The sequence below is a fragment of the Pongo abelii genome, chromosome 10 (assembly GCF_028885655.2).
Source record: "Pongo abelii isolate AG06213 chromosome 10, NHGRI_mPonAbe1-v2.0_pri, whole genome shotgun sequence".
Taxonomy (NCBI): domain Eukaryota; kingdom Metazoa; phylum Chordata; class Mammalia; order Primates; family Hominidae; genus Pongo; species Pongo abelii.
Genome location: NC_071995.2, coordinates 95,985,799 through 96,129,977, shown reverse-complemented (window position 1 = coordinate 96,129,977; position 144,179 = coordinate 95,985,799). Strand labels below are relative to the sequence as shown.

The 144,179-nt window shown below is 36.7% G+C and overlaps 1 long non-coding RNA gene across 9 annotated transcripts; it reads right to left on the bottom strand.

Annotated features, from left to right (window-relative positions):
* Window positions 1–33,044: 33,044 nt before the first annotated feature.
* Window positions 33,045–139,373, bottom strand: LOC112135801 (uncharacterized). Of its 9 annotated transcripts, none has more exons than XR_008512076.1 (13): window positions 139,247–139,261; window positions 135,024–135,232; window positions 134,621–134,758; window positions 132,174–132,233; window positions 105,511–105,656; window positions 104,808–104,916; window positions 104,087–104,199; window positions 103,207–103,393; window positions 102,029–102,156; window positions 67,151–67,353; window positions 37,363–37,524; window positions 37,014–37,264; window positions 33,045–33,912 (listed from the first exon to the last, which is right to left on the bottom strand). It is a non-coding gene; the product is annotated as an uncharacterized LOC112135801 (long non-coding RNA). The 9 variants fall into 9 exon arrangements; XR_008512080.2 differs by lacking the exon at window positions 33,045–33,912 and adding an exon at window positions 37,863–37,930 and having other exon boundaries at window positions 35,604–37,264; XR_008512074.2 differs by lacking the exon at window positions 33,045–33,912 and having other exon boundaries at window positions 35,605–37,264; window positions 104,808–104,950; window positions 139,247–139,373.
* Between the last annotated feature and the right edge of the window lie 4,806 nt (window positions 139,374–144,179).

Sequence of the window (144,179 nt, the reverse complement as noted above, 5' to 3'; positions counted from 1 at the left end):
GTTCTCTCTATGGCATTTTATTTTATGGAGGACTCTCTTATCTTCATATATGACAAGGGGTAACTATTTCCACACTCTCATTATTGACCCTTTTCTCTCTATAATGGGCTATTATCAACCTGATTTTAAAGGAAAGATTGTGCCAAGAGATGGCCTTTTCTTTAAAATGACACCTTTTAAAACATAAAATAAGCTAGCAACTGATTCAAAACAATTAAGGAGTTAGGTTTTCTTCATAATGACAATGTCATCAGTGACAGAATTAGCTGACTGTTATTTCTTTGCCTTCAATTAGTTACTGAACTACTTCTGCCAGAACCCCTGGTTTTATTCCTGTTAGCTGGTTGAGGCTGAGGAAACTGGAAATTCTTTGTATTTTATGGCTATTGCCTTGAATAATATTTATTAATCAAAGAGAGCAGAGTTAAACAGACATTTGTGTGCTCCTATCTTTTCCCCATTTGGATTCCATGGTCCAAGCTCTGGGAAACCGCTAGAGTTGCCATTTTTCAGGAATTTGTTTGCGAAGTGGCCAATTTACCTCACAAGGCCCCTGTGGCTAACACCAAGTGCAAGAAATGACAGGCATGCCATAGTATGTCAGCTGCTACAATTAAGCAATGCTAATGGCCACGACTGCAGAAAGGGGAGGATAAGAATCATAAAACAGTAGACATGCATAGGACCATCCAATGCCATCATTTTATATATGAGAAAATTGCTTCAGAGATTAATGGGGTTGTTCAAGGTCACGCAGGTACTTTATCAGGGCCTTATGGTGTTGTGATTTCTTTATACTCCACCTGCTCACCATATTCAGCTGCTAGAATGAACTTCTGCCAACCCAGTTTTGTTACATCACTCCCCTGCTTGGAAACCTTTAGTAACCCCCTATTGTTTCTAGTGTCAGAGCTGTGAGGGGAGAGCAGCTGGCAGAAGCCCAGAGCTCTGTCAGGGACCAGGCGCCTGCAATGAGAAATAAATGGTCAGCTCTAGCAGCAGCTGTGGAAGTCAGATGACAGAGAGGCAGATCATTTGGGTTCTACTCCCACCTGCATCATTCTAACAAGCTGTCTTGACTTTGGATGAGCCCCTATGACAGACAATCCAGACCTTGATTTTCTCATCTGCAAAATGAGCAAGTTAGACTGTACAGATGTCCATGCTTCCCTTCAACTTGGGAAGTTCATGCCACACCCATAGCTTTCCCCAAAGCCTCAAAGTTGAGATGTAATATGTATACAATGCCTTTTCCTCTGAGTGCTTTCTGGTCTTCCTTACCTCCCAGGTAAAGAATGAGAAGGTTTTCCCAGTGAGAATCCTGTAGTTTTACACTTGTGAAGGACAGAAAAACTATGGGAATAATTGAAGTCCAACACTATCCTCTTCTGAACTAACTTACTGCCTGAAACCCTTGCCCACTCTCTCTTATACCAACCTTATTTCTTCCCAGTTGGATTTCTCCCCATTTCTTTCTCTCCCTTCTACAATTTTCCTCCTTCTCATAGATTGATCCTTTATGAATAACCATATTTCCATTTCTCTTTCCAATCTTTCCCTCTCATCCTATCTTTTTACTTTTTTCTCCCATTCTTCCTTCAGTTTGTCTATTCTGGTGGCAAACATCACCTGTTTGTCTCCATCATCAGGAAAAAATTATTTTCCAATCTGGAAAAGCAGTCAGTCAATCAGAGGAGCTTTTTCTATTTTTTTTTTTTTTTTTAAGCTTCAACCAATCTAGATCATTGTGGAGCAGAATAAAGATTTCTAATGGGATGAAGAAAGGTAATTTTTCTCAGGGCAAAGAAATAAGATTGATGACAGGAAATGATCCCAGCCTTTGCCCTCTAACTTAACAGAATACCTAACCACACTGTTTTGTTCATTCAGAGAGAATCACCAGTGTACCTTTGCAGAAAAATATCCCACAAACTTGCAGGAAATCCCATTTCTCTGGTTCCTCATGAGTCAGTGTCTAACAAAGGAAAGAAAGAACGAGTTTTGCTTCATGTTAAGAAAAGTTGGCAACCAAAGTTGAAGGCAGGTCTGGACTCTCTGTACTCTGCGTAGATTACCAATCACCCGAAGGCTATAGCTCCAGCTTCCTCAAGCCTCTTTTACTGCCACCCTTTGACCCTTAGCAGGTAGCTTTTCTCTACAGTGAGAAATGAAATGGGAAAAGTGGATAGAGAAATAGAATATACAGGGGGAAGGTAGAAAAAAACAACAGAGTAGGACATAGTAGAAGGTGGCAAAAAGTGAAGGGCTTTCGCAAGGGAGATATTATTCTACTGGCTTTCTGAAAGGTTTTCTCAACATGTGCATGCTGAAAACACAGGATCCGCTGCATGCCCGTCAGTGCAATTCCCAAGGCTCTGCTTTCATTAAATGCAATTTCCTTTCCTCGGGCCCTGCGTTTGCGGCTGCACTGGTTACGGTTTGGGATATTTCATCCATTTGTGACCTTTCTTTCCTGACACCCTGCTTACGGGCAAGTGTTCATGCCAGTTAACCTTCTCTGTTTTCCCCAGGTGACCTTATGAATTTCCAACAGGAAAAATACAAAATCGCCAATTTGTTTGTTCATTACCCAGAGGATAAACACAAAGTGGAGAAGCCTTTTATCTTGCTGCACCGGCAAATCTCCCTATTACTCAGCATCGAACAAACATTTGCTAAGAGTTAATAAATCCAGAGTGTGGCTTTCTTTGTGCGGGGAATGTCCTACCATCCGGGGCAATCACTCATTAAGGAAAAAGAAATACAACACACTCATATTTTATTCATGGCTTCAGAAATCCCAGGGGGGAAAAAAACCAAAATTTACAGACACAGAGAAACCCAAAACAAAAGGTTCCCACTTTCTTATTTCAAATGACACCTTCTGACCCCTAGCCCCTTTGAGGAGATGCTGATCCATGTACAAAATGGTTTCAATACCATTGCCATTTCAGTCAATTGGTCTGATTGTTAGCACTGAGCCCAGCGACCTTTCACCGTATCCCACCGTTAAAAGAGACCGAGGTTTACTAGAGCATAGCTCTGAATAAGTCCAATGGGTAATACATTTTGCAGTCATCAATCAGAAATATCCTCTCAAGATTATTTAGACTTCCTTTCCCTACTTTCTGCCGTAGAGGTATCTGGGCAGGATTCACATTAACGGCATCAGCATAGCAACTCTGGCAAGTGTTAATTTACCAATGATTCCTGTGTCTGCTAGCCTAGAAAGGCTCTGCTGATTTATTGGACTTGAGCAGAATTCTCATCCATTATAGTTTGTCTTAACTTAATCAAAGGTATCTTCTCCCTTCGGATTGTCTCACCTACAAACTCCACGGTCACCATGATAAATGTGCCCGCTTGACTTCTTTCTCTGATTACAGCGAATGAAGCATCACAAATAACTTGATATATTCTGTTAATGCTGTAGCTTCAGTGCTGAGATGGCTGGAGTTATGTTGTGTAGCATTGGCTATGTGGGGAGCTGGAAGGTGATTGCACTGGGGTTTTGATTGAGTGATGTAATTGATGATTGGAAGCAGAACAGAATTCACAGGGATTTCTTGGTTGTTTAAAAGATCAAGAAAGCAAAGCAATTTTCTTGTTTGTTAAGGGAGGCCTTTTCATCTCTCTACCAACAGCAATACGCATATCCACCCCCATTCCCACCCACCACACACACACACACACACACACACACACACACACTCACACACGTATGCACACACCACAACCCACAGACAGCCACGTCCTCTGCGGAAAACATGAGTGGCTTAGAACAGTCTTTAATCTAAACTCTCCCCAAACACAGTGGTTGATAAAAAGAGGATAAGGATGTATCTGAACAAATAAGAACTGGAGGAAACAACCGATACATTTTGAATTTTCAAGTAACTAATAAATTATACCCAAAGGAAAACAAAGCCTTTAAATAACCAAGTATTTTTTTGTACGGAAGAAGTGTCTTGTTTTTGTTTTTTAAGTGGCTTATGGTAAGTGTTCAAGATTAATCTCTAGACTTTGCCTTTGACCTCCTTTTAATTAACAATGATTTGAAATTGGCAACCATGAACTTAAAGTGTTATTCTTTGACTAATTCACCTACCTCCTCTTCTTTGTAGATTTTGACGTCCTCCAAGCAGGTGACTGTTTTATTCCTCTTTGCAACCCCAGCAATTCAGCTAGTGTTTGATCTGTTCAGGGTATTCATAAAATGTGAATGTTAAACTGAATTGTTCACATTTAGGAGAAAAATCCCATTAATTTTTGTTGTCTCCTATATATGGACATAGTTCCAAGAATAAATATGGATTGATAAAGCCTCCAGTTGACTGCTTCACTTTTAAATCATAGCCCTGTTAAAGAGCAAGCTTTTCTAAATTTCCCTGGTCAATAACTGCCCCACCCTTCCCTGGTCAACCTATGGTATCTGGCAACCAGAAAGTCAGTATATATATTCCTCTGCTATTGTTTGTGGTGAACATATTTTATTCTATTAAATACATCAGGTTTCTGTAGTACTGTGTTTAAAACAAAGCCTGCAAATAGTAGACAGTGAGTGACAAGTTCAGAGTTTAGATCAGAAGTCAGAAAAACATGGCCCAGGCAAATCTTGCTTATAGCCTATTTTTGTATAGCTTACAAGCTGTATATGATGGTTTTTACATTTTTAAAGGATGTTAAAGAAAGCAATAAAAAGGAATATGCAAGAAAAACCATATGTGGTGCACAAAGCCTAGAATATTTACAGAATGTTTAAAATATTTAGAGAAAAAGTTTGCTGACCCCTGGCTTAGATAATTTTAGACAGCCAACTTCTGAGCATTTTTGAGCATGAAGTAGTTTGGTAAAGGTTGATTTTTAAGTATGTTGATCAAAAAACAATGTGGAGAGAAAAATTATACTAATAGACTTAGTACAAGGTAATAAATTAGTGAAAAGAAATGAGAAAATGAATGTGTCATCTTCTCTAGCAGTGTATACACTCCTTAAAGTAAGAAATACATTGACAGATTCTTGATTTTTCTGGGAAGATCATGATTTTATATAATCTTATTATTTTCTAAACAGGTAATTTTTTGTTTATATTCTTGTAGGAGAATTTAGCAGATTATAAAATTTTAGTTTGTTTGAAGATGCTATTCCTTTGTATCATAGCACCTATTATAATGGATAAGTCTGCTGTTATTTGAATCCATTCTTATGAAGGTAATCTATCTTTTTCTCTTATTCCATATCATAATTTCTATTTGCATTTCATGTTCTGCAGTTTTACTAGGATCTATGCAGTAGGTTTATTTTTATTTTCTGTAACAGCTTTTTCTAACTAGTGCTTCTTCAACTATGGGTTCATGTGCTCCTTCACTAAAAAACAACAACAAAAAATTTCTAGCCATTGTTTTTTTGAAATCACTTCTTTGCTTTTCTCATTCCTTACAACTCTTGATACATCTATCATTAGATTTTCTTATTATTGCTTTCACATCTTTTAAATGCTCTTCCCAATTTTCTGCTTTATCATCTCTGCTTTGCAAAGATGATTTCACTAAATCAGTCTTCCAATTTACTGATTCTCTTACCAGCCACATTTAGTATATGCATTAATCTGTCCATTTAATTTTTCTAAAATGAAACTATTTGGTTCTTTTTCAACTCTGTATCCTTTTTATTAGGTCTGATTTTTCTATTATTGATTCTATTCCTTTTTATCTCTTCAAATATTTTAAATATGCTTATTTTATTGTTTCAGAGTGTACGCTTCTATTTATGGTAGTCTTGTGAAGCTCTCCTTGGGGAAAAGATACAAGGCTTATAACTTTCATTGGAGTGGAAAAAACATAGTGTGCAACCTGGAACCAACTGGCCATTTATGGAATAAATGACAATTTAAAGAAAGGAATGAATTATTAGAAAGATAAATTAGGACCAATTGAAAAAGATCATTTTCTTTAAAAATGTTGGAGTTTAAAATGTATGTGATAGAGAGCCATGGAAGGTGAAGCAGAGTACCCTGGTAAAAAGAATGCTGTAGGAATCTCTTAATATCAAAATTTTAAGAAACTTTGGCATTTTTCTAACACAAATGCTTTAATTACAGGGAAGGAAAGAGAACGTACAAGATAAGTTACTCTGCTCAAGTAGTTACAGCCAAGGGAAAGTATTGCATAGAAGCAAGAAGATAAATAAAATTGGAGGAGACAAGAAGATTGATTAGGAAGCTGTAGTAATTCAGGTGTGAAATGAAGAGATCTTGTACTAGGTTAGTAATATTGAGAATAGCAAGAAAAGGATAAAGGAATGATCTACAGGGCTCCTGAATGTTTGTAATATATGGAACAGTGCATAATGGAAAGATAATTCCAAATTGAAAGCTAAGACAACTGTAGGCCCATTAACATTACTGTAGACAATAAAATGTTAAAAGAATACTAAGAAGTTCAAGCAAAAACTAACGGCAGAGAGGAGAGAAGCCTTTTGGCATGTTGTACGCATTTGACACATGTTTACATTATTTTAATATTATTATTATTATTTTACTGCCCTGGGAGAAGTATGGTTTAGTGGGGAAAAAAACTTGGGCTTTGGAGTAAAAAAAAAAGTATGCACTATTGGGCATGTTATAACTTCTTTTTATCTTATGTCCCTCACTTTCCTGCCTCACTAGAGAATTTTATGGATCAGATGTAACAAGGTGACATGAAAGGTTTTGTAACCTACAAAGCATTATTATTCAAATGTGAGATACTACTTTTCCTGGTCATAGTATTGCAAGTAGAGTTAAGTATCTTTCAGGCATAGATTTTGGAGTAAAAAGTAATGCTCCAGGCTCAGCTTAGCTCCTACAAATTCTGCAGTACTGGACAATTTCATTTTTTCCCCTGTATCTAAATTTATGAATCTATGCAACATGCATAACTGCAGTATTTACAGCTTGCTGGGTGGATGATATTGGGATCATGTGTGTAGAGCACAAGATCAGGCATGCAGTTGATAATTAATGTTAACTCTTATCACCATACTGATTTTAAAGAACACGGATGTGTTGCATGGCTGAAATTACCTTTTTTACAGCTCTGTAGTTCTTGTGGCTGATGAAGGTAAAATTCTGCCTGAATTTTAAGGGCTAGAAGATCTGAAAGCTCTCATAGTTAAAGCCAAAGGATAATTTGATTAAAGCTGAAGGAAATGAACATAAACGTTCCTTAGCCCATCTGACATATATGAAGTGATAACAAGAACATCACTGTTTACTCAACTTTTGTAGTTGGAAGTGAAAAAGTTATATGGGTGGGGTGCCATCTTTTATTTTCTACTCTATAATCTTGCATTGAGCACATATTATTTCTTTTAAAAGATTCATTTTTAGAATGTGCAGTTCTAGGGGAATCAGCTTCTGCCTATTCTATGACCAACACACGATGCATGCAATGAATTTTCTCGACCTCTGAAAGTTATGAAATGTAAGTATATAGTCATAACATATTGAAATGAATCACCATGGACACTAGTTAAGTTGGACAGAAATTTCAGAAATTTCACTGTGGCTTGAAAGCAAGGAAACCATTAATTTCTAATACTCCATATTAGCCTGGCAACTGTATGGACCTAGCAGGTGTGGCCCAGGAAGCCATGTTTCCTTAGAATTAATGACACACCATAATTGTAGCAATTTTTCTAAGTCTCTAGAGTGTCTGTAATTAAGAAGTTTAACTGTACTTAAAATGATATAAAGTGTCATTAGTCCCATGCTAAATCATTTCAGATTACTGATATATTTGCCAGTGAAATTATCCAGGTAATTTTCTCAACCTGACTAATGTAAGGTTTCACACATGAGTACTTCCATTGAATAAAACTTCAGCCTTATTACAAAAAAAAAATTGTTTTGAAGCTCCACAAAATTGAAATGTAGAGCTTTGCTGTTTATTTTTGTCTCTCTGAGCCAGTTTCCTCATTGAGTGGGTTGGACTAGACCAGTGGCTGCCATTTAATTTGCAAAGTGATTTCTTTCCCCTCCATGTAATCAGTGGAACTTTCCTTCATATACAATTGTAATTGAACACCCAGGTCAGCTCAGGCTGAAGAAAGAAATCAGAAGACCCCCACCTACCTTGTGTTCACCCCTATGAAGACCCATCCCTCTTTAAAACCTCCAAAACTCCCTGAACTAAATATTGGGGTGGTACACAAGTAATTGCAGTTTGGGCCATTACTTTCAATGGCAAAAACCACAATTACATTTGCACGAAACTAGTAACATTTAGGTCCTTTCTAGTTTTGCTATTTTACTTCTAAGTATGGTTCCATCTCAAGTGTTTAATTCATTACCATATATATTTTTTCTCTACAACCTTCCCTTAAAGACAAGTTCCAAAAAGTGAAGTAGTTTTAATTAATATGAAAAAGAAAACTAGGGTGAAGATTTCTCTTAAGTTAATAGCCCAGTCTATTGTCCTAAAACAAAATGGTGGTCAATAAAATATTTAGAATTAGCACATCTTTTTTGTGCATGCATTTCCAGTGTGAGAGGGAAAAGAGTCAGATGTTCAACACAAAATAATTGTTTTCATTTATGTTGTCTTCAACACATTGCTCTGTTATGTTTCATTTTGCTAACAGTGCCTGTTCTAATAATGTCAGTTACTTAGGTTTATGGGGTAACCTGATAACCAATCCAGCCTTATTCATAGATTTACCCCAGTTTCTTATGGGGTGGTAAGAGATATGATGCTATAATTTAATTAGGTCAGAAACTGATATATGCTATGCAAAAAGGAATTATATGATTCATTTGAATCTTAAATCCTGAAATATATACAATCATAGCTCATCACCACTTGCCATCTAGCCATTAAATTGTCTTATGTGAAGTGCTTACATTTTACCCTTTCCAGTGATTTTTATTCTTCTGGCACTTGTGTCTTTCATCTGAGACCAAAATGATCTGCCTAAATCCTTCTGTTAAAAAATCTGCCTAAAACACTTCTTATTTCTATGTTTTCAAGTCTGCTCTCTTTATTTTTGTGCAAGAACATTATTTGGCCTGCATTTAAACAGATATCTTCATTTAGGTATAAAATTCTAGTTTTGCAATTATTTTGTTTCACCCCTTCAAAGATACCCCATTGTCTTCCTGCTTCAATCACTTTCATTTAGAAGTCAGGCAATGTCCTATTGTTGCTCCTTTTGAAGGTAGTACATATTTTCTATGCTCTGGCTGTTTTAAGAGCCTCTTCTTGTCTTTCATTTTCAGTAGTCTTTCTATACTGTGCTTAGGTGTAGTTTTCTTGCATTTATGTTACTTGGAATGTTTGAGGTTTTTTGAATCTGGTTTGAAGTCTTTCATCAGTTTTGAAAACTTCTTACGTCTTGAATGTTTACTTCTCCTCTATTCTCTCTCCTTTCCTTCTGACACTTCAGTTGCACATATGCTATAACTTTTTACTATGTTTCATATTCCTGAAGGATGCTTTTCTATGTTATCCTTTTTTTTCTGGATTTCTATCCAGGCATTTTTTATTGACTTGTCTCATAGTTTACTAATTCTCTTATCAGTTGTTTGTAATTGGTGATCAAACACATCTACTAAGTTTTTAGATTTTCTTTGCTATAAATTCCATTTATTTCTATTGTACTAGTACCAGTTTTCTGATAAAATTATCCATGTTTTTATCAAGTTTTTTGATACATTAATTATAGTTCTCTTTTTTGGTTCTCTTTCTTAGTAATTTTTTCTCTTGTATTCTGACATGGCTAGCAATTTTTTGTTAAAATGGACATAATATATAAAAAATATATAAAGATAAATAGAGGGTCTGGGTAACATTATCTTCCTCCATATTTACATTATTCAATGTAATACTAACAAGGCACAGGGAGCTATTTCAACTTAAATTAGTTAAAATTAATTAAAATGTGTAATTCCTTTATCACACTAGCCACATTTCATGTGCTCAATAGCCACATGTGGCTAGTAGCTACATCATTAAACAGCACAGATATAGAACATCTCTATCATCACAGAAAGTTCCCTTGGACAGCTTTACTCCAGAGGACTCATTTTTGCTTCTGGATGACAGTCACTCCATTGTGAGGTGAATAGAACCTGGGTTTTACTCTTTTTGAAGCTAGATCTATTCCTGCTTGTTTTTATTCTTAAGGTGAAGCCCTTCAGGGTTCCCAAGTGAAACCCTGAGTCATTTAGCAGCCCCCTTACCTCTAATTTGTTGTCTCTGTAGCTGTTAGACTGCCCATAGGTCTGGTCATCTTCTTCTTCTTTTTTTTAATCATACTTTAAGTTCTGGGATATATGTGCAGAACGTGAAGGTTCGTTACATAGGTATACATGTGCCATAGTGGTTTGCTACACCCATCAACCCGTCATCTACATCAAGTATTTCTCCTAATGCTATCCCTCCCCTTGCTCCCCATCCCCCGACAGGCCCTGGGGTGCACTGTTCCCCTCCCTGTGCCCATATGTTCTCACTGTTCAACTCCCACTTATGAGTGAAACCATGCGGTGTTTGGTTTTCTGTTCCTCTGTTAGTTTGCTAAGAATGATGGTTTCTAGCTTCATCTATGTCCCTGCAAAGGACATGAACTCATTCTTTTTTACAGCCACATAGTATTCCATGTGCCACATATTCTTTATGCAGTCTATCATTGATAGGCATTTGGGTTGGTTCCAAGTCTTTGCTATTGTGAACAGTGCTGCAATAAATATATGTGTGTATGTGTTTTTATAGTAGAATGACTTATAATCCTTTGGGTATATACACAGTAATGGGATTGCTGGGTCAAATGGTATTTCTAGTTTAGATCCTTGAGGAATTGCCACACTGTCTTCTACAATGGTTGAACTAATTTACACTCCCACCAACAGTGTAAAAGAATTCCTATTTCTCCAAATCCTCTCCAGTATCTGTTGTTTCCTGACTTTTTAATGATCACCATTCTAAATTGCAAGTGATGGTATCTCATTGTGGTTTTGATTTGCATTTCTCTAATGAACAGGGCTGATGAGCCTTTTTTGATATGTTTGTTGACCACATAAATGTCTTCTTTTGCAAAGTGTCTGTTCATACACTTTGCCCACTTTTTGATGGGGTTGTTTGTTTTTTTCTTGTAAATTTGTTTAAATTCCTTGTAGATTCTGAATTTTAGCCGTCTGTCAGGGGGATACATTGCAAAAATTTTCTCCCATTCGGTAGGTTGCCTGTTCACTCTGATGATAGTTTCTTCTGCTGTGCAGAAGCTCTTTAGTTTAATTAGATCCCACTTGTCAGTTTCGGCTTTTGTTGCCATTGCTTTTGGTGTTTTAGTCATGAAGTCTTTGCCCATGCCTATGACCTGAATGGTATTGCCTAGGTTTTCTTCTAGGGTTTTTATGGTTTTAGGTTTTAGGCTTAAATCTTTAATCTGTCTTGAGTTAATTTTTGTATAAGGTGTAAGGAAGGGGTCCAGTTTCAGTTTTCTGCATATGGCTAGCCAGTTTTCCCAACATCATTTATTAAATAGGGGATCCTTTCCCCATTGCTTGTTTTTCTCAGGTTTGTCAAAGATCAGATGGTTGTAGATGTGTGATGTTATTTCTGAGGCCTTTGTTCTGTTCTATTGGTCTATATATCTCTTTTGGTACCAGTACCATGCTGTGTTGGTTACTGTAGCCTTGTAGTATAGTTTGAAGTCAGGTAGCATGATGCCTCCAGCTTTGTTCTTTTTGCTTAGGGTCATCTTGGCTATACAGGCTCCTTTTTGGTTCCATATGAAATTTAAAGTAGTATTTTCTAATTCTGTGAAGAAAGTCAATGGTAGCTTGATGGCAATAGCATTGAATCTATAAATTACTTTGGGCAGTATGGCCATTTTCACGATATTGATTTTTCCTATCCATGAGCATGGAATGTTTTTCCATTTGTTTGTATCCTCTCTTATTTCCTTGAGCAGTGGTTTGTAGTTCTCCTTGAAGAGATCCTTCACATTCCTTATAAGTTGTATTCCTAGGTGTTTTATTCTCTTTGTAGCAACTGTGAATGGGAGTTTGCTTAGGATTTGGCTCTCTGTCTATTATTGGGGTATAGGAATGCTTGTGATTTTTGTACAATGATGTTGTATTCAGAGACTTTGCTGCAGTTGCTTATCAGCTTAAGGAGTTTTTGGGCTGAGACGATGGAGTTTTCTAAATATACAATCATGTAATCTGCATACAGAGATAATTTGACTTCCTCCCTTCCTATTTGAATATGCTTTATTTCTTTCTCTTGCCTGATTGCCTTGGCCAGAACTTCCAATACTATGTTGAATAGGAGTAGTGAGAGAGGGCACCCTTGTCTTGTGCCTGTTTTCAAAGGTAATGTTTCCAGTTTTTGCCCATTCAGTATGATATTGGCTCTGGGTTTGTCATTAGTTTGAGATATGTTCCATCAATACCTAGTTTATTGAGTGTTTTTAGCATGAAGGAGTGTTGAATTTTATCAAAGGCCTTTTCTGCATCTATTGAGATAATCATGTGGTTTTTGTCTTTGGCTCTGTTTATGTAATGGATTATGTTTATTGATATGCATATGTTGAACCAGCCTTGCATCTCAGGGATGAAGCTGACTTGATCAGATCATGGTGGATAAACTTTTTAATGTGCTGCTGGATTTGGTTTGCCAGTATTTTTTTATTTTATTATTTTATTTTATTTTAATTTTATTTTAATTTTATTTTATTATTTTTTGAGAAAGAGTCTCATTCTGTTGCCCAGGCTGGAGTGCAATGGCACGATCTCAGCTCATTGCAACCTCCATCTCATGGGTTCAAGCGATTCTCATGCCGCAGCCTCCTGAGTAGCTGAGGTAATTTTTTGTACTTTAGTAGAGACGGGGTTTCGCCATGTTGTCCAGGCTGGTCTTGGACTCCTGAGCTTAGGCAATCTGCCCTCCTCGGCCTCCCAAAGTACTAGGATGACAGGCATGAGTCACCACACCCAGCTACCAGTATTATATTGACGATTTTCGCATTGATGTTCATCAGGGATATTGGCCTGAAATTTTCTTTTTTTGTTGTGTCTCTGCCAGGTTTTGGTATCAGGATGATGCTGGCCTCATAAAATTAGTTTGGGAGGGGTCCCTCTTTTTCTATCGTGTGGAACAGTTTCAGGAGGAATGGTACCAGCTCCTCTTTGCACCTCTGGTGGAATTTGGCTGTGAATCCATCTGGTCCTGGGCTTTTTTTCGTTGGTAGGCTATTAATTACTGTCTCAATTTCAGAACTTGTTATTGGTCTATTCAAGGATTCGACTTCTTCCTGGTTTAGTCTTGGGAGGGTGTATGTGTCCAGAAATTTATCCATTTCTTCTAGATTTTCTAGTTTATTTGTGTAGAGGTGTTTATAGTATTCTCTGATGGTAGTTTGTATTTCTATGGGATCCGTGGTGATCTCCCCTTGATCATTTTTTATTGTGTCTATTTGATTCTTCTCTCTTTTCTTCTTCATTAGTCTGGCTAGTGGTTTATCAATTTTGTTAATCTTTCAAAAAACCAGCTCCTGAATTCATTGATTTTTTGAATGGTTTTTGGGTCTCTATCTCCTTCAGCTCTGCTCTTAGTTATTTCTTGTCTTCCGCTAGTTTTTGCATTTGTTTGCTCTTGCTTCTCTAATTCTTTTAACTGTGATGTTAGGGTGTTGATTTTAGAGCTTTCCTGCTTTCTGCTGTAGGCATTTAGTGCTATAAATTTCCCTCTGCACACTGCTTTAACTGTGTCCCAGAGATTCTGGTATGTTGTGTCTTTGTTCTCATTGGTTTCAAAGAACTTATTTATTTCTGCCTTAATTTTGTTATTTACCCAGTAGTCATTCAGGAGAAGGTTGTTCAGCTTCCATGTAGTTGTGTTGTTTTGAGTGAGTTTATTGATGCTGAGTTCTAACTTGATTGCACTGTGGTCTGAGAGACTGCTTGTTATGATTTCCAATCTTTTGCATTTGCTGAGGAGTGTTTTACTTTCAATTATGTGGTCAATTTTAGAATAAGTGCTATGTGGTGCTGAGAAGAATCTATATTCTCTTGATTTGGAGTGGAGAGTCTGTAGATGTCTATTAGGTCCGCTTGGTCCAGAGCTAAGTACAAGTCCTGACCATCATTGTTAAATTTCTGTCTCATTGATTTGCCTAATATTGAGAGTGGGGTGTTAAATTCTCCCACTATTTTTGTGTGGAGTCTAAGTCTCTTTGTAGGTCTCTAAGAACTTGCTTTATGAATCTGGGTGCTCCTGTATTGGGCGCATATATATATTTAGGATAGTTAGCTCTTCTTGTTGCATTGATCCCTTTACCATTAAGTAATGCCCTTCTTTGTCTTTTTTGATCTTCGTTGGTTTAAAGTCTGTTTAACCAGAGACTAGGATTGCAAGTCCTGCTTTTTTTGGCATTCCATTTGCTTGGTAAATCTTCTTCCATCCCTTTATCTTGAGCCTATGTGTGTCTTTGTACATGAGATGGGTCTCCAGAATACAGCACACTGATGGGTCTTGACTCTTTATCCAATTTGTCAGTCTGTGACTTTTATTGGGGCATTTAGCCTGTTTACATTTAAGGTTAATATTGTTATGTGTGAATTTGATCCTGTCATTATGATGCTAGCTGGTTATTTTGCCCATTACTTGATACAGTTTCTCCATAGTGTCGATGGTCTTTACATTTTGGTTTGTTTTTGTGTGGCTGGTACCCCTTTGCATATTTAGGGCTTTCTTCAGGAGCTCTGTAAGGCAGGCCTGGTGGTGACAAAATCCCTCAGAATTTGCTTGTCTATAAAGGATTTTATTTCTCCTTCACTTACGAAGCTTAGTTTGGCTGGATATGAAATTCTGGGTTGAAAATTCTTTTCTTTAAGAATGTTGAATATCGGCCTTCATTCTCTTCTGGCTTGTAGGGTTTCTGTGGATAGATCTGCTGTTAGTCTGATGGGCTTCCCTTTGTGGGTAACCCGCCCTTTCTCTCTGGCTGCCCTTAACATTTTTTCCTTCATTTCAGCCTTGGTGAATCTGACAATTATGTGTCTTGGGGTTACTCTTCTTGAGGAGTATCTTTGTGGTGTTCTCTGTATTTCCTGAATTTGAATGTTGGCCTGTCTTGCTAGGTTGGGAAGTTCTCCTGGATAATATATTACAGTGTGCTTTCCAACTTGGTTCCATTCTCCCCATCACTTTCAGGTACAACAATCAAATGTAGGTTTGGTCTTTTCATATAGTCCCATATTTCTTGGAGGCTTTGTTTGCTCCTTTTCATTCTTTTTTCTCTAAACTTGTCTTCATGCTTTATTTCATTAAGTTGATCTGTAGTCTCTGATATCCTTTCTTCTGCTTGATTGATTTGGCTATTGATATTTGTGTATGCTTCACGAACTTCTCATGCTGTGTTTTTCAGCTCCATCAGGTCATTTATGTTCGTCTCTAAACTGGTTATTCTAGTTAGCAATTCCTGTAACCTTTTATCAAGTTTCTTAGCTTCCTTGCATTGGGTTAGAACGTGCTCTATTAGCTCTGAGGAGTTTGTTATTACCCACCTTCTGAAGCCTACTTCTGTCAATTCATCAAACTCATTCTTTGTCCAGTTTTGTTCCCTTGCTGGTGAGGAATTGTGATCTTTTAGAGGAGAAGAGGCATTCTGGTTTTTGGAATTTTCAGCTTTTTTTGTGCTGTTTTTTTTTCATCTTCGTGGATTTATCTACCTTTGGTCTTTGCAGCTGGTGGCCTTCAGATGGACCTTTTGCGTGGTTGTCCTTTTTGTTGACATTCATACTATTCCTTTCTGTTTGTTAGTTTTCCTTCTAACAATCAGGTCCCTCTGCTGCAGGTCTGCTGGAGTTTGCTGGGGTTCCACTCCAGACCCTGTTTTCCTGGGTATCACCAACAGAGGCTGCAGAACAGCAAAAATTGCTGCATCTTCCTTCCTCTGGAAGCTTCATCCCAGAGGGGCACTCGCCAGATGCCAGCTGGAGCCCTCCTGTATGAGGTGTCTGTTGACCCCGATGGAAGGTGTCTCCCAGTAAAAGGGTATGGGGATCAGGGACCCACTTGAGGAAGCAGTCTGTCCCTTAGCAGAGCTCAAATGCTGTGCTGGGAGATCTGCTGCTCTCTTCAGAGCCGGCAGGCAGGAACGTTTAAGTCGGCTGAAGCTGCGCCCACAGCTGCCCCTTCTCCCAGGTGCTCTGTCCCAGGAAGATGAGAGTTTTAGCTATAAGCCCCTGACTGGGGCTGCTGTCTTTCTTTCAGAGATGCCCTGCCCAGAGAAGAGGAATCTAGAGAGGCAGTCTGGTTACAGCGGCTTGGCCACTCTGTGGTAGGCTGTGCTCAATCTGAACTTCCCAGTGACTTTGTTTACACTGTGAGGGGAAAACTGCCTACCCAAGCCTCAGTAATGGCAGATGCTCCCCCCACCAAGCTCAAGTGTCCCAGGTTGACTTCAGACTGCTGTGTTGGCAGTGAGAATTTCAAGCCAGTGGATCTTAGCTTGCTGGGCTTTGTGGGGTTGGGATCTGCTGAGCTAGACCAGTTGGCTCCCTGGCTCCAGCCCCCTTTCCAGGGGAGTGAATGGTTCTGTCTCGCTGGCATTCCAGGCACCACTGGGGTACCAAAAAAACTCTTGCAGCCAGCTTGGTGTCTGCCCAAATGGCCGCCCAGTTTTTTGTGCTTGAAACCCAAGGCCCTTGTGGTGTAGGCACTCAAAGGAATCTCCTGGTCTGTGGGTTATGAAGACCATGGGAAAAGTGTAGTATCTGAGCCAGATAGCACTGTCCCTCATGGCATGCTCCCTCAGAGCTTCCCTTGTCTAGGGGAGGGAGTTCCCTGACCTCTTATGTTTTCTGGGTGAGCCAATGCCCCACCCTGCTTCTGCTCACCTTCCATGGGCTGCAACCCCTGTCTAACCATTCCCAGTGAGATGAACTGGGTACCTCAGTTGGAAATGCGGAAATCACCCGCCTTCTGCATTGGTCTCATTGGGAGTTGCAGATTGAAGCTGTTCATATTCCGCCATCTTCCTGGTCATCTTCTTAATTCCATGGCTGTCACTTTCTGCTTGGCCTCCCAGCCTTTACTCCAGATACCACTTATAAATAAGCAAGTGAATTAAATTGGGGGAAAAAAACCCAGCAACAATTGCTGAGCTTTCTTCAATGCCCTTTCTTTCTCTCTGGATCATGGCCAATTAGTACTGTCACTCTTAGCATCTCTCAGATATCTTCAAATAGATTTTTTAAAATCCAGCTTTTCTAGTTATTTCAGCAGGGGGTTAGTTTGATACAAGCTCAACCATTATAGCCAGAAGCAGCATCTTCCCATTCTCTCTATAGCTCCCTGCTGTCAGGTTTTCATCTTCCCATGGAAATATGGAAATATTAAACTATTCTTGTCAAGGTCACTAATGACCTCTCTGTCATCAAATTCTGTGGTCAGTTCTCATCTCACATGGACTTTCAGTGGCATTCAAATGCTCCTCCAAATGTATATATTCAACTTCCTACTTGACTTTTCAAAATAAAAATTTAATAGTCATCTCAAATGTAATGCATATGGTTATAAATTCTGGATCTCCCCATTCTGCTTCTCCCTCAATCTTCTGTCATCTCCATAAATGACAGCTTTATACAGAATTCTAAGTGCACTGGTGAAATACTTTGTAATCATCTGACTCCTCTCCAATGACTTTCCGTTTTACTCAGAACACCACCCAACCTTCGATCCCACAGACTCTGAGCCATAAATAATCCATCCTCCCTCTACCTCTCTGACTTCATTCTCCTGCCATAGTTCATGTCTCCTGTTCTACTCCAGTTATGCTGGTCTCCTTGCTGTTCCTTGAAGATACAAAATAGCTTCCTTCATCAGCATCTTAAACCAGGTGTTCCCTCAGCTTAGTTATGCTTTGTCCAGATATGTATGAGGTCTTTACCAAAACATTACTCCCCACAAAAGCTTTAGCTGATTATTCCATGAAAATGAGTACCTTTCTGTCACTCTCTACCCCTTTACCTTGTTTTGTATTTCTGTTATGTTTTTATCACTACTCAATAAATTATTAAATAGCGATGAAAAGATGTATTTACTTGATTTTTGTCTTTGCTAGAATGCAAGCTCTACTGGAGCAGAGATAGTATCTGTTTTATTACTGCTGTATCCTCAGTGTCAGCCATACTAATATAAAAATAATGCATCATCCCCATTTTACAGGTTATAAATGGAAAAAACAAAGAGGTTATTCACTTTAATCCAGGACATAGAGCTAGTGAGCTAGGACTGAATCTGGTAGCTTGAGTCCAGTGTCCATTCTGTTAGCTATTTCCTTGTATCTTCTTCTGATAGAGGAGGTTTTAATTAATAGTCTGGGCTATATGAATCCACACAACTTCTTTTGCTTGTAGAAGTTGGGCTCAAGACAAAACAAAACAAAATAAAACAAACAAACAAAAACAGTGTTATCTGGCATGCCCACAAACCCTCCAGAATCCTACTTGTTTTCTAAAAAGATGAAAGTGGAAGGGAAGAATCCTTATCCCTAGTGGGAGCAAGACTGAGACCCCTTATTATAAGCACTTCCAATGTCAAGACAAAATAAGACAAAAGTTCAAGAAAAGAGGAGGCAGAAGAGGGAAAGGCAGAAGAGGAAAGGGAAGAATGGAGGAACAGAGGAAAAAAGAGAGAGGGAAAGAGGAAGGAAGCATGCAGCCTCATGCATGTTCAGATTTTACTTTTTTTCATATATACCAAACCAGACCACAATTTAACCTTATAGCTGAATAACTATTATTTTCATTGATTCTTATTCAAGCCAGGGAGAGGCAGGAGGTGTAAAAGGAGTCATGAACTCTTCTTAGAAGACAAAGCACACACTTTCTCTTAATAGTTCCCATTGGTAGAATAGAGAGAAGAAAGCCAAGGAAAATGTAGGCCTAGTTGGACAACAGAGGAACCATGTGATGAGAAAATCTTTCTCTTAGAAAGACACAGAGCAAGCAGAGGAAGGATTAATCTGGAGAAGCTAATAGTGTCTGTCTGCTAGTGGTTAGACTATGAATGGGTAGGAAGCTCAGTATCTGTATACTAATGGTTAAACTATGAATAGGTAGGAAGCTCAGCAACTTATGAATAAAGGAATTTAGTAGAGTCTACTCAGGTTATGTGTTTAAGATTGGAGGTTAAATAAGCTCTCGCAGAAATAATACAAAGCCTAGTTAGAAAAGAAGAAAGGCATTTGACCCGTATTTCCCATATGTTTTTAATTTCTAAATGTTTGCTCTGAAAAAGGGCCAAGGAATTTGCTACATTTTGAGGCCATCTATTCTATGCATGGACAATTATCAATGCATTACATAACTTATTTACATATATAGTTAAAGACTTCCTCTCTATTGCTTTGCCAACTGGTGCTACTTTTGCCTTACAGAGTTGTACTTGTAAACTGTGTTCATTTCCCCAAATATCAGTTCTTTAGGTAATTAAAGACAGGATTCATATTCCTCTACAGATCTCCTCTGTTACGTTCTCTACTCTCCTGTTTCAGCTTTCACTCTAGGTGAACTTCCAGTTGTTGGCTGGACATTTGGATCAGGAAGTCATCTTTCTTAGCTCTCAATTTCAACATGATTAAAACAGAACAGAATCACTCCTACCCCTAGAGCAACTCTTCTCTTGACTTTCTCATCTGCCAAAAAGTCATTTTTGACTCTACTATTTCTCTACTGCAATCCTGAATTAAATAGATCACCATGTCTTTGTGGACATTACCCCATTTGTTCCTTCCTTCCCATCTCCTCTGCTTTGACTGGAATCCATGCCATAATGACCCCTCCCTTTGACTTCTAATTGATGTCTTCTTACCTCCGCCTGCTCTTTCTTTCAACTCATCTAACATATCCCAGCTAAACCATATTCTTATCAAAATTGTCATTGCTTTCTAATGGTCATTTACTACAATGTGGTCTGACTCTATGAGATTGTCTTGTACCAGATTGCTGTTAGGTTGGTGCAAAAGTCATTGTGGTTTTGCCATTACTTTTAATTGCCATTACTTTTAATGGCAAAACCGCAATTACTTTTGCACCAACCTAATATATCAACAAAAACAACAACAATAATTAAAATGTATTGACTACTTCTGACTCTCTACTATGTCTCATATAAATCATACCTTCTAGAACAATGTTGTCCAACATGGTAGCCACCAGATACATGTGGCCTATTGAGCACTTAAAATGAGGCTAGTTTTTATTAAGATGTGCTGTAAATGTAAAATATATACTGGATTTTGAAGATTTAGTATGCAAAAAGAATGTACTACATCTCACTAGTTTTATATTGATTACATATTGTAATGATAATATTTAGATATACATTAAGTTAAATAAAACATTAAGGCCAGGTGCAGTGGCTCACACCTGTAATCCCAGCACTCTGGGAGGCGGAGGTGGGTGGATCACTTGAGGTCAGGAGTTCGAGACCAGCCTGGCCAGCATGGTGAAACCCAATCTCTACTAAAAATACAAAAATGAGCTGGGCACAGTGGTGGGCACCTATAGTCCCAGCTACTTGGGAGGCTGAGGCAGGAGAATCACTTGAATCTGGAAGGCGGAGGTTGCAGTGAGCCAAGACCGCACCACTGCACTACAGCCTGGGTGACAGAGCGAGACTCTGTCTCAAAGAAAAAAAAAATTAAAATTACTTTTAACAGTGTCTTTTAAATTTTTATAATGTGAGTCTTGGAAAATTTAGAAGTACATATATGGTTTGAATTTGTGGCTTAAATTATATTTCTATTGAATAGTTTTGCTTTGCTGTGACAAATAAATATGTGCATGAACAAAAACGGAAAATATATAGAAATACAGTGTTTTAAAAACGTGACAGGATTTGGGGATGAGTCTTTTGCTTTTTTTTTTCAAAATAATTGTTATCATTTTAATTGTTTATAATAAAAAGTATAACACCTAGTTAAGTTTAAAAATGGTCATATCCATCCCTCAAGATAACTCTTTCTACAGGAAGCCTTTTTCAGGAGTCTCAGCCAAAAGTAATTTCTTCTTCATTGTATTTCCCCTGTGTGTGGTTCTGAAATGTGCAGCACAGAGAACCACCAGGGTGTACCTAAAAAATTACCAGCTACCCAGGCCAATTGAATCATCATTTCTGTGGATGGTGTCTATTATCAATACTTAATAAAAGCAACATTGAGAAATAGCAATGGGTCAGGCTGTGGCACTTATTAGATGCTTCCTTTTAGTACAGTAACTTGTCTATTTGATATTTTGTCTCCTTTATTAGACTTAAGGTATGCAACTTTGCATCCTCCATGCTACAAGGTTTTATATGTCACAGATCATCAATAAGTATTATTAAATAAACGCTGAAAGTTGAAAAGCATTTCCATAAATGGAATCACTGTAGGTAAATTTAGTGAATTCTGTCAATTACTGGGTTATTTATTTCTTACCATCCTATGATGTGCATACTATTATTATTCCCATTTTTATGAAGATGAGAAAATGAGTTTTCTGAAAATGAAATAAAGTAGACGTGACATCCCACTAACCAGTGACAGGGTCAGGATTTGAACACAGATTGAATTGACTGCAAAGCACCAATGGCTAATTACCATTGTCCTGGAAAAATAGCAGACATTATTGTTCTCTATACTGAGTACGACCAAAATGCAGTCTTCCCAGAAAAGCATGAGACCAATAAAACAAGACAGGTGAAAAACTTAAACCTTTATGACAAGAGTCGAGTGGTGGCACTGAGTAAAGAAGAAAGTTTAGCTTGTACTGAAAGGAGGAGTACATTTGAATGTGTTGCAAAAGCTTACATTTTGAGATTTTCTCACATTAGAGTGAAAATCTTTGAGTAGTAGCCAACTAAATCATATGCTGGGCTGAATTCAATTCATCAAACATTTTTTGAGGGTCTCCTGTGCTAAGGAGCCAGGCACATAGCTCCTTAGCATACAATAAAGCAGAGCCTGACACAGAGTAAACATTAGGAATGTTGCACACATTGTTGAGTTCTTGAATGCCTGAGTAATGAGTAATGATTCATAAAACACAGTTTCTGCTCAAAAGGTACTCACAGTCTGATGGGGAAAACAGTTAAGAGACAATTATAGCACCATCTGATCTGTGTTATAAAAGAGCTAAGTCCAGAGGGGAGGGTGGGCCAACATAAGGGCCACCTAGCTGAAGCCTCCCGTGGAAGAAAAAGGCCACAGTCCCTAATCTCTCGCATAGAGAGGAAAGCTTCCAGGTACAGAAGGCTACGGATCCCTTCTACTTAAAATATCCAGGATCCAGGAGTGTGCCCAGCTATTTTTAATTAGCACTGCCGATAGGAAATGTGTTATCTCATGGAATGTAATGCCATCCATGCAGGAACCCAAGGAAGCCTAAACATTACTCTCAACTCTATCTCCTCCTTCCCTGCCTATGTTCAATTGGTTGCAAACTCCTTCTTAATAGTCCTCCTTAATAGCTTTCTAATCTGCCCCCTGTAGTCTCCATCTCCATCACTACCACCGTAGTTTGGGTCCTGATAAATTCTCTCCCGGATTACTGCGTCAGCCTCCTGACGCGTCTCTCTGCCCCCCTCTTATCTTATTCTCCCACCCTGCAGCTGGAGAGATCCTCCCGAGAAGCAAAGCTGATCACAGTTCTCTCTGTCTCTGAATCTTAAGTGGTTCTCTATTGCACACAAGATAAAATATAACTCCTTATTTGACATACCCTGCAGTTCTCTACTTGAATCTTCTCTTCATAGCCTGTGATTCTGATGTACTGAATTGATTACCTATCTTGCATCTTGTCGTGGTGGATGATGATTCTAAGCTTACCACGGGCTGCTGCTTTATCCTGAACGCTCTACAATCCTCCTTCAGCTTTCTTCACTAGGCTTCCTCCAACTTACCTTTCAAATCTCAGCTGAGATGTGACTTCCTTAACAAGCCTTTCCTTATTTGCTAAGTCTGGGTAGGGGATGGGTCAATATTCTAATAGAGCAGTTATCATGCTGCATTACAATTACTTTCCCCACTTGAGCCTGAGTGTCTTGCATCAGAGAGAAGTTGGTGCCTTTCCAGCGTCTATTTCTTATGCCTAGCAAAGCACCTATCACTTAGTAGGAACTCAATGAATGCGTGTTAGGGTAGCCTTTCTAGTCAGTCAGCACCACAACAAATACCCTCTTTCCTTGAGTAGGTATGATAATCTAATTAGTGAGGCTAATCTAAGAAACTTCTGCAAGTCAGAGGTCAGATGGTGGTGGTAAACAGAGGTCTGTGGGTTGTCCCAGTGGATGAGGACCAACTACGCAATATGTATTATATAATCAGTGCTAACTGAACAGGCCAGAGAAAATGAGCTTGGAACCAAAAAGCTCTCCCCTTGGCCAATCTAGTCAGTGTAAAACTGTCCAAACCATCATTTAGCTAGCCACCTGGAAATACCTAGTTTCCCAAAGAATACACTGACAGCCAAAATTGAAAAAATTTCCCATCACCAGTGAGGTTTTATTTTTTTAAAATTTTCTGTTCCAATGACAAGAATGTAAAAGTATGTAATCCTCTATACAAATGACAAGAATAGAAAAGTCTGAGTATGGTATGAACTTCGTATCTTATTATGTATTATATTTTATTAGGCAGAATGATATCAAAGTTAATAATGTGAAGTTTTTGTGTAGGAACTGCTACTATTATCAGTAAAAATACAACGCTGAAACAAAATTATAGAAAAGGAATATTACACTTTTGTTTCTAAAGAATTTGCATTAAGCTCAGAGAGCAAATAATGAAGAATGAAAGGAGGCTTTTTTATTCAGCAATTTCTGTGATCTGCCAAAATGTCAAATAAACCATTTAATCAATCAGAAAATTAAAGAATGTGGCAAACCTCAAGGTAGTTTGAGATTACAGCTGTGCAAAGTACTTCAACTGTAACATGGAGCTATGTCACAATAACAATTACTTCATGACTCATTTTTCTATAACTTTGTTGATGCAAAAACACAATTTAGGTTTCAAATTAATTGCAGCTGTGCTCCCATTTGAATCTTGTATACTTTATTTGAGGATGTTTTCACAAATTCTTCCAACTTCTACTTTAACGAACCTCACTTTTATAGGGAGGCTACGTCTATTTAAAAGGAATTTTTGCCATATTTCATCCCAAAATTCAATTATAATCCTCAAATTTATTTCTTTGAATAATTATGTAGTGAAATCAAGCTTGGGAGGCAATCTGAGATTTTTGAAAAGAAACATGAAATGTTCGGATAAGTTATCCCAGGATGGAGAAATTATTCAAGCAATCATTCAACAAACATTGAGTTCCTTCTGTGTACCAGCCCCCCTGGTAAATGTCAGAGAAAAACAGGGACAAACCAGAAATAGTCCCTGCTTTCATGGAGTATCAATTATAGTTGAGAAGAAAAACATGATTGAATTATGCAAATGAATAATTAATTAGAAACAAAGTCAAATGCTCTGAAAGAAAGAACTATGCTTTGATGGGAATAAGTAACAGGTGAGCCTGATCTGGACTAGCAAGCTAGGAATGTGATAGATGGGAGAAGAGTCTGAAGGCTGAATAGATGTGAACTAGAGAGAGAAAGGCAGAGAAGTGGGCTTGGAAAGGCTTCCAGGTGGAGGCAGCCATGAGGGTGGGAAGAGGTGGGAAGGGATGCTAAGGTAAGTAGAATGCCCAGAGAATGGGGATAAACCTGAGAGGTAAACATGGCCCAAATCATACAGCACCTATGGGCCATGGTGGTGACTTGGGTCTTTATTTTAACAGAACTGGCAAATCATTAAAGGGATTTAAGAAGGAAAGAAAGTTAACATGTCACACTTGAATTTGAAGAGCTATGTCTGGCTGCACTGTGAGACTGGAGGCCCAGAGAGGATTCAAAACACATTGGAATTCTAGGCCATTGCAGCAGTTTTGGCATGTTGACCTTGGGTGGTGGTGGTGAGGACAGAGACACAGATGGATTTCATAGATATGTATGACATAAAAATCAATATAACTTTGAATTAGATTAGAAATGGGTCAAAAAATTGTTTCAAGGATTATTCCTGGACTTCTGCTGTACCCAAATGGTATAAACCGCTAAGATAGGAAAACGTGTAGGAGTCCCAGGTTTAGGGCAGAAGATAACTAATCAGTTTTGAACTTGTTGCAAGTGATATACCTTTGAACCATTCTAGTGGCAGTGTCTAGAAGAACTTAGATATATGGATTTGGAATTCAGAAGAGATCAGGGAAGAAGTTATTGACTCCATGGACCTGGAGGAGATTTCCCAGAGAAAGAAGAGGAAGAGATCTAGGCCCAGGAAAATACCCAAAATCCTAAGTAACTTCAGATTAAATGTTTGGGCAAAAATGGAAAAACCTGCTTAAGAAATGAAGCTGTAGCTAGAGAGGTAAGAGAAAAACAGAAAATTGTTGTGTCATAGAGGCCAGAATGACACAAGAGAGAATATATATATTTAAAGCCACTGATCAACAGCATAGATTGCTATGGAGAAGTCAGTAAATGAGGATTTAAATAGTTCATTAGATTTAGCCACATGGAGATTATTGGTGACCTTAGCAGCAGCTATTTACAGAGATGAGTCATGGGTTATAAGGCAAATTGGAGTGAACTGAGGGCAAGGAGGAAGTAAGAAAATAAAGATGATGGTTATAATCATAATAGTATTAGCTTACACTTGTATAACATTTACTATGTTTCAGGCACTATTTTAAGTCATACCTAATTTATTCTCTGCAACAACTGTATGAGAAACATCCTCTATAGAGAGGTTTTATCATTCCTCTATGGAGAGGTTAAGTAACTTCTCCAAGGTCACACGCGATGACAAGTCTCTGAAGAAGTTTTGTACGTGAAGGGAAGGAGACATTTATTTAGCAAAGTAGCTGAAAATTAAGGAAAGTAACTGAAAAGCTTTAGAGTTGACTTGTCCTCACCCCTTAAGGGAAACCCCTTGGTTTGTTTATGTAGGAATAGGAAAGGTATTTGTATCCCCTCAAAGATAGAGGTGTGGGTTTCTATTTTATACCTATCAAGAGAAATGGGGTTTTACCTCTCAACCATGGTTCAGGAGATAACTGAACCCTGCTCAGCTAGCCAAGGAGGATCAGAATGGAAAATGTTCTGTGTAAAAGTTCACCCTCAACCTAAGAATTCATTTTAATTTTATTTTTATATCTGTGCAACAATAGGAGGAACTACTTTGAATCCTTATTTAAGATATGGAAATGGAGACTGGAAGAATGTCAACTCTGTGTTTTCTAGTTTTATGATAGTCATGATGTTGTGGCCTCCTTCCTCTGAAACCAGAGTTCATATCGCTTGTCCAGGAGGCCTTCTCTGATTCCCCCAAAGGGATCACCCTATATATCTATGAAACCCTGGGCATCCCTTTTCACAGCATTCATTCCACTTTCACCACTCACTAAGTCTGTTCCCCCGTCACCCCCACCATGCCATTAGTCCCAATTGGGGACCATGTCTGCTTTGTCCTTGACAACATCCTTAGCCCCAGGCAGAGGACTTGGCACATAAATCAGCAAATGAATTTCAAATCTACACATTACATTTCAAGTGAAATGACATTTTTGTCTTTTTCATGTCAGTTTCTAATCTAATAACCCTGGAGATGTTATATCTTCATAGTCTCCATAATGCTGTTATGGTTTTCAAGCATTTCTGCTTATGTCTCTTGAGGAGAGCCTCAGAACAACCTGAAACGGGAAGGATGGAAATCACCTCCAAGTTAGGGGGTTAATTTGGATTTGGATTTGATAAAACTGAAAAAACTATTTATTGAAATTAGCTTCTATAATTTGAATAAGAAGGGACCATAACCAAAAGATATGTATTTTAAATGAAAATAACATTTGCAAAAGCAAGATGAGGAACTTGGGCTTCAAAGGAGTAAGTAACCTCTTCATGGCCACACATCTAGCCAGGAGCAGAGGAGGGTCCTCTCATTGTATTAATTCCACTGTCCTGTTTACCAGCTGCCATTGCACACAATGTGTTCCGTGTTCCATTATCAAAAGCTTACGTGGATTGCCACAGGGTGGTTGAGCCTCTTTCAAATATCTACTTTCTCAACTTCCCTTTAGTTTTGATGTCACATACCCTAGTAGAATTAGGATATAAGCCTTCCTCAGCTGCACTGTCTGCATAAGGATGTGGGGAAAGTCTGAAAATCCACCCCACAGAGACCTAGGGACCCTTGACACTTTGCTCCCTCCTGGGAGGCGGGAAACCTACTATGCAGGTACTCAGAGGCTTTTGCCCAGAGGGCTATCCCTATCTGTTCTAGCATCATTCTGACCTTTACCAAGAATATGGGGAAAGGCTGGCAATCTGGACAGAGAGAAACAGAGGGGCTGAGAGGGCTTGCAAGCTTTCCCTCAACTGGGCAAGCTCAATAATCAGAGGCGACAGGAGAGGGGAATGTATATGGAGGGGTGGTGGGCACTCTCTGTTTGACCTCAAAGCCCTGATGAGAAGTAGGAGTGAAGGGATCTGACTATATCACCTTACGCAAAGCATAGAAGATAAGTTTGGAGCTGAGAGACAATATCTTGATAATTGGCACACCTAGTACGAGTCGTGTCCTGGGTCTGAGGACTGACATTAAGGTTATGATGAGAATATTTTGAAAAACACCCCAGGCAATCGTAATCTCTAAAAGCCTTACTTTCCAAATCTGGAAGAAAAAAAATTAGGGCAATAACTTCCTAGTGAGATTGTTGAGAGAATTAATCAAGAAAACTTATGTAAAAGACAGGGTATCTAAAAGGCTGTATTAGTGGATTATTGTGTTCTTAGTTCCAAGGTGTCTTAGAGAGGAAGATGGTGCAGAAATGGAGTGAGAGGCAGGAAAGCCATAAACATCTTAAGACAAAGTTGTTTTCTAGATTTGAGAGGCTACAACTGCTGACAGATGGTGGGGGTCTCATTGGCTTTAAAAATTTGAATTTGATGAAACTGAGAAAAATATTTACTGAAATTAGTTTCTACAATCTGGATAAGAGGGGGCCATAACCAAGAGGTATATATTTTAGATGAAAATCATATTTGCAAAAGCATGTGCAGTATTTGCTTAAAGCCTGGTCTTCTTTCGAGCCTCATACCTTTTGGTCCTTGAATTTAATAGAAATTTGTGCTCCTGAAACAAATGGGTATGCTCACATGTAGACATCTACACATACAGCCATAGTGAGCATCTATTAAATTTATTTATTATCATTCCTTTTGGGTTTCTCCTGTCAACTTAAGTCATCTGTTTATTTTACCTAGGCTATTGCATTTTCTTTAGAGACATTAAATCCTATTTGTAAATAATAGTGCATTCTTCATACATAGAAATTACGGACATCCTGCATTTAGAGTAGTCTCCAGTTAAGGCATATTTTCATATACTACTAATTTTTATCAGAACACGGTATCCTATTTAAACTCTCAACTGATTCATCCTTCAAAATCTGAGAATAAACCGTTCTTCTTTACTATGGATATTAACTACCATTTGATCTATGGTATTCCTCTAACAATTAAATTCATGAGTAATGTAAGAACATCATAGCTGAAAAAAGTCTTATTAAGGCTTTTTTAATGTGGAAGAAAACCATAGGACTAGTCTTGAAGATTTCAAAGGAAAGGCAACATATAATTCTAAGTTCTTCATTAATGTATATTTCTCTACAGATAAATGAGAGACTATATGTGTTTATCTGTGAAGATAGATGTGGATGTCTCCAAAGGTTTATATAAATGTACATGCTGGTGTGAATCACCATTTCCACATAGTCTCCAAACGACGATTTGTTGATCGCTCTGTAAAAGCCCAAGGCCTTTCTCTTTAGCAGGAATACTAACTATCTGATTGTTTTACTTTTATTCAGAGAAATTTAACAAATGCTGCTCATTTCTTGGTTACCTTATAATTTTATGAAATTCACAAAAAAAAGACAAATGTGAAGGAGCCAGATTGTGCAAGAGTCTTAGATAAACAAAAGATTCTGGAACAAGCTAACACAGTAAGTAGAACAGGTAGTGCAACTTCAAAGTTATTTCATACACACCACAAACAGAGCTAATCTCTCAACATCGAGAGATACTCTTGTGGACATTTTGACCTTAATTTTAACAAGGAACAGGTAGACACTGGTATTTAAGAGTTAGCATGGTGTACTTTGATTCCTATTTGGTGACTCGTGGTTTTCAAATATTTTCAGGTGCTGACGTGAGTCACCAAAGCCCTGTGTCTCTCACTCCTGGCCTTGTTAGTAGCCAGCAGTGTGAACTCCATCTCCTCATATGTAGAATGGGGGAATGAAATATATAATTTATGGTTTCTTTCCATTTCTAAAATGATTGCTTTCATTCTAGAAATTTAAGATCGAAGTTGAAAAAGTAAATAGAAACAGCATATTTTGACAGACACTCCCAGAGGGAACAAAAAAAAGGAATAGAGACAGCAAGGGAATCTGGTTAACTTTGTGCAAAGCAGCGTAACACTGATTAAGAAAAGAAGGTAAACAAAAATTTTCTGACGTTTACTTCTGCTAGGAGTGTAGATTGATACAACATTCCTGGAAAACAATTTGATAATAGTTATAAAGAGCCACAAAAATGCTCATTAATTTCTAAATTGGTAACTTCACTACTAAGAATTTATTCTAAGGAAAAATAAAGATAAAAGTTGATGGGCAAAGAAAGATCCATCTCTGCATTATTTATAAGAGGGAAAACTAGAAAAGCAAAACTATGTGTCTTACAAGAAGATAATGGTTGGAGCACAGTGAACTCGGTGAGAAATGTAAGTGATTCTTTGTTGTCATGACCTATAATGGTGGTATCTTGACACAATAATGCCAGGAAGTACCATATATGTATTGCTTCTTTTAACAAATATTTGAATGTCTACTATGTGCAGACGTAATTCTAGGCTCTGGGGACAAAGTAGCAAATAAAGAGGAAGATTTCTCTTCCAGCTCCCTGGAGCTAGGGAGGTAAGACTATAAACAAATAAAGAAACAGGTAAATACGTAGTATATCATGACAAAAAGTACTATGGAAAAAAAGCAAGGTGGTGGGAGTCTGGAAGAGGAGGAGACTTGTGATTTTATAGTCACAGTCAGGGCAAGGCTCACTGATCAGAGATTTTGGAGCAGAGATTTGAGTCAGTGAGCTAGTGGACATGTAAATATCCAGGAAGGGTATTCTAGGTCAAGGAAACAATTTCAAAGGCTCTGAAGTAGAAGTACACTTGGTATATTTATGAAATACTCCAAAGTCAGCAAGGGGGAGAGTGGTAAGAGATGAGGTCAGAAACATGGGGTGAAAGCAGGCCACGTGAGCCTTGGGGGTCTCTATAAGAACTTCAAGCTTAATTAAGCAAGCAATTAAGTCATCAACATTTATTGAGCCCTCATTGTGTAACCTAATTTTGGACTACCAATAAATTGCTTATGTATTCCCTGCTAAAACATACTCTCAGAATATTTGTTATCATTAAAAAAAGATTTTTTAATGTCCAGTTAAATGGATGTAAGAGAAAAAAAGCTAATGGAATGAAACAATGAACTATAAGGGCAAACCTTATTACCTTGAACCAACCGATTTATTTTGCATTCTTCTTGATAAGGACTAAAGGTGAAGAAAAAGGTAAAAAGGCCTGGTATCACTGACTTCCATCTCTGAATTATCATATGTTTCAGAGTCTCTTTTATGGAAGGTTGTAAGAAGGGCCATCTAATAGAATCAAGAGAGATTTTCCTCAAACCCCATCCCACTCCACCTTTTGGACATCAGTGTTTCAATCCAAGAATAGTCTAATCTATAAAAACTGGGTCTGGGGAAACCCTTTCTGGAGTAGCTACCCTGCAGAGATATGATTCCAGGAATCGGTTTAGAAGCAGAAAACCTGAGGCTCATGACCAAGAGGGTCACATTACTTGGTGCTCACTGAGGTTTTGGGTTCTGCTCTCCTGGTAGACCCCACCCTGATCCCAAGCTGCAGGTTCTATTTCTTCCTCAGTCATGTCTCACGTGCAGATGTGGGTGACTTTGCTGATAAAGGTGGGCAAGAGGAAGGGTGTGTGCCAGCATGAGCTCATTCGCACCTGAGAAACACAGTGTACATGTCTACTTGGTGAGGTCCAAATTGTGATGAAAAAAATCAGGCTCTGCGATTTGAATGATGGGTTCAGTGTGCCTGTTACCACTCAAATAATGAGATAAGATTTCCAAACTCTCTATTTCACCTTCTTAGGAGGCCTACCAACTCCATAGCACCATTTTGGGATTTGAATATGTAGGATGACGCATGGTTTTTTTCTTAAGCTGCCCAAACCCAGATCCCATGAATATTGTCCTCCAATGACTAAGACAATGTTGTTGGTGAGACCTCTGATGAAGAGAAATTTCTGATGAGGGCATAGAGTTAAGCAACGTGAGAAAGATGGCTCTGTGATCTTGTCACACTCTCATTCTTTCCTGATGCTTGTCTCCTGCTTGTGCCAAGACCAGTGGCAAGATTGAGAGATTTACTCATTCACTTGCTGAGGGAGATCACCTTTCATTGCAGCATTCTGCTCCACTCACCAACATATTTATATGCACTTTACATAGGAATACCCTGTGAGATTTAATGCCAGCCAATACTTTTTCAAAGGTCAGAATCTGGTGACAGAGTCAATATCCAGAGCTATTGGGAGCTGCTGAGCCCTTCTTGGAGACAATCACTTTTGCACAAGTTGCCTCAGAGATGAAGCAAGTATTGGAATTCAGATAGAACCACACAAGAGTACAAGGAAGGGGAAAGTAGGCAAATACATGGCCATTCCTGAAATCACCAGCATGCTGGAAGCTTTGACTTATCTCATCCCATATGGGTAATAGCTGATTGCAGCCCACTGAGACTCAGGAGTAATTAATTAATCTAAGTAAGTGTGTCCATTAAAACCTACTATCTGCTTCAAATGGTACTTGTGAAGATATTTAGAAGTAAATATATTCTCCAGGGTAGAATACTTTGTGTGTTGGAAAAATTCCCAAGAACCACTCACTGAAGCTTTTCATGAATTCCTTGACACATTAATTTTCAATCCTTGACTCTTGCCTATGGAAATTTGACTGTCTATATCCTGACATTAATCTTTCCCTGATTCTAGAAAACTTTCTTTACATGAGGTCCCTATAGTAATTTTTTCTATGCCACTCATATTACATTTTATCTTGAGTGGTGTAGTAATATCTACTCCAAACTTAAACTCTCCTCATTCTTGCAGTAGGCCTTTATGTGCGTGTGTGTGTGTGTGTGTGTGTGTGTGTGTGTGTGTGTGTGCACCCATGCATGCACATGTCTGCCCTGCTTTTCTAAATATACAATATACTTCCTACGATGATATGGCCTTTTGCTTCTTTATTTTCCTCCTGGCTCCCCCTTCCTCTCTCCCTCCCACATCATCTTTCTCCCCTCTTTTCCCATTCATTTGTTCACAAATAACGAATGCCCTACTATCAGGGATATTTCTAGGACCTGGGGTTACAGGGGTAAGTGTGAGTTTTAAAGAACAAATTCGATGATGATAAAAGAACTCTGGATACAAATGTGGTGTCACTGATTTTCACTACATTCTATTTTTATAGCAATACACTTACATTATTCTATAATTTTAAAAAAGTTTCTGTTACTTGCAAAGTCCTTTCCTTTATTGACAATTATTCCTAGGCTTTAGTGATAAAGTCAAATTCTAACTTTTATATATTTAAAACATAAATGAGCATCACAGTTACAACTAAATTGATAAATGTCCCCAAACACATTGATATGCAAACAAAATGTGGGAGTGGAGACTAGAGAGGGGATATAGTTCTTTTGGTACTAACAGTGGGTGGTATTTAAGAAAAAAGCATCATTTGTCTTACTGGAGCAGCCTAGACACAGGCTAAAATCCCATTGTGTAAAGGAAATAGAGACACAAAAGATAACGAAAATAATTTTTATTATAATTTTCATTGAAAAAATACAGAAAATCAATAAAAATGAGCAGAGGTAAATAGTCAATATTAAAACACTTCAAGCAAAAATAAATATACAGAAAACAGTAAAAGTGAATGTAAGTCCATAGTCAACATTAAACAGTTCAATAAAATAATTAAACTATTGATCCAACCTAGGCATTTAGGCCACATATGGAAAGGAGGTGCAACTAGACATTCTTGAAGCAGTCTTTTCTTTCTCAAAGGTGCTGCTTAGATCCAAGGTGCTGTTTTAGACTAACATCTGAAGGAAGGAGAGGGCAGAGGAGGGAGAGAAAAGGGAACAGGAGAGAAAATAGAAAGAGAGGAAGGAAGAAAAACTAATATTTCATGAGCTTTTAAAAAATACGATGTTAAATACTTTGTTAGGCACTGTATGCATTACTTCATTTAATCCTCACAACAGCCCTACAAGGTAGGTATTACTTCTCTTCATTTTAAAGATAAGGAAAGAGGCTCATAGAGTTTATATCATTTGCCCCAGGTCACATAGTTGAAGTGGCAGAGAGATTAGAATGCAACTCCACTCTGAAGTCCTCCTGCTTTCCTCCAACATCAGGTGTTCCCCATTGTACCACATCCTTAGATGGAAAACAACTCTTGGTGGATTTATGGCTCTCAGGAGGAGTTGATCTAGCCCATCCAATGTATACCTTTTTTGGAGCTTGGGAGTAGAGAAATCTGGACCACATTTCCAAGAGGGCAAGTCTGATTTGTCTATTTCTTCTTTGTTTCAGAAGAAAGACCTCAACAGGTGGTGAAAGAAGGCATAGAAGGATTGAATGCTGCCTACCCGACTGGTGGGCTATTAATACTTCCCCTAGAGCATGTTCATTAATAGAAAACGGAGAAAAATGTATGATAAACAAAAATGTGCGAACCCAAATGTGCATGTTAATCAATGATTACGAATATGAATCCACCTAGATTCCTCAGCTGTCAAATCTAAGGATAAAGAAACTCAAAGGAACACCAGGCAGGCAGCAGAGCTATACGCTAAATCTTGTCTCCATCACATTCACAGCTCCACAGGCTAACGTTCTCTATACTGATGGCCCCTTCTTAGTTGATGATTTTTCACAATGTATTTCATGGCTTCCATCCCTACATGAGACTTTATTACTATCACATAGGAATAAAAAGCCATAAAGCACTAGAGTGAATTTATCTTGGTCGGATGCAAAACTTATTTTCTTCACATGACTTCACAACCATTTCAAAGCTAACCAATCATTTCATGCTACATTAAAGAATATTTTAAACTACACATAAGTGACAGGAAGCACACTTGAATTGTGACATCACGAATTAACAAGATTTTATCCTTCCACGACATTCTTAGCTACAAGGACCAGGAAACAAGACCAAGAGACACTCAGCAACATTCAGCCATTGAATTCACCAAAAACAAAGGACACTGGGGAGAACTCCTGGAGAAAAGCTCATCACTTTGACATTGAACTTCGAAACACATACAGAAAGACAGAAGACAGACGAATCACTGATGCAAACTGAAACCAGAGGAATTATTTCAAGCCTCTTGCTCCAACTTTTCCCCAGAAAGCTTTCTTACATACCCATGCTGGCTTTTAGACTTTTCATTTTGGGTCAGGTGGGGAGTGCGGATCTTAGTATCTGTTTGACTACGTAAGCGTTAAGCTTTCTCTACACCTAAATAACAAAAAGGAAATAAAAAAGTATAGCATACTAAGTTCTAACTGCTCACCTACAGCCTTTTATAGAGATGCATCCCCCACCCCATCTACAAAAGCGAGAACGATGCCAGAAACAATACTATGCACTGAAATCTCTCAGTGATCTAAATAACTCAGGTCCAAAGACCAAGAACATTCTTCATGCTGCATTAAAGTGACATTGCTCTTGGTATTATTAAAACACTTATAAGTGGCCATGCTGAAACCCAATTCTGTACCACTGAAAACTCAATACCATAAATCCCAATGGTTTTATCTGGACTTTCAAAAATAAACTTGAGGTGCCTATCTACCAACTCCCGAAACAGCATTCCAGACTATGAAGCACTGCCCTCTGCTTTATTTTTTAAAAATGCATTATTCAAATTCAAATAAAAGAAACAAGAACTTGAGTTCCTCCTTAGAAGTAAAGGTTAGGCAAGCTATTTCCATCTAGAGGTGACTACCATGACATTTTGGTTTATGTGAATCACAGGGAAGAGACTGGAAATAGTTAAATGAAAGGAAGTGCATACATAAATTCAATTATCATGCAGAAAACATGCAAATGATTTAAGCACTGCATCTGAAACTCTAGTTTATATTCATTAATCTCAGGTTGCACTTTTGAAGGAGAAAGACATGCTAATTGGGTCCAGATTAATGCACTCCCAAATCTCTCCAATTTGTTTTTAGGTGAGGGTTAAATGATATGTTTTAAAATAAACACAGCTGCTCATCTGCCTCCACCTTCTACCTCCCAGACTCCACCTCTACCTCCTCCCCCAGCTGGCTCAGCTCTCCCCACCCACTACCCTCCCAACCCCCACCGCTCCTCTACCACATCTCTCCTTCCATTAGGGAAGGGGTTCAAGAGCCCTACCATTTTCCCCTTGAAAATACACTAGAAGAATAACACTGTTTCTTAGCCAGCTCAACACTTTCCCTTTCTCCACCAGCCACCAAACTCCAGAAACAGAGTCAATCACATATCAAATCTGCTGATGCTTAAATGGTAGCATCAAGAATGTGGATACATGGGAAGGCAGCCTTGCATTTGCTCAGGTAGTGGGTTCTTTCTACAGGTTTGGACCTGCATCCTTTGGATCCGTACTGAAGGGCAGTTTTGAAGTGTCGAGGCACATGCTTGCTGAAAGCCAACACTGCTGAAGGTTGGCATGGCAATCCTGTGACTGTTATGTGGGAAACTAGAGACTCAGGAGAGAACTTGGGGGTTTTGTGGCTGTTCTTCCTCTGTAACTCACTCAGCCAGCAAAAACTGGCACCGAGTGGAGGGCACTCAAGATGCATTTCAAAAGGATCCCTTGCTTCCTTTCTCCCTTCTCCCTGGCAAAATTGTCTTTAAAAAAAGAAGAATGTTATTATTGATTAACAGATTGATTGGTTTAATGTATTGAAACATTAGTTTGGGATGCACATTTCAGGGAGAATCTTATCTTGTGAGGAGTGAAGCTTTTGAAATAGTAAAATACTCATTTCGTGGACCTGATCTTTAGAAAAATAAAACAAAGGAGGAGGAACTGTGGGCTACTGGGAGTAGACCTGGGCACGGAGCTGGGATGGAAGAAATCCTCTCTGAATGAGCAGCTACCAAGGAGTTAAACCAGGCACACACACAAAAAAAGCCTTCAAACTAATTTCACACTGAAAGTGATGTTTAATTTGAATCATGCTCGTCCCAAAGGGAAAAGGTTAGTCTTGTCACTTGACTCATTTCCCCTCCCCTTCCTCCTTTCATGTGAATTGAAAATTCAGATTCACCATTAATCATGATGTGACACGTTCTTTTTTTCCTGTTCCAAAAATCAAATGAAAGCCTGGGACCACATCTGAGAACCCAATGGTTGGCTAATTCTCCCAACCTGCGTTAACAACAGAGAGAAGACAGAACAAGGGCACATACAGACACAGAGACATAAATTACTGGACATGCACTCACAGCAATACACACAAATACATACAGCTAGTAGCAGTCATTAGGTCGGAGGAGAGCCTTTCCACCTAAATTGATTTTTGCATATTTACAAACGTAAAATCAGTCATAGTAAATAACAACTTGGGCAAGACTGATATTGAATCTGTCAACATCCTGACAAATGCTCTGAGCACTCTTTAGTTAGGAAATACACGTATGATAGTCATTGCTCCTAAAAGAGAAAATGATTATATGCTAACCGAACCCTAAGTACAAGCTAAAGATATTCACCTCATGAAGCCATTCCTCAACTAGCCCCTTGGCACTTGCTGGAATTATTCACAGCACGAGCTCTACTTTCTCATTTTCTGCTGACTCCATGTGGGTAATTTCTTTCTCATGATTAAAAGTGAGCTTGGCAGATCCTTCAAAGCGTGGCTTTAGGTATGTTGGGGCTCCGAGTGCACTCTTTGTCTAAGGCAGGTCTCCAGTAATTCATTACTGGACCACTGGATGAGCAGGTCAGGGGAATATTCCTGCACCTAAAATGATTTTTTAAAAGGAAAACTTTATAGATATCTGTATATAAACATATTTGTATACTGAAACATGCCACTGACAGATGAAATGAACTGTTTACCTTGGAAAGAATAGGTAGGCTTTTCTCTTCCAAGTAATCACTCCAGCCTTTCTGAATGTCATCCCAAAGCGATTTTGCCTCCGTCGACTTATCCAGCAACTGAGGTTGTGAGATAACCCTGGTAGCACTGGCCTCCTTCCCGGCCCCTTCATTATTAGCCTCCTGGTGGGTGAGATAGAATACAGTGAATGTAATAACCCTACTTCACACAACAGGCTTGCTCTCTCTTTTAAATTGAAAATCCCCTTATTACAAAACAAGGGGTGTTCTTTTTCTTCTACCTTTAAGTAGGACTGCCACATTCATTGCTTTTTACAAAAACGCAGCTGTTTTTAAGCTACAGATAAATAGAATCTGCTAGGCGGTAATTCGACTCAGTCTGAATGCATTATTTTCTAAGACACTTTAGCGAGGGGCTTTTTATTATAAACTGGAATGAACAAGGAAAGTCCTTTTCTCTTCTAATTATGAATGTGTTTTGTTCCCTACTATTAACCTACAATGTCAGATTGATCTTCTTCTTCTTCTTCTTTTTCTGCAGTCAGTTCAATAAATCAACTTTTTTTTTCTGGAAAATTAGAGGGATAATGATTAAGTCTTCATGAACTTCAATGACAAAAATGAAAATAGCACATGGGAAAAGCAAATGCTGAAACCATAAATAAAGACAACGAAGTGGCCCTCTGATGTCCGAGGTAACAAATCCTGTTTTGACACCAAAAGTTAAGATAAAAAGGATTTACTTAATTTTAATGAATTTAACTTGAATAAAATTAAGGCTTTCCAGGCATCTTATTATATTTGTTCACCTAGAAAGGACGAAGGTATTTTTAAAATAACATTTCTGTATAGAGTGCCCAAACCACTCGTGTTTGTTGTTTACTTGTTCATTATGGGTAATAGTTTGCAATGTAATCAGTCATCCCCACACTGCTAGAAGCAACGAAATGAAGAATTAAAACAGAAGAGGAAACACTGTGATAAAGCATATTCAATTTGAGCTACTGCAGACATTTCTGTAACTTCAAAGATAAACACTGAGAAAAATCCTGAGTTCCTAATAATATCAAAAAGCAGTCTAGAAACTAGAGGTTGGTTTAATTTTGATCCCAGTGTTGATATTCCTGACTATAATATTACAATAGACCATGGCGTTTATGATCTAGGTCTATATATGGATATATTGCCTTGCCAAGGGGAGGGGTGGGGGGAATCCCACAGGATATCAGTGGGGTTCCAATTAAGGAAAAATAAATACTGCTGCAGCCCTGACAGTAAGTGGAGATTACCAGTACATCACAGAAGCACAGGCAGGTGCCCCACTACTAAATTTACAGATTTAAAGCCAATGCTGTCATTTCCCTTCCTTCGGCAATAATAGAAAGCAAAGTATTGAAGATGAACTCTGTGTGGCAGATAGTTTCAGAACAATTTACTCTGTTTATACAATTTTGAGTTTATTTCCAATAACGTTGACAGTGGAAATCAAAAGGGCCTTATGCAAAACACAAAGTCATTCATGAACCCTAAACTGAGATCACATGCATATTCGAAAGACCCCAGACCCAATGTATATCAGAGAGAGAGCGAGAGAGAGAGAGAGAGAGAGAGAAACCTTGAAATCATATTTGCATCTAAAACCATGCTGCCTTTCTTGTGTCGTTCTGTGTGAATTTTTTTAAAGGGGATATTTATCACAAGTGAGATGCAGACCAAATTTTCAGAACACTCCCTCTAGGAAGAGTATATTTGCAGTGACTGTTGGTGAGAGAGCTTTTGAGATTCTACTACTCTGCTTGGATTTGAATCCATTTTCTATCCTTCTGTTACGCCTGGGAACAAATGAGGCCCCGTCAGGTTGCTGGCCTCGGTATCCGGAGTCTAAGTGATGCTGTGGCAACACAAAAAGCCCAGTTTACCCAGAATAAATAACCAAGCCCCTTCCCTGAGACACAAATTGAAGTATATTAGGCATCACTATAAGAGTGAAATTGAATCCCAGGGCATCGATATCTCCATTGAGCTAACGTCACAAAAACAAGCCTGCTCTAGCAATCAGGAATTTATGTTTGTAATATTGATGTGTGAGGGAAATAGAAGAAAAAAAAACTCAGCTCTATATTTGAAAAAAATTTAATTTCCTAGATATCCTGATACAGTAACACATTCTTTTTATAGAAACAGGTTTTACTGAGTTACTCACAAAAATATCTTTGGACATCTGCTATCCTCAATTCATTCTTTCTCCCTTTTAACCCTGAATAATCATTAACACAGACAAAAGATAGAAGGCAGATTTGAATGTGAGCTTATGAGGGACAGCATATAATCACCATACTCTGCCACCTGTGTTTGTCTTTTAAGTTAATGAAAAGTATGTGATAATAAATAAGCCATCAGCCAGAACTCTTAGCCCTTATCAAACTTTCAAAATAATTAAATAAGTAGCTCTACTAAGAGCAACTCCATGACGAAGGAGAGAAAAATGGCTGTCCTTGTTGACCAAGACCCAATGGGACAGTGCTTTAACAACCTGGCCACATTTCATTCTGTGTTTGAGAAAAGAAAAATAAAGAGAAGGAGAAGCTAAGTAAAAAGAAAGAGGAGGAGGTGATGAAGGAAGAGGATAGAAAGGAGAAGGAAAAGGTAGAGGAGGAAAAATAAAAACACCAACGATTGCAGCAAATAGATTGTTTCATTCCTTTCCAGGTAAAAATAATTTTTTTTCATACAATCTCCCTCTCTAAGCTTCACTTTTTCTCCCTATAAGTCGAAGACAGTTGTGCCTGTCTTATTGGGCTCCTGTAAAGATTAAGTGAGGTTGTATGAGTTATCTGTGATACACCCGGTAAGTAGTAGTTATCCAGTAAGAATCAGCCATTATTATTATTGGCACTGTTAATTAGGTGACCTATTCCCTTTGTGCCTCTCTACCTGAATCATTCCACAGCCATCTTCCAAACTCTAAGCACATCCAGCAAAGCAAAACAACCCCAGTACAAAGTGACCCCCAGCATCACTTCACTTTTTTCTTCTACCAGATTCAAATCACTTTATGCTTGTAATGGAAAGTCTAAACATGGACTTCGTTTTACCTCCAGGTTCTGAAACAAAGACAATATATCTCAGAAATGAGAAAGAGGAGGCACTAAGAGCAATCAGCTAAGCCATTCTGTGTTCTGAAAGGGTTTCATAGGTATAGCTAAGTCTCCAATTTATTAAGAGGTGGCATCCACAGGGAGAAAATAGACTCTATTTGTTTTCAGAGTTGTTGCCTTCCAATCCCGATTTTAAGTCAGTATGCACACCTCACACATGGCTGCATACATACGTGCAGACACACACACAGCTGAATTAACAACCTCTCAGGTGTACTGCAACTCCACTCAAGAAATAGACAGCTTTAATTACTGTACCTGAAAGTCTTCACTCTTCCTTAACTAGTGATAAAAACATTAAGTTGCATTGCAAATATCAGGTAAATCTGATTTGCAAAACTGCCAAAATACTCCGTATTTCCTAAACAAAATGCCATCTAACGACACCCAAGTCATAAAAGAACATCAGGACTGTGATTCTATTATCAAGACATATAAAATTTCAAATGATGAAATAGCAGCTTATTTTTAAACATAACTTGGTGGATTCTATTTTAACTTTGACCAAAAACGTTAAGCACCTTGTTTTAAGTGAAAAAGACAAGCCATATTATGAAGATGAACTTTGGCATGAATATACAGTTTCTTAGTGAAAAAAAAATACAGTATTGTAAATATTAAAATGTCTGCTCTTCACCTCCTTTTTCCCAAGTCTATTTTCTAAATAGGGTTGTCTGAAATAATCTCATTTTTATAAAGTCAAGTATCTTATGACGATCAAACTTGATAATTAGTGTACAAGAAAATGCAAACTCTTAAAAGGGTAACTTCAAAAAGACTTTTTCCTCCTGGTGGCTGTTTGCCCATGAAGATGCCTTCCAAGCCAGAAAGAGGCTCCAAGCTCAACTGACCACAGGAAATTCCAGCCAAGATTCTAATCTCCTCTGCAGAAGGCAGTACAGAGGCAGTGGATGGGAACAACACAGCAGAGAATGCTATTGAATTTGGTGTGTCCTACAAATGAGGAAACACTGATATCTCCCCAGAATCACAGTCAGCATGGAGATGCTCTAAATGTAAAAAGTAAGACAAGCTTTTTAATTTCTTGTCAAGGCTTCCTGACATCTAACACTTTCATGAGGTTAAGAAATGTGTCCCCAGCTTCTGTTTTCTGTTCTCCTTCAGGGAACACGGTGAAGAGGCTGCCCAGCTGCCTTTTAACACGTCACACTTGGCTGACTCCCTTCCTTTCTAGGGGAGTATGTCTGCTGCATTTGGACTCACAGAAGAAAAAGCAAAATTAATTTAACATAAAAGAAATTCACATATTTTTGCCTCTTTAATATTCGAGAGAATGCCCATGGTTTGGTTAAGTTGAAAAAGTTTTACAGAATGAAGATTACTGAGGCATAAATCACATAGGTAAAAGCTGAGATGTAAGATGGGATGAAATTTAAAAGCTAATTAAGTTCAACCAGGGCTTCTCAAAAGACAACATGTCCACTGATCTTCTTGTGCTAATATTTTGTTTTTCAAGGGAGCAGTAAGTGGAAAGTTGTCATGGTTGTAGATTCCACAGCGTGATCCTTTAGCAAGAACCTGAGAAGGGGGAAGAAAGATTAGATGCATGGGTTTCTGTGCCGAATGGATGCTGGGACCAAGATGCAAAGAATAGATAAGTTAGAGCTTCGGAGGAACTAAATTTGAAGCCAGCCGGTAAAATGGATTGAACCTTATTACCTCTAGTCACTGAGAAATTCCCGAGACAGTTGGATGCAATTTGAAAAGGTCAGAAAAATATTTCCTGCACAGCATTACTGCTTCATGGTTTAAGGGTGTACATTTGTGAGATGTCAACCCTAATCATTTTTATTGACTTTGCTTTCCAGAGACAGACAGACGGTCTGGGAGGCAAGACCAATAGATGAGAAAGGCAATCTTATAAATGAAAATCTCTCTTACTTTGTTCTCTCACTTGTGACTGTGAACAATTCCAAATCTTGCCCATTTGAAGGGAAATTGTACCAACTTCACGGAGGGCTGACAGAATGGAAATGAAATCTAGGAAACTGTGGCCATAATTCTAGTGAGATTACTTTCTTTTAACTGCTATTTATTTAGCCTCTACTATATGCTAAACACGCGAAACGTAGATGATGTTGGATTTTAATCCAAGTGTGAATATTTAAAATGAAACACCATTAAATACACCACAGCATGGATGTTAATTTACTGTTGGCATTTCCATTGAGGAAAGGCTTTGTGAAAGAAGGAAATCCACAGGAAAAGGTAAACATTAAATGAAAGATATCAATATACAGTCAAGATCTTATTTCAATAAAGGCTGTGTTGTCATTAGAGCTCTTCCAAATACAAAGAAAAAATATTTTTCTTTTTACTTGAAAGGAGCCTTGGATGCAATAAGAACCTTTTAGCAAATATGTTTACAGGTCTTTTGAGGGGGGACATGCAATTAAAGGTCAAAGCTGACTTTTTCGTACAGAATGGGATGACCCATTCCAATCCTGCAAAGGTTTAATTAACATCTGACTTTTCTTTCTGTGCAATGCCATATGCTGTAGAGACAAATACAAGCCTATTTACTCTTCTCTTGTTTAGCAGCAAGACCATAACTTTTTAATGGCCCTGAGACCCAGCTGCCTGCTTTCATATCACATGCCGGCCCCATGAAGATGTCCTGGAAGCTCACTGGAGCTTTTCAACTAGCAAGGTATTTTCTTATGGAAAGCCTTCATTCTGATCAGTTCCATTCCTCACAATATTTAATAATTTTAAATTGTATTCCATAATCACTACTACCAGCAATATAAGCAGCCAAAAACAAAACATCTCATAATATCAAGTACCCCAAAAAAGGGAAAGAGCAAGATCATTAGCTAGACACCTAGATTCTTGGCAACGAGGGTAGAAATATCTAGCTTTTAATTGACTTTTTATTTCTATCTCACCTGAATAATTGATATTGGTTAGATACAAGCAATAACATTTTGTGAATCTTCAAAATTTTCACCTTTTGTGTTATCTTAAGACTTTTTTTTTAAATTAAAAGTGTTTACTGAAACTTTGTGATGATATACAGGTCTCCAGTGAATCACACTGAAAACTTGAAATTGTCCACGTTTATTTTTGTAGGCCCTGTTTTATTGGCAGAAAAGTATCTGATGTATGCATCTTTTGATTTCTACTACTTAAGTTATCCATAGGGAAAAGTTTTGAACCCTCTGCATAATCATTACTATGATTAATAATGATAATAATAACAATCCTAGAAGTATTATTACTATTAAAAGTCATAATGATAATAGAAATAGTCAACATTGGCTGGGCGTGGTGGCTCATGCCTGTAATCCCAGCACTTTGGGAGGCTGAGGCAGATGGATCACCTGAGGTCGGGAGTTCAAGACCAGCCTGACCAACGTGGCAAAACCCCATCTGTACTCAAAATACAAAATTAGTTGGGCGTAGTGGCACATGCCTGTAATTCCAGCTACTCAGGAGGCTGAGGCAGGAGAATCGCTTGAACCCGGGAGGCGGAGGTTGCAGTGAACTAAGATCACGCCACTACACTCCAGCCTGGGTGACAGAGCAAGATTGCATCTCAGAAAAAAAAAAAAAAGAGAGAAAGAAAAGAAAAATCACAATTAGCTGAGCATTTACTATGTGTGTATACTATGCAAATATATCATCTCATTTAGTCGTTGCAGTCAACTTAAGTAAACTTGATTTTTTTTTTCAATTAAATATTACTCATGCCGGGAATGAGGCTTAGAGAGGCTTAGAAGAGATTGGACTTTGTCAGAAAACTAGTAGGTATTGATGCTGGGACTCAAACCCAGGCTTATTTGATTTGAGTCTACATTATTTCAAAGCTTCAAACTATTCATCATGCTCCAGGGGCATTACAGGACCAGGAGTGTCAACTGTTGAAGATCACACAGCATTTCTGAAGTTGAGTGAGTTAAGCCAAAGTTCACTGCTCATTTAGACTGAGGCATGACCACAACACACTTGCTAAAAGTCCACAACCTGCAACAACCTTCTAGAGCTATGAGCTAAGAGCTGTTGATAGATATCTTTCCTGCCCTCATGGAACTTAGTTCAAGAAGAGACTAGCATACTCCTAGCAGGCTGCTTAATCAGGTTGCATAGCTCAACAGCACCACACAAATTCTGGAGCCTAACTACACATAAATTTCTTTTCTATTTGAATTATCTTTGAATTATGTTCTGAGATGAGCAAGAAAAGGCCATTTCTTCTCAGCTAGGGCTGCAATTAAGCCAAATGTGCTAGTTCAATGAATTATTCTCCAAACACAACTTTAAAAGGTAAAATGTATAGCTATTTTGTTATTATCACAGGCAAATAATTAGAATAAAAATAAAAAAATGATGGGTCACAGGGTTTAGCACATAAACCATTATAGGTCTTTTATTTTAACAAAATTTACCAAATACAGTCACGTTTCAACTGGTAAAATAACATTTTACCAATCATTTATTCTAACAAATTCACAAAATGTATCCCCAGTGTAGTTCTTATTTACAGAGAGATTATGACCATAAGTGTTGAAATGCTGGTAGGCTGGCCTAGCACATGTTGTCCAGGTACCTGTCTTCACCTGCCTTTTGTAGGCTCACTCTTACCCCCTTCTGTCTGGAGGAGAGCCTAGTTTGCTTGTCAGGACTCCTTTCAGAAGGAGACCTTTCTTCCAACTCTGAGAGCAAACTCTCCTACTAACAAAGCTGTCTTGTAGCTCAAGAGGCACTAAAATGAGCCAAGAGGAGAAATACCAGTAGCTGGGTTGCATTTCTTACAGAATGAAGTCACTGCTGAGGTCTAAAAGTGAAAGCATTTAACAGCAACAACAACAACAACATAGAAAGGGATTTAGGTGCAGCTACTGAAAGGTAGAGGAATGAGTAAAGAGGAGGCTGGTACACAAAACGAACTTAAACCTGGAGTACAAATTCCTCAGTGTTGCTGACTCCTTGCTTAAGAACAGAGCAGGGCAGAGAATGATACAGTAGAGGGTGAAATGATGCCCTTTATTTGTACCCCTGAAGGGCTTTGGAATGAAAGGAGTCCAATTCTCAATCAAGGGAGAAATGATAAATGCCCTCCAAGGTAAACTAGGAATCCTAGGAATTCATGTTAAGGAATCCGTTTTTAAGCCTTGATTTCTTTAAAAGACAATGCCTGAAGAAATATTTTATGTCAAGTTAATTGGCTAATTTTATTTCACTTTTTAAATGCCAACCTGCTTTCAAAATAGATTATGACTTTATTTAAAAATCTCTGTAATAAAAGTTCTGGAAGAAAACATCAAGCTGGCTTATTATATGAGATTTCTATTTTATCTGATTCTTCCTCTATGCACAAACTCAGCTTCAGTCATTAGTATCATTAAAATTAACTTTCTAGAAATGATGCAAAGGAAGGATAACATACAATTAAAATACAGTATTTACAGCAATCGAAGCAGGTAACACGCCTCAGAGGCTGGGGAAAATGAAAACAGCTTTTCCTTTCTCTTCTTTGGATTAAACGTAATAATTTAGCAATTTCTTACAACCTATGACTAGATTCTTTATTTTAATCGTTCATCCAACATTTCAGTGTCACAATGTTAAATATTCTGGGTAGCTAGCTGTCCTTCTCAAGAGGATTTTGGTAGCATGAAACTCAAATGTTATCTCAGTCCATTCTGCAAATTACAGGACTCTCCAGAGCATAGTCTTTCCTATGTGGGGAGATAGCATGGCTTAAATTTTTCTGAATAATTTTCAAAATCAAATTTGAAAGTTTTTATGAGATATGATCCTCCCTGGTGGGTGATATGAAGCATAACCTAAGGGACAAACATGAAAATAATAAGCATAAAACATATTAGCATATAGATGCCTTTGAAATAATAAACAGCAGAAACCAAAAGGCTTATCCCCAAAAGAAAGTTATGAGAAAATATGAAATTAACGTACACTTCTTGCATGACAACCCTAGCTTGAAAGCCAAACAGAATACACTTATTCAGCGAAGAGTGGAATGGCCAGAGCAATGGAGAAATAACCCCCAAATGAACTCTTCTTTGTTCTGTTTTGATCATTATTACCACATCAATATTCTCTATTTATCCTTCACCTCATGCCATTCCTTTCCTCCTTTAAACAGAAAAATAATTAGCAGGAAAATAAGTATTTTCCTTTTGCTTCTTCTATGAGCCACTACCAGGTAGACAGATGGAATATTCTCTCTTTTTTATTTTTATTTTTTCTCCTTTATCTACTTTTCTATATTGCCCATTGATGGCACACAAAAGGCAGGGCTTGGTTATTCAATTACCAAGAGGACTAAGGAGGTTTAGTGGAAAATGAAACAGAACTTGGTCTTTTTTTTTTTTAAACAATGAACCATGAATGCCATTAATACTTTTTCTATTTAAATTGGTAGAGCCTCTCAAGATAGTAAGAGAGAGCATATTGTGATGTTATAGAAAGAATATGGTCTTTGGAGTCAGCCTCATTTAAAGGTCCGATCTGAATAACTTTAGAAAACTTGATTTGACACAATTAGTTAAGTGTTCTCTTCTACGAAATAGTGATAATGTTGTCCACTTTTCTGAGTTGTGACAATTAGAAGTTATATATGTAAGCTACCTGGAACAGTCAGTGCTCTATTCACCTGGATGAATGGATCAATGACTTTATAAAGACTCTATAAATTTGCAATTCTAGAAAAGCCAAATACTTTCCCTTTTGCATTTTGCATGTATGTGAATGAATATATGGCTCCAAAGACAATTATGAAGGAGAGATGCCACAAAATATGATGCTATGTTCTAGATCCATAGTGGCACGGGATTGCAAAATAGTTCCAATTGCACTAAGAATAATAAAGTCGAGAAAATAGAGATCCTACAGAAATATTTTATCTTATGGAGCCAAGAATGGGGCTTTAAATTAAACTTCGCAATTACTGACAGGAATCTATGAATATTTTATGTGATTCCAGGAAAGTGAGAATTTGCTAACTACATCTTAAATTAACTGACACAGGTGAATTCCCTCAGCAAGTTCATGTTGGATTGTTGAAATACAATATTCCTATATCTGGACACTATGGACATTATTTCAGTCCTTTTAATATTTTTATTATTTATTTATTTATTTGAGACAGAGTTTCACTCTTGTTGGCCAAGCTGGAGTGCGATGGCATGATCTCAGCTCACCGCAACCTCCGCCTCCCGGGTTCAAGCGAGTCTCCTGCCTCAGTCTCCCAAGTAGCTGGGACTACAAGCATGTGCCATCACACCCAGCTAATTTTTGTATTTTTAGTATGGATGGGGTTTCTCCATGTTGGTCAGGCTGGTCTCGAACTCCCGACCTCAGGTGATCCGCCTGCCTCGGCCTCCCAAAGTGCTATATATTTATTTTTAATGGCTGTCAATACAATATTTAGAACACTGAGAAAGGGTGCTTCACCAATGATACCATTTGATATTCTCCACTTGTTTTTAACTTTAAACTTTTGATTGATACTAATTACTTAAACATTGTATGTTTTGGCCTCTTGGCATATAAAATGGGAAAGAAAACATTTATTACAAAATACTGAATTCTATAGGTATTTGAAAATCAAACTTGGGTTATTTCACTTTGTTCTATTTCTGTGGAGCACTGGTCTTGAACCTACCCTTCATTAATGAACACCTGCTTATATGTCAACAGTTCCATTTCTATCAAAATTGACCCATCTATTTCTTTAATGTTTGTGATTTCTCATCAGTATCTCGGACTCTGCTAACAGATAGTAACGAGATTGGAACAGGGGAAAAACTAAGAAAGAAAAACCTTCAGGGATACGTTTTCTTGACAACCATGCTGCCTCATTGAGTTTGTGAAAAGCATGTTGCTGAGAAAGTTTTGATTGCTCTGCATGAACACAGTAATGGTTCCATGTTTACTTTTTCCTGTTTAAACTTACCACATTGGGTCTACCCCTTGAGACAGACACCATGTGAATGGCATCCTTGCTGAATGTCCTTTAATCCTCATCTTTCTTATTCACTCAGGCCTGAGAGAGGCCTAATTTATTGCCCTTTGGGGCTAATTTTAAAAAGAATGTTTAGAAAGACATACCCCAGTAAATAAACCAAAAGCTACTTCTGGCTTTCAGGCTTTGAGAATATTTTGATTGCCCATATGCTCTCTGAGAATGGCTCTTTTGGCTATAAAAGAAAAGATTCTGTTTGATGAATTAAGTGAATACATATTTATACAAAATGTATATTCTTAGCTCTCTGCCAGTGATTTGGTACAATAAAACATACTCTTTTCTGAAAACTATAAAGGACTTGAAGTTCTACCAATGTTCCCTTAAGGAGATTTCAACTTCTTATGGAACCTCGTTTGAATGCTAATGATGGGCAGGTATACATGTTTCATAATCTCTCTCAGAGTTCAAAACCACCCAGGGTGCATAGTAGGAAATGGTAAGGCCAGACTTCCTGCAAACTCTCAAATCTTTTTGTTTTGTTGATGTTCTCAAACCAGTCTTTCAAAAGTTTCTGCTGTCAGATCTTAGTGTATGTTAGAGCTTGAAAAAATATCTATTGCAAGGGATAAAATGAAAATAAACCTTTTCAAGTCAATCACCAGTATTTATTTTAAAAATTCAATTGCTAGACTTTTCTCTGTTTGTTTTTTTATGTGATCAAAATATGTTTTCTACATCCAAATTGGAAGGAAGAAGTTAAATTGTCCCTGTTTACAGACAACATGATCTTATTTATAGAAAACCCTAAAGATTTTACAAAAAAACCTGTTATAGCTAATAAACAAATTCAGTAAATCTGCAGGATACAATGTTACCATATAAAAATTAGCAGTACTTCTATAAACTAATAATAAACTATCTGAAAAAGAAATTTTAAAAAATCCCATTTATAATAACTATAAATAAAATACTCAGTAATAAATTTAACCAAGGAGGTGAAAAACCTACACACTGAAAACTATAAGACATTGATGAACGAAATTAAAATAGATAGCCCATGTTCATGGATTGGAAGAATTAATATTGTTAAAATATTCATGATCTACAGATTCAAAGCAATCCCTACAAAATTCCAATGGCATTTTTACAGAAATAGAAAAAAATCCTAAAATTTGTATGGAACTACAAAAGACTGTGAATAGCCAAAGCAATCTTAAGCAAAAAGAACAAGGCTAGAAGCATCAAACTACCTGACTTCAAAATATACTACAAAGCTATAGTAATCAAAATAGCAGAGTACTAGCATAAAAACAAATGCATAGACCAATGGAATAGAATAGAGTGACCAGAAATAAACTCACCCATTTATGGTCAATTTATTTTTGACAGGTGTCAAGACTACATAATGAGAAAAGAACAGTCTCTTTAAGAAATGTCAAGAAAACTGAACATCCACATGGAGAAGAATGAAAGTAGGCCCTTATTTCAAAACATATACAAAAATCAATTCAAAATAGGTTAAAGACTTAAATGTAAGAACAGAAAATGTAAAACTACTAGATTAGAACATAAGGGAAAAGCTCCATGACATTGGTGTAGGTAATAAATTTTTTAAAAATGTGACCCCAAAGCACAGGCAACAAGAGCAAAAATAGACAAATGAGAATACATCAAACTAAAAAGCTTGTGCACAGCAAAGGAAATAATCAACAAAATGAAGAGAAAACCTACAGAATGGCAGAAAGTATTTGCAAACTATACATGTGATAAGGGGCTAATATCCAAAATACATAAAGAACTCTAACAACTCAGTAGCAAGAAAACAAATAATCTGATTTAAAATTAAGCAAAGCACCTGAATAGACATTTCTCAAAAGAAGACAGATGAATGGCCAACAGGTATATGAAAAGAGGCTCAACATCACTAATTATCAGACAAAAGCAAATTAAAACTACAATCAGATATCACCTCAACTTTTTATAGTGGCTATTGTCAGAAAGACAAAAGACAACAAGAGTTGTTTTGGATGTGTAGAAAGGGGAGTCCTCTCACACCATTGGTTAGAATGTATGTTAGTATAGCCATTATGGAAAACAGTATGAAGATTCCTCAAAGTATTAAACATAAAACTGTAATATAATCCAGCAATCTCACTACTGGGTATTTGTCCAAAGGAAATAAAATTCATATGTCAGAGTCAAAGAGATATCTGCATTCCCACGTTCATTGTAGCATTATTCACAACAGCCAAGATGAAGAATGAACCTAAGTGTTCATCAACAGATGAATGGATAAAGAAAATGTGATACACATACACAGTGTAGATGTTATATATACATATTATTATTATATTATTATTATTATTTAGTGATAAAAAAAGAATAAAGTCCTGTCATTTGCAGCAACATAGAATGAACTGGAAGTCATCCTCCAGTTGACCTCCAGTTCAATCTTTCTATGCCTGGCTGTTTCATGTTAAATGAAATAAATGAAATAAGCCAGGCACAGAAAGACAAACACCATGTGATCTCACTTACATGTGGAATCTACAAAAGTTTAACTCATAGAAAGATAGAGAAAAATGGTGGTTACCAAGAGCTGGAGAGGGTGAGAGGTTGGAGAGATGTTGGGCAAAGGATACAAAATTTCAGTTAGACAGAAGGAATTAGTCCAAGAGACCTATTGTACAATATGGTGACTATAGTTAATTGTATGCCTGAAAAATCACTAAGAGTAGATTTTAAGTGTTCTCATCACATACAAAAAAGATAAGTACGTGAGATAATGTATATGTTAATTAGCTTCCTTGAACCACTCCCCATGTATAGACACATATTTCAAAACATCATATTATACATGATAAATATATACAATCTTAATTTGTCAATTAAGAATTTTTTTTTACCTTCCACCGCCATAAAATAGTCACAAAATTTACTTTGGCATCAACATTTCCTTGATTTTATTATTATTATTTTTTTTTTCGAGATGGAGTCTTGCTCTGTCACCCAGGCTGGAGTGCAGTGGTGAGATCTCGGTTCACTTCAACCTCCCACCTTCCAGGTTCAAGCAGTTCTCCTGCCTCAGCCTCCCAAGTAGCTGGGATTAGTGGTGTGTGCCACCATGCCTGACTAATTTTTGTATCTTTAGTAGAGATGGGGTTTCACCATGTTGGCCAGACTGGTCTCAAACTCCTGACCTCAAGTGATCCACCCACTTTGGCCTCCCAAAATGTTGGAATTACAGGTGTGAGCCACCGCACCCAGCCTATTTCCTTGATTTAAAACGTGAAAGATTAGATATCTCCACAAAAAAGTAGTATTTTTCAAATATTCTCAGTGACAGGGAAAAATTAAAAGTCCTCAAAAATAGCAATGCACCTCAGATAAAAGCCCTTCAAGGACAATGACAACCAAATTACCAAATTTAGGATATACCATAAAAAATAACAATAGTTGATGGTAATAATGATTGAGGCATATCTCCTTCAGCTCTACTTAAGTCATCCTCTTAACAGTTCCTACTTTCTTTTTGTGCCAGTGATGACTAAACACTCAAAATTGCACCAGCAGGTAAATCCTTCCTGTTATCTGAAGTGTTTATGTCACTTGATGAACTGTTATTTACATAAGAAACTGGCATATTCCCATTTCTCATCCCATCCAGTGACACAGGTAATTTTTAAAAAGTGTGCCCTACTCATCTCTTCTTCCATTCTAAAGCTGTTAGACATATTTACGTGGAGTCATAGGTAACCTGCAGTGTTAGAAATATGACTAGAACTTGCTCATCCCTAGGATTTTTTCCTCATCCAATACCATAACCTGCTATATTTCTGCCCTTGAAATTTTATAGTCCTAATGAAAACGCAAATATCCGTAGCCCTATCCCCTGATTATCTGCTTGCATTTCTACTTGCTAGAAAAGCTTGGGAGTAACTGGAAGCCAAAAACTGAGAGCCCTTTCCAAAGATGCTAACTGAAGGTGATAGAAGAAGAGATACAGGAGAGAATATTCACATTCCTTAAGGTCAAGCTCAATGACTGATTAGTTTTAAAAAAATTGTTCTCTGAGGGTGGGACATGTCTGCAGGGTTTATTCAAAATTATCCACAGCATTAATAATCCCACAAATCTCTTATTTATCATTGTGAAGGACATCTAAGAGTCAGACTCTAAATCTTAGATCTGTCCCTCACTAGCTCCATGATGTTCCCTCTATACTTGCAATGTCAACCACTGTGGACTGTGGAAAGAAGAAAACATATGTAAAGGTGCATTATAAACTACTCCATAAATGTTGGTACTATTTTGGGAAGATATAGTTATCACGGTGATGATGATGGTTGCTAGTTGAGTACCAGTTGCCTTCATAATACAGTATATGAAAGGAAAAATATGAGGAAATAGACTAGAGAGAGCCTGAAGTGCAAGAGTGTAATTTAATGTAAATGTGATTTTGTTGATCTGACCCAGAATGGGAAAAACCATGGGCACACCCAAAAGGTCTTGTGAAAAATGATTTTCTTCAGTTCTCTTCCAATGTATTAAATATGTTTACAAAGAATAGATGCCTATTAATAGATGTAATTTATTGGAATTTTTTACCCTGTACTTAGTACTGCTAAGCATTTTGCATGAATCATCTTATTCTGTTATTGGGGGCAGAAATTGATATTCTATCATATTAGGTAACAAATACATATTATATAGAAGGAATCAACAGGATTATATAAACCCCAAAAAAGCCATGTGACTTTTTAATGGGATTTCATTGGACTGATTAATTCAGGAGAAAAAGAGATACAAGAAAATTGATTTGACCTTCTGGACTGATTGGAGTGGATTGCAGGGAAATTAGTTGATAAAATAATATTGCTGTGTGGAAGGACAATAGGAAAGGTTTCAAGGAAATTGATAGCTAATGAACATAATTTACAATTCTAGCGAAGACATGGTGCCATCTCCGGCTATGGAACTCGATTCCCCCACTACACAAATACACCCCTGAAAATTGTGCCATTCTTCTGAAGACTTAGCCATTACATTGTACATACTGTCCACTCTCTGATTACCTAAGTGTCTAGAGTTGATTTTCACCAGTTTTTAAGGAATTTACAATTCTGGCACTAACCTAAGACAAAGCCTACACTATCATGTGGGTTCTCTGCTGAGGATTACAAACTAATTTTTACTATCAGGCTAACCAAACCCAATTGGGCAGGCACAATTGTTACTAAAAGTTATATGATATTTCTTAACTTCAAATCTAAATCTGATTATTCTATCACAATATGTTTTAGTAAGAATGAACTTGAGTAACCATGAGTAAGCCAAGATAAAATCCTCAATACCAATTTTTCCATTTAGTTTGACAATATGCTTTGGGCTTGTTAATGCAATATTTTAACTAGCATCAAAACCTGGAGTGTTTATTTACAGCATTAGTCTTCTAGTCTCCTCTTCTTTCTTTTTGATAGAAGGGCAAGGAGGTAGGCAAATCACTGAAGAGATATAATAGAAAATAGGAAAAGTGAATGCCTCTACAGATTCCTACTTCTTAGAGTAAAATGGGAATAATTATCTTTGCACCACCGAGCTAAACTGAATTGCATATTTAAGAATAGCACAAAACTAAGAGATCATGGTTATAGGATGGCTTTCTTTGCTTACCAGAATGATGGATACATTCCTGAGATGACTTATTTTCAAACCCCAGAAGCCACATTTTAACAACTTGTGATGTAGAAGATCATACTGGTGAGTTTGAATCCTGGCTCCATCAGGTAGGATTTGTGCTTCCATTTTCCATTCATAAAAAAGGGAGAATAGTAGCCCCCACCTCAAAGGGTTGTCAGAATTAGATGTAAAGTACTGAGAACAGTGTCTGGCATATAGTAAACATTATATAAATGTTAGGCAGCAGCAAAAGCATTATTCATAGTCATATGCACATCATTTAAGAGACAAAAGAAAGCCTCCATATTATGCCGGCTTCAGCACAAAGGGAAGGGAATTAAATATGATTTCATTATCTCAGTGATTGTGAATGTATTCATTATCATATATAGAGCACTCATTATGTGCCAAACACTAAAGTATTAAACAGGGCAGAAAAATTGCCAGTCCTTATAGCATTTACTTTCCAGAGGGATGATAGACAACCAACAACTTTATGGTATAAAGTCTTGTAGTGATGAGAACTATGGAAAAAACTAAAAGGAGGTAGAGAAATGCAGAACGGCCTTTACTCTGTCCCCACGTTCGACTGTTTTTGACAAAAAGGCTTGGTGCGGGCCCTGCTTTCCTCCTGGAAGGAATGCTCGTGCTGACATTCTAAGTAACTGCTTCACTGAAATCCCAACCATTTGGATGCAACAAAAATAATCCGGCATATGAGCACATCCAGATAGACATATGTACACTGGTTTTTTAAAATGTAATGTGTATGTAATTTCCCGAATGGCTGGTTGTCACATCCATCTGGTCTTATTTCCATAGCACTTGAATGCACCACGAGGATATAAACCCTAAAAGCTAGAAAACAGAATTTAAATACCCAAACACATACGAGGTGTGTTTTCAAAAGCAGCAGACCTCAAGTGAACACTGTGGTAACTTCATTAACTTCTCAGCCACAGTTGAGAGTAGCTGAGACTAAGCATAAAGGCCACAGAACATAAAAGACATTCCACTGCAGACCTCATTAAGTGGACTTAAGAGAAGCTTGACAAGCTAATGACAAAAATCTAATTTGGACTTTCTGGATGTAAGAACCCTGAAGAAGTCCAAATACACCGAAACTCTGCCATGCGTGCTATCTGAAAAGGCAACAACCCCATGTCAATTAGGGCTGTGTAGTTCATGAATCAAAGCCCTAGGGATGGATGTGGTCCTATTCAACCACACTGAATAGGAAATCATATTCTATGTGTTTTGGTGTTTGGGCTCTGGTCCTATTTAAATTGCACAGATGTTGTAGGCTTCTAAATTAACAGTGGTCCCCAGGGAGGTGTTCATCAGGCTGCATATATTGAACAAAGACATGGCTAGATCTAGACACCACACTGTACAGAAAACATTTTTGGTATTATTTTCTCTTTTTCGAGAAGTCCTTTCCCGTTTCTAAATTCATCAGCACCTGTAGAGTCCAGGCGAAGTGAGATTACAATGATTTCCATGTCATATTAAAATTATCTAGTTGCTTCAGGTGTGTTTGTTTCACTCCCTAACTACTTGTATATCCCTTGAGTGGAGAAGCATAATAATGATAATAGAGTAGTTCTTGTGTATGCCATGCACAAGGGGCAGTATCTTGCAAATAATAATTCGCATATCAATCTTATGATCAATTCAATTTTATAGACATGGAAGCTAACATTCATATAATTGTCCCCACCTCTAATCAGTGGAGAACCAAGGATCTAAACTCAGGCTACCTGACTTCCAAGCCCACATTCATATTCCACTACCCAGGGCAAGAAGGAATAAATGCTTGTTGAAGGAATACATGAATGAATGTGTTTCTTAATATCCATAGAATTTAAAAGACAAATAATTTATCTGTTAATGATATCATTGTTGCAATAAGCATATAGTAATTATTATAATAATAAGGATGCTTATTTAGGATCCTTGAAGACATTGTGCCTTGCACGTTTTATGTTCCTAAAGTGCCTTTTCAATAGCTGACATACAGAAGGTATTTGTAAGATAATTGTTAAATCAGTAAAATATTTTAATCCAATGGCTTCCTTGGGTCATTTTCTGTTTCCTATATAAAATTCCTTATAAAAAGGAAAGGAAGCATCTTCTTCTTCTTCTTTTTTTTTTTTTAAATCTGCCTCCATGTGCTAATTTCTTAAGAAATCTCTAGACATTTTACCATGTTTAGATCTCTGAGCTTTTGTCTGAGCCTAAGGGAGACCTAAGTTCCTGGTTCCAGCTTTTCTAACTTGCCCACTCCATTTTCATACAAGCCCTATTAATAAGAGTGGAAATGAGAATGTTTAGCTGTTGAAGGAAGGCAGTGAGTCAGAGTATCTTAATAAACGTTTACTGAGGAGAAACTAATTCTATCCACCTTTCGAGACCTGGATTTCTTAATATACTCATTTCTGTGACGTATAGTTAAATGTAGTATTATTCACTTAAGACATTTTTGTTTGCCAATATTCCATGGAAAAACAGTATTATTAGCTTGTTTTTCCAAACAGTCCAGAAAAAGATTCCAAGTATAGTCTCCTACCTTCATCTTTCCTGTCTTCACTAAAGTAATACCAGGTAAATCACTTAACATCTCTGTGTACTTTATAGAAAATGAATGCAATATCACTTGTCCTGTCTTGCTGCTGTGAAAATCAAATATGATAATATGTATAGAGTTATTTTTGAGCTATGAAGTGTTGTATAGCTGTTAGAAATTATTAGAAAATAAGAAAGCCAGAAGTGTATGTACTATATACTTTCAGTAAGCCAGGTATTTAATTTTGTCCTTACATAAATGATATATGTGTATGTACAAAACACACATATATATATATACACCTGGGACAAAAAGGACTTGTGTATCTATCTATCTATATCTATATCTATCTGTCTATCTATTTATCTATCTAATCTATGGATACACTCACACTGATTGGAAATTTTACTGCATAAAAGTTTAAGTAAATTAATGAATGCCAGATTTTAAAACCTTCTCTAATTGCCTCTGATGGTTTCTAACACAGAGCTACTGTACTTTATGCAGCAATTATAGTTATTATTTACTGAGTGTAAACTTGATGTTAGGCATTGGGTTAAGGCATTTATATACATTATATAGTTCATTCACAACACCACTATAAATAGGTATTATTTTCTCTTCTTTCCAAATGGGTAAACTAGGGCCCAAAAGATCTAGGAAAATGCCTCCCAATCACATTGCTAGCAAATGACACAGGCAAAATTTGAATTTAGATCTGCCCATCTACAAGCTTTGCTTAGCAATTCAAGTCCCATTTGTCTGAAATTTGCATTAATCCAAGTGTGTATTAATCCATGTGCTATACTTTTCAGGGAACAAGTTCAAATGAATTCCATTCTTTGTGAAATGTTATAGAGTTTCTTTGGTCAGACAATAAGCCAACCAAAAATATACATCTTTTTCAAAAACAGGAGCTTTAAATTTTTTAAAATGTCTTCAGGGGCTTTATGGCCCCTGGGCCAGGTAACACACTGGTCGTGAAATACAGGTGATTGACAGTTACAAATGGAGTTAATGCTCATAGTTTTTATTCATGGTAACCACTGTTCACTCTCTTAGCACTTCAAGTGTCCCTACTGTGTGCACAACACTACAACACTACTCAGTGGTAAAGCTGTGACTGTGGTTAGACAGAAGGTTAACAAAGAAATAGATTTCCCTCAATGCGCCTATAATCTATCCTTTGGAAAGGAAATCAGGATACACCAAGCAGTCAGACTCAAATTAATTTTAGAATACATTAGCAATACTTAGAAGTAATAAAACTAAATCAAAGTTTCTTCAAAGGATTAAGTCCTTCAGCCTTTAACTCAGTCAGACCTGCCTCCCTCACATGCCAATTAGAGTTCAAAGACAAGATTCACACACTTCATTTACAGATCCGTTGAACCTTGGGCACAAATGATAAATCCTTAATAAGTCAGAAAGATAGCTATGTTTATTCTTAAAATTAACTAAATTTGCACACTGAGATTGGGTGATTTGCCTAAAGACAATTCATTGAAATGTCTGATAAAATTTCATAACCCTGTTTCCGATTTGACATCACTGACCTGTTTTCCCATTTTAAAGTTAAAATGTAGAAATGCTCATGTGTTTCAAGAGTCCTACACGAAACACATTCGCATCTCCACATGAAGATTAAAACAAAACAAAACAAAACTTTACTAAAATATTTGGATAATCTCATGATAGCAAAAAGTGCCCAGGCATCGTTTTGTTTAGAATAGATTGCTGTACTTTTAGGAAGGAATTTTCTTCCTTTGTCTGTGCTGTAAAAGCAGACTTAGGTTTATTTAGCAGTTGCCTTAGTGAACTCAGAAATAAACATACCTGACAAATCAAACTGGTTGGCCAAATCTAGTGTCTGAATTCAATGGTTAGGCGATTTTATGAATGTATGTGCACACACAGTTACGTACACATACACTTTGGTTCTGTAACAAAGAACTCTCTTGCACTGCCCATGGAGCATTTACCAAGCTACCTTCAGCCACAGGGAAATGAAACTTTCCAACTCTTCATCTCCAAGAATTAAGGAATTTTACATTAAGCACCTTTGAAAGGCCTAATGCTTTTAAATGATAATCAAAGGCAAGATAATTCTGAAGATGACTACAGTATTCTTTTTTCTGAAAGTGTACTATTAAATAATCATAACTGTAATGCACACAAATTTTATTTTTAAAATACTGAAATTAGCTTCATTGATTAGACAGCAAATAGCAATAATATGTTAAATTAGTATTGATGTAGAAAATGGTAATCAAATGGTCCAAACAGTTAACTCATAATGCCCTTGTTTCTATTTTTGATTTAAGCCATTTCCAGCCCCTCCAGTTTTCCTGGGCCAGTTAACAGTATGTCAACATTTCTGTATCTAAGATGTAACTAGCTGTGAATCATTTGTGAATCATTTTCACAAATTTTTTATTTTTAGTATGAGACTCCATTGTAATTCTGCAGGATCTAAACCTGTTTTAGAGAATCCAAATTACACAAAACTTTGGGGATAGAAATTAGCATAATTGAAATAATTCAATTTTTGGTAATTATGATTCTCACTTAAACCTAAATTAAATGTGCCAAACTATAATTATGTTCAAATTTGCATCATGAAAATCACCCCCATTTAGCTCGTGGCATCTTAAAATATCTAATAGGGATCTTAAACTCTTAAGGTTGAGTAAAGAGGCCTTATTTTCACAGCCTTTGGGAAGAGGAGACTTATTATGCATTAAGCAGTTATTTAGCCTCTTGGGAAAGGAAAGATGGGTCCATTATTTCTTCACTATCTGATCTGCAGGATTTGTACTCTAAGCTTCAGATACCTCTAACTTACACTGCCATTAATGAGTTCTGAGTGCCACAGCAGAAAGTAAAGATTAATGCTTTCTTTCAAGAAAAACCTTAAGCAAAGCAGGTCATGCATTAGGACAAAGCTAATGGAAACCAAAGACAAAAAAGGCTGTTAACACTTTAAAACCGGGCACTAGAAAATAAGCACTGTTTTGCTATCCATTTTTAAATGATTAAAGATTCAAAACAACCTGAAGGCAATGAGAATTCACCTTTCAGTCCTGTGAATTGTTCACTGATTCCTAACAATCCTAGGATCAAACCTTTATTATTATTTTTGGGGGGTGCAAAAGGAAAACATCCATAAAATATTACTCAGTTAAGCTGCCTGTTTAACTAACCTTTCTATTATTTGATATGATTAAATTAACCAGCTGATGTGATTAAGCTTGCAAGATGGCTTATCCATCTTCATCTTTGGGATGGTAGGTGGATATAATCTTCAAATATATTGATAAAGAAATAGAAGTGTCTGGATGTACAGGGCTGGCATATTGTCAAAGCACATGATGAGTTTCTCACAAAAAAACACATGAATATATCTCCAGTTGAGTAAAATATTCACATTAATACCAGAATAAGGCAGAAGAACCCTGGCTGACATCCCATCTGTTCTTATGAATTAAATTTAGAAATCATATGTAATATAGACATTTCTGTCTGAATATCATGAAACCCTGACACATCCAGGCTTTCATTAGAAAGCTCCACGATGTGACTTGAATAACAATCTGTCTTACCTAATTAGTATTTTCAGTTTAGCATATTCACTTCCAGACATATTGCTGTTTGCACATGGTAATTTGGGTAAACAGATACCATCCACAGCTGCATCAATTAACACTGCTAATCAAAACTGAATTCAGGTAATTAGGCACATTTATGCAAAAAAATGTGTAATTTTGCAAAAAAGTGAGATTCTTCAATAATATGTCAATGAGTAAAAATCTCCTTTTGCTCGTGAAGATAAAGAATGAGACAAGAGAAATCATCATTAATATATACATCATGCAGACAGTGTAAAATTCCTAAATTAAATCTCAGTCTATAATTGGCCTGTATTTTCAGAAATTGGATCATATTTTTTATAAATGTTTTCCTCAATGTTTCCACATAGTAAAGTTGATTCACATCTGCCTAAGGGTTTAATCATCAAGCAGGACTCAAATGGTTAATGAATTCTCAAGTATTTATATAATTAGAAAGGATGTTGGTCAAACTTGATCTTCCATCTTGTCTAGCATCTCTTAGGGAAGATTCTCTCAGTATGTCTCATTTTATTAAACACTTTAATTTTCTCTGCTACAAAATACTTTCATTTGTAATTAGAATCACAATAGCAATTTATTTTCCTGCAAATATTCTTCATCTTCTCTGATTCTACACAATGCCCTTTAGTTGCTTTTTCATTCGTTTTCAAAATGAAGACTCTAAGTTGTTTTTCCTCTGTCTCTCCAAACATAAACCAAACTGATCATTTTGATTAAATATTTTAATCAGCTCAGAAAAACTAGTTTCATTGTTGTGAAGTAATAAGTGGCTAAATAGTGACTAACAGGTTCTGGCTAAGGGGAGATTCATGGGCATAAGTTAAAGCTAAAGTAAAGAAACCTGGATCATTTTAAAAAGCATCTGAAGTAGATATAAGAATAATCTAGGATGGAGATTATTTGTGTATAATATACACAGTCACAAATTTCTACTTTTTCTTTTTCCTCCTTCAGACTTTGAAGCTTAGTTTTATTTCTTAATGTAAACACCAGGCCTTTATAATGAAGTACTGGGCTCAGTGTCCCTACTTTTATCTTAATGGTAATAGTCACTTTCAATCCAAGTTGACAAACACTTCCTCACCCTCTACCACATATCAGCGTCTCTTCTAGGCCGTGCGGATAAATACAGAGATGGATTTAGACTGACCACACTTCTCTGTGTCAACTTCAGAGAGTTTACAAACCAAAAGAGTCAACAATGAGAAAGCTGATGAAATCACCAAGTGAAAATGAATCTGTCAATCCCAAATTTTTGGAACCACCTGGTCTAATTTTGCAGAAGTTTACTTTTTGCATAACTCAAGTTAATTCTTTTTTTCTCATAAGTAAGAAAAGGAGAAAAAAGTTTTTTTTCAATTATTTTGCATGTTTTTTTCCTCATATTGCAGCAATACAGTACTTCTATATTTATTTTTTGATATTTATCAAAAATATTTTTTCCACATATTCCTTTAAATGCATTTGTCATAAACAATTAGGCAATTCCTGACAGCATAGACATCTAACAGACTTATACTCAGTTTCAAGAGCAGGAATTATAAAATATAGAGACACATTTATCAACAGGTTGTCAAACTGCTCACACCAAAGAAACCATATGAGGTAGGACAGATGTCTCTGACTTTAAGATTCCGTTAAACATAATTATTTATAAATTTTAAAAGAAAGATAGGTAAGCGCAAGCATTTTAAAGACAGTTTTTTAAAAAGCCTGATGATTGGTTTTCAATGAACTAAACTATTAATATTTGGGGAGGAAAATGTCTTCTCTCTATGAAATAAGCCCACTGAGTAATGTTAATTGCATGGGTGACCCAGTGTATTACTCAAAGCACTCTAAACCCCCTCCTCTCATACTTCCTCTAGAGTGAATCGGTACAGAATTAATTATCTCATTGTAGTTCCTGAGTTTTAGTAAATTCTTTTTTCTGTGGAAATGGTTTAAATTCATCTTGCAAGAATCCTATTCTTATAGTCTCCAAGTTTTAGCGAAGTGGAATGCTATGATTATCCCAAAGACAGCTTTGGTGAAGGAAAGGCTTCACCAGCTTCCAAACCAGGCTGTGCCACGGACTAGCTATCTGACTTCAGGTAAAACCTTCGCCAATCTGCGTGTGAGTTTCTTGTTTATACAACATGGCTCATAGGCTCACCTCACTGGATTGGGGGGAGTACCTGAAACATACTAGGTGCTTAATAAAGGACTTGTTGAAACTGAATAAAGGTTAGTCAATGATGGCTCCAGAAATGCTAATGCTGAAGGCATTTGGGTTAAAAGTATCTTTTTATGAAGTTCTCTGATTCCAAAGTAATACGTAGAGATAGTATGATAATTTTAATACAAATAGTGTAAATTGTATCAAATAGGCCACAGACCACTATGCTATATTAGGTCACCTTCCAACTCACTTGAAAACTAGTCCTAGAAAACTAATCTTCCTAATTAAGTTGGAAAGTTAACATTGGGACACTTATCGTTTCTAGAGCATTTTTTATGATTTTATTAAACAAATTACAAGAAGTAATTCCATTGACCATTATTAACCAAATAATTTTATTTTAGAATTATTGTCTGTTAAAGAGGATAATCTTGAAAAATTCATATGTGACTACTTTTTTACTATGAATAATTTTTTTGAAAAACCTAGAAAATCCTTGAGTCTGCCATTTGCTATCTCTCCTTAGTCCAGAAGAATAAAATCGCTTATAGTACATCTACTCTAAATTTCTGTAAAATTAAATTAAATTGCTGACTCATAAACAATGCACAACAAATAAAACAACACCACTGGTCACTTTTTAAAACAGTCTGCTTTTTAAACAGAAACCCTCTAGCTAAAATATGCAGTCTATAAAATATCAAATGGATTAATCTTGGCTTATTCATAGCAAAGAATGTTATTTCACAACCGTAAGAGAAAATGTCAGGGCTGGGACTGGGTGGATTAGGTGGAAACCGATTGATAGAAAACAAAGGCAACATAAAGAAATAAAATGTCTTCGAAGCACACTGAAGCAAAATAAATTATTGGATCTGGGATTTAGCAAAGTATAATCTTATTTTCCTTTGCTCTTTCACCAACACTTTTTTCTACACTGAAACAATATGAATTTCACCTTCCAAACCCATGATTTTCTTTAATAAAAAGACTGCTAATAATTAATGACAATGTAGAGAAGGATGTTATCAGCAGTTCAGCACATTAGCTTTTTGTGCTTTAGAGAATGTTGTATTTATAACAAATTTTAATACTGAAGATTATTTTCATTTAGTTCTGTTAAGAGGTAAAATAAGATTAATCTAAATTAGAGAAGACAAATTATGTCTGAAGAATTAATATTGCTTATTTTAGAGATATAATTTAGTGGTCATGTTTATCTTTTAGTCAAAATTATCTTGGATAAGAAAACAAGTATCATGAAACAACTGAATTTTTTAAAGTTTGACAATTCAATGTACTGAAGCTAAAGCTGATAATCTACACTTTATCAGACAAGGTACAGAACAACGTATTTGTTTACAATTTATGGTTGAACACTTGTCCCACAATTAAGAACTAGGAAATTATCCTTACAGCAAACAGATCTTAGTTAAACATATTATTAATCTACGCTTCAAGGTATTATCCAACTCTCTGGAGGATGCCAGAGTGACTTTGCCAGCTGAATAATCTCAGTCACTCTAAAACAAGTTTTTCATCTTTGACTTTCTTCACAGGCTTGGAGTAGAAGCCTATCTTTTAGAAGGATGTTAAAAGAATACATGAAAAGCTTGTGCAAAAATAAACTATAGCACCTCAGGCTTCTTAATTTTTACACTATAATGCCTTGGACTTTTCTACCTTGACAGATTCAGAGTGAATTCTTTGATGAAAAGAGAGAAATAAATTACATATGGAAGGAAGAGAACCTTTATTATCATTTTAATAGTTCACAGACATATAAAAGGCAGACACATTCACTATGTGGTGGGACCTAAGACTAAAAATATTCACTGACTTAGAACTAAACAAAATTAACATGATATGAAAAATGGAAACAGTTTTTTGAAGAAATGCGAATACACAACTTTTCACCAAGGCTTAGAAAATTTAACAAAGAAAAATAAAACTACACCATTAAATGGCATTGCAAATAATTAGTTAGCTTCTCCTACAGCATTTTTGAACTTAATGAAAATACTGAATACATTCAGAAACTGTCAGAGATCATGGAGAATGAAATTCCAGACATCAGAAATAATCAACCTTTAGAAACTGCTTCACAAGCAACTGTACCAAAAAGCACGCATTTCCAGGAGACATCATGTAGATTTAACATGGATATGATATGCAATTTCGGTGGTTGGCACTGAACTAGAATAGAGATGTCATTGTTATTTATTCCTAACCCCTTCAGGACATCCCTAGGTTGTTTTTCTATTGGGAGCATGCATTTTCAGTGTACAGAGATTGGCTTCATGCTCCCTGCTTTTGTTGGGATGGTGGTTTTGATGTTTCGAATGCAGGCAGTAGTGCTTGGGACTCTTCCTATATGCTCCCAATTATCTGTAACGTTATTCTATATTCTCTGCCACCAGAATGCTTTTGCGAGAGCTATGGTCCTTCTAAAGCAGCATACCACTCAGAAGTGCAAAAATGAAAATTAAAATAGGAAGATTTTCTTCTTATTATTATTTGAATGACATACGACCTGCTCGATGTTTGCATTTAAATTGAGCAGAATAATTCAGCTCTGGCTTTTAATTTCAGAAGGGTTAATCACCCTAACAAAGGTCAATCAAACTTTAATCTTCAATAAAATTGCTACAGCCCCAGTCACCTGCAAGACATTTATTATATTCCCATTTCCATGCGAAAGAATGCATTGCTTTCATTATGTATCACTAATCTTCTAACTCTTTACATTAGCACATTTTACCAAAAAACATTAATTCCTTTGAAACTCTGACAAGAGTTCATTTCTACACATCTCAGGAGATAATCCTGTTTTAAAAAAAAAAAAAAAAAAACCGGACATCAGCTGTGAACCACTTTCTGGGCACTTTCTAATCCTCATAGACCTTCAATACTCCAACAGAGTTCTGACAATACCAAATCTCAATTACACAAAATATTATGGTGGTTTAGGTTAAAATAACAATATATGACTTTAGGAACTTAATCCTCCCTATTGTCTGTAATTGTCATCTACTTATTTCTATTCATCTACTTATTTCTATTCACCTACTTATTTCTATTCACAATGTTTACTGCATACAAAACTTACTGATTTGGAGGAAGCAAATGTTAACCACCTTTGAATAACAGGGGAAATACTTAGATTCATTCATTCATTCGTTTGATAAATACCTACTGAATGCCTATTATGTGCCAGACACTGGGCTAGGGGTGGAGAATCAAAGTTAAAGAAACAAAAGAGAAACAAAAAGATAGTGATTAAAAGAATAACATTGTCCTGTAAACATGGTGTCCAGAATATAAGAAAATAATGATGTAAATCTCCACTTTCAGTTTTTCTTACTGATGAAATTAAATTTTAGTGAAGACTAGAAATCTGTTAAGTCAAATTTCCACCAAAATTTTGATGAACAGTGTTTAAAATTATCTGGACACTGAAAGGCTTTAAAATTCATAATGCCATAAAATGATTCATTTTTTATTTGAGAATATAAAATGTCATTGTCAAATTTTAAAATGAATATATTGATAATGTCTAGTCTCCCATGATTAGAAATAAAACCATGAGAAAGTTTAAATGAGCTTATTAAAATAGACATGCTGTGCAAAATTTGTTTCCAAAATGTAATTTCATGACAATTTAAAAACTGCTATTAACACAAAAGACAATAGTAATGGGCAAAAGACAAATTATTGCATTTTGCCATGATATAGTGGCCGAGATAACCATGGAGGGGAAGAACCTTAATATATGTCCCCGATTATATTGCAAATTGATTGCCTTGATATTGTAACGGTGGTGTGACACAGCATAAATAACCCAAACTTGCCTTCTGCATATTTTTTGAGACCTCTTCCTCCCTCTTTGTACTTAGATTAAGCGCACAGCCACATACACACAGGCGCATGCCCTTCCTCATCAATATTCACGCTCATTAATTAGTAATACAGGAAGACTATCATTTGGGAAACTCCTCAAATTTTAAATATTCAATCAAGCAAAGCAAATCACAGTAAAAAGAAAATACACGTAAATAGTCTATGACCAGACTGGCTCTGGAAAATAGAACATAATTTCAAGAGATAGTTGTTTTTATAAATGTTGTTTTAAAAAGCCCCAATTATGTTGTGCGACTTAAGTCAAGACCTTAGTTTTCCTTTGAGCATGTCTTGAAATGAAAATAGAACCTCTACATATTCTATAACTACACTTTGCTTTTTTTTCCTTTCCTAGAATTAGGTTGACACAATAGAATATAGCAGAGCAACGGGTTTTACATTGTTGAGCAAAATAAATCCAACGCTACACAATATAAATGTCCCATTGATATTTGTTACCAAATACTTATTCTGAAAACTGATAAAGATTAGTTAGACTCAACAGAGAAAATATTGCTTTATATTCCATTTTCATCATCAAAAGCTGTTTAGTTATATTATGAATTTACAGATTTAGGGGGAAAAAAAAGCTTTCAGAGAATATGCTAAAAATGCCCGAAAAGCATACGGATATTTTTCTGAATCATTTCGGTCAAGAAACAAAAAAAGAACCCATGAACCATCAAACAAAAATCTTAATAAGAAAACCTAGGATGTGGAATTATGAAAGAAACATACCTTTGGCCGAACAAGTTCGCAATTTCTCATCTGCCTACACAGCTCTGTCGTTCCACCTTGAGCAAAAGTCGACTCTGTGTTCCTTGTGATCTCTGTGACAATGCCATCATATCACTGGCAAATTTTTTGATTAAACTTTGCAGATGTAGTAGCACTTTGTTAATTATGACATTAGCCAGCTGGCGGGTACGATCAGTCACCCACTGCAAGGAAAGCCAGACAAAGAGACATCTAATCATTGCAACCAGAGCAGATAAATTTTGTTCCTTTCTCATACGTGTCACAGATTCTATTCCTTCTGACCCTCTCCTCAGCCATCGACTGTCACATTTAGATTCCGAGAGCTTCCAGTTTCCCTTTATCCATGCCTTAGATCTGAAACTCCTGGTTATCAGGAAGACACGCGTCACCAGCTGTCTCGGAGCAGGAAAGCAATCAGGTGAATACCACTTATTATCTTGCATTGCTTTCCGAGGAGTGACAAGATTGATTTGGAACCAAGAATACGTTCAGATCTCAGACAGCAGTTCCTAGGGTTTTGAGTTCAGACAGTAGGGTATGTGCTAAGTTGCAACAAGGAGGACTGCAATCCCAATGTTAATGCTACAGGATATTAGAAATGTAAGGAAAGTTTTAGAAAACTGATCACAGCTCCTTTTTCACATGCCCTTGTATTAATATTTTCTTCTCTACCTCTGTGCTATGTTGGTGATGCCCATGAGTCAACTGTTACCCAGCAGAGCCAGCTTTACAACGAGGTAGCCCAAGTCAACCTGTGGAATCAGTATTCTGACATTATGAAATTATCTCCATCTATCCGTTTTTCATGAAGACGAGTACTCTATAAATTCCAATTCCTGAAACTTATCTTTGCTAAAAGTTCAAATCATATTTTTATGTAATAACATTAGAAAACTAATTTAGGCATGTCAGCTAAAAATAACATACAAATTTAAGCTGGGGGAAGATACCATTACATTTTAATACAAATTTTTCCTTCAAAAAGTCTGTCTACTGAAATCATATATTAGTGTGTATCTATTGATCGATTGATATACACAACACATGCATAATGAATTTACTGAAATCTCAATATATATTAGGTAATGCGTAGAAGCATTCCCACAAAATGATATAACTATTTTTCAGAGCGTAGCATCCAGTGGAGTAGCAAAGGGCTTGATCTACATGGTAAGCCGTTACCTTGATGCAATTTTTACCAAAGAATTACCACCAAAATGTTTGAATATCAACAAAATAAAAAGTTTGCACAGCAGAATTTGAAAGAGAATTCTATATCATAAAGTAATAAAGTTATAATTATCAATAAATTAGTAGGTCTTTCTGGGATGGAGAAATTTAGGGAAAAGTTAAAGCGTGATTCTGAAGTTGATTTTACCTAAGAATTGTGTATATTTGGCTGCCAAACACAACCCAAAATGTTTTATCTCTATCTGTAAAAACTGCAGTTGTGGTGCACTATATTAATAGTTCATGATACATATCCTAAATTACATTTTATTTTTACATGAGAATGCTCCTGTCATGGAGGGCCCAAAATCTCTATTTAGCTTAAAGTGCTGCAAAGATAAACTGACAAATGTATCTAGATACAACCTAAGATATAAAAATGAGGATGAGATGATTTAGGTATTCCTAAAACTACAGAGCAAGATATTTTCATCCTGGGAAGACAAAAAGGTTTCTAAAGTCCCACCAGAACTGGCATGGGAGGGAGAAAATATGATTTCAGAAATTCTTAGAAATTATATATCTATATCTATATAGATATAGATATCTTGCTGAGAGTAAGATACTCTTTATCCTTTGTGTCTTGGGCTGATAGTAAGAAATGAGTCAGAGTCCATAAAAGCAAAAGAACAAAGAAATCAGCAATGTCAGGACAAAAGTGTGTTGTGGCACAACGTCAAGGACAAAGAATCTATGATACGACTTTCAGTGATGCCCTATTTGGAAATAAGCTGTTTCTATCCCATCCATTATCATAGCCTTGGCAACTGCTGTACAGCCTGGCACATAGCCATTTCTCAAGAAATACATGTAGATGAAGAATAAATACTTACCTTGCATATATCATCCTCCTCAGCCCACTCACTGACTTTTAAAATTAAATGATGCAAAAATTCAATCTTTAGGCTTTATATGGATTACCCATACATTAATGACATATGTATTGAAACTTATATCTTTAAAATACTGAAAAGAGTTTATTCCTAAAGAGTTCAAAGTAGACATTTCTCTTAAGATTTTAAAATAAGCATTAATAATATTCACTATTTGTTCCTATGAAAATGACTTTGACTCAGGGAGTTAGAATGAGTCAGAAAGATCTTTACTCTTTGAGTGGAAGAGGGGACATTTTCCTAGGAAATTCCCAGAGAATAAAATAATGCTATGTACACAATACTAGCAATGTTTTTTCATTGCAATAGTATCTATAAGAGAGAATGGAAATGTCTCCAAAGAAGGAAATCAAGAAATAAATTTGGCAATTAATCATAGGCAGTCATTATATGGTAATAAGAAAGACTGATAAAACCAACTTTTTATGACTACACTGAATTTAAAAAGCAGAATACAAAATTGTACATATATTGATTACTGAGTATATTTGAAGAAAGACTGGATGGAGAAGTGTTAAAATCGAAAATATGTTTTGTAGAATTAGAAAGTATTTTCTTCTTTTACAAAAGTTTGCTTTAATGCCATTCTAATTGTTAATCTCAAAATGTAGAATCAAAGACTCCATTTGTAAAATGGGAACAACAATAATAATTGTAATACTTACCTCACAGGTTCTTAATATTAAACCAGTTAATGTATATAAAACTCTGCATATTTTCTGACCTACAGGAAAACTCATTATATATCTTAGTTATTATTTTCTATTATAACTATCATATAAATAATTCTGACATATTTGTGCTACACCTTTTATTTTTTTTCTGTGAAATATTACCAGAACTTCACTGCATTAAATGAGGTATTCTGAAACAGGAAAACTCAGTATTCAAAACCTAAGAAACCAAACACAGAAACATGGTCTAGATAGTAAAATGGATTTATAAAATAGTAACAGCAATAATAGTAAAACAATAGATACGGAGGACTTCAGTTAAAATTATAATTTCTATAAGACCTACATGACTTATAATTTTACTAGACCTGTAAATCGTACAATTTTGCCTTTTTTATGGCTGCTTATGGCATACCTACAAAGATGCAGAACTGCTGGAAACAGAGATTAAAATAGGAGAAGTTGACCTGGAGAAATTGGCATTGCCTTGAAGAATCTCAGCACTCTTACTTTTCTCAGCACTCTTACTTTTATTTTCTAATGCGGGGCACTTGCTGATTTCTGCTCCCTGTGGCCACAAAGTCCAACTCGGAGCAGTCACCTAAGGCTGTTCTTTCTCTAGGACATGCAAGCACCACATGTGCCATTCTAATTCTTGCCATTCTAATGACAATGGGTTGCTGAAGGTATACATGCAATGTACAGGTGTGGAATGTTTTAACAGTTGAAGCAGTTGGTGAGAACAAAACAATCTAGATTTGGAAACATTCTCCATAGAGGAGTGCATTCTGGATCCACATGGCTCCTCTCTGCTACAGATGCTTTTATTTTTGTGCCCCACCAACTGTCTTCCATTGGTCCTTGTGACAGCCCTTCCTATCCCTCTTATCACTTCAATACATTTAATTAAGCCTCATATGTATATTAGTTTTATTTCTGCCTTCCAGCCTGCTAGATGTAGAATCAATACCTGAAACTCCCTTCTCTGTCATGAGTCACAAGAGTCAGACATCCTGCTTCCAGGCCATTCCTAGCTCCTTGCTTACTAGCTCTGGGACTTTGGGCAAGTTAGTAAACCTTATTAAGAATCTGTTAAACAACAACGACATCTCATGGTGCTATCATGAAGACTGTGACTAACACATGTCATCTGCTTAGCACGTGGTAGGTATCCAATAAATGCACTCTCATTGCCAAAGTAGCAACAGAATCACCAAGAAACAGTACAGTGTAGCAAACAAGAGCAAGGGATCCAAAGACAAGCTTCTTGGGTGAATTCATATCCTAGCTTTCTCACTTAAATCGGTAATAACAACAAAAATAATAATAGTAATAAATATCTTCCTCTAGAATTTTAAGAATTAAATGTATACTTATAAATTACTTACCACATAGTAAATACTATTTTCAATTATTATTACCCTGCCTCCTATGCTACTTGGTTATTTTTTCCCCATTGCTTACCCAGTTTTAGTAAAAATAAATCAGGACTTTGAATGTGAAGACCTGGACATCTATATAGTCACATATGCTTGATAATACATGGACAAGGATCATAGTTGCAGCACTATTTATGATAGCAAAAGACTGAGACTAATCTAAAAAGTCACCAAAGGTAACTGGTTAAATAAAGTATGTTATATTCATACTGTAGAATGCCATGGAGCCATTAAAATGAATAAAGTATAAGTAGGAGTACCAATATGAAAGTATTTCTATGATACATTTTAAGGAAAAGAAGAATGGTGCAGAACAATGGGCATTGTATACTATAGCTGTCTCCAACATTTTTGGCACCAGGGACCAGTTTCACAGATGATAATTTTTCCATGGACCGGAAGTGGGGTGGGGGATGGTTTCAGGATGATTCAAGCGCATTACATTTATTGTGCACTTTATATCTATTATTATTACATCATAATATATAATGAAATAATTATACAACTCACCATAATGTAGAATCAGTGGGAGCCCTGAGCTTGTTTTCCTGCAACTAGATGGTCCCATCTGAGGGTGATGGGGACAGTGACAGATCATCAGGCATTAGATTCTCATAAAGAGTGCACAACCCAGATCCCTCTCATGCAGAGTTCACAACAGGGTTCGCACTGCTATGAGAATCTAATGCCACCACTGATCTGACAGGAGGCAAAGCTCAGGTTGTAATGCAAGTGATTTTGAGTGGCTGTAAATACAGATGAAGCTTCTCTCACTTGCAGGCCACACATTTCCTGCTGTGCAGCCTGGTTCCTAACAGGCTACAGACCTGTGCTCTGGTTTGTAGCCAGGGGATTAGGGGCCCCTGGTATATTATCCTTCTGTTTAACAAGGATTTTGCATATACTGTTTATTTATGAAGATATTTCATAACTCTTTATGAGGTATTTAGAGGATATTTCTGAAAAATATACAAGGAGCTGCACACAGTGGTTGTGTCAGTAGGGAAACTTGGGTCTGGGGACAGAAGAGGAGAAGAAACTACTCTTCACAGTATATCATTTGAGGTTGTATGAATTTATGTTATATATGTAGCTCTCCTTTTAAACCAGGAACAAATGTAATAACTTTGAAAAACAGTCATTATTCCTACTTGAAAATGCAGTCTATGCTAGTTCATTTATAAAAATTCTTCCTTTTCCCATGCTAGTGGCCATGATCCACCAGCTAATGTCTACCTAGTTGATCAGCAGTACACACAGCATTGTTTTTCTGCACCATAACATGACCTCACTACCTTTTGCTTCCAATTCACATTTCAATGCTATTTTCAAAACCATTTGTTGACTGAGTTGATTTTTGTCACCCAATAAACATCAAAATGTTGGTATTCCTGCATCTCCTTTCTCAAAGGATGTCTTCCTTTAAAAGGATTTAATTTAGCACACGAGAGACAAACCGCATTTCTATGTTCTGTACAATTCTAAAGCCATTTCAAGTAAGGAGTCCTTTCCCCATGTTACAAATGTACAAATATTTGTCCTCAGAAAAGCAGCTCACTCTCAAGGCATCCTTTAGATGCCAGTAGAATGTCCGGGGCTAAGGGCCTCTAATGGGGCTTAAGATGCCACGTGGCACATAATACATAATAAATTGTGATAGCCTGAACATGTGATACGAGCTTAAAACAGAAGGCTTTCCTTATCTTTTCAAATATGCAAATTGGAAAACACATTGCTCATTACAAATATTATCTAAACAAATTTCAATTGACAACTTCATAGGAATCTTTCAAGTGTCATAGTTTCTTCCTATTTGAAACAAATAGTCTGTCTTACTTTTAAAAAGTTCAGCTCCAAGTCACAGACTCTACCTTGGGCATACCTGAGGCTAGCCATCAGAATGCTTGTATTTACAAGGGGGTGGTGATCCTAGGCAACCTGTTGCCTCAATTGTCTTGTCTATAAAAGAGCATAAAACTCAGGAGGTAGGTGATAGTTAAACAGGTTAGTTGACATATTAGACAAAATGGCTAACACTTGGAAATACCTGATAATGGGTGTTATCCACAGCAGCAGCAGTGTCATTGTCAGCATCGTAATTTTAGACACTATTAGGTGGCCAATCACAGCTCTAGGGTATGAACAGTTGTTGGCCCTCTCTACTGGTTAATTTTTCTTTTCCAGAGCAAATGTTATCCATGAAGTGAACACAGGTCTATACAGCAATTGGTAAGACTTTTCCTGTATACCAGGACTTCTCCAACTTTAATGATCGTGTATATCACCTGGAGATCTTGCTAAAATGCAGATTTTGATTCAGTATGTCCAGGATGGAGCCCGACATTCTACATTTCTGCTAAGCTCTCAAATGCTGCTGCTGCTGATGGTGGTTGTGTAAATACTAAGGTTATATTCCACCATGGATGTTACAGAAAGAATGACATACTTTGTAAAGAACACAATGGATATCCACATAGTTATGTGCAATTTTTTTTTTTTTTTTGAGACGGAGTCTCACTCTGTTGCCCAGGCTGGACTGCAGTGGCGCCGTCTCGGCTCACTGCAAGCTCCACCTCCAGGGTTCACGCCATTCTCCTGCTTCAGTCTCCCGAGTAGCTGGGACTACAGGCGCGCGCCACCACGCCCAGCTAATTTTTGTATTTTTAGTAGAGATGGGGTTTCACCGTGTTAACCAGGATGGTCTGGATCTCCTGACCTCGTGATCCGCCCACCTCCACCTCCCAGTGTTGGGATTACAGGTGTGAGCCGCTGTGCCCCGCCAATTATGTGAATTCTTATCTTCTCTTTCTCATGCTTAACTTGCTGAACAGCACTTAAATATTTCTCAGTCATGAGATAAGATGCAAGCGTGCGATAGTAGTACAATTAGAATTTCCTCCCTATGCTAACTTCTGGTGGATACAGAGGCAAGAAAAAAAAATGTGTCATTCTTTTTAATTATTGTCTTAATTCACATGTAATAACTATTATGGAGTACAGTGTGATGTTTTAATACATGTATACATTGTATAATAATCAAATTAGTATTTAGCATATCCATCACCTCATACCTCTGTCATTTCTTTGAGGTGAGAACATTCAAAATCCTCTCTTCTAGCTATTTTGAAATATACAGCACAAGGTTGTTAACCAAACAGAACACTTGAACTTATTCCTCCTATCTAACTATAACTTCATCCCCCTTGACTAATCTCTCCCTATTCCCCACATATTATTCGTAATAAAAACAATGGTCACATTTACAAAGCTGTTTTTAAATGAAAGACAAAGGTTTTAATCTTCAGATATTTTAAAAGAGCGATAATTATTATTTCCTTTCTTGTCATAACACAAGTATACAGTCATAGTTTATATTCACTCTGCTTGGCTCAACAACCAAATAAGGTATTAACAAAATCCTTTTTCTGTGAACTGTATGCTTCGTTTGTGCAACTAAATGCTCCTGTCTCTTTCTTATACAACTACCTGAAACTAAATGCTTCAATCAGTAACAACATTTTACCTTCAGGAAGCTGATACAGCCTAGCTTGAAACAATTCTGGAAGTATTTACTAAGTTTCCATTATTATTTGCCTATTGCTGGGAGCTAATGCCCTTGATCTGCTGGAGGATAACCCACAAAAAAATAATCAAATTTGGATATGGTAAAATAATCCTCTAAATTCTAAAGCCCATAATCCACGCAAAAGCTTATTAGAGGCTATATGATCTCACTCAATGTTTTGTTTTTCGGGCTTTTTTGACTGAAATCTATAGTAAGAAAATATTTGCCATACAACCAAGTGGCACACACACACTTGAAATATATTTGATAAAATATATTCGTGAAATAATACCCTTACTAACATGAAATGCATTTGTATTTCTAATGTTTTTATTACCTTTTTAACCTAGGTTATGATCTACTAAGTTGATTTCATGACCCACTAATGGGTTGTTCAAACTTCTGAGTTTAAAAGTAACACGACCTTCGGCAATTTCTGGAACCCAAGGTTGAGTCTCTGAAATTTTATAGGTATAGGAGGTGGTCAAGAAGTGAGGCCACATGTGACCATAAAGCAAAAGGCATGATCAGAGAGCATAAGGGCATCTAATGGCAGTTCATAGCTAGAAACTATGTCTCAACCCACACAGCCTATGTGTTTTCTCTCCTACTGTTTCTGAAGAGTAATGTAAGAGAATCACTTTTCACATTTAGGAAGAATCATGGAGGTAGATTTACTCACCCAGTTACTATTAGGAAGTAATAAGAAAGCAAGTTAAGAACGAATATAGGTCAGAATTGATGAACACAAGGAAATGTGCATGGAGCAATTTAGCATCTTTTAAATGAATTCTCATATAGTAACATGCACTTACCTGGGAGTTATATCAGTGGAGCAAATGGACACGTTTTAACAAAGTTGGAACTTTAGGGACTTATAAATCACAAGAAAGCATGGAAATAAAATGGTGTGTGCTGATCCACTTTATGCAAAGGAGGCCAGATCATAACTTTCCCAAGTACAAGTAGCACAAAATCATCATAGACTAAGAGTGTAGACATTTTCATTTCACTTTAATAGAAGAAACACAGCAATCAAGTATGTGAGATAAGAAACTAAAACAAATAAAGTCAGGGAATCTAAATAAAATGCTCACTGAAACCAACTATGTTTCCTCGGCTGGTTTCTAGATGCTTTCTTTCAAATTGAAGTGTTAACTGGGAAAATAAATAAATAAAGTCACATCTCAGTTTGTGCAGAGATAGACAAACTGAATATTGGGGGGTAAAATTATCTTTAGGGGGTTTCAGAGAGGCTCTGCCTAAAGAAGAATTGAGTAACCTTTCACATTTCCTTCCTGCACAGTTATTCTCAGATTCCATATGGGAAGTACAAAAATAGTGATGAAAATCTCCCTAGTTCAGGATTGAGTACTATGCGGGGGCTTGAGAGATACTTTTGAATGAAAGAAAGTTATCTGAATGTTTTTAAAACAGCAGTATTATAGAGTTATGATTAGAAATCAAATTCTTTACATATTTATTTTATGTCTCAGTGTAACTAAGGAAAAAATGTATTTTGATATTTCGTAAATGGTTATTAGTATATTATATATACATACATACATATATATGTTGGGATAAAGTAAATGTTTAATAAACTAAAAGGTCATTATCACAATATTCCTCCTCTTGGAGACAGACATTTTCATAACTCTCTCAAGGGCTTTTGGCTCTTAGAAAACATCAGTTTTATGCTCAGCTGAAATTATTCTGACAGATTTGACATTGCATTATCATCACAAGATCATGGTATACTTAAAGATAAATGAAGATTCATAGAGAGTTAAAAATAATTAATACAAGTCTCCAAAATACCAGATTAGAATATCAAAGGTCACTCATATAAAAGCAGATACTTTCTGGCTCAATTAATCATAACTCTAAATGATTACAGGTGGGTAAGCAAACAATATCCCTTCACTGTTCCCTCAATATTCCTTCACTCCCACCTCACATAAGAATGTATACATTTCATTTTAAAGATTTGTTTCAACAAAGATTATATTTTAGCACCCTATGACCTAGAATGGATTCTCCATATGGATTTGTTCTGATTCTAACTGATTTTCTCTGCAACTCAGCCTTTCCCACTCCTATCAAACAGAGGAACACTGCCCAGCAGGATCCTTATGTTTCCATGGTAGATTTTTCTATGTAGGTTGTATGCCTTTTGCTCCAATGTGGTCTATTAAAAAGATATTATGCTATCATAAAATTGACTAAATTGCAAAGATTGGCAGTTCCCATCTTTTATGCAAACCTTGCCCTACAAAACACATACACACTCATAGGAACCTAATTAAATGCTCTCAAGTCTGGTAGTCCCTTATAAAGCAAGAGAATTAAAAATTGTTTGGGGGATTTTTCAAGAAAGTTTATCATGCATGCCAAAAAGAAAAATAAAAGGCCAAGATGAAAAGTGGAATTTGTGCCTAGGTTTTATAATGGCAATTTTTATTTGTTTGTATAATTATTAATTATAATTTTAAATGTATTTTAGGAGCACCCACTAAAATAAGAGTATGGAAGACTGCATTAAGAGGAAGGATGAAACAGATGCAATACACAGTTAAGATCAAAGAGCCCCATCAATTCATTCAGAGAGTCAAAAATCCAGCTGAGGCTCAGAGCCCTGTCTGCATAATAAGAAAGGTTGACTAAAACATAAGGATTAAACAGATGAGCTGTCTCCTGCGGAGGCATGGGAGGGAAGCCCCACTGCGACACTTGTAAAGACACTTTGGAAACTTGCACCTGCTCCTCCACAGCCAAACCTACAGGAAACCAGGATGGCCAAAGACGTTCCACTATAGTACTAAACTGTTAGCTTTAAGAGAAAGAAATATATATGTCTGATGGATATCTTTTTATTTGTCAAGACATTGTCAGTCCAGACAAACAATAAATTAATAAATCACCTCCATTTTTCCAAGGTGACTTTACCAAGCGCTTGAACTTTCAAAATAAGAGAAGTAGATAGTGCAAAATTTCCTATTCCTTAAAACAGTATTTCAATGTGCCTACCTCATGATCAATTATTTTTTCCAAATGAACAATGTTTTTCTTGAGACAATCTTGAATAACATTGGTAAATACATGCTAGTCTTGTTTTCCATTCTCAGAAAATTATCATTTTTAGTAGCATGAAGTGTATTTCAATTTTTATGAACACATTGCCACATTATACTTAAAGCTAAACCAAATTATATAACCTGGTTCTATAACTATAGTAAGAAGATAGCACAGGCACTTAGGATTCTGTGCCTGTGAGAAATGTTGTATTTATTCTAATGATCTCACAAAAAAGTTATGTTGTAGCTACTGATAAGAGCTGATTCTGAACATCTAAACAATTTTCTTTTAAGAAAGCTGAACTACTTTAAAAGAGCTAAGCAAGCTAGGCCTTTGGGAACATAGATCTACTGGGGAAAAAATTATACGATTGTGTAACATTAAATTTCAAATAAAATTTTAAAACTCTAACTTTGGTATGGATAAAATTTGTCAAGCACTTGATGTAGACTGATTCAAATATGCAATTAATAAACTTGAACAAATGGTAAGCATTAGCTTTTGTTGTCGTCACCAAAACAAGCAATATCTAATTTGAAGAGATAGCAATGAAATCTCCCTGGAGTAAAACAAGCCACCAAATGTCAAGAAGTGATTTCCTGGGATTGACGTACAGACTCTGACCTGCTCCTTCATAGTCTAATTACATTATCACTCACTCAACCAACCAACACATTTTTACAGTGTTCATTATGTATAAGGGACTGTCAGAGACAAAGAGAAGAGTTATACATGAGCCATAAGTAACAGTACTAAACCCTAAGTACCAAATGTGTGATGAAGATGTACGATGCAGAAGTTGACCATTGAGGGATAAAGATATAGAATTCTTCATTGAAGAGGTGAGATTTGGTTGGATGCAGTAGTTCGTGCCTGTAATCCCGACACTTTAGGAGGCCAAGGCAGGACAATAGCTTGAGGCCAGAAACTCAAGACCAGCCTGGGCAATATAGTGAGACCTCATCTCTATAAAAACATTTTTTTTTAATTAGCTGGACATGGTGGCAGGTGCCTGTAGTCTCAGCTACTCTGGAAGCTGAGGCAGGAGGAACCTTGAGCCCAGAGTTTGAGAATGAAGTGAGCCATGATTGCACCACTGCACTCCAGCCTGGACAACAGAACGAGAACATTTTTCTAAAAAATGCAAAAGGTGGGATTTGACTTAGGACTTGATAAGGTAAAGACAGAAGTAGAGAGGAGGGAATTGGTTTTCCAGGGGGAAAGAACACAGACAGAATAGCCTAGAATCCAGTCTGCGAGAACTTGAGAGGGAATGTGTGATTCCATCTGGCTGGAGGATAGACAGAGACATATGCAAGTTAAAAAGGTAACAAAAGTAATCATATGCAGTCTTGACTGCTACATAAACAAGCTACACTTTTTCCTTCAGTCTGTCTCAAGATAGTCTTGAGAATCGCCTAACATTCTTATTGAAAACTGAGGTTATCAGACCCATTCCTGACATTGAGAATTAGAATCTTCAGATATGAGACCTGGAAATTGGATTTTTGAATAAGGTCACAAATTATGATATTATTGTTTATCTCTATGAGGCAGTGGGAAGCCTTTAAAGCATTTTGGGAGAAGTGAACTAAAGGATATAGTTAAAGGACTTTAAGAAGGGAGGGTTGAGAGAGCAGGAAGAAACTGTGGGCAAGAAGTTCAAATCAGAATTTTTTAATTTTAACCAATGTGTATGGTAATAATATTCATCTTTGCTCCAAATAAATATCAATAGTTTCAGCTCTCTCAAAAACAGAAGCCCTTAATCCCAAATCTCATCAGATTTTTCTATGTATCAATATTCCAATTTATTTTTTAAGAATGACTGAAGTTGAACTAATTTCAATAAAACATTTCTATTATCTTTAAAAAAAAGCTTTTAAAAAGTGCTCTACTTTATCTCTGATAACTCTACTTCAAGTACCCATTTTCAGAAGGTCTTACTCAATTCTAACCACTCAGAGAAATAAAAATGTTTGGGTAATTATTAGAAATATTAATAAATCATCCATAAATACTGAAATATTTGTCAAAAATTAAGAGACTAAGTAATATTCAGTGCTGGTGAAGGTCCTGTGAAGAGGACAATTGATACTTATTTATGGGAGTTGAAATTGATACACCATTTCAAGGGACCACTGGTAATACGTAAGAAAAATTTTAATGCACATACTCCTTAACAATAAAAAAGTGACTATAGTCTAGCTTAGAAAAGTAACTACAGAAGCCCATGATGATAAATAGAAGGATCACATAGAGACACACACACAGATGTTCATATAATTATTAATTTACAGAAAAAAAGTGTGAGACAATTTACAAGAACATCTGCAAAGGCATAGTTACATCAAAGTGCACGTGTAGTATGGAAAACTATGCAGTTATGATCTCAAATTCTGAAAAACCTGTTATTGTGGGATAATGCTCAAGATGATTGATTTGAACAAGCAAATTATAGAAAAATACATATAGAATAATCCAATTTTTAATGAAAAAAGCAGTGTTTCTATGTGTATATATGTACGTTTTTCTTTTTTTAAAGAAAAACCTTAACTGGCAGATCTGGAGAATGGAAAAAGAAGTGAAGATATGGCTTTCCCCTTTTGATTTACACGTCTGTATCACTCAGATTTTTTAACAATGAGTAAAACTCTTCTATAACTTAATAAACTTAAAATTTTAACTTATATAATATTTGAAAAATACATTAAATGCTTGCCAAAGATTTTAAATAACTTGAGAAAATAGTGCCACTTGAAGATGTTGTGAAGGAGAAGCTGGCTTCCTTTCTGTTTGATTAATTCTCAAAATTAAGTGAAATTACAGTCTTTAAAAACCATTCAGAAAAGTGAGTGATGTATGTATTGACTTTTATGTTACAAAAAGCTTTCCATTTTTATTCATCTATCAATCTTTCCATCTGATGAGAGGAGACTTTATAATATCTAATCTTTAAAGAATAGAGTCTGAAATAAATACATACACATAATAATAGAACTTATAAGCTAAATTACGTAATTATGATACTTGATCATTCATTAGATACCTTTCATAAGACTATACAACTCATAATAATACTATTAGGTATTTACTTCCCATAGAATATTGTAAATTTTAGGTATTTACTTCCCATACAATATTGTAGCTTGTAATATGCAGGAAGTAATTTTACAGCAATTCATTTTCAAAATGATGCCCAATAGATGCTCTTTAAATTACTAATTTTATGTAATATAAAGATGGATTTTTTTCTATAGCCTATATAGCAATTTCTAAAATAATTAACACAAAACTAACATAAATCTTTTGAGTCAGAAAAGTTCTTGGAACTTTTAAACACCATGGAAAGAACATAACTTCGTCATGAATTTCTCTATATAATTAGGTAGATTTATGTATTTTTAGGGTTTACCTGTGAATTTTTCAGCAATTTGTTGTAATCTACCTTCACTCCTAATTGTAAGAAACATGAAGAAGTAAATTATAAATTTATAAATTATAAATGTACATTCAATATACATTGAATCAAGTTTTCAAGTATTTAATAGCACCACTGATATACATGTATCCCTTGCTGGCTGTGTATGTTACAGGGAAATGAACAGCTTTGCCAAGCCTATTCAGATAGGGAATGATGAATAAGCTATGTATTGCAGGGTTTTACAAAATGTGATGGCAATTAGCACACCCTACACCTGTTGTTTTATTTACTTTACTTTCAAAGCCATGGTTTACAAACTGAGCCATGGTTTACAATATGAGCAAGCATTAGGTTCTTGAGCAAAAGTATTCTTTCCATAATGTAAAATTACAGTTCCAATAAAAAGAAAAAATAATATAAAGGATTTCTCAAGATATATGATAAAAAGAAACAGCCAACTATTGTTGACATAGTTTCTGTATCATACATCTCTAAAAACTGGAGATTCATCATAGGAATGATCTATGATTTTTAGAAACTCTTCGAATACAAAGTTGTAGTTAGATGATACAGAGAGCATCTAGGAAAGGCCAAAAAGAAAAAATTACCAACAATGAGTTTATAGAAGAGACAAAGTATATACATGTGAAACAATTGGAAAATATTTTAAAATAATAGCACAATCATAGATTAAAAATATCCACAGTAAGTTTTCTGGTGTTTCTCAAATCCTCAGGCACGGCCATTTTTCTTCATAACCATACCAAATACATAAACATATATTTTCAGAAGCTATTTAAATATTATTCAGCTTCATCAATGCTCATTTTTTTATTCTTACCCCACGCCTGGGATGTATCACCCTATAACAGTGTAAAAATTACAAATATTAGAGATAAAATACATAAGTTCTATGGCACAAATTAGTAGCTCAACAAACATTGATTGCTATGATGATTTTTATTTATTTTCCCTATTGGGAAAACATGTTTATTCACTTAATTATTATTGAGCTCCTACTATGTGTTTGATACTATGTTTGGTACAATGCTAAGGTGATGGGGATGAAAGATGAAGAAATTGGCAAGGTCCCTGAACAGACATGAACTGGTTTCCTTGTTTTAAAGATTTTTCAGAGAAAGTAATTCTGTACTTTAGCCATGCATTGTCTTCCGGGTCTGCCACAACTTACTTCAACATCTTAAATACCTCCCTTTTTTCTTATTTCTATTCTCTAAAAACATACATTCAGACTATAATAGATGTGCAGATTTTTTGTTTTTTGATTTTTAATAATGCCTTTTAGGTTATAAGGAAAGTGATACTGAGAAGCAAGGAAGAATAATAAAGCACACAAACATTTGGTTTAGTTTAGGCCTAACTATAAAAAGTTAAGAGTGAAAAGGAAACTAGTGAAATTTTAGAGCATAAATCATATCAGAAACATAAACTGCTCCCCATAGACTTCTTAATAGTTCAAATTTAGTTTTCATTGATCATGAGTTACTCTTGTCCTAACTTAATTGAAAAATGTCTTTCAATATAATTACTATCACGCAGAATGCTTAGGTAAGCCAGAGATCAATATCATAGCTTTAGCTTTGAAAACAATGAGTATTAACTTTTTAAAAGGTTTCACACACAAAAAAAGGTTTCACAAAACCAGCACCTCCAAAGTACTGAAATTGGTCTTAATTCTTGACAGTGTTTGTGTAGCAGCAGAACTTTTCATTTTTCTCTAAATACTTCTATTTCATCAGCAACAGATGAATTCATTAACTTCATTATTAATTCAAATGATTTTTTCACTTTTATAAGCCTCAAGGTTGTCTCACTAAGATCAGCTCTTACTCTGTGTTCCATAAAACGTAATCAATCTCTGTTATTATCATGAAAATGATATTTGTCACTTTGCTAAGAAAAAAAAAATCAATATACTTTCCAAGAATGAACAGGCATTTAATGCAATGAATTGTTAGATAAATTTAGCTTGTCAACAGTTCAGGACGAACTAATCGAAATCCAGAAAATTTACAGAAGATTGGCCAATGAAATATATAGCTATAGATATGGCACAGAAATTAAGATTTGGGCATTAGAATAACCTGTCATTTTCAATCCTGGCCAAAAATTGGGGGGATTTAAACAGGCAAATCTCCAATCACTATTTTGGAAAACAAAAGTGAAATCCATATGCTCAGAAAACATTTCTTGAACATGGTTGACAAGTAAGAAAAGCTTCATTGTCATTTCCTATAGAATTTTCCAGGTACAGAGATAATTATAGAGTTGCAAAATTCTAGGAAACCTTAAAGGTCAGAAACCCATAGGGATATTGTCATCTGGAAATATGTTGCCTCTGAGCTTTCCTGGGCTATGAATTATTGCAGTAATTAACTATAGAGCAAGAATGGTGTTTCAGAGTTCTAGAATCCAAAGCACACTTTGCCAGTCTCTTACCCAGACTTGACTCTTGCCCCTGTACTTCCAGTTTCTGCTGAGTTACCTTTTGCAAAGAGAAAGCTGGTGACCTCTTGCTCCTTGACAACTTCTTATTTAAGAATAACCCTTATAATTGGAAAGTTCTGTCTTGAGCTAACATCCACCTCATAACAAACTGCCACTCTTTGGTTCTAGTCCTACAGTGGAACAACGTAAACTCCATTTGTTGCCTTTCCTTTGAGTCAGCTCTTCACTGCTTGAGGTCAGCTATCATTTCTCCTGACCCTTTTCTTTTCTGGACATAACCGATATAGTTTCTTCACCCATTCCCATAGCACACCATTTACCATAGCACATGGTCTTCAGAAAAATTCATGGCGTTATCTTCCCAAGACACTCCAATTTATCCATACCCCTTTTGATTTGCATCACCAAAAATAAACATAAGAATATGGGTGTGTTCAAAATAAAAATAAAACTCATTACAGTTCTAATTTACTGTAGTTGGAAACTGCGTCTATGTAGGTAATATAAGAGCTAATTCCCTCTTTCACAACAGTTTCATCAGATTCATTTAGGATTAAATTTATAGGTTAACACTAGAATAGAAGCTCTATGAAGGCAGAAGCTCTGGTCTGTTTTGTTGACTCTCCCTCTCCATCTTCAACATGGAACACATAGTAGGCACTCTACTCAATAAATATTTAGAGATGAGTGTAGGAATAAATCAGTCCAGTAAAGCTGCTGGATCTTTGCTTATTTGTATTTTTGACAAGCCAGAGGCCTTCCATTCTCTATTCATGAATCTGATTTTTAAAATACAAAAACCATATACGGCTTTGTAACTGAGAGGTGACAGCGTGCTGGCAGTCCTCACAGCCGTTGCTCGCTCTCGGCACCTCCTCTGCCTGGGCTCCCACTTTGGCGGCACTTGAGGAGCCCTTCAGCCCGCCGCTGCACTGTGGGGAGCCCCTTTCTGGGCTGCCCAAGGCTGGAGCCGGCCCCCTCAGCTTGCCCGGAGGTGTGGAGGGAGAGGCGAGGGCGGGAACCAGGGCTGCGCGAGGTGCTTGCTGGCCAGCGCGAGTTCCAGGTGGGCGTGGGCTCGGCGGACCCCGCACTCGGAGCGGCCGGCCGGCCCCACCAGCCCCGGGCAGTGAGGGGCTTAGCACCTGGGCCAGCAGCTGCTGTGCTCAATTTCTCCCCTGGGCCTTAGCTGCCTTCCCGCGGGGCAGGGCTCCAGACCTGAAGCCCGCCATGGCTGAGGCTCCCCCCGCACCTCCCTGGGCTCCTGTGCGGCGGGAGCCTCCCCGATGAGCGCCACCCCCTGCTCCACCGTGCCCAGTCCCATCGACCACCCAAGGGCTGAGGAGTACCGGCGCACGGCACAGGGCTTGCAGCAGGCAGCTCCACCTGCAGCCCTGGTGAGGGATCCACTGGGTGAAGCCAGCTGGGCTCCTGAGTCTGGTGGGGATTTGGAGAACCTTTATGTGTAGCTAAGGGATTGTAAATACACCAATGAGCACTCTGTATCTAGCTCAAGGTTTGTAAACACACCAATCAGCACCCTGTGTCTAGCTCAGGGTTTGTGAATGCACCAATCAACACTCTGTATCTAGCTACTCTGGTGGGGACTTGGAGAACCTTTGTGTCCACACTCTGTATCTAGCTAATATGGTGGAGAGGTGGAGAACCTTTGTGTCTAGCTCAGGGATTGTAAACACACCAATCAGCGCCCTGTCAAAACAGACCACTTGGCTCTACCAATCAGCAGGTTGTGGGTGGGGCCAGATAAGAGAATAAAAGCAGGCTGCCTGAGCAGGCTGTGGCAACGCTGGGGTACCCTTCCACGCTGTGGAAGCTTTGTTCTTTCTCTCTTTGCAATAAGTCTTGCTGCTGCTCACTCTTTGGGTCCACACTGCCTTTATGAGCTGTAACACTCACCGCGAAGGTCTGCAGCTTCACTCCTGAAGCCAGTGAGACCACGAACCCACGGGGAGGAATGAACAACTCCAGACGCGCCACCTTAAGAGCTGTAACACTCACTGCGAAAGTATGCAGCTTCACTCCTGAGCCAGCAAGACCATGAACCCACCAGAAGGAAGAAACTCCGAACACATCCAAACAACAGAAGGAAGAAACTCCGAACACATCCAAACATCAGAAGGAACAAACTCCGGACACGCCACCTTTAAGAACTGTAACACTCACTGCGAGGGTCCGTGGCTTCATTCTTGAAGTCAGTGAGACCAAGAACCCACCAATTCCGGACACATAACTATTGAATATTGTCTTGTTGATTTAGATTGTTTCCAATAGCTAAAACTATACCAACAGGTATACACATGAAGGTGTATGTATAAAAGGTTATAAAGTAATGGCCCTAGTTAGTCTATGAGACTTGATGGACTCAGTCATTTTGTCATTGTCATACCCCATAGTTTCAACTACAAAGCAAACGTCTCTCTGTAGGTCAATGATTCCATTTTTAATCCTGCTGTAATTAGTTATTTCATTTACTCTTCAAAATAGTACTTATCATTTCCTACATGAGGCAACTGAGGTTATAGTAAGATTAATAACTTGCTGTGGGTCACACCAAAAGTAAATTCCAGGGCCAGGATTCAAAATCAGATACTTCAGAATTCAAATGCTATATTCCTTTCACTACCTCATGCAGTTCTTTTTAGAAAATTGAAAAAGAACATGAAAGGAAAAAATGGCAAGAAATTTCTAAAGAGAAACCCTCTAGGGTAATTTGTATTTGCTCTAATAAAGAGAAGTACAGGCCACAATGGCTCACGCACTTTGGGAGGCCAACGCAGGTGGATCACTTGTGGTCAGGAGTTCAAGACCAACCTGGCCAACATGGTGAAACCCCGTGTCTACTAAAAATACAAAAATCAGCAGCGTGTAGTGGCACATGCCTATAGTCCCAGCTCCTTGGGAGGCTGAGGCAAGAGAATCGCTTGAACCCAGGAGAAGGAGGTTGCAGTGAGCAGAGATTGTGCCAGTGCACTCCAGCCTGGCGACAGAGCGAGACGCCATCTCAAAAAAAAGTAAAAAAAAGAAGTACAATTTCCCAGAGAGTTTATTATAATTGCCCACTAAACAAACATTTTCCCTGAAGTAATTTCCCTCCTCTGCTCCAGTCTCAAACAAAAATAATAACACAAATTTCAACTTCAAAGTTTAAGTCAAATTTTGGATTTTCATAACTATGACTGCAGAAATTGATGAAGTGAAAAACAATAAAAAGATTCCAGAGAGGAGAAACAAGATCCCAATTATGGACTCCATGTGAATAAACTGTGTTTGCACAATGACAAATCAACTACTCAGTTCAACTTAGAAAAAAAAAGAGTGACTGGAAAATAACATTCAGCCTATCGACTTTATTGGTGGGAATAGGTCAAAATAGACTGGTGATTAATTGAATTGTTTTAAATTTTTGACTATTTTGGTGGATGTCACATAGAGTGAACATGCAAGACAAATGTTGTTTCACCTACTGGGCTTCAGGAAGTAACCAGGAAGTAACTCCCTATGTGATCAAAGATTACGGCAACTTTGACTAATGAATTGAAGAATTTGGCAATTTGGTGAAAACATTCCTTTCAAATAGAATAACTACGATGCTACTGTGAGTAACTGGATAATCACCTCTTTGAATAATAGCATTATGAACACACACTACCAATTTTTTAAACTATCATGAAAATTTACTTTCATATTAAATAAGAGCACGTAATGGTCCATCTTCATTTGTAACAAAGCTGTGGATGCTCAATTCATTTTATTACTTGCTCAATTACAAAATAAATAAGTGACTCATGGAAATTACTTATTAGATCTAACAATGAAAACCAAAGATCTTATTTTCTCTATGGGCTTAATCTGCCCCTTTGGTTTTTATGAATAGGATTTTTCTATGCCTCTAGCTATTGTCGGCACCTCAGAAAATGCTTCTCAGAGAAATTTAACTGTAACTTTCTCTAAAATCCTACATTTGCTTCATTTCTAAGGTCACAGAACAAATCAAGTTAATTAAATGTATTTCTTTGAATTAAACATAGCAGATACTTACTATGTCTTCCATAAATGCTTCCTCTCTTATAAATCTCAGAGTATAAATGAGTGTACGTGTATATTAATCTATTAGCTAATAATTAACTTATCCAGCAATATTTTATTGACCACCTTCTATGTGTCAAACATTGTGCTAGACCATTGAGATTTGAGGAAATAAGGCAAAATTCTTTTCCCCAGGTAGCTATAGTCTAGTGGGGAAGTCATAAAAATGAGCATAAAATTTTAACACAGTGAAATAAAAATAGTATTACAGAGAATTGGGTTCCCTGATGTCACCATCACCCAAAAAAATGCCTATCACACAACAGACATTCAATATATATTTGTTGACTGACTGCATAATTGAATGAGTTACATTTGCACCAGGAAAACAGAGGGGCACCTCCATCAATCTAGGGCTCCTGTACTGGGGACTGGAGTGAGGGATAAGGAGATGATGTTTGATCTTACTCGTATTTGTCTCCAGAATATTCTGACTTTATTCAGTATGAGAGGGGAAGAGAAGGGTCAGGGGAGGGAGAGAGAGGGGTAAAGAGAGAGAAGGAGAGAATGTAGAACTCACTTGGTTGTCCATCTAAGGGAATTTTATTATAAGGTGACTTCTACAAGGCAGGCTCTTTGTCTCAACCTCAGAGGAAAGAGGTTCTTTTTATGCTAATTACATTGAGGCCCTAAAATATAAAGTGACGTATTTGGACTTAAGTGGCTGAGGGCAGAACCCGGCCTGCAGGTTCAGTATATAGTCCACTATGCCATATCCCATATAACTAATTAATGAAAAAGCTTTCTATACTTGAAGGCAGACTTCAACAAATTTCAATAACAGTAAATTAAAGGTTTGACTTAAGACATCAACAGATCAGAGGAACTCAAGTATCAGCTGTATGTCTATGGCGAAATCTTTATAAATAAATTGATAATGCTCCCTTTCCAAAGGTCAATCTTTTATTATTCCATACTAACCAGGATGCAAGGGAAAAGGAAAGCGGTAATACAGCTGTTGAAACGAAGTAACAACGATCTCCTGGTTAAAATCCTAGTCAAAGGATGAACTTTCTGAGAACTCATTTTACTATAAAAACTCAAGAAAATTAGCCAGTGAGTCTAGGTTTCCTCCATTTGTGCTGTCTTCCACAATGATGAATCTAGTAAAAAGAGAAGCTGATTTCTGTCTAAATATTTGTCTTCTTTTAAAGCTGCCTCAGAATAAATTAAGCCTTTCTGCCTAAACCTCCACGATTGTAGTAAAAAGCAGAAGCAATGTTGTAATTCTTGACTGTCTAGTTTCTACCCCACTATATTACTACTTTCAGACATTTATATTTTGGCCTCCTGTCCTTCTGTTAAACTCCTGGATGAATCTCCTACTCTGGGTAAATTAATCAATAGATTTCGTCTACTGCTCTGAAGCTACTCAATGATGCTAAAAAAACAAAAACAAAAAAAACACAACAACAACAACAACAAAAAAGTTACACCCTGGGCAGACTGATGCCAGTATAAGGGGATGGTTTCCAGTCTTAACTTGGCATCTCACTGCTTCTCAGAAATCCCTTCACTTGCATCTTCTCAGCTTCCTCTCCTAGTCTTCAAACCAGCTATTACAAATCTCTACAATTCTCCTTTTGTCCACTCTCAGCTGACCACCTTTCTTCCTCCTTCTGAAAGAATAAAAGACTCCAGGAGGAGGAAATCTCATTTTGCCAGTTGACAATCATGCTTAGCTTCTTTCCTCTAATCTTGGAGGAGGGAGGTATACACTTTTCTCTCCACAGCATTAGCTTGCACTCTCTTCCACCTCCCCCAGGAGTTGCTTCATAGTGTTTCTCTTCTTTTCTTTTCTTTCATTATAAACATCTTTCCCTTCTAATGTGCTCAACTCTCTCACTTTGTCGAAAGCCTTCCTTTGGTCATACCACTTCTTATAGATAACATTTTATTTTCCTTCTTACCATTGCTGACTCTGAACTTCCTCAAGTCATGTTCATTAATTCATCCATTATACTATAACTTACATTCCCACTAATTCACTGTTTCTGAGGTAATCATAAACATTTTTTACAACAAAAGTCTGACACTACTCCAACCTGTCTTTAGGCTACTTGGCCACTTTGTGAAATTTGATACCACTGAGTTTCTTCTGCTCAAGACCATTTTTGCCTTCGTTTCCATAGGGCTACTCTGGTCTGAGTGTCTCTCGCTTCCTTTTGTCTGCTTTGACCGACTCTTCCATTCTATACTTTCTTTTAATGTGAGCTGGCTTGCCAAGTGCCCAGCTGCAGTGTTCTTTCATGCTTTCATTCGTTCTCCCAGGTTAGATGTTGAGAAAAAAGAGGTTCTACAGCCTCACAAATACTACCTCCTCCATTCAACACTCATCTGTCTCAAGACATACAAAATAAGAATGAAACAGTCACAACCTTTTGAGTTCCATGTTCCTATTACTAACCTCTGGAGATCTCCACCAGGATTTCTTAGAGGCATTTTAAACAATATTTATCTCCCTCTCCAGCCCCATTAAATTGTCCTACTTCCGGTATAAGTCATAGTGGCACTACCATCCATTGTGATATTTTCAACCAGAACATTCACTGTCATCATTAACTTCTCCCTCTCTCTGCTCCATCTCATTCAACTGGTCACTAACATCTGCAGATACTAACTCAAAAATGTTTATTGAATCTAGTCTGTCTTCCTCATTCTTATTACTATGCCTAAAATTACCTCATTATTTTGGAGGCTGGAAAATAATGAAATCTTTCTAACAATTCCTGTCTTCTTTCTCCCCATGCCAGTATGCATATTTGTCTATGGTTGGCAGAGTTAGCCATCTTTTTTTTTAAAAAAAAAAGACAAAAAAAATAATAACAACACAGCATTTCAAATCAGAAAGCTGTTTAAAAAGCAGACATGTAATCATATACCTTGGTCAGCTATTCCCTACAGAATTAAAAATCCAGATTTCTTTGCTTTATATTCAAAGTCCATCACCACCTGGTCTCATCACATCTTTCTAACTCCTTGTTTACCTCCTTTTCCTCACATACATGTACACTCAGAGCTCCATCATATTGAAATTCCCAACATAACCGTGGCATACTTTTGCAGGTGTTATTTTCTCTGCTTAGAATGATTCCTCTGGCCGGGCGCAGTGGCTCACGCCTGTAATCCCAGCACTTTGGGAGGCTGAGGTGGGCGGACCATGAGGTCAGGAATTCAAGAGCAGCCTGGCCAACATAGTTAAACCCTGTCTCTACTAAAAATATAAACATTAGCTGGGAGTGGTGGTGCATGCCTGTAATCCCAGCTACTCAGGAGGCTGAGGCAGGAGAATTGCTTGAACCCAGGAGGCAGAGGTTGCGGTGAGTGGAGATTGTGCCATTGCACTCCACCCTGGGTGACACAGCAAGACTACATCTCCCAAAAAAAAAAAAAAAAAAAGATTACCCTAATGTCTTCAATCCGCATGCTTCAGCAATCAGCTTAAATGTCATCTTTTTTAGGTGACACATTTCCCAGTTACCACATAGGGATTTACTGACACTAAATTTTCTCTACTTTGTCTGGCAATTTATTGATTTTTCCTCTCATCCCAACTTGACGATGTCCTAAAAGACAGATAATTTATCTCATTCATCTCTATCTTTGAGCCTAGCACAGTGCCTGGAAGATAAGAGGTTATCAGTTCATATTGACAAATATTTTTGATAAATAAGTATTTTATATTAATCGCTGAAAAATAATTATGGAATTTCACATAGGGAAAGAGGCTCACCATTATTTTGATTTCAATATGTCTCTCATGTTAAATACAGATTAGTTTTATGAATTAGATAAATCAGCCATAAAATAAATAGGGTTTGAGCCATTCTATAAAGTTTTAATTATGTTATAAATTTGTACAGTTAAAAAGATAGTTTGATAGCTAATAAACACCTTTTAATTGTACTGTAATATAAAATCTAATGTGGTCACGAATGTTTATATTTTTCAGTCTACCTATCTGGTTTATATATTAAAAGTGTAATGTATCATTACATGTACTTACAATAGTTATAATGACTATTTTTATTAAAATATATGGGTTTTTAGAATAATTAATTGACCTCATTTATACAGAAGTCAAAAAATATTTTAAATGTTCACACTTGCATCTATTACATTTATTGTATATTCATCCTCTTGGCAATGTATAAGATAATAAACTGGTTCTCAGGTACTAAGATCTGACCATATTTTCTTTCCATCCCATCTGAAAATGTACAAATTGAAATTTTCAACTTTTTTTGTAACAAGAATTTTATAAGTAGACATCTTAAATTCATTTTAAGCACTCTGTCATGACAGTGATATCAAAACTTAAACCCAGCTCTAAAATTGTCTTTGGATTATATTGAAAGCTCTAGAAACATAAAAAATAAAAGTGATCTTAGTAAAACAGAAGCCACCTGTGTACCATTCACACCATTATTAATACGCAATAGCAAATATATGCATTTTGTAAGTTAATGGATAAGAATGACTGAAGTTAGTAAAACATGTAATGCATGGCTTTGCCACCATTTATATTTATGGTTTGCATGAAAGAAACCACTTGTGATTCACAGTGAGAATTCATTACTGCAGAACACAAATGTTACTCGGTTTTCACTGTAAACCTGTTCATTCTTTGTTGTCAGAACCAAGCGTCTGCTAGTGCGCTACCATGCAAGAGATCTAAACACAGCCCTATGCTGCTGTCAATTTTTGCTTAAAGTTTTGTCAAAACCCAAAAAATTTTCAAGCAGCCACTTACTTGACGAGACTGGCATTCATCATTGATTGCCCAGACTTTCTTAAATCAGAACTGTTTTGATGCTCATTTGTGATTCTGTAAGCATAGTGAGTTAACTATTAATATATTTCTAATTGCTCTTGCAAGTGCCTTAAGAAAAACCATTATATTGATTTTGCTTTAGATGCTTCTGAATAATTTGCATGCCAGACACTAAATTTCACTTATTTCAAAGTATAAATCCTAGAGAGAAAATAAGAATCAAATATTTTTCAATTAAAATCTTTCGTAAGCCATGACTAGCACAGTGAAATAAAAGTGAACATAACATGAAGATTAAAATGAGAGACTCTCTAACAGAGGTGACCAAGGTTTCCAGGAAGATAATCCTTTTTATATTACTTCCTTTACCATTTCCTTCTCTAATCAGAGGGAGAAAGTCCAAGAGTCATTTTCTATGTGTCCAAAGGCTAGAACTCAGTAGAGCAATGCATAAAGAGAACTCACTCATTTTCCCTATCCTCATATCCTGGATATAAAACAAATTGAAGTCTGAAACCATATGCATTAGGATAGCCAAGGTATAGTGAAAACAAACATTTAAAATAAATGTAAGTGACCCCTTTAGGCAAATCTGATTTTTCTAGGGACTCCTTTTTTCTTCATGTTCACAAAAATAAATACAATTCTCAGAATCCCTCTTTATTGGTAATACAAAAGCCAAAAAGTAAAAGGTAAGGTTTTATGATATCATACTCTTTACACATGTAGATCATTGAGCTAATAATGCTTTTAAGGCAATATTATAATATTATGATGAAAATACTGACATAAAATAAGAAACGTATTTTAGGAAACCTAGTATTTAAGATTTAGATTAAACCTATTCATTAAAGTTTGTGCATCTGTGCATTCTTTTTTTTTTTTTTTTTTGAAATGAAGTCTCACTCTGTCGCCCAGGTTGGAGTGCACTGAAGCAATCTCTCCGCTCTGCAACCTCTGCCTCCCAGGTTTAAGCGATTTTCCTGCCTCAGCCTCCCAAGTATCTGGGACTACAGGCGTGTGCTACCAGGCCTGGCTAATTTTTGTATTTTCAGTAGAGATGGGGGTTTGCCATGTTGGCCAGGCTGGTCTCCAACTCCTGACCTCAAGTGATCTGCCTGTCTCGGCCTCCCAGAGTGCCGGGGTTACAGGAGTGAGCCATCGCTTGAGGCCAGGAGTCCGAGACCGCCTGGCTAACATAGTGAAAACCCATCTCTACTAAAAATACAAAAATTAGCAGGGCGTGGTGGCACATGCCTGAGAATCGCTTGAACCCAGGAGGCAGAGGTTGCACTGAGACGAGATGGCACCATTGCTCTCCAGCCTGGCTGACACAATGAGACTCTATCTCAGAAAAAAAGAAAAAAAAAAGTTTTAATTGTATTGGTCTTTCTTAATAAATGAATAGTGACGTATATTTATCAAGCAGTGACTGTGAGCATCTTAAGATGCATTAGTCATTATCCATGTCTGAACTGCAATATTCTAGATGGGAACAGAAAGCGTGTCTGTACAAAAATAAGATCTGAGATGGACTTTTTCCACTTTCTTGAAGCATGCAGGGATTTGCTCCCTTCACACTTTAGCTGACATTTACTGTAGCATTGGCATTTATTAATGACTCCAAGTTTGGGTGGATTCACCCAATGTCTAATTTGCAGCCAGACATCACGAGGAGGCCTATTTGGCTCACTTGGGGAATTTTTCCCATTGTTAAACATTATCTTTTTTGTCTGTGGACTTCGTCTGGTTTGCCAGTTAGCAGTGCATGGTTACAGTCATTAGTCCCCAATGTGCTTATTTTTTTAATAAGCATCCCATCTTTTTTTTCCCGGAATTTAAAAAAATAAACAATAATAGAAAGGAAGTGTTTTTAAAATTCTCTGATTTCCCTAAAGATAATTTACTCATTTTAATTTTTTCAAACAAAAGTCTCCATGTGGTCAAAGTTCACGTCGCTAAAATTGAGTCAGTATAAGCTTTCGTTTAAACAAATTAAATACTATTTAGGTGTGCCTTGTATTGCAGATCCTGGCAGGCAAGGCTAAAGCCCTGTTTAAAAGTTGGGAGCCTGTTAACTCCTGATGAATTTTGTTATAGGAGAAGAAGGAAATTAAAATAATCAACAGATGCTAAGTTTATGAAACTAGAAGGAAGCTGCTGGCAATCAGTATGGTAAAGACAGGCAGTGGAGAGATATGGAAAGCATAAACAAAATTTGCTTTTAGCCACACTAACTTTTAGCTATTGCCCAGACACAAGGAACATGACATGGAGAAGCAGAGAAAGAACGTGAAAGATTCCATGAAAACAGGTGCTCTGTTGGGAGACTAAGACTCCCAAGAAAATAGGTCATGAATAAAAAGAGCTCAAGGAAGTCACATTGTACAAGAATATCAGTATAAGTGTTTACTATTACTACATTTAGAACTCTTATTTATTTTTCCTTATCTAGGCTAAATGTCAACTATTTTGTGAAGCACTTCCTGACTGGACAGCCAGAGCTTGTCAGTTCTACATTCATAGAGGCCTCAAGACTGGAATCCCAGCCCTGTGGGAGGCTGAGGTGGGTGGATGGTTTGAGCCCAGAAGTTCGAAACCAATCTAGGTACTTAGTGAGACCCCGTCTTTATTAAAAATAAAAGAAAAAATTAGCCAGGCATGGTGGCACGTGCTTGTTGTCTGAGATACTCGGGAGGCTGAGGTGGGAGGATTGCTTGAGCTCAGAAGGTGGAGACTGCAGTGAGCTGTGATTGTACCATTGTACTGCAGCCTGGTGGCAGAGTGAGATTATCTCAAAAAAAAAATCATTTATTACAGCAGATGCTACAATATTTTCAATCTCTGCCTCTGTGTGCCTCCACAACCAAGGTGGAAACTTCTTGAGTGAAAAATCAAATACTCAGAGTTTTATGTCCAAGATCTAGCAATCTCCCACAGGACCTGGTGCATAAGTGTGCACTCCATCAATGAGTAATCAGTGCATGAATTATTTCATTAAATTTAAATAATAGATTTTACACCAAGACAAAGCATTGCTTAAGAACAAGAATGAAGCAGTTTCATTTGAACTTCAGGACACTAAGGTCACCAATTTAATGGCCAAGAAAGTCTCCATTATAAGACAAACAAGGATTCTTTCTACTTTCTGCCGTTATTTTTACCGCCACTGATTGCAGAAAAAGTCCTACATTGACATGACTACAACACATATAATGCAATGATTGGTCCAAACAGATCTAATCTAGTACCTCCTCCTTAAAGTTAAAGTCCAATCATTATTAACCGTAACTCATACTAATACTGAGTTAGTGCGGCATTCCAAACAGCAGTAACGTGCTTTGAGGGGGTGGGCCAGGAAACAAGATAAACTAAGTTTTGTCTTGAAATCTGGCATATAATATTGCCAAATAAGCACAAAAATAGCAACTTTTGCATCGTCTATTTATTAAGGCTTGTTCTGTCATCTATTTTCTGCGGATATTTCTCAAAGGGTGGAGACAGGTACCTGCTATAGTCCCTGTTCTCCCCTGAATGACACTAACCAGCCATTTTTCATGGCCATTCTAAGATCTACTTTGACTAATGCTGAAAAGGGGACCAATGCTGAGCTAACTTGCTCTGCCCAGCAAGGAGAGGCAGGTGACAGGCATTTCTGTAGTGTCACTGTGGGAACTAACCAGAAATATTTCCTTTTCTGGCTTTGTCATCCTGCAAGTTTTAATTTCTGTAACCTGCTTGGATACGGTGGGTGAGAATGTTAATTAATCAACACAACAATGAGCCTGTCCTCTGGAGAAAAAGTAATATATACCTGCAATATAGTGGTATACCTATTTTATCACATAAGCTAATTTACAATGGTCTACATTTCTCAGTTATGTAGGTTACAAGACAGTAGGCCTTCAAATATGTATTCCATACAAAATTAATTTAATTCCTGTGGGTATATTGTTAAGACATTCCATTTAACTTTCCCTAGATAAAAAAGCACAAAATGTAGGGGCAATGACTTTTAATGTTTAACTGTGTTTTAGTCTATTTCCTACCTTGGTATTATCCAAGGCCTTACTGGTAAATATTGAAATTAAATCTATGCCTACAAGACTTCTGCTAATGAATAAGGAGACTGCCTTATCTTCAGCTAGGTCATGTTCCACAGTCCTAGACAAGTGCTCCTCAAAGCCTTGTCTGTGGCTGGCTGTTGAGTCCAGCAGTTTTGTTACTGGTCCACCACAAAATAGGCACAGACATTGTGAGCAATCATTTAGAGACACCTATAGCAAAGTGGCAGAGTAATTTTATGTTTGTTGAATCTAATAATAGAAAATTGAGTTTCTGTCTTGTATGTCTGGGTTTTAATTTTATTTTTCTAGTAATTCAATTGTATTCTATTTTATGAAAGTATCAATCCATAGTTGATTGTTAATTAAAAGAAAACTAAAAGAAAGATTCTTCCCAAGATTAGAAATACTCAGCAAGTTAGTGCAGTGGAGTGTTCAGGGTCGGGCTGACCTGAATGGGATTGCAGCTCTTCCATATAGAGCTATGTGGACAAGTTATTTAAATATTCTTTGTCCCAGTGGCTCTAGCTGCAAAATGCATATCATAATATCTGCATCCCAGGATCCTAGGGGAAAATCCAATAAATATTGGCTTTGGTGTCAGACGGCCCTCAGTTTCTTCAACTGTTAAGTGGATGTAATAATCCCAGTGTCACAGAGTGGTTTAAGGATGAAATAACTTGGATAAAATCTGTAGTTCAGTGCCTATGCAGTGTCTAGCAAAAACCTCAAGTCAGCAGTCATTATTATTGGAAGTGTCTTATGCACAGTAGGTTCTTGATAAATATTAACTTATATCATCCCTCATTTGTGTAGAGGATCCTGAAGCACTCGTGCTTCCTGATTTCAGCCCATGAATCATGGACTGAAATCCACGACTGATTCAGTCAGAATATGACCATGTCATATACTGATGCTCTCAAAAAGGATCTGAACTCTTTGAGAAACAGTTTGTGGATGTGGCCCAAAGCAGCAGGACAGGCTGCTTCTGTTTACCAGCGGATGTTTCTTCTCTTACATTTACATCGGAGAAAATTCTCCTCTCTGCGTTGAATGATATAATGCTGGGAGAAGGCAGTTGACAGCCATATCATAGGAATGCACAGAATAGTTCTTTCAGGTAATGGGGAAAAATGTCAAAAGACTGATCATCATATCTCTCCTTTCACAAATTATTAAACATGATGTGTCTCTTCATGCCCATCTTTTTAAAAACATGCATGAGGCGCTAGTTGTAACGAGTAAAAAGAAGACATAGGCTGGGCATGATGACTCACGCTTGTAATCCCAACACTTTGGGAGGCCAAGGCAGGCAGATCACCCGAGGTCAGGAGCTCAAAACCAGCCTGGCCAACATGGTGAAACCCCGTCTGTACAAAAATACAAAAATTAGCCAGGAGTGGTGGCACACACCTGTAATCCCAGCTACTCGGGAGGCTGAGGAAGGAGAATTGCTTGAGCCTGGGAGATGGAAGCTGCAGTGAGCAAAGATCGTGCCATTGCACTGCAGTCTGGGCAACAGAGTGAGACTCTGTCTCAAAAAAAAAAAAAAAAAAAAAAAAAAAGAAAGAAAAAAGAAAAAGAAAAGGAAAAGAAGAAAACATAAAAAGCTCTACATCATTTTAGAGTTTACAAACACTTTGATCTGATTTGATTTTTACAATACTGTGGGCAGAGCCTTCTGCTTCCACCTCTGATAAACTCAGCTGAGAAATTAAATGGTTTTCTAAGCATACATTGCTAGTGAAGTCATATCTTAAATTTGAACCCAATCGTTCAAATCCCAAAATATGGGTGCAGAAAATACAGGTAAAACAAGTTACATTTTAAAAGAGAATATTTCAGGAGGACGCCTCAGAAAAATAGTCAGATATGTGAAAAACTTAATTATGAATACAGATCTCTGAAAGAAATACAATGGACAAGCAAGAACGAGTATATGGATGGGATGTGGGTAGAAAACAAAAATTGATGTATATTCAAAAATAAAGAATATTAGGAAAAAATGTTCAAAGGATTACAGTTTGTGTTTAAGGTATAACTAGATACAAAACCCACAGATATGTGAGAAAAGAAAAAAAAAATTGAAAAAGCTGACAGACATTCCTAAATGGTCCCAGGCTTAGAGACACAGGCAGCCTTTGAGGATGTCAGACAAACCCCATAGAGAGCCCCAGCGGGCACCTTCAGCAGAAGAACTAACCTTACCCATTGGCCCACTTAACCATTACCACTCTGAGGAGAGCTCCTGAAGGCAAGGGGTAGATCACACAAATGTCTCCAGCTGCTACCGATGCCTGAAACCTCATCGGCTTAGTATCTGACCCTTAATAAAAGGTAAGTGACCTTCACAAGGGCAGTACCTCAAATGTTCTCAGTCATCTAGATCTTTATGTGGATGAATTTCAGGTCCTTATTGAAAGGAGGGCTTAGCAGTAGAGAAAAACAGAGAGGCAGAGCCAATAAGGAGAGAGTGTACCTTCTCAAGAAAGGCTGGTAATGCTGACAGAAGGTACTGCCTTTTCACGATTTTCCCAGTTTCTGTAGTTACCACGATTGCCTGACACAATTTTCTTTAATATTTTTATTAGGTAATTTTAGGCAACATTTTTTGAATCATAATGCATTACACAGAAAAATTGTATATAGAGGATATGTGTATACATGCAAGGACAGGCAATAAATAACAACAATATTAAAGATCATTGCTAAGACTTGTCAACCCCTTACCATAGGCTTTATACTCATTATCCTGTTTAATCTTTACAACCACTCTATGGGGATGGGGATGATTACTTTCCTCATTTTGTAGGTGAAGAAGCAGGTTTAGAAACTGTTTATACAGCTAATAAGTGGTAGAGCAGGAATGAGAACCAGTCCAATTCTGGTTCAACCACCATATTTGTGCACCAAACTTAATTGGTAGTATTTTCATCATATCACCCACATTCATACATACATCAATATTCTAGATCCCTGTAGCAAGGAAGCCAAAGCCCCTTATTACTAAAACTTTAAAAAATAGTAAAATAATCATAAAAGAATAGAGGGAATTTCTAAGCTAAATCACAAAGCTTCCAATTAAAAATGGTTTTGCTTAAAACTTGCTTGGGGAAACACCCCTAGACCCAAGGAGTCCTTGTTCTCTCCCCTCCTCTATTTGTATTATTACTTTGTTGAAAAATTTGGACTAGTCTGCTCAGTAAATATGTGTGAGCAGGTATTTGACGTGAACCGTGGATGATTGATCTTCATATTTCAAGATGAATCTGTTCAAGGGGTCTATTAACTTTATGTCACGTTAGAGAGAAATGGTACAGCCTTCTTTTGAGCTGTAAACTTATTAACATAGCATAGTGGATCCCTACAAACCACAGTAGCGGAAGGGTGACTGCCTCCTTCCCCATCTCCTCACCATGACAATTATGCTCTAATTCACATTATATGTGTTTCTTTGATTAAAAAACAAAACACATTTTATTCTCTAGCATTTTTCATTTAACAAGTTAGAAAAAGAAATGCAAAAAAAAAAAAAAATCATCCTTGTGCCCTACCTCTCTAAATCATACCCTCATTCATGACTATCTTGGGAAAGGGTTTTGAAAACCAGAAAGCACTAAACAAATGTAAGGCCTCATGTTATTAGACAATGAGGGGGTCATTTAGTGCACTAGAGTGCCATAGAGTTGTCCTGATCAGTGTCTGAATGATTTTGTTTATATCCACAGCAATGCTGCTATACTTAAACAGAGAAGTGCATGGCAACTTTGAAATATTTTGAACTTATTGATCTTGAACCTCTCTTTGGAAAATAAATGAGGGTCCAAAATTCCTCATGGGCCCAAAGGACATTTATAAATAGAAAATCTTTGTCAGGTTGAGGCCAAACTGGCTACAGAATTCGTCTAATTACTGAGACAGAGGGACCTCAAGCCCTTGAAAAGATTCTAGGTACAGTCATAGCATGCACATGCATTCACTTTTAATTATTCATATTTTTCTTGCTAAAACTTTGAAAATGTTATTTTACTTTTCCACTGTACTCTCTGTTAACTGTTGACCTAATCTGATAAGAAATATCTAGAGGATGGTCATAGAATACAAAACCAAGCAAAGCAGGTTTATATTTCATGGTAAGATGGCACATCTGCAGACTCCAGGGAAAGAAGAGGCTTTGTAAAATTTATTTCAATATATGAGTATGTGGGCACTAGCTGAGGAACTTTTTGATTCATTCACAAAATGAGTTATGATATTATCACTGTCATCTGACACATCTCAGAACTTTAGTCTTCCTACTGCAACTGTGTATTGCATTCACCTATCCAAGATGACTCTTATAGAGTGATCTAAGCTCCCTTAAAAATGCATTCAATGTCAATGCAAACTGATAATATTCATCCCAATTTCATTGTTCCCAGGGGAAGTCCCCTCCAAAAAGACAATTCCACAGCCCATTACTATTCAGGAAGCAGGGCTAATGCTTTTCCTCACTCTTTCTGTCCCCAAGCTTCATCTGCATGCACATGAGAAAAAGACATCCAACACAAGAGAGTGACAAGCCAAAAGGTCAAGGATCAGCACAGTGATATGATAGTGTGCTTTATAATATTTGCTTGATTAAGTGAGCTTCACAAAATACATAAGGTTTATACTTACCACTTAGGACACAGTAATCAAATTAACAGAACACTGTGAAACCCATTCTCAATTTCTGTTATAATAGGAGCAAATAATGACACGTAAAATTTTGTGAAACACGTATATGTTTGAGGTACTTCACAAACATGTATATTTAATGGGATTTTTTAACCCCAGATACTAAATTTTTAATAACCCAGGAGTTATTATTAAAACTACTTGGAATTCTTCTACTACATTCTATTTTGGCAGTGGTAGAAAGTAGCCCCATAACATGCTGGAGAGAAGGGTACACCCATTTGGGTTGAAAAAAATCCACCGTAGTTAATCCTCGAAAGTGAAATTTTTGCATCCTATAATCAGGAGTTGCTGGGCATTTGATTAAATACCCCAGGCATTTCATCTCCAACCTACTTTCATTTCTCCCCCCAACTGGCAAACAAGAGAAATTAGACCAAGAACCTGAAGAAACAAAGTGTATACTTTAATACAGAAATGCTTTTACCTGCCATCCTGCTGTGAATGAAATGGGCTGGGCTTTCAAAATGTTAGTCAGCTTAACTCCCAGTTGGTGGCACTGGGAAAATGTAGCCACGCAGTCTTATTGCTGTGTTTCTGTTCTTTAACTGCCAACTGGAATACAATAGAGGATTCAAATGGAAACAAAAGAGAGATGGATCCAGAAAGAACCAGAAGGACGACAACAAAGCAAGTCAAGAAAATGCTAAGGAGCCAAAGACACTGTGCTCCCCAAAGTCGTCATCCCAGACCTTCTTCACATTGAAGATAATTATGCTTCCCTTAATTGCCACTTCCCCTCAGACAGTCATGATATTTACAAATCATGAATTATCTAGTAGATGCTTATCTTTGCGACATTTTAGGAAAATCATAAGCTATACTTAACCCAAAGAGAGAATGGCTATATCACGTTGCTCAGACATGGATAATATATATTTTACATATTATGAGGGATTTTAATATAGTTTACAGGGTAGCAGTGTTGAACACACTAATATTTTTGGACTTGAAGACAGTGCCTCCATTCTGATGGATCACAGTATATATAGCATACATAGAAGGCTAGATATTTTAGTATCCTCATATTGCATCAACAGGTACCTGGAATTTTACTTATGTTCAGCTTCTCCATCATCTCGCCATTGTTTTTTGTACTTTTTTTCTTCTCATGCAGACATTATATTATTACAATGGTAGACACAAGACTGCCACTTATCACAAAATCCTCATGTCCTCTTTTAACTTCAGAACATGTCAAAGTATATATGCCATTGTCTTTGGTTTGTACACATTTAAGAATTCACACATCAAAAGTCAAATTTTGTCCAGGGTTATAGAATAGCATGCCTTTCCCAGCCGCCACCCCCATAAGAATAATGATGTACACAATTTATATTTTAATTTAAATATGCTGTATGGTGTACTGAGTTATATTTTTCTAAGCTGCAAAGGATGAAAAAAGCAGTAAAAATAATGTGACTTACACATAAACAAAAGATATTCAATAGCCCAGCTTTTAGGTCACAGTTTAAATAATTGTATATGAAACTTTATATTATAGATTTCTATATCAAATGGATAAATGAAAACTTTCATGGGGCTAGGATAGTCATAAGTAAAATCGTATGAAATCACATCTTACGAGACATGATAAAATCTTACCTTATCAGATGTGACATCAAAAATGTTGCATTTTCCCTGTGATTTTATTAATAATGCAGAAGCATCCTTCTAATAGAGAATATCTTTTATAGAACATTGTCTTTGGTAATAATCAGAGTCAGAGTATTAACTAGGTGATCCAAAGTTAGAGCATAAATTGTAAACAACCGTTGTGGTTTCAGCCAGTCTGAAAGTTCAGAATAAGAAAAAAAAGTAAGAATTTTTGACTGGCCAGCAAAAAGTAATAATCTAAAAAAAAAATACTAAGGTTTTTATATTACTGTGAATGTGCAGGCATTTTATATTTTAACTATCTTTTAATGTTATTTTATTTATAGCGATGTGGTCTCTGCTACCCAGGCTGGAGTATAGCGGCACAATCATAGCTCACTGCAGCCTCAAACTCCTGGGCTCAAGGGGTCCTCCCACCTCAGCCTCCCAAGTAGCTGGGATTACAGGTGTGAGTCACTGCACCTGAATTAATTTTCTTATAATCCATTTTTGATCCCACAAATTACTAAAACTCAAATTATATCTATCCCCAGACAAAGCAAGATGGTAATTTGTCAATTTTCTACTTTGAGGCCTAAATTATTTTCCTTAATCTTCTACTCTGCTCAAATTCATTATAAAAATGAACAATTTACCATCTCACTTCACATGAAGAAGATAATATTATAGAATGTGGATCCCAGGATAGAACAACCAAATGCTACCTGGGGACAGATGAACATGCATGTATGCGTAACTTGAATTGTTCCAATTATTCTTTTGCTTATAAAACAATTTCTATATGAGCTCCAGAAGCCACTTTGAAGCAACATCCATTAGCATACAACATTTTCTACTTCTGGAAGCCAACTCACAGTAAATCTCTTACCTTATAGAGAGACAGAACAGCACAGGGCTCGTAATAGGATGAGTGATGCATAAAATGGTCTTCACCTGACTTCCCATGGGATTTATATTTCCAAACCTAGGAACACCATCTGCCTGCATGGATGGAATGCTAAGCAATGCAGTCAAACAATCAATATGTTATATATAGTTTTTTAGCTTTAAGAAATCTAGAAAAAAACTGTAAAATATGTAAACAAGCAAGTTTGTGTCTAAAAATTATAGCACAAATTAGCTAGAAAAATACATAGCTTAAATAAGGAAGGTTAGTGATGGGCTCATATTTGTAAGTGTGATTGTGATTATGTAGATAATATGCTTTTTTTTTTGGAAACTGACGGGTTGCTGCATTCTTGGTTATAGGTTTAAGAGAGAGACTCTTTTATATCGTATAATGAAAGTATTCCATGTGGAAATCATAGGATCTGAATTACAGATAAAATGTCAGTCAAAGAGTCCATTTTGGGGGGCTTATTTTTCAAAAGTACCCAAGAGAATAAAGAAAAGAATCTAAGAAAATAAATAAGAGAAATGTATATGTTGAAATTCTACTTACATTTTCTCATTTACTTGTTTGAAAAAAGTATCACTAATTTTTTTACAGTACAGTTTCAAATCAGACTTATTTCCTGTCTAAACTTAGCCTCTGTTCATTGTGTCATATTTCTGCAGACATGGGAAGGGAAATCAATGGCCCTACTCACCTTTGGAAGAATTTCACTGCCAAGTCTCCGTGGTTCTATGGGATCCAATAATCCTCGGCTCAGTATTGATTTTTGTATGACACCTGTAGAAACAGTCTCTCCTTCCTTTCTAACAAAATATAGCAACAAAAATCGTGTAGTTTCTGAATGAATTAAGCATACGTTATTAAGCACAACCTCATCCTGTAAAGAAATGTGGTTTGTATTTTTTAAAAAATGTTAACTTCGCTTGATTTTTTCTGAGCCATTTAACTACTGTTTAAAGGTGATGTGAATATCTATTTGTAAAAATAATTTGAACATAACTTTCTTAGGTTTCTGGCAGCTAACTCTTATATTGCAAATAGCATTTATTCTTCTAAGAAAATAGACAAACGGTAAAGCCTATCTGAGCTCAATTCCCAATTTTAAAATATCTCCAAAATCAAAATCTTTTTGAATATAAAAATCTACAATCATGCTTTTAAAATCTAAAACTTTGATGAGATAGAGGACCTTCAAGGGAGTAAATAGGGTATATCAAATCCTAGGAGAGAGAATGGGTTAAATTTGGGGTGTATTTTATAGCATTAAAAGAGTTGGAAAAACAGGCAAGAAGCATCAGCCTTTCTACTTTTCTTGACAAACACAAATGCAAAAAAAAAAAAAAAAAAAAAAAAAAAAACAACAACAAGAAGTCATGTTTCCAATATTCTTTACACACCTGATTTAAACCTCAAAGGTGTTTGTTTCACCCTAAGCAGACTTCTTTGGGCATGTCTGATTATATTTCCCCGCAGCCATTCTGTGCTGAGTGGAGTAACTACAGTTGGCAACCTATTCCATCACTCACTCCATCATCCTGAGAATCTGCAAAATAAAAATGTAGTGTTAAAAAAAAAAACAAGCAAACAAACAAAAAAAAACCTTTATTTTACATTTGCTTTTCCCAGTAAAATCCTAGAAAAGAAAATGCAGAGCAGCGTGTTTCCCACAACGTATGTGACATCTTGGTTAAAAGCGACAGGACCATGTTGCACTCTGGCAGGTTTAGTGTTAAGATCTGACAGATATAAACCTGCACGAACAACCTCCCTGCCACAGATATTTAAGCTAATGTAAAAACTTTGATTTGATAGTCCCTTGATTAGCTTTTGCAACAGTGAGTGCTACTGCCTTTCAAGTTCATTGTAAATTACTGAATTCTTCACAGTACAGTCAATTTAAGCTCTTGTTTCACTAAAAGGCAGGCATTTTAACCACTCATCAAACCTGTGCACATTTTTGAATTAAAGAATTAGATCAATCCAAACTCCAGTTCTCAAGGGAGAAGTTCCATTGTTTATCAGGCCATGTCTACACTGGCTGAGCAAAGCGCTCTGTTCAGAAGGAGAAGCGCCTTTGGCAGCTAGAGTCCACATAGCTGACCCATGGATGCTCGGGTGGAGTTTCTTCACCTAATTACACAGTGCAATGAAATTATTGAACATTTGATGAAAATGACCCATGACGACAAAAAAGCCATGACACGATTGTTGTTCTAATCTATTGACACGGTAGTCATTTATAATGTAATTCAAAGAATCTATAAGAATGAGAAGATGCTTACACTTACAGAGATGATGCATATGGGTATTGAAATACTTGATAACTCAACATTTGGTATTACTCAAGTCATTCTTCCTAAACAAGACAATGGTGGCACAACTTTAAAATGCAATACCTCTTCCCAACTGGTCCAGGTTAAGCTCGCAATGCTAATCTTACATTAATAGAGAAATCCACAGAGTTTAAATAATTAAAAAGATGATTGTGATCACACACACACACAAACAAACGGGTTAAAAGATAATCAACATTTTGGAGGAAATATTTACATTTTTCTGACTTGTTCAGTTAAGATTTAGTAACATCTATGGGTGCATTCGATTCTGGTGACAGTACCGTGCCCTCGACTCATCTGGAACGTTTTAGATAAAAAGTGGTTTAGCAGAAATGTTCTGCTAACAGCCATGAAATTATAGGCTTTCCCTTCCATCCATCCAAACACACTCCACCCTGTGAAATAATAGAAACGACACTAATCACCTTTGGAATTTTGCCAGCCTTCCCCATAGGTGAGCTGCAGAGTTGGACCAAATTGCATTGGAGGAATAAAGCCTGTCTCACCCCTGTGAATGCTCTCAGAGGGCTTCAGAGTGCATGCATTTCGATTCATCGAAGAAAGCAGAAGCAAAGGTTTAACTGTCAGAACTGTTATCTATGACATACACTTACTTCTATCAATATCACCCCAAAATAAATTAATTAGGCCAAACTCAAACCCATTTTCCCTAATCACTTGGACTTTGCAAATGGGAGTAGCTCATTATTTTTCTTTTTTTGCCAAACCCAACTTAAGATTTTCAAGATAAGTGTTCAGTCACTCTGTTTCAGTTTGATAGTTGTGCAATTTATACATCAAATCCCCTTTTGCTGGGTGCAAACTTCCAACTTCAGACAGAGTCATGACAACATCTGGCTGATTAGTTTTTTAAATTACCACTCAAATTATAAAACAAAAGAAATCTAGTTGCTCTAATTGCCTTGTTTAGCAAAGTTCATCCAAGATAAGTTGAATTTTGTATCTTCTTTTTCTATATGAAAGCCCTGAGAATGTCTAAATATAAATATGAAATTGTTGCCGAACATATTTTAGTCACATGAAGATAATGATGACGGTGGTGGAGGTGGTGGTGATGATAATGAAATAGCAAACATCCTTATGGTACTTGACTATGTGCCAGGCACTGTCCTAAATGCTTTATGTATAGAAACTCATTTAATCCCCCAACAACCCTGTAAGATAGATGCTATTAGCCCAATTTAGCAGATGAGGAAACAGGATTACAGAGACAGCAAGTAACTTGTCCTGGATCACATAGTTAGTAAATGGTAGAGATAGATTTGAATCTGTGCAGTCTGGCGCCAGTGTCTGTTTTCTCTCAGATGGTGCCGTGCTTGGCCTAGCCACAGTGTTGAAACTGACATATCATTATGCATAGAGATTTAAATTAAAAGGTGGTGTTTTTACATTGGCTCTTTCCTTCCTATATGAGTGGAATTAACAGCCTGGAACTAGAGCTTTACTCTATAACTACTCTGTCCGTCCGCCAGGCTCATTCTTCTATTTCTCACTCACTCATTCTTCTAAATCTCATTCAGGATTTCCTTTATGCCTTTCAAAACTTACATTTTAAGAAATTTGTAAATGTGAAAAATATCACATAAGAAAGGAACACTAAGAATAAAAATGATTAAATTGGGCCTAGCAATAGAGCATGTACCTAAATGTAACCTCATGGGATCAGGCCTACTGAGGTCAAATCCTGATGCTTCCTATTCCAAGTTAGACAAGTTGTTTTATTTCTTTATGACTTTGTTCCGTTGTCTATAAAATGGGAATGAAAATAGTACTACAGTTTAGGATTGTGAAGATTAAATAAATTAATCCATATAAAATGCTTACCCCAGTGCATGACACATATCAAGCATTTGATAAATATGAACTATTGTTATTATTATATTTAATTTATATAGACTAGCCTTCAGCTGCAACTAAGCATTAACAATTAAAATTTGTCATTGTAGTGTGAAAGTATTAACACAGATTTAAGAAAAATTGGTTGTTCTCACAGGAAATCCTTTCAGCACAGGGACAATTTGGCTTTAAAAATTCACTGAGACATATTTTCACAAATAATTTTATTCCCCCTATTTTGGAGAACATAGACAAATTACAGATTGTGACAGAACCACCTAAAAAGTCATCAGAGTTTACAATGTTATCATCTAACAAGCTAAAAGCAGCCTTTTTTTTTTTTCTTTTTTTCTTGAGACAGGGACTCTCTATGTCATCCAGGCTGGAGTGCGGTGGCACAATCACAGCTCACTGCAGCCTTAATCTCCTGGGCTCAAGTGATCCTCCTGCCTCAGCCTCCCAGCAGCTGGGACTACAGGTGCACTACACCATGCCCGGCTAATTTTTTGTATTTTTAGTAGAGATGAGGTCTCGCTATGTTGCCCAGGCTGCTCTCAAACTCCTGAGCTCAAGCAATCTTCCCACCTCAGCTTCTCCCAAAGTGCCGGGATTACAGGTGTGAGCCATCGTGCCTGGCCAAAAAGCAGCTTTTCCTATACAGCAAGGTTTTAAATAACATAAAAGTGTTGCTTGCTTAATTGTTTTTATATCATAATTCGTATTTCTAAACAGAGTTACTTAAGTCAAATTGACCTCGATGGCAGTGATGCAGTTTTAACAATTGTGCAATTAAACATCAGTAAAATTGTCCATATCTTCAGCTTGTCCATTTTTTATGCATACTTCTCAATAATCTGAGTGCTTATAGGCTGATGTTTAAGTCCCAACTCTTTGAGGCCATATGGGTGAGTTAGAAATGGCTATTCTGGAGCATAAAATAGAAATTTCCATCCCAAAGAAAGTGTAATGCAAGGACTAGGAGAAAATTAGTTACTGAGTGCTCACTTGTATGGAGCTACTGGGTAAGTGCTATACAAAGAAAACGGAATGGATTGAAACCTTTTTGCTTCAGTTCTAAAATGGACACCTTCACCAGAGACAGCGTGAAAACCCCAGAGGCCCAGAAGCTATTCTAGGTAAATCTCACACTTTCACCTGGATATTCCCAGGATGCACCGAACTGCCTTTTTCCAGTTTGGCCACCACGCAACTTGAGAGCCGCTTGCTGGTCCCCAAGGAGCTAGCAGTGAAGAGAGACACTTTTGCCTCATTTCCCAGTACCTCAGAGACCAGATATTCTTTGGCAATCCTCAAAGAAAGAAAGTCTTGATGTATATAGGTAGTGCCTTGGTCAAGAATTAAAGTTTTGAATAAAGGGGTTGGTGTGTAGCCTCATCTGGGGCAAAGAGAGTAGACTGAAAACAAGGCACGATCAATGTGTCTCAATGTGAATCCTAACTGCACCCACCTAGGTTCCTTGCTGCAACCTCCGCCTCCCAGGTTCAAGCGATTCTACTGCCTCAGGCTTCTGAGTAGCTAGGATCACAGGCATGCACCACCAGCTAATTTTTGTATTTTTAGTAGAGACAGGGTCTCGCCATGTTGGCCAGGCTGATCTCGAACTCCTGACCTCAGGTGATCCACCCACTTCAGCCTCCCAAAGCGCTGGATTACATGTGTGAGCCACCGTGCCTGGCCAGAAAACTCTCATTCTGAAATGGGATCTCAGCTATCATCAGTCTCCAGGTCTCTAGATGGGGATGGCATGTCCCAGAGACAGTCTTCTGCCGAAAGTCTCACAGAACGAGCAGCAGTTTTAGAATTAGAACCCGTGGGGGTAGAAGGAGATGGTTGAAGTATTAAGAGAAGAAATAAATTCTTCATAGCAATTAACTGATTAGAAGGAAAATGGAAACACAAGGAAAGACACAAATGACTTCTACTGGCAAGAGATGTCAGCAACCTCAACCATGAATTACTGGCACAGACAACCAGAGGATGTGAAGAACAAAGACTGTGAGGAGCTAAACAAGGCAACCTGGTTTCATTGGAGAGGATGAGGCTTCCCTAGCAAAGGGAATGGACTGTTGCAGTAACTATGTGGGGACGTTATCTGATGTTCAGACTTTCTATCTGAGAGCATCTTTAAGTTACTTAAGCACAGTGTCAGTCACATAAGCACAGTGTCAGTCACAGCATTATCTCCAGTATCTTCAACAAACATTATTAGCTGCAGCTGTTACTGCTGCTACTCCATACCTGACTCCCTCCACCCTAGCTGCTCGAGGTCCATCAAACATGCTTTTCAGATTTTCTGAACGAATTACAAAATTCTTATTTTCTTGTTTCATTTTTCTTCTTGTTGCATGTTTAGGTCTGTTTTAAAGACATTTAGATCTTTTAACTTAAGTTTTGGAAAGGATCCTCCTTATTTCATATCATATACGAAGTCTAACAAATAATCTCCAAATATGAAATGGAAAGTTTAAAAAAGGTCACATCTACCCAGTGTCTCTCGCTGGCTACTCCATAGACCTGCTGTCATTTCTCATTATCCTTTTTTTATGATTCCACACACAAATCCAACCCAGGTGATTTGGTTCTTAAAGAAATGAATGTGAATTAATTCTGATGATCATAAATTTTAATGAGACAACACTTCAGATGCTCTCAGATGTTCCAAATGCAAAACTTATCTTTTCTGTGGTGAAACTGGAAATTCTTTTCTTAGGAAACCTTGATTGTTTCACCCCTGCTATTTTTTACGTAATGAAACAATTTGCATATCAGCAAGGTCAGAGGGGACAGAACTGGAATCTCAGGCTCTGCATCTCCCTGCTGCTCCCAATGCCAATGCTACATATTTCTCATTCCCTTTTGTTCATAAGTTTTATAATTTCACAGAATTACAAGTCGTATAGCATGACATCAAGCTTGATCTTGTCATTTTGCTTGATTGTGCAAAATTACAGTTGTTCCAGAATGTTGACAGAATTCCTTTCAATATTTTCTCTGTTCGTTTATTAAGTGGCAATGTCATACTTAAAGAATGATCATTTCTGGGACCACTCATTCAAATCTTTGAAGACTGACATCCCATTAAAAATTCGTTTCTCCCAATCACCCTCTATTGTCTCCGTCCCCAGTACACTCAATGTGTCAGAAATAATTATAAGTGGCTTAATATATACAGAAGCCATTTCTATTTAATATTCCAGAATGAATGAATGTAGTATTGCTTTGTTATCAGCTTTATTCTGGTTGGAAATTTACATTATCAGTCAGTAATATCTCATGAAAAAGTTGAAACCTGCTCTAATGTTTCCAGTTTCTCTAGATCAGCCCTACCTTCAGACATCGTTTGTTTCTTACAAATAATTATTTAATATTAATGGCAAAGGTCTGTCTTCCTCAAAGATGACCCTCACCTTCTTTTGCTGCTTTTCATAGGAGCATGTTCAAGGTAATGACTTTGCTATGTCACTTATTCACATTAGGGCAGCTTGTTTAAAAACAGATTTCTGATTAGAATTTTTTTTAAAAAGCAGGAGGTGATTATCAAGCCCATTCAGAGTTCTCTCTTATTTCACATTGCCTCTTTAGAGTGGGCACTGCCTGTTCTTTTTATCAGACAAAGGCGGAAAATTTGTTTTGTATCCAAGGTAAATGGAGAACATCTATACCTGTATTTTTTTTCAAAGCTTACCATTCTTACCTATGGTAAAAGACTATTACAAAGGGTCCTACTCTATCATGGTCTTGCTTGTATTGTAGAATAAATAAAGCAGTCTCTACGAAAGGATGCATTCTCTGTACCTATCTCCAAGTTGATGGAATGCAATGTATTATGGGAAACTTTATCCCTTAGCACAGATAATCAGGATTACAAGCTTTCTGGATCTCTGACTTGTTGGCTGATATTACCTGCTTGGACAAGCTCTAAAAAGACACACTGCCAGGTGGGCCTACATGTGGAGAGGCCCAAGGCTTGCTGAAACACCCTGATGTAAATGCTGAGAGACTAGTTTCCAAGATGGCTGCGCCTTGATGGAAAAAGTTCTTGACTTGGACAGATGGAACTGTGTCTCCTCTTTGCCACTTATTAGCTATGTGGCTTTGAGCAAACCATTTATGCTTCCTGAGGCTTATTTTATAAAATGCTGGTAATAATGCCTTTGGGGGCTCATATAATAAATAAAATAATGTATGTGACAATGTTGGCTCATAACAAATTATCGGGCAGATGCTTGGCATTATTTTTCTTAAGTAATTACCTAAAGCTAACAGCAAGTCAGTCAAGATCATGGATATCAAACAGAAATCTAGAGGAAATCTGTATATAATATAACCACATTTGCTCAACACTAGGAATAGGAATTTCTTCTAATGAAATATTACCGTGAGTAAAATTTAATCTTATGTATCTATCATATGTACAGATAACCAATTTTCGGTGAGTGGAAATGCAGTAAAATACTCAAAAACTGCATATAGAGTAGACATAAATTAACACTTTTTAATAATTCAGGAGGCATTTCATTGTCTTATTGTACCTAAGGGTCATAATTACAATTATCAGTGGCTAATTTACTAGAGAAATGGATGGAATGCAAATGACTCTATGGTATAACTGAGAATAAATCTTTGGAATTAATCCATGCTATCCATTTTTAATAGTCACAGGTCTCTATTTCAAAAATGCAGCATGACTTCAATCATTCTAAGTTATCTGACCTGAGCTTTTTGATGATTTGTATTCTCCTAAGGGGATGTTAACCTCAGCACAAATTTCCACATTCTAACATATCACCAAGCATGTCGCCCAAACATAATGCCTTGTGGGTAGTGTTCAAGGCTAGGAAGTCTTCTACATGTCTGACCCTGATGCACCAGGTGTGGAAAGAGCAGCAAGAAATAACTGCAGAAAGGGGAAAGGAAGAGGAAATAATAAGCTCTGTGCTGACTAATTGATGAGAATGTCAAAAAGATGAAAGGAATTAAAAGCTAAGGAAGACTGTAAATTATATAGCATTAGAGAAGTCTAAGGTATTATTATAATTATTGTTATTAATAGTCTTAGTTTACAATGGAAGAGTTATATATAGCTTGAAAGAGAAGAGCTCTTTTTCAAATGATGTTACATTTATTCCTTCATCATCCAATTCTTGCTCTCTCAGCTTATTTCTCAGCCAACATGAGTGACATGTATAGTCTATCCTTGTTTTCTTCTGTTTTTATCATAGTTTGACACAGTTGAAATAGATGGGAAGATCTTGCAGAGAATAAGGCTGCAAGCAAATTCTGAAATTTTAAAAATAGCTGTCTCTGAATAGTAAAAAGGTTTCGGCACATAGGAAGCTAAAGATGCTGTTGTTAATATGACTAAAAGCATGTAGCAATTATTGTAGGATGGTAGAATATTATAAAAGCTCAGCATCTGCACACTATATCTGTTAGGATGCCATTGTCACAAAAGGCAGATACATGTCAGAAAGATATCCACTTCTGAGCTTGGCCATCTGAACTGTCTACTTGAAATAAATAAATCTGCATATGTGAGTGTGCGTGCATGTGCAGGCATAGCTCTTATGGTTGTATTGCTATAGACACACATATTTATACAAAAATATATCATTGTAAGAACTGAGGACATATTTGACAGAGGGCTATGAAACTCTACAATGCCATCGACAATCATTCATAAATCACTTAAAAGTAGAACTAGATTAATAAAGGTAAATATTCATTTCCCCACCACAAGAAGAAGAGCTGTTTCCATCTCCTTAATTAACTAATACAAGTGTCTTCAGAATATAAGCAAAGCACAGTCCATAGTGCTTAAAGAAGAAAGAAAGAAAAGTATAAAATGGTTATATAAAGGGCAGTACAGTAATAAATAGAATGAAGGAGGATTACATTGGCTAGCATGGAATGATACATTACATACATTAGGTCGAAAAGCAATTTGTAGAACGTTAAGTATAATATTGTCCCACTTGGGCTTTACATACACACATAGACAAATGCACTTACACAAAAAAGTGTAAAATGACAAAAATCAATTAATACTTCTTCTGGGAAAAGAAGTAGAATTGGGGAGGGAGGAGGTATAGCTCCTTTTCACTATTTAAATTTCAATATAGCTATTATTTTTACAAGTATTTTTTAAAGAAACGAAGGAGATATAAGTCATAGCACCTCCACATAGAGAACACTGAGTGGAATTACAAGTTTTTTAAATCATCGAGCCTACCAATTTCTGTTGGTCACATTGTTCTGTAAAATGAACATTTTTAAATTGAGGGACATAGCATCTTTTCTGGCTTACGGCCATTTACCCTTCACAAGTACTTCCAAAGCTTCATCCAGAACATTATGCCCATGTTAACCTCAAGTCTAAAGAATAGAAAATACTAGTAAATCCATCTTGCTGTCAGCCCACATTCACCACAAAAAGAATGTTCCTTCTTGTTTTTAACTGAACAGATTTAAAGCACTAGAAATAAAAATCGTACCCTACTTTTAAAAAACCTATCTATACATGCTTACCACAAAAACCTCCATGAGTAGCTGTTTCAGAGCATGGGCTTAGGTGAAAGCACATCCCACTTTCACCATCATCAACAGCGTGGTTCTTTAGCCCTTTATTAGTGCAACTAATATGGGAACCTTTGAAATAACAGAGCACAAAGGGCCAAGAAACTAGAAATTCGGGTCTGATATTTTGTCTACAATATTATCAAACTGACAATAGCATACAGTGGCCTAGTCATTCATTCATTTATTTGAAAATATGACTGTCCCGTGAGCCATGCACCTGGTCATGGTGAAAGTGTAAGACAAATTCTCAGCTATTTGCTCCCCTCAAGAAATTTACAGTTGTATAAGCAGGAACTTCAAAAATAGAAAAAATCTTGGGTGGTGCTTGGCATGAGGGGCTTCTGGGTTCCTCTGCACTAATCACCCCCATAAACAAATAAATAAATAAATTTATTTAATAAATTAAATAAATTTAAAAAATTAATAAATTAAATAAATTAAATAAATTTATTTATTAAATAAATAATACATAAATTAAATATTAAATAAATTAAATAATAAATAAATTTAAAAATCTTAAAAAGTATCAATTTTTTCTAATCTTTGAGAAATTCCTGTATTTGTCTTTGCTATAACCTACAATTTTACTCGTGACGGAAGTAAAGTATTAATATTTATTTCCATGATGTCAAAAATCAAAACAAAAAAAGTTACTAACGGAAGTAATGAGGAGTAATGGGAAGCTACATGGAGGGCTGGCAAACCATTACCAGTGGCCTAACCCAGGCTGCTGCCTGTTTGTGTCAATAAAGTTTTATTGGAACACAGTCACACTCTTTAGGTATTGTCTCTGGCTGCTTTTGAGCTACCACAAAAGAGATGAGTATTCATAATAGACCTCATATTCTCCACAAAAACTAAAATACTCACTAAACTAGCTCAGTAAAAGTTTGCCAATCTCCAAGATGTTAATAAAAACTGGACAATGTACTTAAAAACTGGAATGTACTTTTTGTCTATTTTCCATTTTGCTGTGTTCTTTTTGGAAACTTTGGTTTCCAAAGGGATTCCTTAAGGCATGTATGTTTGTTCCTTCTCTGATATTAGGAGGAACAAAAAGACAGTGAATAAACAGTGTTGTAAAACATAGGTTGAGGGAATTTAAATTAAAAATAGAATGACTTTACAAACAATGTTTGTAAATCTGAACTTTGCCACTACATTCATGCTCGTGTTGGCCAAGGGCTGAAGTTTTGAGATGGATGTGGAAAGAGCAGCCTGAATCAAATGAGTAAGATCACAATGGGGCTTATTTAGCCAGTCTTGGAAATATTTATAATATCATGAGTACTGCCCAAATTTCTGAATGTCCCAACTTTATTCTAAAAAGAATCTGGCCAAAACATTTTTTAAAAATGCTCCAGCTAAATTTTCATAAAACACTTGCACGGATGGAACAATGAAGACTACTGCCAAAGATGCTCCAATTTAATTCTGCCTGGCACATCGGCCAGGCTTGTTTGGCATTTCATTAACAAAAAATAAACCTCACTCTTCTTCCTGAGAAAATAGCATGTGTAGTATTTTTGGGGACAGCAAAGCTCAGCATGCTATTTCTCGGTATGAAAAAAATATATCTGAAATGTGGATAAATAAAGCTTTTAAAAGCCTTTCTTTGGCATGGTAACTGGCCACCCTGGGAAATCCGTGTTCTTAGTATGTGACTGAATAAAGCTAACATAAAATAGACCTTTAAATGTTTAAAAAATCACAGAGAAACAAGGTAATAAAATAGTAAGAGGATTGTTCTGGAAACAGAAAACAGATTCTTGTGACACTTTGACACTATGATGCTCCATGCAAGCCAATAACTTCATCTTCCTTAATTTTAGCCTGTTTTTGGAGTAAAATATACATAAAGTATGGATGTCGTAAGAGAAGATGAAAGATACTTGTATCTGTGACTCGTTTGCTCTTCCTCAGAAGAAATGAAAGAAAAAAAATTAAAAGTTAAAAAATATATAAATGCATCCTTACATGAACAGCTTCATGACTCAATTATCAGCAGTGGAACAGACAAAGATCGTTCCAGTTCTGCGCCAAATTCTTATTCAAGGAAGTCTGAATTTAGTTGAAGAAAATAAGTTGCTAACAGCTATCAATGAACTGTATAGCTCAGGTTAACACAAATTGGATACTGATATAATTAATGCAATGACTGGATTATGTACGGGGTATTGATAAGGCTAAGGATAGTTGGGATGGGGGTGGGGACAGGACACATAAGGGAAAGTTTCTTGGAGAAGGTGACACACTTGTGTTGACTGAAGAAAAAGTAGGAGTGGGCCAGGAAAGAAGAGTGAGAAGAGACTTAGAGGCAAAGTAGACAGTATGTGCAAAGAAATAATATGGTTCATGTGTAGAATTCCAAGCTGTTGCATGTAGCTGGAAAGCAAAGTGCAAGACAGGAAATTGTTAGAGATAAGACTAGAAAGAGGGAGGAAGCAGCAGATTTAAGGCTAGAATTTAGCTTGGGAATATTTTGTACTTTATCTGGCAGAGTAGGGAAACACTAGAGGGTTTTAAGCTTGCACACAGCAGGTCTGCTTTGGGTTGCATGTTAGGTGGATCGCATGGTGACAAGGCTGATGGAAGAAAGGTCATTTGTATGGTGCAGATGTCCAAGCAAGAGATGAAACATCACAAGTAGCAGTAGTTCTGAACTACAACAGTGGTGGTGATCGTGATCCTTGCAGATGGATTCACAAAATGTTTAGCGTGAAAAATTAGCAGTTCCCTAATCCCAGCACTTTGGGAGGCTGAGGCAGGCAGATCACGAGGTCAGGAGATTGAGACCATCCTAGCTAACATGGTGAAACCCTGTCTCTACTAAAAATACAAAAAAATTAGCCAGGCGTGGTGGTGGGCGCCTGTAGTCCCAGCTACTCGGGAGGCTGAGGCAGGAGAATGGTGTGAACCAGCAGGCAGAGCTTGCAGTGAGCCGAGATCAGGCCACTGCACTCTAACCTGGGTGACAGAGCGAGACTCTGTCTCAAAAAAAAAAAAAGGAAAAGAAAAGAAAAATGAGCAGTTCCTGGTACCGGGTTTGATATGGAAAACAAAAGTGGGCGAAAAAGAGCCAAAAGTGATTCTTGGGTTTCTAGTTTGGATGAATGAGTCGACAGCGGTGCCACAAAATGAGACAGAGAGCATAGGATGAGAAACCACGTTAAGGGGGATGATGATGAGGTTAGTTTGCACACGTTAGGCTGGAGGGTGCCTGTTGGACACGGCAAGCTGTTGGATATTTGAGTCTGAACTGCAGACAAGAGACTGGACTACAAATAAAATGTCTGAGTAGCTACAAACCATGACGGTGGATGAAAGTACTGAGGGAAAGTGTACAGGGCAAGAGCAACAGGCTGAAGATGAACCCAGGGGAAGAGGAAGAAGGGAAGTCCAGGAAGGAGGCAAAAAGATATAATTAGAAGACCACCCAGAGGGTATGGTACAGTGGAAGCCAGGGGAATGGGCAACTTTCAGAGGGAGGGAGCTATCAATGGGGTCAAATGCACAGAGAGATCTAGGAAATAATTTAAAAGCCCACTGGATTTAGCAATTCAGGAACTACTGGTTCATCAGTAGTGAGGTAGGAGCAGAAGCCAGATGCTGGGAATTGTAAAACAAAGTAAAGGCTGGGCATTGTGGCTCACGCCTATAATCCCAGTACTTTGGGAGGCCAAGGCAGGAGAATAACTCGAGGCCAGGAGTTGTAGAATAGCCTGGGCAACATACAGAGACCCCCATCTCTACAAAAAATAAAAATAAAAATAAAAGAATTAGGCAGGTACAGTGGTGTGTGCACCTGTAGTCCTAGCTCCTTGGGAGGCTGAGGTGGGAAGATTGCTTGAGCCCAGGAGTTTGAGGCTGCAGCAGGCTATGACTGTGCCACTGCACTCCAGGCTGGGCAAGAGAGTGAGACCTTGTCTCAAAAAAAAAAAAAAAAAAAAAAAAAGCAAAGACAAGGAAACACCCAAAATACAGATACACCAGATTTTCAAGATGTTTGAATGAGATGAGAAGGAGAGCGATCAGAATAATAATGGAGAGGGACCAGGACAAGGGAGAGGGCATTTGGGACAAAAGAAACATGAGGATGGATGGATGCACTTGAGCCACGGAGCACTGGTGCCCGAGTGCCAACCCAGACCACAGTTCTACTAGAGGTTGCTCTGCTTCTCTTTTCCATTTGAGAAAATTTGGGAGCAATTTGCCCTGCTTCTAGGATGGCAGGCTCTATAGCAAGCAAAACATGGAATAAAATGGAGTCAGATGTATTGTTTTCCTGTTAAATATCCTAAGGAAATTAGACAAAAGGCAATTTCTTAAATAATTAGTGTTCACTAAAAGTCTCTTTTTTAACTCCTATTTAAGCCCTGTCAGTCACTATCAGAGTGCTTACACTTTATTTATAATAATGCTTGTATGATAGGTGCAGGGGCACACTATGAAACATCCAAACTGATAGCCAATTATACTCTCTGGTGTTTGTCTACAGTTCAGAATCTCCTACACTGAGAAGGGACAGTACACCATAGTTAAATGTGGCTCATCTGGGTATAAATAGCTTTGAGACTTTCCTGGCTCTGTCACTACCTAGCTGTGTGACCTTAAACAAGTCCTTTTTCCAAGTTCAGCCTTCCTTACGACAATGAAATGAGATGCTTCCACTTCACGGTTTCCTCTACCAGAATTTCCAGTTAAGAGAAGACTACAGATAATCTGGTTATACTTTCTACGATGTAAGAAATTAAATCAAAATGTGTTTTATAGATACTGAGGCAAATATTGAGTAGTTCTCAGGTCATAAAATTATGGTGTACATCTTAGGAGAGAAATATCTACTGATAATAATTAGGAATGATAGCTATACAAAGAGCCTTTCGTTTTCAAATGAAAAGCTCATTTGAATTACACAATATTTTCCTTCCCTTTCAAAGCCCAATACCAAGTGTTTGATGACAAATCAAAGCAGAATTGTTCCAGCCTTAGTACATATGCCACTGTCTCCAAAAGCAAAGACAGAAAGACAATTTCTGGAGACAAATAATTCATTTCTGTTTCTGCTCTATTCACTAGAAGGATATAACCACAGCTGAGATTCAACCTGACATTCAGTCATACCAAGTCTACGGATTTCTTTACCACACAGATTGCAATTTCTCTCTGCGGTGTCTCCCTAGACAATCCTGAATAAAATGACCTCGAAGAACTGGCAGAGGGGAACTACACAATTAAAAAGTGCTTTTAGCTTTATATAAAGTTAAGCAACATATACTTGTGATCCTGAAGATAAAATGGAATAAATCACAGTGCAGAGAAATAACCTTATCCTTTCTCTTCCTCATTCCAGAGACAGAGGAAAAACCATGCATTAAGTATGTTTGTTCCCTTAAAGGTTTGCTGGGATCCTGCGTATTCTTACTCAGTCCTGCTCTATGAGTAGCTTTTCTATCAGAGGAGCAAAACCTATGACCAGTTTTTAATTTTTTTTCTATCCTTTAATGTTTCTGAATCCTCCTCTTCTATAGTGTTAAATTGTGCTGATGTTGTTGTTATTTTATTTTATATAATTTTTTACAACTATTAAATTTATCCCCCTTTTTGATTTTCACATCATAGCTATAGTCTCAGTCCTGGATCTGTTGCACTCTCACCTGGATTATTGTGGCATTTCTTATCCGGTCTTTTGATTTCTGAAAACTAAGATTCTTCATCTGCCTTTCCATGGCTCCAAGTCTTCATGAAAAAGCCTATTATCAATGCTCAGCAGGATTGCTAGGGTTTGCTTCCACTGCTTATCCATGGACCTCACCACATCTACTTCCTCCTTAGGTTTCCACATTGATATTTTATATTGCTGGCTTTCCTAACTTCAAAGCGCATGTGGGCACCTGACTCTGCCCCATGCACTATGTCTCTTAACCCTCTTTAGTCTGCCATATTCTTCTCAGTCAAGTCACCTCTGTACCCTCATCATCTAACCATTCCTATTTTATTTCTAAACCTTCCCCTAAAGTCTTTCCTAAGTCTTTAAATCACTTAATCTTCCACCTTCCTTCCCTCAGTAATGCCTGGCTCTAGAATTCTATAAGAAGCCCATCTTTGCTGGCAACCTCTGGAAAGCAAATATCCCTTAGTTGCAGTTTCTGAAGTACACACCATTCTTTCCTCCATTCCTTTTTTAATACCCCAAATTACCCTATGATCTGAATATTTTATGTCTTTATGACTTTAGTAGTATTTTCTAATTCCAAATTTATTATATCTATATCTCTTTTTTTAGATCTTCAACCCCTCAAGTGCAGGTATTATATAGCTATAAATCAGCCTTTTGGAGTACTGTCCAGACAGCATTTTGAAAATGCAGAAATTTTAATGTTGATAATAAAATAGAAAGTATTATGCAAATTTGCCTATTCTTCCATGAGGACATGAATGAACAAATCATTTTGGAAACCACATAGCTTGGCTCTATCAGCTCCCCAGTGGGCCTTGATAGCACTAAGCCTATTTCTTACCTTGCTCTCTGTCCTGTGGAGCTAATCCAACCATAGACTTGCCTTTGAAGTCCACTGGAACATCATGCATGGGTGAGCTCCAGAGAGCACACAAAAGCAAGAGAAGAAAACTGACATGTTATTCTTAACCAGAGGGACTGTGCTATTTCCGAGTTTCTATACACACTTGGGCATCCCACAGACTTCAAGAGCCTGCAGATGAAGCAGGAGAAGAAGCTGAAGTTATCAGTGTCCTGCAAATGGGCAGCAGATGAAGCCACAGTGGAATGAAACGTTTAAATTCTTAGTAAATCATTCTCTTTTTTTTATTCTTTATCAAGAGTCATACAATCACAAATATAAAATTCTTTTAGGCTATAAAATGACTCCCTGAGAATGTCAAGCTCTTCGGCAAATGGCATCCACTCTTCATCTAAGGTATAAAAATTGCCTTGTAGACTAGCATTCAATTCCATGCAACAGACATTTATCCAGAATCTTTACTGAAAAGGAGTTGTGCTCATCAAGATGAGAGCACCATCAACATCTTCAAAAAGAAAAGCATAAAGCAGCTCTCATTGCATATAGTCCTCCACAGCCACTTAAAAGCACACTCTCAAACAGCATCAGTATGTGATGCAGCAACATGGGTGAAATAGAAATTACAGCTTTAACACTGCAGTATTAATACTTTAGTATATCTCTAATATCATAACCAAGGGCTTAAGCTAAATCGCATATTTATTATGTACGTATTTTTGGACACTGCACGTCCTTTCCTAAAAACAAATTCTACTGAAATAAGATAATCAACAAGAGGACCCGCTACTTAACAACCCTTGTGTGTTCTTGGGTGTTTTTTTTTTTAACCTCTCTAAACCTCTGTATAGTAACTTGTAAAGTGTGAAGGATCATAATGCTTGCCTTTAGTCCATGTGAAAATGATGCCAGAAATGTGGGAAATGGTAAAAAAAAAAAAAAAAAAAAAAAAAGATACTAAGGTGGGTATTATAATCCTTATTTTACAGAGGAAGAAACTGTGTTTCAAAGATACTAAGCAATTGGTCCATGGTCGTAGTAGGTCTGGAATTTTAATCTAATTTGGTCTGACTCCAAAGGCTGTACTCTTCCTACCACAGAGGTTGCTGCTTCTCTTATGGCCCCAAGGTGAAAAAGAAAAGGTGACATCAGCTGAGAAGATCTTCCAAATGCCATCAGACATAGATGCCTGGGCTCCAATTACCCTCTCTTGAAAGTGTATGCTCAAATATTAGAATATTAGACCTTCAAAAGCCTTCCAATGCCCTCAAATCACAGGGCACAAACTCCAAGGTAAAAATGGCTGAAACCATGACTGATCAATGTAGCCTAGAAAAATAAACATGCACCTGAGAAGTAGAAACTCACTGATTACTGACAAGATATGGACAAGACAATCAATTTGTGCTGCTGAACACTGATTGGTGTAGCACTGTAATTTAGATTTCACTTTTAAATATTTCAAGATGAAAGCTAAGAAGTTGTATTTGTTTTCGGAAGCAACATTACTCAAAATACTTTGGCTACATTATTGGGGAAAAGACAGAAGGCAATGAGCAATTTATGTCAAAGTTAAATTATTATGAATGAGTACACTGGAGATGTACCAAAGAGGTGTATCATCTCCTAATAGTAACAAAGTGAGTATGCCTACTCTCAAACATATTTACTTTAGAGGCATGACACTAAAATTAAATTTGAAGAAGACATTGGACATTATGATCCAGTAAGTGAAAGTGAAACTGGGAATAGCTGAATCTGTAATTCAATAAAAACAATTTTTTTCCACATATTTTCTTTCAACTCTTCTGATTTCTAAATTTGACCATATACTATATTTCCTCAATATATAATCCTTTGTCCTTCTCAAGGTGTTTTTTTTTTTTTTGGCTTCTTTTCTTCAAATTGTGAGTCTTAATGTGTATTTTTAAAGGTAGGTCAGACATACTGTCTCTAAGTACCTAATCTTCAAGCTCTAAATCACCCAGAGGAAAATGAGGGTGGGGGAAAAGGAGAAGAAATTCCACTGAAGAATTTCTCAACCACATCTTTTACATTGTGTGGAGTTCAAAGGTGTCTCCTGCAAATGGCTATCAAAATGAAATACAGCTCAGAGCAGACAGCAGTGAGAGGAGTTCCTTATTTGGGAGCATGAAAGGCATTCACAAGTCACAGGGAGAAGGTGTGTAGCACCTCTGCTGTCATTATCTGTTTAGACAAGTGGATGGCAAACCTTGCTTCCCAAAGACACTGAGAATTGAGAGTGGCCGCATCCAGGAGTGGGTCTTATTAAGCGGCCTTCTTTCTGATTTTCTCCATGATGTGTCCAGTATTAAGTCCCTTCACATAATAGGATCTCCAGGAAAATTGGTCCTTTGCTACATCCTCCCCCTGACCCCAATAAAAGGGTATCTGTCTTCTCCAGCTCACAGAATACCATACACTGTCAATAAGAAATGTCTGCTAGGAATGTGTACTTTTTAAGCCAATTCTTCACTTCCCTGGGCAGAGAAGCCAGAAATAGTCAAGGCTCTTTTTTCTACATCTACAAAACACAAACTCCACCAGAGAAAAGAAGAGAATAATTAAGTCATTACGAAGCCTTTGCTTTTCAACACAGAGGTAACTAAGGGCAAAAATGTCAAGGCTTTTAAAGTGAAGTTTTCCAGTTCTTTTTGGCCTGCTAATCTTTGGCTTTCCTGGAAAATGATTATGAACATGCATACAAAGTTGTTTTTCCTTAAAATCGTAAACTTTCATATTTGAGATAGAAAGCGAGAATTGAACCAATACCAAAGCTCTTTGCTTAATGTTAAGCTTTATTTGGAATAGTGTTTTTATCTATGTGGGTAAATGGTATAATATTTCTGCCAGAGAATGAAGCTATGGGCAGGGCTTTACACATCCTGGGATGTGAAAGACAGCTTTGAAAAGTTTTCCATCACATAGAATGTGTTAGTCTATCTTCTCAAGATAGTGAGGAAGTTGACATATTTCAGAAGATAGGCACAAGCAACGATGTAAACTATTTTTAAAATATTTCAATTTACATTCATGTCCAAACTACGGAAGACTACTGCAAAGTTGAATAAGGGCACCAATAAATCCACCAAGTCCCCAGCCTTCGATACACACACACGTATTTTACTATAAACCTTCAATAAAGTAAAATATTTGTAATTTTTAGACAGTTGAATTAATCACTAACAGGATGACATAGTTACATTTTTTAAAGTTTTTATGAAATGAAAGCCTTATGTTTTTGCTGATGAAATCAGTTGAAAATTCTAAAATCCATCTCCAAGAATTAGCCTTTATTCTGAATATTCTCATTATTCTCACAACAAATAACCTGAACCTACATTCTGAGCCTAAAACTTACATTTGATTGTTAATACTGCTTTCTACCTGTGCAGAAATAGCTTTTCCCTTCACACTACTACAGTATGATTGCTAACAGTAATTTTATTATATTATTCAATTAGTTCTTCAAGGTTTTCTTTTCTCTCCAATTCTACTACAGTTGATGAGAGAACGATTATATTTTCTCCTTTTATAAAATCCTTCACAGGGCCATTAGCAACACTGTTCAGATGAGATAATTAAGAAAAAAAGCCAATTGAATGATTGAGTGAATGAATGATTGAAAATCTTTCCAAAGTTATAATAATAATTGTGATTATTGGGGTCAAAGCAAAACCATTTTAGTCTAAAAGACTGTACACTATACCAACTTTTACCCAATTTGGAATGAAAAATTAAATTTCCAAACCATGTAGAAATTCTGAACTCTTTGAAATATTTTGTTTTGTGGGAAAGAACCAGAAATTCTTTGTCATATGTACCCATCTATCTTATTTTAGTTACCCAACCGAAAGATAAAATAATATTATCAAAGAGATAATTGACTGGAGGAGTTTAAAGTGTTTATAAATATTAGAGATCCAATCAGTAAGTAACTGAGTTAATTGTCATGGACTGGACTGCATTGCACTGAATCAACAGGATTCAAGTGAGGACTACTCGACTCTGGATTCGGATCTTCCTAGCACTTTAAAACCATCGGGCTTAAAATAAAATAGATCTGAGTCTTTAAGGCGATCTGCCTGTTTATACTGGCATTCTGCACTATACCATATTCTTACTTGTCAAACTGTTTCCCTGGATTGAATATAAGCACAACATCTGATGAGAGTCCATGTATGTCTCCCGTTTCCATTACGTAAGTATGTACCTTCTAGATGACTTCCTCACCACTTGAAAGTTACAACATTCTCAATATTTTTTAAAATTAAAATTAAAAGCTGCTAACACAAAACTATTTCTGTAAATGTCACCAAATGGAATTTCTTTTAAAGATCAACAGCATCATCATACAACATGCCTAAAAATGGAATGGTATTATTCGTGCGTCACTTACAGCCTTTCACATATTAAGTCCACAGCCAACTAACAAAACAGAGGACTCCAGGAGCTTTTTAAAAAAAATCTTTTGACCAAAGTGAGCTATGAATTTAGCGTAAAATATCTCCTTTATGCTTGTATGTTCAAATTAATATGCAATGTCCCCAAATTTGCATAATAAGAATTCAAGAGGAAGCCAAAGGATCTATCTTCACAGTGACAAAACAAGCCGTTAATATAGAGGAAAAAAAATCTTCAACCAACTCAACTGATGGGGACTGCATTGAGAAAACTGGCTGATTAAATATTTCCCTTTCCAACTGCATGTTGTGCATTCTTGTGGCAATTACAGAGGCTGAATATTGTTCTCCATTTGCTACTGTCATTGTGCACCCAGGTGGCGGTGAGATACCAACAGTTACACACTGTAGCTAAGGGCCAAGGTTCATGCCTGAAATTAGTGTCAAAATGAAAACACCATAGAAAGTTAGGGTTAAAGGGGAGCCCAGCTCATCCTCTGCAGTTTACCGACATCAACACAGCATGTGATAAGCATTTGGAGCACAGTTCATTTCTGGAACTCTCACGGGCTGTTCAGCTACTACTACTACAAGACAGACTGTGGAAATATCTCTTGTTTCTTAAAAGCAGGACAGCTCAAAGCCTCATGGCCAAAGCTTTATGCTCACTTATCTCCACTAGCAGATAGGAATTCCCAAAGAATGGGGCTGCTTCAGCAGGGTCCTCCCATATAAGTTAGAGGGTACACACAACCTGTTACAGTCACTGGTTTAAGAAGCAACTTTTCTAGCTTGCTTCACCCAGGAAAATTAACACACGCTACACATATATTATTCAAAAGTAATACCTCCTTGAAGGAAGCCCCATCTATATTTATATCTATCTACATTAATCTGACTGTTACAGCCAGTAAAACAGCCTTACAGCAGAGGTCAGATGTAGTACTTGATTTTTTTAAATATCCACCTGGATTTTCCTATGAAGTAAAATTTCTATCTTAATAACTTGGTTTGCGTGTTCATAAAAATACAGACATATATCTCTCTTAAGATTTCAAGGCTACACCTTTGCATATAATCAAGCAAAAATATAAATAAAATTAACCACAAGTACTGTTTATTGATAGAGGAGATTTGCACTAGGAGTTTGAATGTTGAATTCGGCTTTTATTGAAAATAAAAACCCAACATGAGGTATTAGCTAATAAAACTTTATGATGGTTAAGGAAATGGCTCTTTTTTAGGGGGTGGTGGGTGGTCAGCAACTTTTATGATACTGAAATATATCCCAGGAAATAGAAAAATAATCATTTAGAGTGTAAAACAGCAAAATCAACTTAGAGTTAACAGCATTGTAGGCCTGAATTGTGATGGAAAACACACAAACACAACACAATTGCACTTTCCCTTAGAAACACCAGAAAGTCCATTCTATATCAAATGCATTAATGTAGATAAAAGTGACAATCTATTCCAGGAAGAATCAAAAATGTATTGCATATATTAATATATTCCTTAATGATATCTCTAACCCTAATATAAATATTTAAAGATCTTTAAAGGCCTTAGGTTATGATTTTAGGAGTATTATTTTCTCCTTCCCTGCAGGCTTTCCTCCATTGTCATTCTCTTCCTCCTCCCTCCCCTCCTCTCCTTTTTCCTGGCCTAAAACGTGTATGAACTGCACACCCTATGCCAGGCACTGTGCTAGGCAGTGGAGGCTCTTACTTCCTAGTCTTCGGGTCCTATCTTTTTAATATTCTTCTCTTATTTCACTGCTGGGACCCTGAACTCTTAGCCAGTATGTCAGTTGGGCACACCTCCAAACACAGACAGGGTAAAAAATGTGGAGCATTATCTCGCTCAAATCATCTTAGTTGCTACAACTGTCATGTGTTAAATAATCAATGCAGATAAAAGAATTTGGGGATTTTATTTCTAAAACAGGCTTCCTGGGAGCCAAGGGCTTTGACTCAGACATTGAAGGTTTGAGGGCTTTGAGAAGGCAGTGGCAAAATTATTTCAGATGCAGGAATGAACAGGGAAAATGCAAGACAAACTTTGTGGGGGCAATGAGCAAATCAGCCTTACAGTGTAGACCATCCCTATTTAGAAACAGAGAATGATACAGTTGGAAAGAAGGACTGAAGCCAAATAGTATGAGATCTAAAAAGGTTTGACATTTTAAAATTGTATCCTATTGGCTCTGGGGAATTCCTGAATGCAGAAGAAAATAACATAATAAAAGCCTCAAGGTAGTTATGAGGTACCTGTATTCTAAGGACATTGACTTGGGCAATAAAGTACAGGGCTTTAAAGCCTGTTCTATCCACTGCTTTATTCTGAACAACTTGAACAAGCCTAGGACATTATAGAGGCTCAATAATATGTGTTGAATAACAAGAAAAATTAATGGCACCTGAAGGACCTAGATTTTAAGTCATCTCAGCTGCTTGTTAGCTCTGTGACCCTGAAGAAGTTAACTTCTCGAAACCTCAGTTTCCTCATCTTCAAACAGACGTAATGATGATACCATTCTCATAAAGTGACTGAGAAGATTAAATTAGAAAATGAAGGTAAAGGTCTTAGCACACTGTCTGGCATATAGAAGGTAAGTGTTAGCCATTCATAATTAGAATTAGAAATCCCTTAAAATAATACAGGAAGCATTGGAAGGAAGCATAAAAACAGTAAAATCAATTTAGTGTGTGCTGCAGAGTGGGCCTGAATAATAAGGAAAATGGGATAAATTTAGACTTTCTAAATACATATCAATAAGATAACTTCTTGAAGCACATTCTGACTGTTTTACCAATATCTTCTTCTAAATTGGTGTATGTGTGTGTATATATATATACGTACACACACACACACACACACACACTCTCGTTTCTCTTCAGATTGTATAAATCTTTCCCCTTTTACTAAATTGGTATATATGGCTAGAATATATATATCTTAAGCCATTTAAAGAGTAGAAAAGAGAAATATATGCTCCAAAATAATTTGGATTGCAATGTGTGATTCACTAATGATGTATAAATCACTAGTAAGAGTCCCAGAATCTACAAAATCAGGAAAATATATTAAATACTGAACTAATGGTGACCAATCAAGAGCTGCAAGAATAGTGTCTGGCACATGGTAGGCACTGAACAAACATTTGATGCATGAGTGAATGAATAAATGAATGCTTTCTAAATCCATATGGGAGGAGATTTTTAAAATAATTCATTTGACTTCCATGTTTCCAATTTCTAGCAAATTGAATTCCTCTTTAAATATTTTCTGGAAATTCTGCATGTTTTAGGATCTCTACGGTAAACTATGTTAGAACACTTGAGATCGTGATAATTAACTACAAACCATATGTTCCTGACCACTGTGTGTTACCTTGTATCTCTCTAAGGAAACTACTAACCTACTAGTATACTTCAGTAACTGCATTTGAACTACGAACTCAATTGTCAGAAAAACACAGGAAATTCACAGACTTATACATCACAAGAACACTGTGCTTAAATAATGTCAACTAACATAAAGGGCATGAATGAACGGCTTAGAGATATTAGTAAGGATGCAAAAAGGTTTTGTACAATATACAGTGTAGTATTATAGGATCATAAAGTCTAGCAACTTTAGAAGGATTCAGGGACATAACGAGTCTATGTAGCCCTTCTCTTGAAAAAGAGATTATAAACACCATTAAGCAAATACAATGTTCACATTTTAAAATCTGAATAAATTATTAGTGAGTCCTAGATTGTAATAATTAAGCTTTTTAGGATAACTTTTTTCTTAAATCATTCTAGTAGCATTTAAACAACAGCTATCCAACTGATAGTGAAACAAATGAAAATTTGCTGTTGGATCACAAAGATGATTACATACAAAACCTGTAGATAAAGCTTTACCATGTATCCTTGCCAACAAGGTAGAACAGTAACTCGGAGTGATATTTTTACTAGCTATCTAAGAGGGCCCCTCCCTGACAGTGCATTCTTTATAATAAATTTCCTAGATGATGCTCTGTTTTGTGGAAAATAAACCAAGATAGTTGAAGAAAAGATTTTATTGAATTACACAAATAACTGGCTACTACTAAGAAAATCCATATCCTAATATCAATCCCGTGAACATACCAAAGCCAACTCAAATATTTTAGCACTTCATACACAATTTCTAATGAACCAAGTTTTAGCCTTTCCCCCGCCTCACCCAAATTCAGGCAAATGGGTCAGATAAATAGCTTCAGAGTCAATACAACTTTCTAGGTGACAGATAAGAATAATGGCACAGCACAAAGACAAAGGCAGAATTATAGTAGGCAGAAAGAAACTATAAGGAAGTATTATAATAGCTGGTCTGTAATAGTGGTATTTGAAAAGGAACATAATGACAAGAAGAAAGCAAACTTGGAGAAAGGTAGTAAACATATCAGGAGAGAATAATGTAATCAGATGCCAGAGCTTAATTTTACTTCTCTAAAAAATTACACTAATGGTGTGTTAATTCAGCAATATTATATTCTGACTAATTATTTACTATAATCAAGTTAAATTGTATAAAAATTTGTCTAATTAGCATTTAGAACAATGCAGTCTGGAAGCTATTGGCTTTGTGTAAGTTGCACAGAAAAATTGATGTCAGGATTTCATTTTGACTTACATGAAAATTGATCTAATATGTCATAACTTTAGCTCCCAAAAGATATGATTCTTTAAAAGCTATGTGATTAATGTTACTTGTGTGTACATCTCTTGAAAGAATTGAGGTGCAAAGATGTTCCTGGTAACATTAGCTGTAATCTTATCACGTTTATATCTCTGCACTTACCTATTTAATAAAGAAGATAGCTATAACAACAGCATATTTACATACATTTTTTATTTCTTAGTCCAATTTTAAATTTTAAAATATATATGACATCTGGCAAACAAAGTAAAACCAAGCGAAGTAAAATCACTCATAGTATTTATTCCTTCTTTCCTTCTTTTCTCAGCTTTCTCTGACTTGCATGCCTCTTTGGTTTTTCTCCTTAAACTACAAACTATCATATCAAATATTCTTCCCTTTAAGACACTCCTAATTCTCCTAAGGAAGTGTCAAATTAAAGTAGGCGCAATCTGGAAATACTCACTGTTTTATCTCAAGAGTTCAATGCAATTGCTTCAGCTGAGATAAATGCATGAAGACTTTTCTGAAATAACTTTTACATAAGGATAAAATGATTTCTATGCAAGAAACAATTGCCAGCCAACATTATTATCACCAGAAAATTGTAAGCTAGAATGAGCAATAAAAACATTGTATTTGGAACGAGATATTAGAGAACAGCTATTAAAACATTTTACTCAATTTCTATTGCACCTTAAAATGAAAGTCATCAAAATGTCATTACAGGCCTTTTCCCCAGATTCTTCAGAGAGTGAATTTAATCATTTCAGGAAATTGAGCACTATCCACCATTCACTTAAATCCTTTGAAATAACAGCAAAGCAAAACACAATGTGAAATTTATAAGACACTTTATATTAAAATGTGTTCATATACATACATAGATACATACCGAGGAGTACTTGTCTCCAAATACCTAAAATCAAATCTTGGGAAATTAACCACTTATATAAAATATTACCTTCAAGAGGACTTGAAGTAAGAAACCCAAGTAAAGGAGCCACAAGTTGAGCTCTATAAAACCCCAAAGTTAATAAAGCACTAACATATCAGGGTTTTTTTTAATACGTTCAAAAATCAATTATTTGGAAATTACTTCAAGCCACAGTGATTACTTGTACACCGAAGCATGGAACTTTTGCTGCTGCTCTACTAAAGAAAGCTAAACATTGGTTGAATAAGTGCGATTACAATAATGTAGGCACGCTTATTGGTTCCTTTAGAAAATTGGTACTTCGTAAAGAATTTTCAAGCCAGAAGAGACCTTTTGACATCACCTAACCCTGGTTCTTAATTTACTAGTTCTAGAAATAAAATCCACATAAAATAAATATTACTTTTATTGATCTCCAAAATGATCATTTTCTCTAAAGAAATAAAAAGCTGCTTATTTTCAAGGCTGAAGGGAAATATAGGGAGCACCTGCTTGCATTTTATCACCAAAGCTAGCCAATCTTCAGAAAATGACTAACAATCAAATTCTCTAAGCTCTTCTCTCTAAACCTTTAATGTTCAAAAAAAAGCAAATTTTAAATAATTATATTTAGACAGCAGTTTTCCAATGCTACTGGCAAGAAGTAGAGGAAATGGTTTGAAAATTGCACTTTTTAAAATGTTGAATTTTTACCTTTTGATTCGAGGAGGATGTCACTTCTCATGGAACCCATTTTCCTGAAGATATTCAGCGCTGGACGATTTAGAATAAAATATTAGCATATTACTTAAAAAAAAAAAAAACTTTACTACAAAGCCACAATCTCACTCGAAAGGAAGCTGATGGTGCTTATAAGCAATAAATGCCTTTCCTGATACCTATTTTGTCATCACCATCTTATTAGCAGAGTGCATGTTTTCTGCAGCATCCATCAATTAGCCGTTTTTAAGGAAACGGGAAATGGATCAGGGCTCATCTGCTAAGCAAGGCTGTATACTCCATAGCCTCTTAATCACCAAGGCTCCTTTCTAACAAGGTTCTAGAAGACAAGGAAGCCTAGAGACCATTAAGTAGCACACAAGCAGAATATTCCCGGGAGTCACCAATATTGGATACAACTTTCCCCCAAAGAACCAGCCTGCGACTGAAAGCGACAGAGCCTCCCGTAGCTGAGCCGCAGCACATCTGCTAGCTTGTGCCTTAGCGCTTGGCAATTGCAAAGCAGATCCCAATACCATCAGACAAACTACTCCTGACTTCTTACTCCCCCAGCAGAATCCAGGCATTTGGAGAGAGCCTGCCGGTTTCACAGGCACCCCAGTTAGAGAGAAGGTAAGGAAATGGAAGGCTCACCCTTTCATAGTCAATCCACCTAGAGCTGCATCATCCGAATCACAAATGAAATGCTAATGTACAAGAAAGTGAATGCCAATTTCCTCCACTTTGCTCCAAGTTTCAGTGGCCCCTCCACAATAAAAGATAGCTGTTTGTGGAGGCTGCCTTGTTCCATACCATTAACTCAGAACAAAACATATTTTTAGTGGGACAGCAGTGTTTACTTGTAAGAACTGATGAATTGCTCGGCACCATTTATCACTTGCAGACAAAGACGTTCAGCCACAATTTTGGACATAAATCAAGGTACATGCTCCTCAATAAAAAAAAGACTGCTAAGTCCCCAAAACCACGGAGATTGAGGTCAGACTGGCCATAGCAACCACCAACAGGACTTGGGCCTCCAGAAGGACCTAGCAACCGATAAATGAGTTCAGATCTCTTTTCATCTCCACTGGTGTGAAAGCCAAAATTAAAAAGATTAGATCACCCTGCACCCATTACAAAAGGCGCCACAATGAAAAAGTCATTTCCAGCCTTTGAATCACATCAAATAAATAACATTCATCCCTGCTATAATGAACAACTTTCAAAGTAAATTGAATCTCCATAGTACTGCTTTCCCTGGCTGAACAGTATTTACATAACAATATATCACAGGAAGCTCCGAATGGATCTTGTAAATGGGGACCTGGGGATAAAAACCATCTTTAGCCCCGATTACTGTATATTCAGGCTGCTTTTCGGTCCTCCTCATTTAAACAATGTGTTGTATCAGGAACATAAACAATGCTTTTAAATTGTGGGAAATGAAAGTTTTTGGTACATTTTTAAATGTCTGGATTCATCCCAATAGACTCCCTTTTGTGGAGCACTAAGAACATAAAAATCACTTAACCTCCTAAATCGATGTCCTGGACTCATTTTTGTGACAAAGAATTCTCATCTATGTGTACACTTGGCTTCTTTGTTCATGCCAGCAATGTTTCACCCTAAATATCTGCTGAGTTTTTTTGTATTACTTAAAATGAAAACACATTTGCAGATTTCTTTTTAGCGTGCGACTCATTCATTATTTCTTATTTCCTCGAAAGTATAAGATATTCCCTATTGCCATAGCAATAATGTCTATTAAGTTTTAGTAATATCTCTACACAAAGTGTTCATCCTCTACAGTCTAATTTTGAGTCAATTTCTCCTCATCATTAAAAAAAAAAACCGGCTAATTTCCAAAAACATATAGGCTTCCATAAACTATTGTACATTTCATATATATTTCAAATGGAGTATGTTCCAAATAAGACAGTTAAATCTATGTTGAAAACATACCATTATAATCTTATCTTTTTGTGACAGCTCACGTAGATATTACTATTTGAACTCCACAGGGAATCTCATTAATTTTTGAAACTCTCTGACCTCAGTACAGTTGAGTGTAAAAATAATTACAAATTAAGAATGAAAGAGCATCCCTTGAATTCTGCATGGCCATATGCTGCTCTACGTTGCACAAAACATTGCTAACAATCATCAAACAGAATTTTTTTCCAGATATAAATTTAAACAGCATGCTGAATATCACCAGACAGACACAAAAAGCAGCTCACCCTTCCACTCAGCTCCGCTCACACTTCACCTCCGGCGATTCCAGTAACACAAAGCCCCGAGAACACAGGTTTGCAGGCAAGTGACAGCACAGATGATACCCTCACAAAAATATTTCCCTATCCAGAGTCGCTTTCTATCTCAATGTTGCAGACACAAAGTGCAGAAATACAAGAATCTGGGAATAAATATTTTCTTACCTAAAACTTGTCTGAAGGACGGTCTTGTTATTGTTGTCACCTCCGGTGCCCCCTCTCGCCATCGCGGAAATCGGCTCCACTATGTGTACTGCTCTGTGCCTCAGTTACAGCTGTGACACTCATCTGCCTGCATAGAACCTATGAGGGGAAATGAGAGAAAGAGAGAGCGAGGATTTGCGCTTGTGTATGTGTGTGCTTGTGTGTGTGTGTGCGTCTCTGTGTGTGTGTGTTTCAGAGAGAGAGAGAGAGAGAGAGAGACTGCTGACTTGAGACTAAGAACCTAAAACCTCCGGCCAAGTCAAGCCTGAACAAATATGATCAAAGCTCTGTCCTTCATCAAGAGAGTAGACAGATATTTTGTTCTCCTCCACTGAAAAGTGGGACTGTCATTGGGGATTCTCACCAGGAAAGTGCAGACAGCGGCAGACCTTCTCCAGAGTGTTAGTGCTGCCCAGCAGTCCGTGCAGAATACAGGTACCTATTGTTCCAGAGACAGATATGTAGCCAGCCAGTCAGACTCTGACAGATCTCAGCAAACCAGCGAGCCTGCCTTCATTTTAACTCCTTATTTACTAGTGCTTTTTGGTCAAATGCAAAGTCTTCTCATCACCCCTGAGAAATAAATGGAGATGATACAGATAAACTCACAGCAGAAACTAATCCTATATCTTTTACAAAGAGGGACTTTTTGCTATTGAAATGCTGAATTTGATGCAAATATCTTATTTTTCTGGGAAGAAATGAAGCATTAGATTACATGAGCAAGACTTAGCAAGTATAGGAAAACCTTGATATTCAAGATGAACAGTGCAGCCGATTTAAAAAGAGAGGAATAAGGGTTGCTCAAAACATCCTGAGTGTAAATATATATACGCCAACACAAACCGGCTGAATAAAGCCAAGGGGTCCCAACCTTTTGCAAAGGGGTGTGGCACATTGAAAACCTGCACAAAAAGCCACCTCAATAGACCTATTTCCCTAGAGGCTAGAGTATTTGGTGTCTCTTTTTTTAGATCCCACTGCTTTCTCAAGTACCCCAAAACACCTCCCACCCCCAGTACTGCACCAGTGTCTGAATTATATCTAAGGCAGTGAAACCAAATTAGGGAAGGTCAGAGAAAAATAACTTACTCTACATTCTCCGCGATGGATTCTGAAACCCAGAAGGTACATTTGATTCTTTAAATTCCTGGACCTTAATAGATTACAGTAGGTTTCTAACTTTTATCTTTGTGTATTAATTGATTGATTTTCTTTTAAGGAGTGAAAGAAGACAAAATACCTTGCATTTGATTGTTTAACAATACTAGAAGACAAGGAATAGAAAAACAAAAAGTAGCTTGTCATTTAGTTAAAATAAGAGATGGAACTCTCCTTCCCTAGAAGACTTAATATACAAGCTCTTTGAATGTTTTTTGAATAAACATCAATTCTCATTAATTGCTACCATTCACCCAAGAAGCATATTCTGATATAGTAGGTGTGCTGCATAGTGTAGAAAATGGTTATGAAACTCCTTTGTAAAATCCACACTCAGGCATCACTTAACAAAGCCAGAGGGTAAATCCTCAATGCAATAGGGGGAGGTTTAGCCATGCATGGCTGTTAATGGTAATGAGACGTGTAGAACATATCTGCGCACTGCCAAACAGCTTCTTCTAAATATCTAGCATTTGTATTCTTTATTTTTTAGAAAGAAACTAGTAAGAAATTGTGTGGTTTCAAAACTCCGCACACAAACAAAAAACAATCTAGAAAATACAGTTACCTCCTTTCACACTGTCTCTTGTCCTAATCCCAGCATTTTAAAAACATTTCAGGTCATGCCAAGTTAGCTAGGACTGAGCAATTAATATAGGCTTTAGAAACTCTTTCAGAAGTTAAAATTGCTTAACTTGGTGACTTCTGAAAAAGCTGCCTTGTGGTTTCTACTCAGGGAGAGCTTCTATTATGTTCAGAAGGGAAAGGACATCAAAAGACTGCCTCAATGATGAGAAAAGTATACGGGGTTTCCGACTAAACTCATCATAACCTATAAGCCAAGAACAAAACAAGAGAACTTGTAGCCTGCTTCTTCTAAGTGGCATGAACTGATTATTTTCAAGCCCATTTTAAAGAACACGTGTATCTTTGTAAGGTCAAAGGACAACCTTATTTCACATTACTATCTTAATAGCAAAATAGCAGAAGCCCATTCAGTGAAAGAAAGTAGGATAGATTATAGGTAGGTTCACATATAGAACAGAGCTGAATCACAGTAGAGGTGACAGCTTCCATGCAAGGCCCCCGTGACTGACTAATGTTGCAGTTTGAAAGACGCATCTAAGCGCTCACTCCTAAGCATGTGATAAGACTTAGGTGTAAGTACATTTAATTAGAGCATTACTCAGGACCCATCCAGATGTTATTACATTTTACATTTTTTTTTTCTTTTTGATCTCTGTATCCCACTTCTGTTGTCTTCAGAAAGCCAAGCTTGGTGAGCCAAACAAATTTTAAATATTCAGCTCTTAACATGTTTGAATACAGACAGTTCTCACAGTCAGGCTCCATTATTTTCTAGAGGTATATACAGAGGGTTATCACCATTAATGAGAGTCATGGGCACATGAAAATAAAACACAGAGACACCATAAAGAGTGTGGATGTGTGTGTGTGTGTGTGTGTATAAAGAAGTATCATACTTGTGCAAAATACATGTTTTATATGCTTCATGAGTATGCAAAAGCATCATTTCTTTCTCAATAAAATTTTTTGTGAAGTCCCTACTGAAATATCTGTCCCTAGAATACCCCTGAGGTCCATTATATAGCTCTGAGTTAATAATTCACACTTCAGTCCCCAATTTGCCAAATAATTCATGTCAAGCAAGAGTCCAACATGAAATGCCAACTGTTTCTTGAAAGAAAACAAACCATAACTGTTTCATGTGCTAGGATTTTAAAAAATAAACATTTGAGGATTAGAGGCACCACTCACTAATAGTAGTAAGGGGCAGGCTAATGCTCCTGAGAATCTACTGGATATCTATCCCTTTTCATCCATATCACTTGATTTGAGCGACTTAAAATTAGGTTTCCCAGAAAAAAAAATGTGAAAGGAAAACAGAATCTCTTCTTTATATTACAGAATGTTCTGATTTTTGTAATATTCCCCAAGACATGCTCCAGCTACATTCAGTTATTCATTCACACAATAAACTTCATGCTGACATAACTTCTGAGAGTCTCTCTGGGAATGCTAAAAGTAACCCAACTCTACCAAAGTTAAAAATCATCTCTCCACAAAATTAAACATTATCTAAGTTCTCCATGCAGTTATTAAATACATAGAAGATCACCTCTGTGCATAATCTACAAATGGCTTAGATTACATATTAAAATTCTAATTAAAAGTCTTCGTCTTATCTCAGTTGGCCGATTTGAGATTAGAGAGCAAATACGGGTTTGGCATGAAAGCTCATGCGGAATGAAGATTTCTGATGATCACAACTTAGAAATTAGTAGCAGTGTTACAGAGTATTGCTAATAGAAATAAAATAACGCAAAACTATGAACAACTTCTGAGGCCCTCCTTAGATGGTGAGTATAGAGTGACATGAAGAGATTCCCTGGTAACTTCTATTCCATAGGAATGTACTTGTTTGAGAGTTGGAGAAAGACATGAGAGATGAAATTTCTGCAGGTGTGAGAGGAAATTATGCCCATTATTCCATTCGAAATTGAAATATTGAAAAATTTGATCATGTAATTTTGACTGACTAGAAAACGTATTATGCAACATAAACTAAGGCTTTTCAATATTTAAGATCCAGGTTAGAAGAAACATTAGATTTCCACTTAATCCATAGCTAAGTGAAAACAGTATTTCTGAGAGTGATGTTCGAAAAAGTCATGGAACATTTAATGGAAAATATTAGGAGTTACTTCATCCCTTCTACATGCTTACGACATTTTATAGTATGACCATTTGGTAATTAGCAGAAGGAAAGACATGCGTTTTCCCTAACAATCCTCTCACTGCAAAGTAATAACACATTTTACAAAGTCTACCTCATCAACTTCCTGACGTACAGTTTAAATTAGATAAATTCATTTCAGAAAAGCTCAATGAAGTATTTTACTCATTAATTAGTAAGTAATCAGATATTTAGAAATAACAATGGAGTATTTTGCCTTCTTTATTCAAAGGTAGCTGCTGGAAGTCAACTCTAAGAACATGCACACGGAGTCCAGAATGTGAACATTTTGAACGGTAACAAAGGGAAAGGACATGTATTGCTGCATATGAAAATGAAACAATATATTTTCCATAAATGTTTCTATGAATGTGCTCTTAAATAGTCTGGGGCTTACAGCACAATGAAAAAAAATGTCCATGTAGCTGATTGATGAGAGTTGATATTTAATGCATAAGCATTTCATAGAAGTTGGGAAACTCCCCCAAGGAATTGGGTAGAAAAAAGTGGTGAAGATTTTCCTACATTTATTTTGTACAGCATTTTTGAAAAATCTCAGAAATCCTAGAACATGCATATTTTCTTCAAGAATTGCCATTCTAGAAATTTTTCTTACTAGACATATGTTATTATTCTACATCCCATTCTTTAAGTAACACAGGACCTACCCAGCTTCTCCAACAGCTGATGGCAGATCTGCACAGCGATTGATGAGTATTATTCTGAGACAGACAGAGCATCACATGAAAGTGCTCATCTCCTTTCCTTCTGTCATGTGGAGTCTTCTCCATCCAAATCTTCTGATAAAAGTCAGGATAAAGCATAATTTATTTACATGGTAAAGTCATTATACTCCTGACCTAAAATGTTACTGGACTTTTCCCTAGCTATTGCTATTTAAGGAATTCTTTAAAAAACAATTTAATTTCCTTACACCCAGTCAAGTTTTTCTCCACAGATAATTGGCTTTCATTATAAGCACACACACACAAAAATCAGTGAAGTCAGTATGTATGAGGCATTTAAATATTTTCAAATTAAAGTATGCCTGTATTTATGTTAGGGTACCCAAACACACACTTCCATTTGATTCTGTATAACTGATCTTATAACATATGAGAAAGCACTCTTACAACATATGAGAAAACACTGTGGAATTGTTAAAGGCTACACAGCCAAGTTAGTCATTAATAGCAGTAGAAGTCCAAATAAGTCAGTATTGCAGATGGCATTTTTTTTATTTTAAACAAGCACCTTATTGAAAAGCAATAGAGTCTCCTTGCTAATTTTACTGAATTTTTGCATGCTTACTACTAGAACACTCTAGTTTTATTTTCTGATTTTTTTCTACTATCCTTTACACAACAGCCCTTTTGGGATTTATAGAACTTATCTCAGTATATTATTGTCATCAAAAGTGTGTTGGTGATGCTAGTGCAGAATTGCTAATTGTTCATAAGTACCTTGAAATATTAGATTAGCAATGTTTATAATTGTCCAAATAGAGCATGACCATATGAAATCAATTACTATGCACATCAATCTTTGACATTTTAATGCATTACAACTGTCATGCAGTTGCCACAAACTTTTGTACAAAGCCAGAATTTCTATTGCCTGAAAACCGAATGAAGTAGTATTTGATTGTAAACATTGGAGAAATAAGCATAGTAGCATATGTAATGCTGAAACTGGTCTACTTACTTGAATATTCATCTGCTCTAAATTTAGACTCTATCCTCCAATGTGAAGAATTTCACATTGGAGAAATTTCAGTGTCCTCTTGATCTCACAGTCTCTCTTCCATAGGTGAACTCTTATCATATAAAAAGAGCCCCATCTGAATAATACTACAACTCTTTTATAAAAGTCACTTGACTTCTGAGAACTGACTGATATTCTGAAATGCCTTCCTGACACAGGTGTCTGTTGCTGGCTATTGTCAGATTTGATTTATCGGACTTATGTAGTCGAAATTGTTTTCATTTTTTCCTCCTGGAGCCCAAGGTGGTGAAGTGGGAATGGCTTCTCCGTAATATTTATTTGCTTTCTGATTGGAAGGAGAGAGTTAGCATTTTTCAATTCAAGATCAAAGATAGACATGTCCATGGGACAAAACACAGTTTTCTGTTTGAATTTGGGTCTGATATTTGCTCCATTTCTGAATGACACAAAATAAAACAAAACAACAAAACTCAGTTCATAACATTTTGGTGTGTTTGATTCCATCAAGTCACTGTGACTTAAAAGAAAAAGCCAGTCAAATGAGAAAAGAAAGGAAACATTCCAAGCAAATTAGTTTCTTCTCTCAGTCCCACTGCATCCCCTGAGTCCCGAGACCTGACTGCCGACCAGGCTTTTCCTCCTGTTGAATAGTCACTGTTTCTGAACCGACAGCACTCAATGAAGCTAAGGTCACGCTATATCGAGTTGGCATTTGCAGTGATAACAAATCAGAAATGATAGCATCATAGAGATTTATGAATTTTTTACCCCTGCAGTCACAAACATCAGACATTTACTTTATAAAGAGAGCTTTTAGATCCTTCCTGCAGTTTCCATAGTGATTTCATTTTTTCCCTTTTATCACAGATTGGCTGAAGAGCTGCTACCCTTTGTGAGTTAAAAGGCTTGTGCTACCAACTGTCGATATAAAAGGTAGCTGAGGCAAAGACGCAATATATACTGCCAAAAATAATTGAAATAGAGAGAGACATGTCAGTGAAAGGTTCCAGAAGATTTTTGTTTCTGTATCAATGTGATAGTACAGGAGAAAATAATTTTGCCTGAATTCTCATAATTACTTTGAGTTGAATGTAGTTATATTTTATGCTGTGTACTATACTTATATTAAAACACTCATCATACAAAACATAATCCTTTCATAAAAGGCTTTAATATAGCTTATGCTGTTCCAAGTGTCTGGGCTTGTTAAACATCAAAGTTCATTACGAAAACATTTTCACTTCAGTTACTTTAGTTTCGGCTGCAATGTTTACTCCAACGTTTATTCTTCTTTTCTCATCTCTCAGCTTATTCAACTTTATTTTTTCTGTTAAGGAAAAGTGCACTGCATTTTAAAAATTAATGCAGACTTTCCATAGCATAACAGTGAAAACTTGTGGAAAGAACCAGTGCATTTCTAGCTAGCACATCAGAAAGTGAGGGCTCAGTTATTAATTTAGTTCTACCTTGTTTTATATAGTTCTTCTTCCTATTAAAATTGAGCATTTAAATGAATTTTAAATGCTATACTGATTTTTCTTTCAATTCTCATATTATTTAATAATGTTGGTACCTGAATAATCCTAGTCATAGGTTGCTATAATCCTGAGAGAAATGTCTGCTCTTTAACTACTTATTAAATATATTGAATTCTTGTCATGATGCTATATATGTATTACAAATAAACTTTTAGCTCAATATGCTGTTTTAAGACTGTGGAGAAAATAACATCATTACTAATTTCTACTACAGTTTATGTTACTTCTAACAGAGTCAGCCTTCCATATCTGAGGGTTCTACACCTGTGGATTCAATCAACTACAGATCAAAAATATTAAAAAATAAAAATAAAGAACAATACAATGAGAGAAAATAATACAAACAAAAGTGATACAGTATGACAACTACGTACATGGCATTTACATTGTATTAGGTATTATAAGTAATCTAGAGGTGATTTAAAGTATATGGGAGGTACAAGTATATGACAAGTATATTATATTAAAATATTATAACATTTTATTTAAGGGACTCGAGTATCCTTGAATTGAGGTGTTTATCAATGGTCTTGTAACTAACACTCTGTGGACGCTAAGGGAAGACTGTATTAAATGACAATAAATATAAAAATAATTGTCATTTTAGAAAAAGATAGTATTTCTATGAAAGTAGTTAAGATAGACACTTGACCTTTAAATAATGTGGGGGTCAGGAGTGCCAACCCCCCATGAAGTCAAAAACTCAGGTGTAACTTTTGAGTGGCCAAAACTTAACTATCAATAGCCCACTATTGACCAAAAGACTTACCAATAACACAAATAATTGATTAACATATACTTTGTATGTTTTATATATATATATAATATACTGTGTTTTTATAATAAAGTAAGTGAGAAGAAAAAATATTATTAAGAAAATCATAACGAAGAGAAAATGTATTTACTGTTTATTAAGTGGAAGTGGATCACCATAAAGGTCTTCATACTTGTCTTCACATTGAGTAGGCCAAGAAGGTAGAAGAGGAAGGCTTGGTCATGCTATCTCAGGAGTGGCAGAAGTAGATGAAAATCTGCATACGAATGGACTTATGCAGCGCAAACCCATGTTGTTCAATGGTTAACTAATATATCCTTATCTATTATATTAAAATATTTCAATTTCTAAAAGGATATAGGTATCTGTGGTCTCTACTGCATGGTTATTGCAACATACACTTTTTTCCAGCTCATATTTTCTTTTTTCTAATTTCTAAAGTACATATAGCCTGAATAGGCTAGTTATTTCTGAATTTTTACTCAGTGTTAACAAAATTATGCACCATAGTAAGATTTATTCTTTTCCTTTTCATCCCACTTTCATCAGGGGAAACAAGAAATAAAATGGATTTTGAAAGAAAAGATACAAATTGATTGATATGCTAAGAACTTCAAGGGTTCGTGGGACAGGTAGGCATAGCATAAGGAACCTATTTTAGTTAAGCTCTTTGAGGGTCAAGGAATAGAGATTTTTTTTTTTTTTCTTACTCACCTTCACAAATGGTATAGTCATGTGTAAGAAAACACAAAGTAGGCCTGGTGCAGTGGCCCATGCCTGTAATCTCTGCACTTTCCAAGGCTGGGGCAGGAGGATTGCTTGAGGTCAAGAGTTCAATACTAGCCTGAGCAACATAGTGAGATCCCACCTCTATAAAAAAACAATTCTTTAAATGAGCTGGGCTTGGTGGTGCATGTCTATAGTCCCAGCTACTTGGGAGGCTGAGGTGAGAGAATCACTACAGCCCAGGAAATTGAGGCTGCAGTGAACCATGATCTCACCACTGCACTCCAGCTTGGGCAACAGAGCAAGATTTTGTATCATAAAAAAAAAAAAGAAAAAGAAAAAAGAAAGAAAACACAAATAATTAACATGGAACTCTCACTCTAATCTATATAATCATACTTCTGAACTGCATAGATACTGAAATAGGAGTCAAAAAAGTACTGAAGACCTGGTCTGCTAGAATTTATGGATTCAGTCATTGAACAAATTCTTAAACACATCACATGCCAGACACTTTGGTATAAGTTGGGTGTATCTCCATTTGTTAACAAGAGACAGCATCCTTGCCTTCATGAGCCTTGTAGTCTGGAGAGGAAGTAGAGGGATAAAGAAGTAGCAAGCAAATAAGATATAATTTTATTAAAGAAAATAGCAGTGTCTTCAAGACAGTCATTTATAATCTGGCACTTAAGGAATGAAGAGACGGCTGCCACACATGAACAATGTGGGAGGAGTATTTCAGACACAGTGAGATAATTCTATGTTTGAAGAAATGGAGGGAGGCCAATGTAGATGCAGGAAGGGAGCAAGGATGATGGCAGCCCCAGATTTGATTGC